General features: G+C 39.3%; 2 protein-coding genes and 1 long non-coding RNA gene across 6 annotated transcripts; all 3 read right to left on the minus strand.

Annotated features, from left to right (window-relative positions):
- Window positions 1–2,525: 2,525 nt before the first annotated feature.
- Window positions 2,526–25,446, minus strand: XG (Xg glycoprotein (Xg blood group)). 2 transcript variants are annotated; one of them, XM_026102371.2, is made up of 9 exons: window positions 25,062–25,446; window positions 13,715–13,756; window positions 13,252–13,311; window positions 9,347–9,382; window positions 6,735–6,800; window positions 5,641–5,697; window positions 4,938–4,976; window positions 4,532–4,651; window positions 2,526–3,714 (listed from the first exon to the last, which is right to left on the minus strand). In XM_026102371.2, exons 1-9 carry the CDS (start codon window positions 25,120–25,122, stop codon window positions 3,698–3,700), a joined length of 498 nt encoding a protein of 165 aa, XP_025958156.1. In that variant the 5' UTR covers window positions 25,123–25,446; the 3' UTR covers window positions 2,526–3,697. The 2 variants fall into 2 exon arrangements, with proteins under 2 accessions (XP_025958156.1, XP_025958157.1); XM_026102372.2 differs by lacking the exon at window positions 13,252–13,311.
- A 4,380-nt stretch (window positions 25,447–29,826) lies between these two features.
- On the minus strand, window positions 29,827–61,520 carry CD99 (CD99 molecule (Xg blood group)). Of its 3 annotated transcripts, none has more exons than XM_064501150.1 (11): window positions 61,259–61,520; window positions 40,873–40,908; window positions 40,520–40,567; window positions 40,003–40,035; window positions 38,612–38,653; window positions 38,411–38,452; window positions 36,836–36,904; window positions 35,419–35,460; window positions 34,715–34,825; window positions 33,827–33,880; window positions 29,827–31,837 (listed from the first exon to the last, which is right to left on the minus strand). In XM_064501150.1, exons 1-11 carry the CDS (start codon window positions 61,317–61,319, stop codon window positions 31,812–31,814), a joined length of 564 nt encoding a protein of 187 aa, XP_064357220.1. In that variant the 5' UTR covers window positions 61,320–61,520; the 3' UTR covers window positions 29,827–31,811. The 3 variants fall into 3 exon arrangements, with proteins under 3 accessions (XP_064357220.1, XP_064357217.1, XP_064357228.1); XM_064501147.1 differs by having other exon boundaries at window positions 33,827–33,883; window positions 61,259–61,518; XM_064501158.1 differs by lacking the exon at window positions 38,411–38,452 and having other exon boundaries at window positions 33,827–33,883; window positions 61,259–61,519.
- Window positions 61,521–62,629: 1,109 nt separating this feature from the next.
- Window positions 62,630–80,229, minus strand: LOC135329752 (uncharacterized). The gene is made up of 3 exons (XR_010391374.1): window positions 79,069–80,229; window positions 68,769–68,884; window positions 62,630–63,191 (listed from the first exon to the last, which is right to left on the minus strand). It is a non-coding gene; the product is annotated as an uncharacterized LOC135329752 (long non-coding RNA).
- Between the last annotated feature and the right edge of the window lie 31,875 nt (window positions 80,230–112,104).

Genomic DNA, 112,104 nt, shown 5'->3' on the forward strand with positions numbered 1-112,104 from the left:
CAGAGATAAAAATAAGTCCCGTCTGGAGGGAGAGGCTGCCCTCGGAGCAGGGCGGTGCAGGCCGCAGCCACAGGCCAAAAAAAAAGGGGCTCGTGGGCTGCATCAAGCCACCTTCGCTCCCCATGGGCCGCGCCACCTTTCCCCTTCAGACACCCCCCACGCGGCCCTGTTCAGACACCCCCAAGGGAGGAAAATAAGCTAGAGGAGGCTCTCATATGCAGTCTTTTTAAGGCAAATATGGACATCTTTGATAGTTAAAATTGCAGGATGTAGTAAAGAGGATTTAGAGAACAAGCGTGGTGGCTTCAGTACGGCTTACAGTAACTGGGGTAAAAGGGATTCACCACAGTATCACTCCGTGTTACTGCTGCCGGGGTCTGTCTTCCCCTTCTCGGGAGCTGCCATAAGCCCTGCTGATGCAGACAGTGATAACTGGCCATACAAGCACTGTGAATACACACACACACATACACACACACACTCAGAGCATGTTTCGGCCAATAATACTAAAGTGAATTTAATCAAATATGTGTAATTCTGCCATGCAGCACCTTTGCAAGGTAGTTCAAGGCTGATGTAGTTCAGCAGAGGCAATTTAGTGTCACTGTCTTCTGTGAAAGTCACCAGCTACATAGTGGAGGAAAGTGACTTAACACAGAGTGCTTGGGAGGGAGAGGCATGTACCACTCAACCGTTAAACCTTTATTTTCCTCAATCCGCAGGTGATGCTGGTGGCTATCACATTGCCTGCGGCTAGTCTGAGCTGCAGCAGACGTTTTCTGACATACCGGGAGGATCCTAACAGTGCGTCAGAGAAGAGGATATCATTGTTTTAGTAGTGGCAGTGGGGTTTATGGAAGAAGGGACATAAATGCATAGGAAATAAAACTTCATTCATTCCACACCAAAAAATAAATTCTCAGGAAATGCATTAATCATTTCAGACAGGTCAATTAAAAAATATTCTTACAAACAGCAAGATTGCCATTGTAGATGCTTTTACTGGCAGATTTCTTTCAATTACAGGACTTTTTATAATCAACAAAAGCATTTTCCTGGTAACAAAACCTATGTCTACATTGGGATGGGTTTTTGTTATACTCGTGTACCACCAAATTTTTTACAGGATAGACTAGACTTAGAATGGCAAAGACAATAATACAAGCTAGGGTTACCATGGTCTAACAACTAGTTTACATTCCCTTCCTTCTCCCTCAAATTTGGATACTTAGAGCTTCCCTAAATAAACACTCCATTAATTGAACAATTGCTGAAAAGCAAACACTGAAAGGTTTATCTGCACACAGGTATATTGGAGTTGTTATGTTGATGTCATTAGACCAAAGAGCTTCAGAGGATTAGAAGTCTGGGGGGGAGGAGAGGGTTGACCAACTCTAGCAAGCAATTTGTGCTCAAATTCTCCTCAGTAAAATCTGCTTTTTTGCTAATGGTATTAACACAAGTACTTTAAACTGAATAAGACTTTGTTTTAAAAAATACTGTGAACACATTAAAGTCAGTTGTAATAATATTTCAAAAGAAAAAATATTTATGTTCTAAATGATACACAGATCCTTCTCTGGACATAGCGCCTGGAAAAAAAAATACATATTTTTAAGCTGTTTTCTTTTTTCCTTAAAGACTTCTGTTTGAAGCATTTGTTTCTTTTCTCTAGCAGGATTTAGATAAATTTGGATAAAGAGCATCAGCCAGCATATTTCCCAGAAAGTACCAAACAAAACTCAGCTTATTTTAGATAAAACGCAATAAGTGTTTATTGAAGATTTTCAAGAGAAAGAAGCAAAATAAATATTTTTTATTGTTAAACAAATGACTGAACTGGCAGCTACAAGACTTTTTTTTCAAAATAGGATTATCAGCTCTTCATATGGTCACTTCAGCTGCACAGTAGAAATCTCTTAATAGTTTGGTAACCAAACTACATGTCTACCTGGCAAAACATGTACCAATCTGTTATAACAATTAGCATGGAAGGTTGATTCATAATTTTAAAGAAATGTTGTGCATCTTTGAAAACCAAATTAAAACATGTATTAACGTTCATAAATTGAAAGTGATAGCCACAAAGGTGCTCCTTCCTTTGTGTGTTGTCAGGATGGTTCCATATTTAAACTTATGTACATTGTATTTTCTTAGTTTCAGGATCAAAATAAAGATTATGATAATCTCTTTCCTCAGCAACTGTTTCAAATATAATTAGTTAGAAGATTATATTATTTTATAAAAAGAGTACTTTCCCAGATGACATCTTTCTCTCAACAATTTAATAAACACAAAATCATGTTTACCTGCATCTACAGTCAGCTTCACTAGTAAGACAAAACATGCTTTCAATGTAAGATGGAGATCAAAATATAGAGATTTCATCTATACTTAAAAAGATTAGCTAAAATAGCTGTATCATAGAATTAGGCCAGGAAACTCTACTAGTTTTGCTAGCTTTCAGCAGCATTTAATTCTTTTACTAACAGTTTGATGCAATTAACTAAATGGAGGCAGTAAAATCAGGAAAATGCCAGTTTTTATTGATAACAGGATGTCTACATGAGAACATTTGTTAGCACAGCTTGGCTGGTCAGGAACAAGGGGAAAAGATGAAACAGCCTTGCTAGAAAAGGTTTCAGTATCAACCTTGCCTCTGCTAAAGGATATATATGAAATTTAAAAGTAGGTGTGACATAAATTTTACAGAACAAAGTGTCACAGACTAGTTCTAAATGATTCCAAAAACTTTGTGCCTATTTTTCCTTTACAGAAATTATCAATAATATGATTCTTTATTAAAAAAGAACTGTCAGATTATAATGACTATAAAGACTTCTAGAACAGGCTGTTAAGTTTTCAAGAAGAGAATTTACAAAATTTATTTCAGTTTCCAGTTCTTGAGAAGACCTAAACACCATTTCAAAAAAAACAAAACAAAACAAAATATGTGTTCCTTTCATGTTTCGGGGATTTTTTTTAAACAGTGGTCCATCAGTATACATATTCTCATGCTATATTTAAAATTAAAAATTAATACATTTTTCATCTATAGCTCTATTTTGCAAGAATTCAGACATTAGATACAAAATAAAGGCATTATAATTTTTAATTTTTTTATATAACTTCAACTTTTCCTTAAACATTATAGACAATACAGATATATACTAAAGAAACACAAAATGTATGACTGGAAGTGGCAATTGCCTTACTCTATCAGAAGGATCAACTATTTTGGCTGATTATGAAAACAAGAAAAAATGCTCAGTGACTCAAATGCTCAGAAACCAAAATCATTAAATTTCAAGTACATATTATACTTGATTTCTTGGGGATTTTATTATCTAAAATAACTTTTGAATCAAAATACCTATTCCACCTTTATTAATAGACATCATATAGTGCAATATTATCTACAGCTGTTTAAGCACATCTTTAACGACGTATGGTTCAAGGTGGAAGAGTAACATCAGGTAGAAGAGAATTGCAATGTCTCAACAAAATGTTCAGAGGAAGATTGGTAAACTTTTCTGTATCAGGATGACAAAAACGAAGTAGAATAAAAGTTTGTCAGGCTGTGACTGAATGCTCCTTTTCTGGACCAAGGAAACCATCAGTTTAGAAGAGCAATCTGTAAGATAATATCGCCAATCAAAGCAGCCTGTCGTCATTGGGTAACTTTTCTTTCAGCAGTTTACACTGTAGCCCGACCTGCAAAATGAAGATTGAAAATTCAGCATTTCTGTGATGGATATTCTTTGCCAGTACTTCAATGTATAAACTATTTTCTGTGTTTTTTTACTCCAGTCTTTTCAAGCATCAAGTGGGACCCTTGTTCCTCCAGAGAGGTATAGACAGCATCTCCCGTTTTCTCTATCTCACTCCCCCTGTCCAGAGTGCTACAGCATCACTGACTGCAGCCCTTCATCAGAATTTGACATGATGCTTCTGTTATACCCCTGTTGTAGAAACAGAGAAAAAAGGTCACTGTCAGGGTCCTGAGTGCACAAATGGCCCTTTTGTGGTGATGGGCCTCACCTGGGGTTTCTGCCCTCTGCCTAGGGGCTTCAGTTCAGCTCTGGCCTGGGCCATTGGTCCCTGCCAGAGCTGCGTCTAGGGGAACCCCCCCCCAGCCTTGTGCTGAATTGATGTTTGGGTTTCCTGGCTTGCCCTTGGATCTCACTTGTTGCCTTGCCTTCATCTTGTGATCACTGGGCTTTCGTAGGACCTGTTGCTGTCAACCCTGCTCTGCTCATCTGCATGGTGGTTGTTGAGACCTCACGTTACCTACTTCCTTTCATGAAGTGATTTACACCTGTCTTTTGGGCCTGTTATGGCTTCCTATGATTGTCCTTGATGAAGATTAATTACAAATATCTCTTACAGATCAGTGACATTGTTTGGAATAAGATTTTTCAAAAACCCTCATCGCTTACCTATTTCTGTCCCTACTGAACTTTTTTTGTAAAATCCCCCTTTACTTCAGAATTAAATCAACTCAAAAAGTGGGAAGCTAATTTGTTCTTACCTCGTGGTTTAAAACAAAGTTTCTTGTTCTTGTAAGCCGAGTAGGCTGCTATCGATCCAACAACTAATATCACAAAAGCAGAAATTATAGGAGATGTGACTCCAGCTATTAATCCTGAATCTGTAGAAAAAGAGAGACAGTTTTTACCAGAGGCATCGAAATAATATGACTTAAGCATATTTCCTACCAAGGTGTGTTTTTGCAAAGCTTTGAGAATCGTTTGGTGTAACATTGGAATTTGATATACAGCATCAAATAGAAGACTAGAAATTATGTTATATTATAGCTGATGTGAAAATAGTGTCTTACAGCATCATTTAGCATATGTACTACTTTTATAATGCTAACATTTTTTTACTATTTAAGATGCTCTGAAACAAGTTACAGAATAAATTATTCACTATACCAGTATTTCCTCCATGATTGAAATGATGCTCGTCTTCTCCTGGAATAGAGTGTAGAGTTCCATCAGAAATGTTTTTCGCCATGTTTTGAGAACAAAGTCTTTACTTAGCAAAACAATTTCACACAAAAAGTCAAACTAGGTAGCTAGAGCAGAGCTCTATGAGAAAAGAGTTGTGATTCTAATCCTGACTGGCAGTTGGTTTGGTAGGAGGGATAACTTTCCATTTGTCTGCAACTTCATTGTTTAAGTATAATAATACTGTCCTCTAAAAAAAGGATAATACTCAACTGTCTACATCAAGTTCATTTCAAAGGAAATGGGAGGCCAATACTGTATTCTTGTTATTGTCTACTGCCAGAAGAGCAGATGATTTATCAGTAATTTAAGTTAATATCATAGGTCCAGTGCATCTATTTCCAGTTATGAGCAGGAGCCCCTTGCTTTGGGACTATCATAGCTGAATTCAGAAGGATTAATCCTGCAAGATTCTGGCTTAGCCCTGCAAAGTTCTTAGGGATAGGTTTCAAGTGACTTAGAGCTTCAGGCTCAAAGCTATGGTTTTTGGAGAAAGATGACTGATTTAAATAAGAATAGCAGAATTTTGTCCTGTTCCTTCAGTGATAGATTCCTGCTAAAGCAAAACCAGATATATTTGAATTATAATAATCAGAGAGAAGCTGCAAGGAGAACTGGCAAATACTACCTGGTAGCTGTGGTGGTAAAGGCTTCCCATCAAGGAGATCTAAGTCATTAAAACCTCCTGCAAGATAAAGATTAGAATTCCTGTTGCAAAATTATCTAAACAGTGGTACCCCTTCAGCTCCCTTGTCCAGTCTCTTTGTAATGTTCTTGGGAGAGGTAAGGGACCTTTGGAAATCCACCTGGCAGGTGGGTTAGGTATCTTGCACCAAATGGTGACCCATTCAAATGCATCTGGAAGCTGGAGTACTAAAACTGTCAGTGCATGAAGCTGACCGTTCTGAGCATGAAGACATATACTTCTGGCAATAAATTAAATCTGTGCTGTGTTTAGGAGCCCAAAGTAGGGGAAATGTACAAAAGCCCTTCTTGTTAACTGACCCAGCTGTGTGCATCTGTATAGCCACCAGTGGGATGTGTGGGCTCCAACAGCACAAATCCATGTATAGTACAGGTATCTCAAATCCCAGCTGCTCCCACAGAAGGGAGTCAGGGGGTCCCTCCTAGGCAAGACCTCAGACGGATCTGTCTGTCCACAGCTGGCCATTACAATCATAGTAGAAGTAAAGATGGGATACATGGTGGCAGCTAGGATAGATATGCCATTTCCACTGTACCTAAGTGTGTGTCTGGGACCACACTCAAAAGCAATGCAGGCTTAAGCTCCATCTCCCCAGTCTCACCTGGTTTATGCCCCAGAACCATCTCAGATTCACATCTCAGTATGGACTTGCACATAGGCTTATCCACACAGTGGGGCTAGACATCAAATGTGGACTTTAGCATGGTTCAGTGAAAGGAAAACCTTTGGCAAACCCTTGGTTCATACCCAAAATGAAAGGGCATACAAGGGAGGATTAAACTACTCTCGCTTAGGATTCAATATCCTACATGTTGGGCAGAAAAAAAAACTTTTTGGTACCAACACTAAAGCTCAGAAAATCTTTCCAAACACTGAGTCAGAAACAGTGATTACAAAAGGGGGAGAGGAAGGGATGATTAAAATGATTAATAACAAAATAATAGAATAAAGTGTTCAAAGTGGCTGATCTGAACAGCTCATCGTGTTAAGATATTCTTTACAGAAAACATTCTTACCAGAATCACTGTGGCTTCCTGGTCGTGGTGGAAGAGGTGGATATAAAGGTTTTCTTGGGATGTCACCTATTAGTAATAAATATTGTTAGATGGTGAAAAACAGAAAACTTAGAGCTGTAAATAAAGAGTACAAAAACCTGAGATTTTTATATTTATTTCTATTTTTCCCCAGTAAAGTAAGAAAAGGACCTTGTCACTATTTGAAAAGTCTGTATCTTGATAGCAACAAATTACTAGGTACTAAAGCCAGTTAGAAAATGGAAAGGGAAAATTTTCAAAATTAAAATGAGAAAAGAATCCACAAGAATGTCCAAGAAGAATATTTCATGTATTTCTGGCAAGTGCTCATATTAATTAATGCTGACATCTGGAAGGAACAATATGATACTGTAGGTGGCAGTGGGGCAGTGATGCAGAGCCAACAGAGCCAGTTCATGTTCTAGGCTGGGCAAGAGGCAAGAGGTTAACTCTGCCACTGACAGCTATTATTAAAAACTGGAGACTAGTTTCATCTAACACTTGCTGCATTCATCTAACACATGACGAATTTTCTACTCTTGAACAGTGCAAACTGAGCTTAGGCTTCAGCTTTGTTCCTTAGGATTTTGTGCTAGTAGTCAGTCTTTATTTCTGCCACAGTATTAGGAAAAGATGCACTGGATAGAGAGGGAGATCAGAACATTCATAATTTATAAACTGCACACATAGTGCTGGATTAGCAAGTACATTCAGGTCAAACACTGCCAAAGTTAATGCCTAGGGCCATTGTTCTGCACATATAAAGTTCCATCCTTTCTCCAACAAGGTCAGTAGCATATTTAATTGATCACATAACCAAGCAGTGAATTTGGCTTTATTTCCAAACAGCTCAAAGTTAGGTCACAGAAATAATTACCACTTTCCTTCACTGTCCTTAAATCTTTCTTTTGCCTACAATACATGCCAGATACATTTGTATCATGTTTTCCTCTTGTCTAGATGCTTAATATAATGCTTCTGTCCATGACTAACTGTCAGGTTCTGTTTCAGTAAAATATTTAAATATATTCTTAAATTTGAGCCTACTGCAGTCAATGGATTTTAGGCACACTCTTAAAGCTTTGCTGAGTCAGACTTTTCCAAATTACTGCTATCTAACAGAAGAAAAGATTTGTTCTATCACAGAACCCTATGTAATTTTCTAAGACCCACTATTACACAAAAGCAGAAAACTACAAATCCCATTATTCAATTTGACTATGATTCTGCAGTTATTAAATCTTCTGTAAACTGAACAGGATATATTCTGTCATAGCTAGTGAAAAATAACATCTTAAGAACATATCATTAATCCCATTATACCATGTATGAATGCCAATTAAAAGCATGAACTGAAAATAGGCTGAAGAAATATAAACCAAGGGAAACATCATTAGCCATTCTCTGAATCAGAAGGTGGTATTTAATAGAGATACTTAAGCTATTCGTTAATAGTATAATTAACATACTAAAGCCATCCTCTAATAAAAGTATACAGTAAAAATGTTCAGGAGTGGAACAATTAATATGAGCAGGAAGAAGTGACATTATAAACATGAGAAATATAAACAAAATGATATTTATGGAAGTATAGACTAACATCTCATTCAAACACAGGTATCAAATGCCAGAGGGCAACCTGAAAATGCTGAAAGTTCTGGAAATGAGAAAGAACTATATAAAAGCTTCTTTAAGACTGAAACATGACTAAAACAGACTACTGTAACTGATGTTATAATTCAGCGGTTCTGTACAATGAGATGTGAAGTAATATTGCTTCTAGGTAACCTTGATTCAAGTGGAATTTTATGCTTTGATCCAAAACTAGCTGTACTTTAATTTATTTCAGTATGCAAGAACCTTTCCAGAGTACCTCATGTCCTTAATACAGCTACCTCCAAAGATGCTAAAAATGTGGTACAAAAAAATCCCAGTTATGGATGTCATATGTCTACACATCTTAGTGCAATATTGTGAATATGACTTGGATTGGGTCTGGATGCTTGTTATAGCAGGTTACAAGGGCTTGACTGCCTCCAACCTAAGCTGTATCACATCCATCAGTGCTCATCTCTGAACACTGCCTTCCCTGCATTTTGGGGTCAGCACAGGTAAAACAAGCTCACACCTATCTCTATCCACATTGTTACCTCTGATTCCTAACCTTAGGCAGACTCATCTTTGGCAGCTGAAGAAACTACTGCCATAATGAGTTCTCTTCATCCTTCTGCCAGCAGCTACCACTCCTGAGCCAGCATAGCTGAACAGGCAGTATCTCTTCTCCCAGCCATGGCCATGGGTAGCCTGGCACGGACATGTAAACCATAGCTGACTTCAGTGTATATGAGTATGCCAGCTTGCAAACTCCCATGGCTGGCAACCAGGCGCAGACCGTACTACTCTCCCTGCTCTGCATGATAACTCCTGGCAAAGGGACTGCATGGATATAAGCAGTAATGACTCCCACTACCACAGCTAAATCCTCTTGCAGTCTTAAAATGACTTTACACAGATTAGGCAGACTTCAGAAAAAGACTACACAAAAAAACTCCCTACCAAAAAGATTATATCTGAGAAAAGAAAAAAATACTCACCCCCACCAAGAGCATCTCCTAAATGCAAATCATTATCTAAAAATGAAAATGAAGAAGATGTAGAGAAGTAAGTACTGGACAATTCTGGAGGAAGTGAAATGCTAGTTTTTAATAGAAAGTATTAAAAAATAAAAGTTTGACAAGCAACTATTTTTCAGATCAGGCCTGCAAGATCAAATTAAGTATCCTACTTTTCTTGAAAACTGTCATAGAATTTAATATTTATCTGCAAATAATCGATAAATTATATCATACTTTCCACACAAAATACAACGGATGCATTCCTGCTTTAAGTAAACAAACTCAGTATAAATCTAATAGTGCTGTCAAGATTGGTACCTCCCTAATATATGTACAAGATATACTTTAGTTATGTTAAAATACGAAAATGTATCTATCTATTTTTAAAATATATTTATTTATTAACACTTATCTTTTGTTGTTAAAACTAGTACATGTATGTTTGGCTCAGATGTAACTTGCTGAACTGCTAAAACTGAATACCTATTTCAAAAGCAAATGCTGTACTGTGAAGCAATAAACCTAATTAGGGAGAGAGAATTGAATTAACTTATTTATGTAAAGGTCATGGAGACAGGAAAATTTGAGCTTTCAAGGGACCATATGTGCATATCTAAGGTTGGGTGATAATCTGGTTTTTTTTGGCTGAGCTATAGAGATTTTACAAAATACTTCTAAAAGTGCACGTGCATGTTACGCAATGAATCAACAGGCTATTACCATTCCCCTGGCACTGTACATGTGTCTTGCTGTACCTGAAATGGAATTTTCCATCTAACAAACCATTTGCCAATGAGCTGCAAAGGTATAAACAAGAAGAACTCCATTTCCAGTGTGCAGGTGTGGACATGAGTATGTGAGTAATATTTTAAAGTGTGTATGGAATAAGGGTGAGCTCTGAAAGGTCATAGGATAATATGCAGAAATACATTACACGCATGCCTTAACTGCACGGATCACTTTCCTTGCCATTATAAATGTGGAGCAGTAGAATGCATCAGAGAAAAGAGACAGCAAAACCTACATAGATTTTGTAAAGGTGATTATGCCACAGAAAATGAGATAGACACTTCATTCAAAATATGTTTTTAGTATAATTCTGTCAAAATTCTAGAAACTCAGCAAAATATGACTGCACTGCTAATCCATCCAAATGCATCACCATGCACAAGTTTGCCTTCATGTGTCCTTTCTATTCAGAGGGAGCAGGAAGCTGGTTTTGCACAGTATCTAGTCTCATTATACACTTAATGTTCGTGTAACTAGCCAGAAATGCTTTGATGTCATCAGCAAATTGGCAGGAAAATAATCAAATTCATACTACATAAGTCAGTTTGTTCTTGTCAAGCCAGGTGTTAATCTTGTCTGAGTATGAACAACAGAGAGTTGCACTTCAAAAATACCTTTACATGTCAAAAACTAAAACTGTAAGAACCCGCAAATTGCTAATTGGATTGAATTTATTATCAAGATTAAGAATTCAAGTACAATGCAGGGTTCCACTCTGGAGGACTGGCGTAGAGATTTTTTACAGAAATGTTAGGGTTGGTATGAATGAAGTATGAAGGGAAATGTCTGTCTGTAAACACCAGAAGAAACAGCATAGCAAAAGGTTAAAAGAATGGATAAAGAAGGATACTATTCCCAGGAAACCATTCCCCACAGTAAACTGAGGATTGTGTTGTTTATGTCAAAACCAGAAGGCCTGTGCTCCAGAAAGACCACAGCACAGATGACTTGTCAGGAGAAGACAAGCAGAAGATTCTCTAAGGCCAGGAGGATGGACACAGGGTTGCAGCATATCAGCTACACCGCTACTTTTCCTGTTAGCCCACCCAGAAAACAGACTATAGACATAGTCCATGTCCTCCAGACAAGGGAAAACAGACAGTGGGCAGCAACCTGGCTTAGAGTTCATGGAGGCTGAAGTAAGCAAGATTCTGAGGTAAAGGACCACCCCATAATAGTTGATGACTCCTAAAGGATATAGAAGATCTGTCCATAAACTAGCTTGTCATTTCCAATCAAGTAAAATGACAGAGACATAAGGACTCGATAGCTGGCATACTTTGCCACATGTTGCACACAAGTGATGCTGACCAGAGTGCTTGAGCACACGTCTTGGTGCTCACGAGTATGTGGGTTTGAGTGTATGACTAAATGAAATCTATGAGAAGGTGAATGCGAGTCAGCAAAATCAATTTGTCTGGAGATTTTGTAAATAAACATCACCTTCCACTTCCATGAAATTTTCAATTGAATTTTATTACACTAATTGGGAGGTACCTCCAGGAAACCTTCAACCCAGACAGAGGAAATAATGCTCAGAGGACATGGCCTGTTCAAAATTTGGCTACAGGTCTACCAAAATCATATCAGCTAGCCTCATTTCTCAATGATATGGGATGAATGAGACATAGAGGAAACCTTGAAGTTAAGATGAAGCATCAGGTAGCTGTTAAGACATACTTTTGTATCATTTCTTTGCACACATTCCCAAATCCAGTAATTGATTTTTGATACTGCTTTTTTATTAGATTTAATTGCTTTTCAACTCCCTTCAATCCTGTTTAGTGATGAAAGAGATTCCAAAATGGTCTGAAAAATATGGAGTGCTTCATTCCCAAGAATTGGCAAAGTTGATTCAGGAAGGGTGGATAATCATCTGAGTGCCATATCTCAAAAAGATTTAGAGGTCTCTAAAAGTGGAAGTCCTCTCACCTGACTTTAGACAGCTCCTCTGTAGACACTGACATCTGAGTTGGCTTCCCTAGGTTACCTTTAAATATGACTGAGGACAGAGTCTTTTAGGTCATGATTCAGCTAATCTTTAAATGTCTGTATTAGAATGACAATGAAATCACAATTAGGATGATACGAACGAACCATCCATATATGTGCTGATTTCTCTCCCTTGACTTTAAAGGGAGCCCAGACATCTAGCTAGGTGGAGAACAATAGCTTATCAGCTGTTACAACAGATGCTTCTAATCTAGGCCAAACAGATTTTGTTTGCAAAATCAAGTGGGAAGGAAGAATGCAACCATTACAAGATTTAGTAACTCCTACATTCACAAGACACTGTCCTGTTGTTCAGAGTGAGCCAGAGAATCATGTGTAAAATGTAACTTTTCATGTTCCAGAAGACTTACTGCAATGTCTATGAACAAAAAGACTGAAAGTTGTGGGATAATGTTATCTGGCATTTTGTTTGATACCCAGAAATTTCTTTCAATGTATTTTAGGTGGAAAATGTGTATGTTATTACAAAATGGTCCATCAGAAATATGTGTGGGGTTTTGTTGTTAGTTTGGGAATTCAGGTTTTTCAAGAGTAACAAGCGTGTTGATTGAATATCATCATTTGTCATCCTGAAAACTACAGCTAAAAGCTTTCAGTTCTCCCTACTGTTCACATCTTTGTTCCTTTCTGACACAGATCATTGTAGTAATCAATACTATATAACATTCAACAAATGCACTGGGAGAATGAAGCATACCCAAATTTCTTATTTCTTTTCAAGCCTGTTATCAAGCATCATGTATCTCTATGCTAAGGGAAAAGAGATATAATGGGGAAAAAGCAGAGGCAACAGTTACACATTTTCACATTTTTGTACTTTCCAGAGATCTTAGTACAGGGTGGAATAATATTAAGAGAATCTTCAGGAAATAAAATGCCATCTATGGCCAGTCACTATTTAAAGCTTAAGAGGAAGTAGTAAAGAGAGGTAATTGGTAATTGTCAAAAAATTACAAGACAGTTGGTATTTGCACAAATGATCTAAGCTACTGTACCTAGCAAATATGATCATGAATCTCATGGGAGACAGTTTCTACATATCTGAAATTAGTGTGTTATGACCCACTCTCTTTATTACTTACTCAGCACCGGCCTTCTTGTTGGTCTTCTGATCACTGTAGGTTTCCTGGTAATTATGTCCTCTGTGAGACACAATGACATACTAAAAACCAATAAAAGCTTAACATTTTTCAACTTATCAAAGAAGGTATCTGCAAATCTGGAGAGCTGCATTCAGTAAATCTTCACATACCATGTCCGAAACTACAAGTGAAGTGGTAAGTTTTCATAGCCATGATTTTTTTTGTTTTTTAACTTGTGTTTATGCCAGAAACATTGATTTGTTTAAAAAAACAAACAAAACAAAGCAGCAAACAGCATTTTCCAGTCTTGTATAAATGAAGCACATAGCATTTCCCAGTCCTGTATACATTAACTGAAGTACTAGCATCTTCATGTTCCAGTTCTCAAGAAAAAGAGGAAGGGCTTAAGATTTATTATAAGGTCTAAATGCCATAACAAAATAAAGATAACAGATTTACTTACCTGGATGATCAAGAGCATCAGCTAAATCAAAATCACGTTGACCTAGCAGAAGGAAAAGCAAAATGTCAGTGGGCAAGTTTCCATTACCTCCAGGTCTGAGGGCTTCTGACAAAGCCAGAAAACTGGCTACAGGTGAAAATAAAATGCATCCAAAGAGGAGCAGGCCGAGAGCAAGTTGTCAGCTGTTATCCCTGCTCCACACAGTCCTAAATGAGCATACAAGATGGGGTTCATTCAATTCAAAGAGGGAATTTGTTCAAAAAACACAAAGGGAATCTGTTCTCTAATGTTACCCATATTCAGCCACTGTGTAAACATGCCTTTAAAGAACATATGTTGCCTATTACAGAGCCCAAGAACCATAACCAGAAGATCCTGAAATTCGCATTCTGCACAGTACTTACAAACCAGAATCATTAGGTGAGAATTTTTAATATTTTTAATATCTTTCATATCTTAATATCACTCTTTGATAAAGTGTTTTTCTTAATAAGTCTTGAACACTTCACAGCAAGAAAAATGTCATTGTACAAATGAGGAAACGGAGGAACAGAAAAAGGCTATCAAAGATCCTCCAAAACAAAGGCACCCGGTGTTGTGAATCCCAAATCAGTACTCTGTTCTCTACAGACACTGTCAATCTTAATATGATTCTCAACATTAATTATTATTCTTGAACGATAGCTCTTGTCTGTGTCAAAAAGCTCCTGGAAAGATTAATTAATGCTGATACAACACTGTGTGATCCTCAAACGAGAAGCAGCACAGGAATATAAATTAAAAACATTTTGATTCCCATGAAGATTTTCATGTAAGCTTGTGAACTTAATTATAGCTAGTGTCTGACAGAAAAGATACTACATGGCTGGAATGCTAAATAATGGCTTCTAAAACAAAGCTGTCTCTATAAAATATTATGAGAAACTCATATTTGGAAAGAAAAAGCATATAAAAACATAATGCTTTCTGGTTAACGTTATCAGAGCAGGATTCTATCTCTTACCACTTGAGCTTGATCTTGAAACGTCACCTCTTCCTGCTAGCTCCTTTCCATGACCTGGTCACTCAGCCAACCTGGCCAAGCTCAATAAACTTTGGACTGCATCCTTAAATGAGTAATAGAAATTCTAAGACCTAGACTGGTTCTTTTTATATGAATTCATTAAATAAATAAAAATGTATTTGATGAATGGCTTCCACAGGAGCTATTCCCTGTCCAAGCTCTGGGGGCCCAGCAGCCCTCGCAGTCCCTGCCCACCCAGGCCTCCCCAACCCCAACCCCAGCCCCATCTCAGCTCAGCCCGGGGCCATCAGTCTCTGCCCAATGACATCACAGCGGTGCTGGCTCCAGCCCCGCCATGGACCTGCCCCTGCCTGGCCACCGGTCCCCTAACCCCCACCCTGACCTGCAGGTGCCTGCCTGGCCTGGCCTCAGCCTGGCCCTTGCCTCACAGTGATACCTGAAGCCTGGGGCTGTGTCTGAATGTGGTTGCCCTCACCAGGCCTGATCCCGACCCCAGCTCACAGCCATGCTGGATCTTGGACCTGCTCCACCACCATGGACTTGCCCAATGATCTGGGCCCTCAGCTGACCCAAGGTGCTGTCCCCAGGCTTGCCATGATAATAAAAGGGTAAAATGACTCTGTTGCCATCCCTAGTACATCCTATTCTTTACACTTTATATGGTCAAATTGTGTTTTTCTGGAGCATTTCTTTACTGTCAGCAATAGCGCATGTTAAGTTCAGCTGTCATTTGACTGTATAAACCTTTATTGGTGTCCTAAGTCTTTAAGGAGGCTGTCTTATTTAAGCCCTGCTGCAGAATGACTTCAATAGAGCTCAAACCATTTGTCATCAAAGTGAGACATCAAAAATAATTTTGTAACACCAAAGAGCTTTTAGCCAAACCAGCTCCTTTGTTACAGGTTCTAACATGTAAGAACTAACGATACAAAAAGCAGCTACCTAAGTCATAATGTTATAAAGAGAACTTGAAAAATTTGTCTTGTGGATGAAGATTCTGGAAAATTTCCATGTATAAAATTTCTTTGAAATTGAGGAAAAGAAAAAAAACAGAAAGAGGAATCTAATCAAAAGAGATTATGGAATTCAAACAAGATCACACAGATGCTTCCAATTGAATGAAAGCTAAAGCAAAACAGCAGACTGAAACAGTAACTAACACCTGCCCTTGTCCTGGAAATATCTAGATTTTCATCTTCTGTGGTATGCTCTAGTATCTAAAGGGTGGAAAAAGACAAGTGGTGTTGTTTTTAGACAGCAAGGGAGAAATAGAAAAAGACTACAGAAATTTTCAGACAAAAAAGAAGGCTGAAACACCTCTGCAGGAGTGATTCAGATTGTTAGTTTTTTGTTTCTATTTTTTTCTGATAATAAATGAAGTAATAAAACCCAGCAACCAACAGAACCAACTCATTGGGAGTGAGAAAGGAATCTACATTAAAATTTCTATGACCATGTAATTATAAAACTTGACAGATGGGCAGATTGTATGTGGACATCTGTGTACCAGGGTAAATGATATTCCAATAAACCAAAGAGATTGCTTGGACTTCCATCCTGACTTCCTCAGATAATACTTTCAAATGACCTCAAGGAGTAAGGTTTTATGGAGCAGAATTTTAAATGCTCATTACCATTTCTGAGACTGCACCTAGACATTTCAAAAATCTAATTTGGATGGATAACAGATGCTTAAATAGCTGAACAGCCTAGATTTCATCCGCAAAATGGAGGGTCTAAAAACAATAACATATTAGAGACTGAGAGAGTATTTAGCTCAACAGGAACTGCAGTCACTCCAGGGAACTCTAAAGATAAATGACAACAAAATAAATTAGAAAAGCTTCTTTGCAGAACGAATAGACCAATAGAAATTCATTTTCCACATAAAAAAAAGCTTAGTATGGCCTTTTCTTGACCAGCTTCTGTAATAGAAGTAGCTGGAAATATACAGATGAAAATGAGAATGAAAGAATTTAAGCAGGGAGAAAACAGCTTTATTCCTTTGGAATTTATTTTTCTTTTTATGTTGACAAAGTTATGAAGAGATTTAGCTATGCAGGAGGTATTATCTCAGAGTTATCACTGTTATTAGTGCTTTGGGCTAGCATGCTATTTCTTGGCATCACTTCTGGCATTTCTTCTGAGAATATCTGTTTTTTTATGTAGAAATAAAATGCTTGTAATAGTGTTTTTTTGTTGGGTGGTCCAGGATTATTCTAAACAGAGAATCTGAGAAAGTGCCTAAAAGCTCCTGCCTGACACCACAGAATAGACCTTATCTGCAAAAGAGAAAATGCTAAGCTAAGAAAGCAAGCCTTCCAGATGGATATACAGTTTGTATCTAGAAATGAGTTGTTTTAATGATGTTTATACTAGTTGTTCAAACACAATGAACTATACTAACAGCAGGACTTCTGCCAGGCTTATTTGGGATGTAATTCCTTCATCTCCACCAACTCATGCAACTGTGCCAGGAAAAGTTTGAAGTGTAGACCAGGCCTCAGTCACTCACACAAGACTTCTCTGTAACAGCCAGACAGGGGAGAACGGACATATGAAGTACGAGCATGAAATGTGACAGGCTTTTATGAAGCTGAGCACCAAAACACAGTAGCTTAAATTTCAGAGTTACTGCATTTATTTTTAAGGGCATGATTCTTTCAGGTAGGAAATTTGGGATCAAGTTCTACTTTCACTAATACCCATACTTCCTATTAACTTTTTTAGTGTAATGTACTAGACTAGCATATAGTTCATTTGCTGTAATGTAGAGATTGCTAGGATTGCTCTTTGTCACAGAAACACTGAACCAGCTGTTAAAAAGTTCCGTTGAATATAACACGCACCCTGCTAAGGTAGCATGGAGCTCAGGCCACCCTTACCCTGCCAAGGCAGTCACCTGCAAAGTTGTGCCCTCAGGTGCATGCACATGTAATCTTCACAAACTTTTGTTCATATCAGTTGCTTGAAAGTGTGACCCAAACATCCAGTCTACAAAATATACACAACAACAGCTTTTGCATATGGTTGAATTTGTCACCTAAATATTAAGAGGATCCACCACCCTTTAACTATGCAACTGAATGATCACATGAGGGTCAGGTCCCACAGCTTTTCAGGAGGATTTGTAAGGAACAAGACTAGACTCTGCAAATGGATGTTCCCTGTTAGAAAAAGCTTCACAGAAGCCTGATGGCTGATACTCAGGGACTGTCCCCATTAGCCATCAGTGAAACTAGTAACACAAGAGCCTTTGAAAACTACTACAATTAGTCACCCTATTTATTAACTGGTCAGAACACCTAATATTCAAAAGAGCATACGTAGCAGCTTCGTATCATGGAGATGTGAGTGCTATAGCTCAAGAGGCTTAGACAATACTAGCAGTCTTTCTATAGTAAACATTTTGCCTAAAAGACTAAAATACTTATATTAAACCAAGAGCTGATGGATCTCACTCTACTTTCCACATTGCCATTTAATGAAACACTAAGTTTGGGACTGTTCTGATCCCTTTTTCAACAGTTTATAAATTTCAGCAAGGGCTCCCAGGGCCCGCATTGACTTTCTATCTACTTGATTGCTTTTTAAAAGAGTATTTTTTTTCTATAAGCAGATGACAGTCACAGTTGCTCTTACAAAAATACAAGGAGCTTTTTCTGAGAGCTAACTTCCACATTTGTCTTGGATATGTTCAGTCTACTTAGGATGAGCAGATTTTATTGTCACTTACTGTATCTATCATTATGATTGCAGTCAGAATTTTTCTGACAAAAGACTACTATGGAATTCCTTCGCAATTTTTTAATCTCACTAAGTAGACCCATTCCTCCACTGGATCCACACGGACAAAGCTTGTGGCCATTAAAATGACCCACATTTAAATGAGACAGCATAAATATTACTAAATGAGAGTCAGGCTATAGGGCATATTAAATGAACAACTCAGGCATTTAATATGCATAGTCAAGTATTAAAAAATGAAGCTAAGATACATAAGAAAATGTGTGTTTATAGGTATATATATACACACATGTATACATGTAGATATGTTTGTAATGGACATATATCTGAAGTATATAAATGCATATGTGTGTGTTAGATAAATTTTGTTCTTTTGCCATTAATATGATTAAATTAATGGGCTTTGAGTGTATTCATAGTAGTTGAATGACTGGGATGAGAGTGCCTGTGTTATAAATAAATTGGAAATCAAATAACTTTGAGATGGGGGCATAATTAAATAAGAATTTTTTGCTCCTGTGAATACAACGAGCCTAAAAGATTATGAAGCTGGCAGAGACAGAAGAATAAATTAGTGACTCACAAATGAGAATAAAAAATTTCAAAAAAGGAACAATATGTTACCCGAATCGCTCATGGAATTTCTCTTATTTTCTTTTTAGCTGAAGCAGTAAGATAAGTTATTCTTTGTACAGCTCACTTCTGTATATTATGCAGTCATGATGCATATTTTCCCTAGATTGAGGGAATAGCATATATTCTCCCAGGTATATGATTCAGAACATATCTGTTTACTGGCTCAACTTTATTCAGGAAGTGATTGTATTTGTTTAAACGAAATTACTCATATAAGAAAAGCTGTGGGTAACCCTAAAGGTTTACGCCACAGAGTGGACACTTTGGACAAAATCTCAATGAGCGGGTACTATTTCTTTGATGTAACACTGTCATGATCCACACTTCCTGTTGAGGTTACTTCAGCTTTTATTTCCATTGTGCCCTTTGCGTTCCGTAAACAATGATCGACATTACAGCCCCTTGATGTAGTGTTGGAAAATGAGTGTGCTTTAAAATCTATAATTAAGATCTAAGTTCCAGTCCATAGACCACAGCACATGGACTTGATTATTGGCTTTGTCCTTTTGCTAAGCCACTTCTGTTTATGTTTTGAATTCGGGGAAATGAAAAAGTCTCTCTCATGTATTCATAATGAAACACTTATTTAAAAATTATCTGCAAATAAGGTGTATTAATAAAAGAAGAGCAGAAATATTGCTTTAGGTCTATTTAGATGTTCTCATCAAACATTAAAGAAAATATCTTCTATTTTTATGGTGCTTGTTTTGCTGTGGACAAATAACAGCTGTTCAAAGGTAGCTACTGTTCTTTATGGTGTGATATGCCTTGCATGCCTAATATAAAACATATATAATTTTCTACATTTTGCTTCAAAGTGAATGCTGAAGAAGCTGGCATGTCCCGTAAAATTACAGGCAGAACAAAGGAGTTGTGTTCTTTAATCATGTACTACCATATGTCTATGCATCTGTCTGTGAAGTGGAAGACTGAAGCTAAGTTTTTCACCTTTGTGTCACAAGGAAATGGAGCTTATGCCACGGCATGGATGGGTCAGGCATCACTGGTGTCTGTCCACGCATCAATCCCAAAGCTCCACAGAGGCTCGGGAAGCTGTCAGCCCATTTCAGCCATTTGGTCTGAGGGTATGAGGATTAATCACAGTTACGTTACATGAAAGCTGTACAAATAGACCCAAAAGAGAGACCTATGTTAGTGTTCCTACTGAAAGATGATAGTGTGGCACAAAAAAGAGTTGTGTTTGGCTCACTGAATGACCAGTTACTGCATAAGTACTAGCTGACTAACCCACACTTTCCCAAGCTGGTACTTTAGGGACATGAGAGGGAGCTGAAGATAATGCGGTGAGGTCAAGGAGATGCCAGGCTTCATTTCTGTTGCTCACAGAGGGACTTTTAATGTAGCCATCTTCACCCTGAATACAATGGTAAAATACATGCATTATCTTTAGTTCTTCAACAGGCAGGATGGGTAGTATAAACCTCATTGATGCTGTTCTGTAACTAACATCAAGTTAAATTTGTATCTCAAATTCCATTGTACAGCTACTCTTGTGCCCCCTGAAGTCCCAACAGTCCATCTGCGTAACAACTTATATTGGTTCCAAAGGGGTTAATAGTACTGCTAAGTCTGAGTGGATGATCAGGGTGTTTTATACACTTTCTTTGCCTGCATGTTCAAGATGCAAGATGGCAAAGAGGTGAGGCCTGCATCCTCTTCTCTATTTCATACCATTAAAAATACTCTTTCTATATAATGCTGGAAAGAGTTGCTTGATGCCAGCAAGCAGGTCTGCTGAGCAACAAAGTCTCTGTTGAGGTTCATGAGCAGCCTCTCATTTGGACTAAACAAGAAAAGCAATTGGAGTCCCTTTAAAGAGCAGAAAAATCAGAAGCGTCTGCATACATACTGGAATGCACAGAGAAGCTTCCATTAATAACCGTAGGCAAATGGGAATGGATAACTAGTTGGTCTCCATACTCCAAAAGCAGGAGAATTGGAAGAGGATCTGGCAGCATCATCTTCAGAGGGAACAGAAATCAAGATTCCTTGCATACAGAATGATCTGTAAATCTGGGCAGGATTTCTGAACGGAGCCAGCTTTCTTTTTGTTACCATTATGCTGAGGAAACAAAATTGCCTGTATAGTTTTTGTGAATAGAAATATCTGTCTCATATCTCAATTTCTGCTCATTGCAGATGATAACCTGCAGTTTTGATACAATACAGATTGTGATCTGGGAAGTTTTATTGCTATTAACTCATGACTGTTCCCTGTGTGGAGTGTGTGCCTAGTTCCTCCACCACTGATGTCATAAGATCTGGCACATAAGGAGGGACTTTCCTTTATATGGTCTGATAATATTAGTGCCTACTCTGGCCTTTGCTTTCATTTATTCTGGAGCATGGTTACCTTCTGAAAATATGTTACTATGATTTAGCTTCTTGAGTAAATTCAAGAAAGCAGTGATTACAGGCAAAGCTTATACAGTGAAGTTGGGGTGTTACACTTCCATAACCCATTCAATACCTTTCTTCAATTGGGGTGTCTTCTTTGGCTTCACAAGAAAAAGATACTGCATGGGAATCCAATACTGGCTCATTATAAATACAGATCAGATATTAGCCATTATTTTCCATTAACATTCAGAGAGTTCAGCCCCCCTGTGTAGAAGTAGGAAGACTGTCATAGTTAAACAAGGTGATCAAAACAATCTGAATCCCTCTGCCACAGAGAGGCATCCTTTTACTATTTTTTAATCTTAAAATAATTATGACATTTATTTATCTATTTATTACCCTCAGTGGGATGGAAAGGGATTAACAATCCCTGATGCGAATCAGGGAAAGATGCAAATGGAAAACAGGTAGTTTGGGCACTGCTATCAGGCTTGCAAAGTGGTAAATAAAGTCTGAAAAGTGAACCGGAGAAGCTGAGTAAACACGCTGGCTCTTCCCGAGCTCTGATGTTGCAACAGCTCTGCTGTTATTAGTGTTTCAACTAGTTCAGGTATGTCTATCAAACTGCAGTCACACCTTTGGATGACAGTAGTCACATGCCTACAGATGATAGCAGCTCTGGTATTGGGAGTGAAAGAGTTTTGGGCCCCAGCAACAAGAGGACTCATTGTTAGGTATATCCTTGCTGATACCACAAGTGCTTCAGCACATACACAGGGACCTCACACAGAGTGACAGGGAGGATTGGAGCTTGACGAAATCAAAATAGGACTGTGTTTTTTATCTCTCCCTTTCTGTCTTTTATTCCCAGTGAAAACTATGTTTTTCATAAAACTAAATCACATACTTTCTCAAATACAAACAGGTCTGTAATTTTCTCCCCTTAAAGTTCCTAGATAATTATCTGAAAATACAATTACTTCCAGTCAAAATCTTTATAAGCCTTAGCTGACAGTGGTCCATGGTTTACTGGCTAACAAGAAATGCTTTAGCTGAATAGCATATAATATGTGATGGAGTAAATTTAATGTAATATCATCAACAGTTGCACTGTCTTTGTTACTGACTAAACGTGATCTATTAGCTGGCCTTCAAGAACATGGATACATAGTTTATGTCTATATTGGGAATTTGGGGAGCATTTCTGAGCAGTCAGGTCTGGGTGAGAGTCATACCTGCTTGCCAGCTCTGTATAGGAGAGACCTCAGTTTGCACTACTTCCCCACTACACATACACACACAGTGAAAACAGTTGTGTGGCCCAAATGTGACATTCAACATGTTTCAGACAGCTGTGTGATCTTGATTACTGGGGGAATAGGACCTCACACACCTGACCGTCACAGCACACCCGAAGTAGGAACTGTAGACATAGCTAAAGCTGAATTGCTCCAGGTCAGGTGAGCTGCAGTACATTGACCTTTGGCATTAGGATGGACTTCAGTGAAAGATGTTTCCATGAAGTTGTTTTACCTTCCATTTGATTTGGGCTAAGAGTCACTCAGGCAATCAGTTGTTGCAGCTCAGATTATGAGGTAATTCATGTAACCTGCCTAAGCTTGAAAATAATAAAACCCACAAGATCATAAATAAAAGTACAGAAGACTGCAATAAGCATGTAAGTTTCTGAACTACATCAGGTCTCACTGTTCTTGTGCCGTGTAGTACCTGGTTATGTCACCGTTCTGTTGAGAAGAGCCCATCAAGTTAGTCTAGCCAACTAAGTGAAGATACCTTGATAAAAAGGAAACTCAAGATTGTAAGGGAACTGATATTATCTGGCCTGGCTGTGGTGATACAGACATTTCTAAGAGTTATCACAGATGGTTACAGCTTAGATCAGAATTAAGGCTGCATATTAAAAGGTGAACTATGTCACAGACATTCCGATCATAAGGACTTAGACCAGCCCTGCATCAGTGTCCTTAAGCCTTTCCCATATCACCTCTTGTATAGGAGTGAGAGGTGGTTCCTATGAATGTCTTTTACATGGTAACGTGGTAAAATAACATGGTAAATACTTTGATGGTAAAATTCAGTGGCTGTTGCCTTAGACTAAAAATAATTCATTTTGCTTTTCTAAAATGGATGAAATAGTTTCTGCAGTCTTAAGACTGTGCCCAAACCCAACAGTAGCATTCAGCAATGACTTGCTCCCCAAAGCAGGGCTTGAACTGGCTCTAAGTTAGCACATCTGTAAAGCAAGAACAGTTAAGTTGACTAGTCTTGTAATTAAAGTGATACAGCATATGAAAATTGGCTTGCCCACGCTCAGATTATTTGAATAGAAATATTCAGCATAAGAGACTTCTCCAAAACAAGAAAGTCTGCATGCCAGTAATGAGAGACAGTGTGAATCATCGCTGTTCAAAACATAATGTGATACCTGCCATCACTGTTCTATTGCTCTGTTGTTTCTACGCCATGTTGCTTGCTAAAGACCTCCAAATAATTCCTCATTTTTTTTGTATGAAATTATGGTAAGAGTTAAGGGCAAGCTTTTTTCACTGCCCATCACTGCAAGATCTCCTGAGGACTCCATTTAAAGTGGGGGGAGGATGGGGGAGGAAAAGCCGCAGCAGCTATTTTGGAACTAGTGGTTAATGATTGATTTCTTCCTATAGTCAATCACAATTCTAAAATTATTGGCAGTAATCATCACGTACAAAAAACAAAAGGTTACAAGTCCACAATATAGCACATTCAGATGAGGACTGTTCTATTTGCTTTGATATCAATAAAAGTTTTACAGAATGTTTTGCTGAAAGTAAATTACTCTGGAATTTAGACCAAAAGTTCAATGCAAAAGGACTACATTTTCCCCAACTGCTCTTCATTTTTCAAAAAATATGTACAAAATGCATTCAGTTCTGCATTAATCCTACATACAAAAAAGAAAAAAAAAATTCTGCCTGTGTATGGGTTTTACATATTCAGGAATATAGCTGTTCAGGTTAATAAATCAGCCCCAATATTAAAACATAAGTGTCTTTAAAGTGCATGAGCAATTGTTTTTACAATATAATTAATACATCTCAAAATACGAATGAGCAAGAAAAGCTCTTAGAACATGAAGTAAGCATTTCACTAAATATCTCTTGGGAAACTAGAAATCCCCCTGGAAGTTCTCATTTTAAATCTTCCATAAAAAACTATTTATACTCAAGTCCAAGCTTGTAAATGATTTTAGGGGAGCAAGAGAAAAGAGAAAATGAGAAACAAAAATAAACAATTTCCAGTTAACATGGCAAGTATAACTTAACTCAGTCACACCATCTAATTAATTTTTCAGTTTCCCTTTTGGCTATTATGAGTGATCATCCAAAAGATACGTATCTTTTCATAAATAGAAACTGCGACAGTATTCCCATGAAACAGTAGCAACAACAAAAAAACCAGCAATATTTCTAAATAAACAAGCATGGTTTTGAGGGGTTGGGGTTTTTGCTGATTTTTTTTTTTCATTTTTAATAATCACACCCTAGAAATAAATCTTAAGACAATGTAAATCTCACTTACCCCTTACATGGACTAGAAGAAAACCAAGGCACAAAAGAAGGATAGTTCGTAATCTCCCCATGGTCTTCTATGCAGTGCTCTGATTGTGCCAGTTGTTCTTGTGAGCGATGACAACGATAGATGTTGCAACCGCAGTGCCAAGGTTTCAGGGAAACCCTTTTAATGAGTGGCTCTACCTGAAGAGTTCACTCACCATCAAACTAGAGCACTGAGGAATCAGAACAGAGAGAAGTCCCTAAAAACCTGCTCCTATTTGTTACAGGACAAATAACAAAAGCAGACAACCGCTCTACAACCAAGCCATGAGTAGCAATGTAGGTGCCACCTGCCCTCTAAGAAACCTATTTATCAACCAGGCAGCTAACGTGGAGGGAAAGGAAACCAGCACTAGCACCCAATAAGAAGGGAGCCAGCGCTCTCTTAATCCACCTCCTTCCCTGAGGGAAAGCCAACCCGTTTTGCATCTTCCCCTGCAAAGTAGGGTGTGGTGCTGTAGGAGCTAAAATAACTCATCAGAGGAGACAGGCCTAGTCTGAAGTGTACCTGAAAAATCTCTCATATATCTTCTATACACAAAGAGCTGTCCCTTAACTCACTTTTTGGACTGGTGATAGAGGAAATCCTGTCAAAATCCTAATCAGTAACTAAAGCAGTGGAATTGGGGAAGTGGAGGACAAGAATCTGCTCTGCAGAGACTCAGGGATTGTCTACAGAGGGATAACAAAAAAAATCTGGGATGATAAACTCAAAATGCAATGTCATACTCCTGAACTGAAGTGTGCTAAGCTCCCTGGTAGATGCCCCTATTCATAAAGCAAATTTTGTCTGTATGACTTTTTGCATTGATCTAAACACATTTTTAAATACAGATATCCACACACATCCTAAAGAAAGAAAGATCTCAGATAATGTGATAGCACAGTCTGAGCAGAAGAACAAAAAGCTTTGGAAAGTGAACAGACATCAAAGATACATACATGAACGTATGTCAACATCACTGACGTGATTTAAATACAGTTTTGTCATTGTATCTCTCTAGCAAACATGTATGCCCATGCATTTGTGCATTGAAGCGGGTTATCACTGTCACACTGGTGCCCTGCTCCAAAAAGAACCCTGGTCCACTGCTCCCTCTCGTTTGGGTTAAGCTGCAGATGTTTTTGCCATTGCTATTTTGACTACAGCAGCAAATACACTCAGGACATTGTTACCATTAATAGCAGATCCATACGCTGCTGATGTTGCTGGGTGATCCAATCTGATCTGGAGCAAAGGTGGGCCCCAAGTGCATTCTTGTTGAAATACCTGGAACATATGATGAAGAGTTTGCATGAAATTCATACTTCTGTGTTAATTGCAAGAAAACAGATGATCCAACCTAAGCTGGACTGATAAAAGATGACAGTTCTGGATCTTGCAAGAAGCTTGATGTTTGAGGTAATTGGCATATTTTTTTCCCACAAATTTGAATCAATATAATAGGAATAGGTTTATGTTGTAGTGGCTTTTTGTATCACACGGCTGCACCATTTTTAAGTTAGTAATAGAAACCATAAAGTTGAATTTATGTGTTATGATTCTGCTTGTCAAAGCCAATTGCTGAACCTCAGAAAAGTTAAGAACATTTAGGTTTGAGAGATGACTTTGTCAACCACAGACATCACAGACATTCACTAGCTTTATTTCCAAACGGTTGTTCTCATGAGTGAAGTCCTACCTAAATGCCTTATCTCAACTGACTGCTGATAGTAGCCAAAGTTATCTTTGGGATAACTTATTGGCGGCATTGAAGATTATTAAATTAAGTTTGAAGATGATACACCCCTTGTCTATTTCTTCTGTCTAGCTAAACAAAAGCAATAAATACAAAGGTGGCATAGGAAGGGTGAGCTGGATGAACAGACCCAGTGTGGGAGTCAGGATGTCCCAAATACTTACCCAAGTTCTGTTCCAGTGCCTTGCAGGAGCTTTTTAATATCAGCTCTCTCTGTCAAATAGACATGCAACCACTAGCCAAAAATATCAACTAAACAATATTGAATTTTGAACACAAATACAGGGCCTTACAACCAACTATAAAGTGTGTTTTTGTCACTTTGAGAAATCATTTACCCATCTTTTCCTATTGAAAAGCTTTGCCTACATTCACCTGACATGGCTCATGACTTGCCTTATTTTTGTACTTGTTCTTTCAGGAAAAAAAAAGAAATATACTTAAGAAATAGCAAATGGGTGGAGAGATGGAGCCAGTAGGTCTGTCTGTTCTCTACACCATATACTTTTACCCTGTCTTTTAAATGAGACAAGCTAAAGGAAAACAAGAGGATAGTCACAACTTAGCAGTTGTAGCCCCATCCTTCCTGTGGGCAGAGGTTAGACATTGCTGTCCTTAGCACAGGTGACCTGCTCTATGAGTCTATCGGAGATGAAAGAACCAAATTATAAACTAGAACTACTTGGGAAGGCCACTAACATCCTACAGTATTAATCTTTTGTCATAAAAATAGAAATATTTTAATTAAAACCTTGAAACATCTGGTAATTCGAGACATTAATCTAAATGTAAGCCAAACACACAAGTGATTCAGTGATACAATTTCTTGGCAATAGAAGAATACAGTTGCTACATGCAAGCTATGATGCTTGCTAAAACTTCAGTAGTTTTCACAGACAGATGGAAGAACATGTATTTTAGTATTTAATCCTTGTGGTTCTTTAAGTATTCCAAATGTAGGGGTTTGAATAAACTGTATTTTTACTCAATTCAAATGTTATAGTCTTTTTCCTGTCCTTAATCATCTCTTCACTTTTTTCGAGTGTGTCCTCTATTTCAGCATAACAGAAAACAGCAAAAAAAAAAAAAAAAGCTTTGCAATTTATGAAAAACTTAAGACCTGCTTCAGAATCTTCACAAGTGAAAACCACACAGCAAAAAAAAAAAAAAAAAAGAAAAAAAAAAAGAAAAAAGGGAGAGCCTCTGCCCCAGGAACAGGAGAGTTTAAATAGTGACCTAAAAGAATGTCAGAAAAATGCTGAAATACATGACTGGGCATGCAGGCATGCAATTAAGCTCTACGTAAACTGAAAGGTGAGTGTGTTAAAAGGTGATTTCCTTAACATTCAAAATTTGGCACAGGTTTTGAAATGAGCATGAATAGGAGCTAAAATAAAAAGCTGCTAGATTTTATGTTTAAGAACTGCCCTGTTTTCATCTCAGCTTGACAAATTCCTTCAGATATGTTTGGATAAGTATTTGAAACAGACATCCCATTTGAAAACCCTTAAAACATTTTTAAAGCAGCCCTTTTACTGATTATCGAGGTGAACTAAATTGCAACCTCAACTCCCTTGCAGATGCTACAGTAACATGATATTCTAGAACAAGAAGATCCTGCTTTACTTTTTTTCTCCTGTTACTTCAGGTAGCTTGAACACCACCAGGAGTGATGCAGTACTCCTCCTCAAAGGAGTAAGCTAAACTACAACTCAGGATGGTGTGCCCAAACAACCAGACAGATTTGTGCGTTGCCATCTACTTAAGCTCATTTATTTTAATGGTGAAGGTACTTTGCAGGAGTGAAACTTGGGCCTGGAAAGGGCAGTATTTTTTCATCCCACTGCACCATCTAATTGAAGCCCGTACAGAAACTGGGACTAATTCCCAAATTGTGATCTGAAAGTCACACAGAACCCATGATGGGCAGCAGCTGATCTGTGTAAGATAACCACAAAAGTAGTTCAGTATGGTGAGAAAGAATTTTGGTGAGAAAGATAATCTTCTTTGACCCAGTAAATGTGAGAACTAACTAATAAGGATATTTAGTTAGGCAAGGCAAGAGCTATTTGGCTAGGAAGACACAAGATTGAAGTTTCAAAGGGTAGAGTGGTGTGGCATTTAGTGATATATTCCAATTAACACTCTGGTAATTGAAAAATAAGTGAACTGCTAGGCGTTATCCACAGATGGCTAACAGAAGCCCACAAAACAGCAGTTTCTTTCTCATAAGAAGAGACTAGTCTGAGATTTCAAGCCTTTCAGCTCTTCTCTTTACTCATTTCTCTCTAGGTGGCAGCAGCCAATCTTCCATCCTTCTTGGACAATTTCAGCTTGTGAAGCCATAAAAGGACAAAGTAAGAGGAGAGGGCTGCTGATATCAGCCTTATAATATGCATTACCTCTAAGCCTCATCTTCAGGTTTGGCTGCTTTGTGGAGGAGGAGGTAGCTGTGCCTACATTTCATGCAGCAATCTATGCCCATTTATACTGAAAAATTCAGCAAGTTTCTTACTATTTAGTCAGTTGGCAACCCCCACCATCTCATTTGGGTTTGGTCCTCTCATATCAGAGGGTGAGTAAATGACGCAAGAACCACTGCAAGGCTGTCTGCTCCTGAAGGCACCAATGACATCTGCATGGGGAACACAAACGCCCTTCTCTTTGCCATTTCTGTACGTCTATACCAAACACTCTATTTCTGCATGTGTTTTCATTTTATTCGGTGTTACCAAATCTAACTGTTTTTGTTGTTTTTGTCATTCACACAGATGTCTTCTCCAATGCACTTCATATTGGTAAACACCCTGTGAAAGCACTTGTGGCTGTGTGGCTACTGGCCAACTTCCTTCCAAGTTGATTGAGACTTTTGTAAGAAATAAATCTGATTTGCTGATGGAGCACCAAGAATCTCCCTTTGAAGACAGCTTCTCTGGTACAGTCCCAAACTTTTGTATTTCTAGAGCTACTAAGAAGGAAAATACTTAAACATTTTCTTTTTTTTAAATTTATTTTTAGAAAAAAAATCACAATGTCGATAGGAGGTTTTAGTGAGTAATTTTTTGGCTTGCAAAAGCTGAGGGAGGATTCAAGAGTCTGGTTAGCTAAAAGCTAGTTGAAGCTTCCCCCGTCCCCACTTCTATCCCCAACAAAAACTGCCCTATTTCTATTTTCTCTGCACTTGGCATTGATATGAGATACCTGTTCATTCATACAGGAAAACAGTACATTTCATTTGTTTGTATTTATGTATATCAAATATTTTATATATAAATCACTTCTCCACCCCCGAACACACTTAAAGGTTTTAGCATTTTTACGCTAAAAATAAAATGGGGAAAAATAGATTTACAAATTAATTCCATAACAAAAGACTAAAATTGGTGTAAAGATTTGCAGTAAGTCAAGAAACACATATAAGAAATTGTTAAATGAATTATCCTTGACATACATTCATATTTGAATGTAGATATTTAAAGGTTTAAAATCCAAATTCATAATGATTTCCAGGATGTTCCATGAAATGTCACCTTTCTCTAGAACTTTGCCAAGTGGCTAAAGCACATCACTAAGACACATATTGTAAAACTGCATGAAAATTGGAAACAGTTAGAATGAAAGACAACAGAACTGGTCAGGCTATTCCTTCCAGAAAGCACTAGTTATTAAACCAGACTTAGTCCTTTCACTGTTACAGGTGAGCAGTTTTCCATGTTTCTGCAGATCCTTGAAACTTTTTTGTGGCTTTCAAGAGGCACCTAAGTAATTTCAGTTGAGGATGCAACCATAGCCCTTTTCTTCCTGATGGCAATCTTTCACAAGTCTGAAAGTACTCATCACATGTTTGTTATTTATGCTGTCCAGAGGAGGCTTATGGAGTGAGGCTGGGTTGTTCTGGTCAGTCTCGATACTACGTACTTCTGAGTTGTAGTACTGTTTCTGCCTTCTAAGTGTATATTATAAACCTTCTGAATTCAAAGTATCAAATTATTTTCTGCTAAGTTTCTGGTAAGGTAAGCCTGAAGATGCTAATCCCCACTCCCCACTACTTCATTCACAACTGCTCAGACAATTGCCAAGTATCAATCTCACAAGATGTACAAAAATCAATTATATTTCTGGTTTACAAATCAGGCTTTTCCACATCTAACCAGCTCAGTACTTGCTAAGCAGGAAGAAGAGCCAGAAAGGCTGAAGGATGTGTGTACTAATTTGGATGTTCTGAATCTGTACCAGACAGATGCAATGAAAAAAAAATGCAAAAACAAACCTCCAAATTTTTGTCTCTTAGCTGCTGAAGAACAAATATCTTTTCCCTGGTGGCTGACCCAGGCAGCTACACAAATCGTATCAACAGCGCCCACACTAAGATCCATTATCCTAACCACACACAGTGAACCATATTATCCAACATATATATGTTCTTCCCTAGGTAGTATTTTGCTTTCAGGTGTCCACAACATATACCAAGTTGTTTTGGGTTTGTTTTTTATTTTTTGTTTTTTAAAAAAAACTCTTCATTTTTAAGTGAAGACGTAAGAAAGTCTTCTTGGTACATTCATTTCATACAGGTTATTAAAAAAATGCTTGCACTGCCTAAAAGCAATGGCACAACAAAACATTAACTGCTTATTGTTTTTGGAGAGGTGAGGAAAAGTTAAACATACTGAATGCACTTGAGACACACCCATTTGTCATAGGAGTAAAGGAAAGAATGTAAAGGCACAACATATTTCTACATTCCTGTCATTAAGGCCAAATATCGGTGTGCAACACTGCTTCACAGGGCTAACCATACAGAAGTACTCAGGTCTTTTAAGTCACACTCCCAAAGATGCTTCAAACAAGGACTATTTTCTCAGTCATCTTCAGACTCTGTTGTTTACATTATACTTTTTGGTTTTCTTTTTTTTTCAGGCAGAAAGCAGGCTCTCTATTCAGTTTAATGGTCTTTTCTTCATCATGTTTTCCTTGATTTAGTTCTCCAGAAGCGTGCGCTGTACTAAAAAGTGAAAAGACCTCAAGATTAGTATACTATGTTAGTATATATGGTAAGAACTCACTCAATACAGTATAACTGGACAGAAGACCAGTATTTGAAACTGTGGGATAAATTCAGGTAGGCAGAGGCTTGATGCTGTTTAACAAGTATCTTGCATAATGAGAGATATTACATCCCAGAATTCTCACTCAGATAACTGCATCCTGCTAGATCCATCTAGCTATCTACACTTGCAATTTGTATAACCCAACATGCACTTTCAGAGATGCCTTTGCAGTTTTGCAAAAACAAAAATTAAGTGGGGTACAGTCTGCATATCTGATGGAAATAGTGTGTTACTGAAAGAATATCCTAGTCTAGGTTATACACACTTTCAGGAAGTCCAAGAAAAGTCTACATAAAATTTTAAAAATAAACACAAACTTGTTCTGCCATGCCATCTGACCAGGGTTAATGCAAGACTGCTTCAAAACAGAAGCTATGTTGCTACATTACTACTACAAAGGCAGAGCTAAGACACCTGACTCCCAGAACTTAGATCAGGAGTAGCACCATGCTGACCATAGTTTCCACTCAGTTTCTTGGCTCAAAACCTGCTCATGTCTGCCTGAAAAATATAGTACAGATATGAAATTTGGGGTGCAACACTTTGACATCAATATGTAGGGAGGAATAATCATTTATGATAACATACCAGGTTTGACTTTATCAGTTAAAATTAAGTCTGCATCATCTGATCGGGAGTTCTGATGAAACTTGCAGCCAAAAATTTTAGCATACCCTGACTGCAACTCATGTGTTATCTGCCTTTGGTAGAGGTCTTTGAACAATAGTGCTTGTTTCACTATCACATGGCTGAATTGAGGGTAACATGCCTATCTCCAATCCTGATTTCAATAGCCTGTGACAAGAAAATGGTCTCTCCTTGACAGTTTCATATATTTAAGAGCTTAAAAGAAAAATGTCTGTAAGAGGATCATGAGCCAGCTGGAAGCCTTTAGTAAAAGATGAATACCTATAAGAAATAAGGCATACTTTTTTAGTTAAATTATAAAAACAGAACCAGTTCTGCTAGTTTTAAGTTAAGCCCACAGAAGAATATATTGCAGATTTATACTGATGTGAGATTTTAATAGCCAGTATTTCAAAGACAGTCAGAAAACTTCAGCATGAGGCTGTTTTGCTTCTTCCTTTGTTGATCAGTCACGAAGTCTAAAAAGCAAAGTTTTTACCTATTTTGTTTCAAAAATTCCCCAAACGTATCTATGGCTTTCCTGTAGTTCAATCAGCTGTTCCATCAGCTAAGTACCTTAGACAGCCATATCCATTCTAAATTAGGAAGAATGAGGTTGTTAGGTTTTTTGTTGTTTTAGAACAGCTTCTGTCTTCTGCTGTCAAAATTGTAGAAAGATATTATTTGATGATTCTTTCATAAAAGAATTCTCTGTTCACAACACAGAACATGTTACAAAGACGTGCTAGTAAGTTCAGTCTTCCTTGCCTCCAATAAGTTTTATCTCTGTCCAGACACTGTTAACCTTTTGTTAATGTGCATTCTTGCAGAGTTCTATATGGGTTTATGACGAAACAATATCAGATTCCTATCAGACTCAGCATACACTAATAGAACACCTGTCAGCTAATTGCAGTTACGTATTACACTAAAGGATCAGTCTTGTGTTCTTGTAATTGGCTTTAATAATACTTTTACAAACAAAAGTCAATTCCTCTTTACTCTAAGTTCCTGTATTTCAGGGACCCCTCAAGACAATCAACCAATGTGTTCAAAGAATTAAAATTACAGAAGAATGGCCAAATAATCAGAACTGAAATCTTGATTCAGTTCAAAGTTAGCTGTCGTGGTAGTTACAAGCATTTGGTTAACGAAAAGATACAGTGAATTTTCTCCACTAAGTTTAATGTCAACAAAGTGCATTTAGTAAGATCACCACCAAAAAACTTGCTCTTCCATCTAAATTATTCTCTTACCAGGTGGCTCAGATTGTGCTCCATGATGGCTTTCCATATTCACATTCTCTTGATCTGCTGAGAAACAAACAGATATTTAATATTCAGATTCTCTTCACTTCAAAGTTGTTGATTGCCAGAGATAATCTAGTATGAGAGAAGGAACAGAACTGAAACTGGGCTACTGAGAGATGTTGAGTTTCCCTTGTATTGCCTACATCATTTTATTGCACATGGTAGACTGCACTCAATTTCCAGACACCCGGAATTCCCAAATATCAGTGTCTGTCTGGATTGCTGCTCTATCCTCTCCCTTCAGCAACCACTCAGGAGGACTGGAAAAGACATAAACAAAGCTTATGTCTCACCTATCAGCCACAGTACTCCCCAAATTCTCTGATCCAAATTACATCTTATTTAGGTGAAAAGAAAGTAGACAGCAAGCAATAGACCACTGCAGAAGAAGAATCATTTTGGGATGAACATCTGGGTAGTTGTCATAAGCCAATATGCAGGCAAGCATTTTTAGAAGACACAAAGGCAAGATTTAAAAAATAGAAATGATATAGTATTTTCCAGGAAGATAGTCTATAAATCCCAATCTCCACCCAATTTTCAAAAAGAAAAGTTCTCCTGCAGTCTCTCCTGCTCACACTCTAGCACGAGGTGGTATTATTTTAAGGAACACAGAGACTTAAGTCAGTCTGTTTCTGAAAGTCCAAATTTTGGGCATTCTTCAGTCACCCTTTCTTAGAGGACTAGTAAAAGAGGTTATTCCCCGTGAACACCAATTCACTAAGCTATTAAAACTACCTGATGTATAAAATCAATTTTTAGGTCTCATATAAAATACAAAAAAAGAGAGAAGAGCTCTATAAAAGGTAGAAAGAAGTAATTTAGAAACCTTACCGCTTTGTTTGAAACAGAGTTTCTTCTTCTGGTAAGCAACAAAGCTAGATACTGCTCCAATTACAGTAGCAGCGACAGCACTTATAATTCCAGCTATTGCTCCCTGAGAAGCTGAAAAGAAGAGCTTAGTATAAATTTTTTAGAACTGAAAGTGATGTCAGACTTGAATTGTCTCAAAATAAAGCTTCTGAATACTTCTAAAAAGTAAAAAACATGAAATAACTGTAGTGACCAACTTTTCTCTATCTTTAAGAATAATGAAAAGTAAATCCTCTAATTTTATAATCATTCATTTCTTAGCAATGTTTATTGCTAAATAACTTGACAATTTTCTTTTTGGTTTGGTATAAGTTCCACTAATAATTAAGAAAAGGTTACTGTTTTATAGCCAAATCTAACTTGCAGCATGCTGCACGCAATCATTGCACCAGCATCTCTGAGATGTTATCATCACCTCACGTTATCAGACGTGAATCATCTGCAACATAAAGATCTTAAAGAATTCTGAAAGCAGAGCCTGAAGGCAAGAATTCTAGATTCCATAAAAGTTTAAAAGCTGAAACACACTGCCAGCAAATAAGCATCCTATTAGAATATTAACAATGCAGATAAGCCATTTCAAATTTTTGTTCAAATACCACGCTTCAGATGTTTTAGTATCTGTAAGACATGTAGACACCATAAATAGAAATCCATGCATTTACCCTCAGATTCTCCACCATTATTTGGATTTGAGTCCTTTCGTCCTGCAAAATGAACAAATGGTTTATTTTTTACATTTCCAAAGAACAGTGGTTTCACAACTTTTTGTTAATGGATCATGCAAAACAACAAGCCACTTGCTAATGCAAATTTATTAAAAAATTATATAATGGATATAATTATATCCCTATAATGCTCAGCTCTCTGGCACTCGAATTTTCTCTTTTCAAAGCATAGCTCATACCAATGCCAACTTCAGCCTTTAGTGCTCAGCGCTCCTACAAAATGAAGGCAGCACACCTGTGAAACCTGATTTAATCAAGTGGCCCACCACCATAGAAAAATACTGAGTGAAGAGGAACTGCATGAAATTCTGGGGCAGCATTCGGCTGCCATGGACCAATTCAGGTCTCATGGAACCAATTATCTTTTCCTAAAATCCCAGCCCTATTTACTAACTACCTTTGCAATTCTCCTAGCAAACAAGACAAAAGTTCTGTAAATACTAACCTTTATTTGTCACTATGTAATTTGCACTGTTCTGTCTGAATCAGGAACCTGTGCAGATCAAAACACCACACAGGGCTCAGCAGATGCTACCTAATCCTGCTAATTTTCAAGTTTCTGCTTCAAAAGAACCTGGAAAGGTGAAAGCTTCCAAAAAAATTGGCATCAGTAATCGTTGCCCAGGACAAGTCCCTCTGAATAAGTCAGTAACTATCAACACAATTCAACACCAGATCAAGACACTTCAAGCTAACTCTGATCCAGAAATAGTAAAACTGCAGTAATGTATACAGGCCTAACTGAGTAAACCCATACTAATGAGGCTAAATCTGCAGCTTAGTTCCAATGACCACGCCTGTATTGTGCTGCACCGTAATATTTAGACAGGGCAGCTTATTCAGAATGAGGTTGGTAAGCTCTAACATGGTTTTGTGTTTCTCACTGTAGGCATACCCTATATCACTTTAAAGTCTAAGGATTAGTCCATCCTGTGAGACAGGTGAATTTCTGAGAACATGCTGAGGGCCCATCCTAGGCTCCCTAACCACAAGAACTAACAGAAATAGAGAGTATGTTGCAGAAGGTCTGAAAAGAACATCTGGATGTTTTACAAAGCTGTTTTTATGGTGAATTTTGAAATAAATACCACTTTCATATCTCAATTTTAAAACCCATCTTTCTTGGCATAGCAGTAAAAATCACCGAAGATTCCAAGATCAGTTTTACTTCTTAGTCATCTGAGTTTTTTTGGCAGAGACAGAAAACACGTTGTTTTTGAACTGCAAACTATGTTCTTATGTTTCAGATAGAGAAGTAAAGGTGTTACAAGTTAGACCACGTTAACCAGTTTACAATCAAGCTGTTATTAAAAGGTCACATTGCCACGGGATCAATATGAAGCACCACCATTACCATCGCTGCCACCACCATCTCGTCCTCTTGGTAAACCGCCATTATATAGATCTGAATCATCAATGCCACCTACAGAAATAAAAATAATATTGCTTTATGTGTTCTAATTTCAGTGAAAAGACATCCCAGGACACATAATGACATGGAACTTTTCTCTAAATCACTCAGCTGAATCTGAGTGTCTTAGGCTCAGTGTCATTGTCAGGGCACATTCAACTTTCAAAGTCTCCCCAGTCTCCAAAGCTCTTCAGCTCAGCACTGTAATACTTCAATTTTAACAGCATTACTGACTTTGGGCTTCCTGAACAACTGAGAGAGACCAGCGTCCAAGAGCAGGCTTTATTGCACTAGCCATGGGCTTAACAAGCATGAACTTTTGTAGGCTACCTTACTGGAACAGGCCAAGTCTCACTCTCCTGTTAAAGCAGAGAAAGGACATGGGCAGGAAAAGACCATTTCTATTCAAGACTACAGCTGTGAATGTTTTTCCAGAGTTGGGTTTCTGAGTCACAACTCAGAACATGTACAACACAACTTTGAATGTGTACAACATAATAGCTAGAGGAGGAGAAGTTTAACATGCCACAGTCCAGTGGCTGCAGTATTTGCTTGGGAATGGGAAGACACAGGTGTAATTCCCTCCTCTGATTTACTGCAGGAAATTGAACCAGTTCCTCTCTATTTCCACTGGACCTATCTCATGGGGCCTGGAGTTCTCCTCCTTCCCTCCATTGCCAAATGAATCTTCAGTTCAAGCAAAGCAATACTGTTTCAAACAGCAAAGCTAAAAGCATCACATTAGAGGAAGTTTTAGCTGGGCAGCATAAGCACTGTACTGAGGCATGCAAGACCTGAATTCAAGTATCTGTTGCAAATCAAGCAGGAGAAGGAACAAGAAACCAGGACTCGCATTCCAGGAAAGGACTCTAACCACCACATTCCTGGGTAATGGCATCATCAGAACTACAGCCATCTGAATTTGTTTTGTTAGGAGTTAGGCAAAGACAGAGAAGATGTTTAAAGCACAACAGGCAGGGAAAGACATGTATCTTAAGCCTACTTTTCAAACAGGAAAAATTCTATTTCTTAATTTGAGGCCTTAAAAAAATCTAAAATAATAACCCTTCGGGTTTAAGCTCTACCTTTAATTTAGATGTTTTAAGAATACAGGTCATGGGTAGTTCTGACTTTAGCAAGACTAGCAGGGATTCAGTTTGTAAGGATGAAAGGAGTCAATCTGATAAACAGGTGTCCTACTATAAATGCCTAAGAACAACACTGCCCCAAGCACACACGCACTGCCTCATCCTTCCTCCTTCCCCCATCATCCTGCTTTTAAGTGAAAGAAGTGACTCAACAGGTTTGTTGTGGAATTTAAAGACTGTTCCAGAGCTTATTTACAAGACCTCTTTTTCCTCAATACTCACTGTTTATCCAAACCAACATCTGACACACAGAGCAGCCATTTAAAAAGGAGCTATTATTAAAAGTTTAATTTGGATAATAAAAATATGCTGTCATTCAGGAATTCTAGGAGACTAAAGTCTAGTTTCTAGTAGAAACTAGAAACCTTACCAGTGTCTCTAGGATGTGCAGGTGGACCTTGCTTGGGGTTATCTACACACAAAGATATTTAGAGGAAAAAAAGAAAGAAAAATATTAAGAGACAAAAAGCAAACTATATATTAACTTTGAAATGGATTAGGAAAGCTTAATTGGGCTACTACAAACAAATACTTCTCTAGTGTTCAGAAATTCTTGTTAGGACAGTCTTACCAGTGTCTCCAGGATGTGCAGGTGGATCTCGGTTGGGGTCACCTATAAACAAATAGAGTTAGAATAAAGTAACCAAAGTTTCTAGCATTAAGAGACCAAAAGCAGAGCATATGGTGACCTTGAAAGACTATCTGACCTAAAAAATGGTATCTATCTTTCCCACGTGATTTTCCATTCCTTTCACAAGCTAATGCTGTATTTGCTGGTTAATTTAGGTTAAACACTGTACTTTAAGTTAATGAAATTAACAGTGTTTCTGCTATGCCAGCCTGTTATGTCTTGTCATACCTGAACGTATACACCTGAACATATATAGTAGGATTCACTAAGCTTTATGTAGCATTTGTTTTGCAAATCTGATTTCAAACGCTAAACTTTTAAAAATTTTTCTACCAGGCACTGATTGCTTGTTTCCTCTTTTAAAACTACTACCACTACTTCACCACTACTTACAAAAAAAAAGAAAAAGAAAAGACAAGATACACCCTGCAAAATTATAAAATAGGGTCCCCAAAATGACATTTCATTTAGCTTGCCATAGAATAAGAGCTCTTAATAAATATCTCTACATTGTTTGGTCACAGTGTTTGTCACCCATATTGAATTAATTCAGCAGCACTGGTTTTCTATATCTGTATTTTTACCAACAACTAACCAATCTAGTGCCCCACTGCTTCTGTATGCTATTTCTCCTTGATGTTGCATGGTCATGCCTTCTCCTAGCTCTAGCACAAGTCAGATCTGCTCTCCTCAGGTTCTCTGCCTATTCAAGGTAAAGAGGCAGGCACATCCAGAGCACAGTTCCAAGACCTAAGTTAGGCTTGTCATCCCCTAAAGGATCCTCTGTCTTCACTTACCTTGATCATCTGACTCAACTGCTTCTGAACTAGCCAATTCTGTTTTCAAGAATTTCAGCATTTGGAAACAGACTGCTTTAAGAGAGACAAAACTTCAAAGGGTTTCTATAATTTCTGTTGCTGCTCATACTACTAAGCTGAAGTACATCAGAAAGAGTACCTTTCCTCAAATTATTTGAAACAGATTAAGGTTTCCTCATGCTAGTAAAATTTCTTCCTGGAAAGGCAGCGATTACTTCAGATTCAAAAACTGTTTCCGTAAGTAACAGTTAATGGAATTAGTGCCATCTAGTGAAGTTACAGCAATGAAACACTGAAGTTCAGGTAGGACTTGCTAAGAAATATGCAAAACATGCATACTTTTGTGATCCAGACCCTTGAAATGAAGGTAAATAAACATCACTGGAGTGCAATTATTTTTATCTGCTGTTTGCTACCTTAATTAATTCAGTGCTCTTATTGCACTTACCTAATACAGGATGGATAGACAGTACACAAAGTACCACAGAACATTACCTAGGAAAGCATACATACCAGGCTGAAGAGCATCTTCCAAGTTAAAGTCATCTACAAAGAAGAACAGTTGTAAGTGTAATGTGAAAACTGAACTAGTTTTAGACTATTTTTACACAAAATGCACCTCACCATGTTTTCACCAAGAATATTATGACATGCTTATTAAACAGTGGTCCACAGAAGAGCATCACAGTGTTGCCAGGGATTATCTGCCAAAGTACCTGCTGATTTTGCTGATCATGGAACATCCTCAGGCCCACCTCAAGGTGAGCGAGCTCAAAACATGCAGATTGAAAGACCACAGAAGGGATTTTCAAAGGGTCTTTAAGCTTGTGAAATCACAAAGTAACTTTGTGAAAGCACTATCAGAAGACTCCAAAAAGCAGAAATCCTCTTGCCATTAGAGAATTACTTTCTTTTATAAAAATATCACAATTTAATGTGCCACTAAATTGAAAAATCCAGGCTCTCAAATCCATGTGTACAATTACACTTGACTTTACAGTAAGAGGCATTACAGGCAACTAGAACTCACCGTCATGAGGTGGTGGCTTATGAGATGCAGGAGGTTTCATTGTAGGTCCTGTCAGTTAGCGAAATAAAAGTACAAATAAGTAAGAAGATACCTGGCGGACAAATTTAACACCAAGAGGTTTTTCCCTTAAGAGCAATTCCTGAGTGTTCCCCAAGGCAAATTTCAGTTCTGTGTGGTCAGCATTTTGACATACCAATAGTTGAATTGTTCCGCTGAGGTTTAAACAAACCATACGTGGGGAAGGTGTCATGCTAGGTCATGCAATATTCAGAAACAAACAGTCAAACAAGGCAAAAGGGTAGCCACTACTTCTCCCCCACACCCCCCAAAATTTGCAAGAGCGTAATACTTGCCGAGTGCATCTTCTAAGTTGAAGTCACCGAAGTTGCCTATCAAAAATGAAAACAAAAGCACAGTAAGAACGCTCTTTTTTCCTATTTCAACTCAACACTCGTTAGGGTCATAAACACATCTTTGATCTACCTAGAGGAATGTTTTCTGCTTTGTATGTAGAACTAGAATGATGTTTTCAGTCAGGGCTGAAGACAAATATCCTCTGCATCTCCAGACCAACCCCCTCACACCTCTTTAGTAAAAAAAGAAATAGTGATAAAAACTGTCTCTACAGAAAGCATCCACAGGGCCAGAACATATGTTCACATTGTCAGTAAAACGCATTCTTTCTTTATTCTTGCCCCTGCTAGCATATGCTTTTTAAGTGCCTTTCACTGCATAATCTTTCCCAGTCTTCTTTCCACTCAACTACAAATGAGCAGGAGCTCCAGTTCACAAGAATTCACAAGATCCAACTGTGAGGAAAAGCCTCAGGGCACAAAAGCTAATATGAAAGTTTTATCATCACATAATGTATATAATATATTGGCATTAAAAATAAATTTTCATGGTTTTATAAGACTTATCTTTTCCCCTCACAAAGTTAATCAATGGTTAAGTTATTAGCATAGGTAATCTTGAGCAGGCTCTTCAGCTCCCTAAAAGACACGTAAATGCAGCTATCACCACTATGGGTTCTCCACTCCAGGCAGATTAAGTTTCCTTTTCAACTCTTGGAAAAATAATATTTTCCCTTACTTAGGTCAACTGGTAGAGCTACCACTGCTTATCCAAGCCAATCGCAACACAGTGACTCAATATATTCATGATACAAACTGGTTTCATAGCATGAATACAGTAACAGTACAGTGATCTCAGCAGCAGTGGATTGTAAGCTAAATGGACAGCTAAAACACTTGCTTGGGATACTTCTGATAGTTCGTCATTCCTACTTTCACTGAAGCATAGGGGGAAAAAAAAAAAAAAAAGACATGGAAGTTCATACCAACCATTCCGTAAAAAGACATCCAAATATACTGCTCCTGGCCCAAAGAGACTGAAAGAATTTTGAACCTACTGAATATCTAGCCAGCCAGAGCAAAATTTAATTCTAGCCACAGCTATCTTTATTCAGAAGATATACATACAGATCCCTGATGTGTCTGGTTTTTCCTCTAAGAAGGTAGCTACAGAAGTAGAATCAAAACTGACTAATGCGAAGTCTGAAGAAGGAAACAGAAATGAAACAAAACAAAATAAAAAAAAACACAAGTGGAGTATTCCTGCCACATACATGATAGGCCAAGTCATGACAAGGACAAGTCACGAGTCTAGTACTAGGAATGAGGGATGCTCATATACATGGATGACAATATGTTTCATCTCAGCCGAGGTCAAAACTGAAATCTCTTTTCCTTCTCAATTGCACTTCAAATGCTCTTTTTTTTTCCAGAGAAGAAATGAGACTAAGATGCTTGCTTTTTTTTTTTTTTTTAATATGGAAGTAAGAAATGACAAGTGGAGTAAAATATTCTTCAAAGAAACCTTGCAGTTTTCTGAAATATCTTTCAAATTAGTCTTCAGTCTGAAACCTGAAAGCCTAAGCATGGATTCCCATGCTGCAACATTTGAATCAACCACTACTTTGCTCACTGCCAAGTGATGAGGTATCACGGCCCAGGCAGTGACTTGCTTCCCATGAAGGCATGGGAACAGGCAGCAGCAATCATTGGTTTATCATGCTGCACGAGCAGAGGGAGTTCAGGTCATTGGTTAAAGATCTTGGGTAGATAGCAAGAAGTCATTTTTATGGGTTTTCTTCACTCTAGATAAAGACCATGAGCTCTTTTAGATGCTTAACTCATGAAAACTTGTTTCACAGAATGTAAAATATTTGCAAGTCATTCAACTGAAACCTACATTGTCTTGCAATAGCATCTCAAAAACCTCAGTAAAAAGGGCAGTTGCTAGATCCACATCTCGGTTACCTCTGTTCAAGCTGTCTTCATTTAGGCTACACCAAGAAATTTCCACATTAACAGGTAAAAAAGGTTAAAACACTCAGGAGAAGGGACAAGTATTTATACAGTTAAGTATTAAACAAGTATTTATATAGTTGTTCCTCAGATTGGAATTCTGGTTTTTTTTTTCCTCAAGTACATACATCTTTCTGGCAACACTGCTCTCAGGAGGAATGCCTAAGGCGGGATCTGCTCAGATATCAGCTAGTCTAAGTAGGGCTACAGAAGAATTTGTTGAAGAAGCATGCTTCTGAAAACACACTACCAGAGTAGCAACCAGAGGACAGACCACTGCCATCTGTTAACGCCATCTGTTAACACCATCTGTAGTAAGGTTAAAGATACATCACCAGATCAATGAACTGGCAGGTATGCCTCAAGAGAAATACTACTTTGTAGAAGGAAGGGAAGAGGGAAGAAACAAGCATACACATTCAATATGCTTTGGTGCAGTGTAAGTTTTACTTGGAGCAGAAAAGAGGCTATTGCAAGAATGTCCCATTGCCACCATGAAACATAGTTTGAGAATCCCAGGTGGTTTCAATTGCAATAATTTCTCTCAAGAGGAAGAAAGCAGTATAAAAGAGTGAACATTCATGACACTATTATTCTAAGGGATTGTTTTTGCACGCAATCTTCATGCAGAAATAATCTAGGAAGACACTGCTGACTGCTGATTTCACATAAAACCTGCTTTGAGAAAGCAATGCTACTTAATGAAGAAAAATTCATCCTATATTGTCTGGAATTATTCAACATTCTGCAATCACAATTCTATATTCTATGCAACCAATAAGATGTCAAGCTTTTCAAAAACATAGTTTTATCTCAGAAATGGGAGCAGTAATCTTGAAAATCTAACCTATGAAACTCATTACAATAACCCGTATTCTGGAGCACTTGCAAATTTGTCTGCCAGTACAGACTGGCTGTCTCTGCATTGTTCATGACAAGCTTTCACACATCTTTAAAGCACTTGCTTTAACGACTATACTTGCTCAGCTTTTAGTATGGCTGGGTCCAACTAAACTCAAAGTTCAAACAGTTTTCCTGTAAAGAGAGGGGCTCAAAACCAGAAATTCATTTGGTTTCAGGGAATAAGCAATGACAGGGACAAAGCTACAGAACTGAAATAAAGGTAGTAGCAGGATCCAAGAAGAAAAAGCCACCAAGAATATACTACACTCCTTAGAGGTTTAAGGAGTACCTGGAGTAACCAAGCTTATGAGCCTCTTCTTAGTCTAAACAAAGAACTGAAAATAAAGCAGATTAGCAAACAATATAGCAAGTATGTCTAGCTATAGAGACATAAGCACATTCAAGAACATTTCAGAAGTGTCTATGATATTTTCTTTCAAATACCAGAATCGCAAAAACAACAAAAAAAAATTCAAAATCAGCTCCTTCAACAGGCATAACTGTAACTCGCATAGTGTGTGTCAGATAGGGAAGAAGCAACAGGTAAAACAAAAGGTGAAATACTTTACTTTTACATGCACTAGTGTATTTCAGAGCAAATACAAGCTTTCAAAAAGCTGATGAGCTAAAAAGTATTCAAGAGAACCAAGTAACTATGCAAACAGAAGTCCTCTGCAGAGACCCATTACTGCTCTCACAGATATTTACTGCTATGGTATTAGTCATATTTACATACCACTGCAGAAGCTGACATGAGCTTCGAATTGGGGGGAGTTCCTCCATTAGTCACAAGTGTGGCAACATACCAAGAAAAGGGACTTAATGTGAATCACAACAAACGTAACTTTGTTACTTTAACAACAGATCCCTTGAATTTCGTTTTCTGAAAATATTGCTGCTCTCCTTCTCCCCCCGAAAGGCATCCTCTCCTCCCCCCAAAGCCACAGTGCCACCACATTGCAGCAGACACTGCTGTAGTGAGTCTTAAAGCTGCAGGCCTACTCAGTGTGTGACAGCAGCTAGCTGGATCCTGCCCCACAGCTGGATTTTACCTGCCATTCCTTCAGTGGCTAACTAATTCAGATCTTTCCCTCTGCCTACCTGCTCACTTTCATGAAAACTGCAAAAATGTTGTTATTAATGAGGCCTCTAATCTCTGTAGAATTCACATGAATTTTGACAACTGTCTTAGAGGATGGGAATGCTGGTAGCCACAAGTGCATAAACTCTTGGGAAAACAGGTTAAAAGCAGCTTCTCCAACTTCCAGTAGGGAAACTGGATTTTATACACCACTGTCTTATACTTCTTCTCCTTGGGTGGACTGGAAACAGAAGCAGAATATTCAACACTTAACCATGAGGGAAGCTAGAGAAGACACAGGAAGGCCAACACACAGAAAGTTATTAATGAAACACTTGAAAAAGAAGAGCAAAACCTTTGAATCTCTACAAATGCTCCTTAAGCTTACCAACACTTGATTCCAATTCAGTTTTTGCCCCATCAGCATTAGTTACCTACAATAAAAGACTTTGACTGCTCAACTCACATTCTGACAGTTATTTTCCAAAACATCTTAGGCAGGCAAAATTGAGAGCCTGAGCAACAAGTGCCTTTGCTCTTCATACCTTTCTGCAAGAATTGCCTTTTTAAGGTTTTAAATGGAGAAACTGGGACATGAAGACTACTCACTGTGGGTGGAGGCACATACTTGAAACTGGGCGAGTCATCTCAGCCAGGGCAGAGGTTTGCAGGCAATATCCCTCCGCAGCAGGCAACTGACAGGCTGTTTACTCCCATTGCCAAGCAACAATTTATAATTAGCTCTGCCTGAAGTCTCACGAAATTAAATCTCACATGGTTGGTTTCAAATCCTGTTCCTCCTGTAAGTATCTACCTATCAATATTTCAAGTTTAGTTTCTACCAGACACGCAGAGCAGTAGAAAAGAAAAAGCTTGGTGCAAAGTTCTGTTCAAAAGAATGAAGTCTCTTCTTACCTAAAATAAATATGGTCCAAAGACAAACAACAGCTGTAAATCTGCCAATAAGCAAAGGGGTTTTTTTTGTTTGTTTGGTTGGTTGTTTTTTTATATTCAGGGAATCTCTACTTTCTGCACATCTAGAGAGTTCACTAATGTATCTGATAGGAAAAAAAAGTCAGCAAAGCTTTCACTGTATCCAATAAAAATATTTATGTCCTCTTTCAAAAAAGGTGTAAGACTACTCTAACAACTATTGTGTTTGATTTTTGTACAGTCACCCAAAAGCTACTTCCCTGAAGAAAAATCACTTTATTTGTACCAATCTGGAAAATACAGTATATAAAAAGTTAGGCAATTATTCAGTCCATTTTTTTTCCTTCTGACCTGACTGCTAGAAAATAGATTTTAGACTAATCTGTGATTTAATGTTTTGAATTACTAAGTATTACTTCTGCCCCCAAATGGCAGTTTTATTTAATATATTTGATGAACAAGGAAAAAAGACTACCAAGTCACATTTTGATTTAAAGAAAGAAATCTTTCTCCTCTTTTTTTAGTTTCTAGTCATTTCTCTATGAACTACATAAAATAAACTGCAGGGGAAGCTAGGTCTTGCCAAAGCCAGTTTACTACTACAACACTATTTCTAGTTGCATAAATGCATTTTAGGGAAAGCACAAGTTAACTTCCTTTAAAACTCATCATCGAGATTATCCTACTACAACATTTTTCATGTGAGTTATTTTAACAGAAAATGATAAAACAAACCATTAACTGGGAGAGAAAACCCTGTATTTTTAAGCATAGTTTGGGGGATTTTCCTTGTCTAGAAGTTTTCTATGAACTGAACAACTTTTGTTGCCCGTTTGAGCAGTGGAAGGTAAGAAAGTACAAAGGGGCTCTAACCGTTAATTATAAACAGAGTCTTCCAGGGAGGATTTGATGTAGAAATAAGGGGACAGAATAAATAGCTGTACATCAGCAGAAAGCACATAGAAAAACTGTAAACCACAAAGCTAGAGAATGATCGCAATAGCAACAGTCCTGCCAAATGCTGATCTGCTTATCCAGAAAAGAGAGTAAGTAAAAGAGAACTACAAAATAGTTACAAAAGGTCTAAGAACTCTTCTGAAGCCATTCAACTGGAGAGTGAAAATGAAAGCCAATACTCAGCATTTTAATTACAACCTACACAGAGACTAGGTCTGTACCAAAGTTTAGTTGCTTTCTTACTGTTCATTAATTCAGCATGTCCAGAACTGATGTGACTACTTTCCCTCCAAACAACAGTTCTTAACTTTCTTCTGGTTACAACTCCACTCGGCAAATCAACACTAACACAGATATCAGACAGAATGGCTTTTGTGGGGCTTGAATGAATATTCGTTACTATCAAACAGCAAATGGCAGAGCTACAGGTCCCAGATCTCCTCCTTAAGTTTAAAGGGCTTCCAAAGCGCTGTTCCTAATGGCAGCTTGGATGGAGCTACAACATCTGCTGTGTTTCAGGGAGTTATGTCTTGCAAAGAGAACCACTCCCACATACTCAAAATATTCAAAACCTGACTGGGCAGGCTCCTGGGCAACCTGCTGGAGCTGACCCTGCTTGAGCAGGGGGCATTGGACTAGATGATCTCCAGAGGTGCCTTCCAACCCCAACCTGTGATTGTAACATGAGTTAGTTCCAGTTATTGGACTAAATTCTTTGTTCCAGACAACTCATATAACTACAAATAAGATAAATCACTCAATCCCTCTGCAATTCTTTTTATAGAAAATAATTGAAACACATTACCCTGTCTCTTGAAGTTAGTAACAGGAACCTAAACTACACTAACAAAGGCTGTCAGGAGAACATCATAGTATTTGTGGTGATAGAAGCACAGCATTTGTATCAAGAAATTGCACGGTAACTTTAAGAGTGTTGGGGTAGGACAAGGCAAGAGAGGAATACGGTTTTGCAGAAAGTTTTTATTTTCCTGAATCAACAAGGATGGGAAAATTTTGAAACTTGGAGCACTTTTATATAGGTACTAAAATCAGAGCGCAACAAGCAAAAAGGTATGATGAGATGTATTTAATTTTTCCTTATTTCTTCTTACCAAGCTTCAAGATTGCAAATGTTATTTAGTATGCATATTGCTATTTCATCTAACTACTTGACCTTACTAAGCACAAATGATGTGCTGAAATTAGTGTTTTAGTAAAAATATTTTCTAAAAAATAAATACTAAGTTTTCTCTTGTGTAAATACAGAGACTAAGGCAAAATATGAGTAGCTGACAGAAACATGGTTTTGTCTACATTCAGCTGCAGTGTACTTTTGACAAACGCTGCAGGTCTTTGATTAAATACTGCCTAGCCTTCTACTACTTAAAGCCTACATGTTGGTACTTGCACTTGCAAGTGCAAGGCACAATGAAACTTTCAGCCTTCTAGGTAGCTGCTCTTCAGTTCTTGGTATACTTTTTCATAAAAACTCTAACCCACAGAGATGTCACTGGTTAGCAAAAAGTGCCGTCTTGAACTAAGTTCAGTGTTTTTGGAGGTATTTCAAATTTTTCAGCCTTTCTTCACATTTTTTAATCTCTAATTGTAGAAAGCAGTTCACGTTTTGTGAGTAACAGGGAGTAACTAACAGCAGCTCCCCAGGGCCCTGGTGCCCTACTTTTCCCACAGGGACAAGTGGACACACGAGCTAGCTGAGGAGGTGAGCTGCCACTGTCTTTGCCATCTCTTGCTTCAACAGATAACCTACTTAAGCCAGCCCTATCCTACTGCCCCTATGGCAGGCAAGGAAACTTCCCGGCCTGTGCCTGTTCCCAGGTCTCAGGTGCCAGTGCAATCACTTTCCCCTCAGGGAGACTCACAGACCACACACAAAGGGCTGAAGCACCTGTGCTCTCCATTAGCTTCTGTCTTCAGAAGCCAGTTGAAGAGTTGGTCCGGGAGCTCAGAAGCAGTCTTAGGAAACACTGCACTCAAATCTCATCAAGATCAAGTGAGCGCTGTGCACTGACCTCCCTTTGGCTACTTTCAAAATTCAGTCTTGGTATTCAGTGGTTAAAGACACGACAGATATGTATTTTTTCTAAGCCTAGGAAACGAAAATCCTTGAAGTTCGTGTTCCTCACAGCCTACAGCTTCAAACTTTAACTGCTCAAAAGACAGGATTTTAAGCTTCCACAAAGCTGACAAGCCTCACAGTAACTGCTCACATACCCTTGCTATAATTGTTTCCATAACCAGTTGCACCCTCACCTCAAGGCTCACATTTGTTGTGTAAACTCAGGTCAGCACCCCTCCGTCTTCCAAAGTCAAGGATTCACGTTACTTATTGAGGATTTCTGCTTTTAAGTCTAGTAAGAGCTTCAATAGTTTTTGGCAAAAACCTTCCCCTATTTGGCTGATGTCTCTGCAACCAGGGAACCTCTAGCTCTGAAGTGTGTACTTCAAACAAAGGGCATACCACAAGCTGTCAAAACTATACTTTGAAAAACTGTGCAGCAATATATATTGATAACAATAAGACAAACCCTGGAGGAGATGGTGAGGCTGGGAGAGGACACACGTTCAAGTCTGACCTTCAGTGTTCTCACAAGATTCATGAGCTATTAAGCCTCACTGAGGTAACAACCCAAATCATAGCTATCCCCCAAAATTAACAGTTTAATAAACTGCAAAAACTATGGAGGTTAACCAAATGATTAGCTTCAAATTTAAGAAAACTATGGTATCCAAGCAAACTGCTAACTCTTCAGTATCATATAATTTAACAAAACCATTAGTTCTTTTGAAAGTAATTAAAACTGACATCTAGTAACAACACTATTGTACTGCCAAAAGTTTATAAATACTTCTATTCAAATAATAACATTCTACTGTCTCTTTGCACTGAAAACTTTCATACGCATCTGTATATTTAAATACAATTCCCAGTCTTATTCAGAGAAAGGTTGTTTTCCAGGCAGTTGTGTGATCTCTTGAGCTATGACTTCAGAAGTTGCATGCTATTTTTGCTCATCTCAGTATTCAATAAAACACTTTATACAGCTATAAAGTGATTAAGGTGATACATTGGTAGCTCCTCTCCATCAAAGAAGTTACTGAAGAATGTCAGCAATCACCAAGGAAAGAAGCCAGCCAGCAGCTTGTTTGTCTGCACTCCTACTAGCTTACATACTGCATTTCTAGTAGCTTCTTGCAGAAAGGTTAGGAAAGTCTTCACTAAATGGAAGAAGATGTTAAATTTTAGCACAAGGAAGAATTAAGCAGCCAAGACTCGCGATCTAGCAGCCAGTCTCAACAGTTAAAGAGTGGTAAATAATCCTCATTCTAATCAAGAAAAAGAATTAAAATTATAACTTACGATGAACAAGTCTCCAAACCAGATCTTAACCTTCCATTTAGAAATTCTTTCTTTAAAACAAAGTTTAGTTGAAATATACATTTTTTCACATGTAGTGTGGACAGAACTATGGCAAAAATAGTCATATTTTTACAGCAGTACATTGTACAAATGATGGCTCCACAGTAAGTGGGACTGGTTTATGTATGCTGGTACTTGTAAGCTGATGCTTCATTTCACAGCCTGTTTCTCTTTTACCTTCCTCAGAACTTCTACCAGTTCAACACAGTTTGCATACTAATAGCAAATTCCAAACAAAATCTGTAATCTAGTCAGAAATGTTAACTGAACAGCAAGATTGACTTTGTTTTTCTAGACTCCATTTCATTATGGCTCTCTCGGCTATGGCTAAAAAGATTTTTCAAGTAATCTGCACACTCAGAAATACCTGCCAGAGTTTTTGCTGGAAGACAGAGGAGAAACATTTCATGTTTTAGAATTAGAGTTTTGGGGGGAGGAAAGAGGAAACCAAACCACTTAAATTAGTCATTGCAAAAAATGACTCAGCCCATAATTTCATCTACCTCTCCAAAAGTGAATCAGTTCTGGCACCAGTCAGTTCATTTTACAACAAAACCTATTATTTGTGCTCAAACTTCATCTTCAAATACTAAAGTGTTTCAACGGCACCAGTGATATTTTTCTTCACGCAAAAAATTATTATTAAGGAGTTAGTCTACATTGATTAGCATTAACTGACAACTCAGAGAGATGGCCCTTAGTGCAATTTGTATTCTGCTGCGCCATACCAGCATTTGTTTGGAAATGCACAGGACTAGCATCAGCCACAAGATGTGTAATGTGACAACACCCTACTTCCCTACATGAAGGGGAACATTGGAAGAAAAGGCTCATTTCTCTACTTCAACTAGTATTGTAACGTGTACACAGAATCAGCACTTAAAATTTCTGAAGGACACCATATACACAGGGATACTGCATGCACACAGCCAATGTGCTAGTTTTAGTTACCCAAAACAGGCAGATAAACGAAACAAACTAGTTACAATCCAGCTAAGTGGCAACCACAGATGTATAGCAGGTCACAGACCTGGCATATGGTCTTCATCAGATGTAGATTCCCCCCTTTCCCCCTTAAAAAAATGCTTGATTGTTACTTTCCATCCTTCATTGTTATTTGAGGAACAAGATGCATCTTTTCTTCTGTACTAAGACCACAATCTTGAGATACAGTGGGTCTGATGTGTTCATCTGTTTAATAAAACATATGGAATGCACTCACACTGAAGCCTTCAGGATTTCTAGTTCAAGTGCACCTTCAAGAAAGTACTTCCATTCTGCTATATTTAGACAAAAACATTTATCAAGAACTCTCAATGTCCACTCTGTGTGTAAAATAGTTTCACATCTCCACTCTGTTTCTATATTTTTAACACAAATTAGATTTTATATTCTGGTGTTATCGCTTGCAGGTAGCCATTACATACACTAGACTTCAGCTTACACTGTAAATTTACTCATTTTGTAGAACAACACAGGAAAGCAATGGGACTGGATAGAAGAAGTGTCCCTAGGACAGGTGACAGTTGCATGCTGAAGACTGAAAGCCATGCCTGGGGATAGGACTGGCAGTGGAGAAAGTGACAAGGATGTAGTAGCAACATTTGAGGGGAGGGAGTGGAAGAAGTCAGGAAAGGGGAGGAAGAAGGAGACAGAATCAGAAAGGTTTGCCTGCAAAGAAGTTGTCAGCACACTACAGCCACAAGTTTCACAATCACAGCCCTTGACTAAAGTTTTGGGGACAAAAAGTCACCACATCTCTGCTTAATATGCACAATAAAAGAGCTGGCCCTTCTGGAAGGCAAAAGGACCAAAAAGAAAAGCTGGAAGTTTTTGTAAAAAGGGGGGCAGAGAGTTATAAATCAGACTGCAAAGCTGCTGGGGAAGACACAAACATGGCCAGCTCTGATCCAAAGATGTCATGTCTGCATGACTACTTGAAACACTTGGGGAGGGTGAGGGCAGGGAAGAGTTGCTGAAATATGTAACGAATTTGGGATGCAATCACAAAATGATTAGCCTCAAGAATGTGTTGAGAAGCAATGAAGCAGGCAGAAATTTCTGAGAGAACGCAAACAGGCATGTATAGCTGGAGGTAAGGGAAGAAACATAAGACTGAAAGATAAAGATAGAATATAGAAAAAGACAACCCTACACAAAAGGTTTTTATATAGGCTTCCCTAAACTCTTCCTCCAAACCTTATCATGATACTTCTCATTTTCAGTTTTAATGAGGACTTAAGTGCTCCCACAGCTGTTTTGTCCAACAATAGCATCAGGTCTAATAAAAACTGTATCTCAGCCAATACCCTTTGCCTCACTTATTTTTAACACACCACATCACTCCACTACTGTCACCACCATCCCCTCCCCTCTTTACACACGATCAGTATTTTATTCCAAATCATAGGGTGGTGATTTGCCATAGGTGATGGTAAAATGGAAATTTAAATACTGCAACTTCATTTTTTTCCAGATACAAAAGGTTCAGAGTATAGTATTTTTGTAGTAGACATCTTTAATCTAGTGACGCTACCAATATTGCAGAATACGATCAGACTTGCAGAATTTGCTCTCATGGAAATACCAGAGTTGAACAAATTTCTCACTTCCTTATTTTTCCTTTAAAATACTGGATTTCTTCACAAACAGAAAAGATGCAATCAACATTTTGTGTGGTTAAGCAAAAGAGATTTAGCATACAATTTTACAGTTAAAATCTGAGAAGATTGAGTTTTATCCATGAAAGCTATAGGAGTTCAATCAAAGCAGAACTTCTGTTCTATGAAAAGATTAATTTGCAGTGCCAATACATAACATTTAGCTGACCAAACAACAACTGGGATTATCAAAAAAATATATAATGTTCATTTTTACCTTGACTAAAACTCTTTGGCTCAAAGTCAGATCAGTCTTGAAGGTGTTTTACACACACCCCTTCTGAATACCATTTCTTGAGAAAAATTTCTAAGAATCAAGAGATACAACAGGAGTCTTACATGACTCGAGCTATAAGAAAGGTAGACTTGAATTAACATCTACAGTTAATTCAGTTACTTGACTCAATAGCTTTTCCTTTTAAAAGTAAAGGGTGCTATATCTTTAATGTTTATAGTATATGTTCACAGATGACGGAAATCTGCATGAAGAAAACAAAAACAAGATTTGTTATACAGCCAGTATTTTCTGATGAGACCTGACTTAAATTTAAATTAGTTTTCTTTTTAAGTGCACTTTAAATGGTCTTTTCCCCAGACATGCTAAAATGATTTCTGCATTTGAGATATGAACTACATATTTTAAAGGAACAACTGCATATTTGCAAAAACCATTATAAACAGACAGTTACACCACAAAAAACTAGGTTCTTGGGAGCGTCACGGGAATCTGTCGTAGGACTTTTTGGAATTCTTTGTGGAAAATCTTCTAGATGCTATTTTTCCAGGCTATCCAGTAACACCAAACACAGAGAATAAAACAGCTTAAAAGAAGTTTGTGCACTGCGGTAACTTTATTTTCAACACCTGAAAAACGGACTTGCAGGCAGCAAGTAGGGAAGTCTTTCCTAGCCTGGAGCTTGCATGCATATAGAAAAAGCAATTTTTTTTTAATGAAAAAAGCAAACTAAAAGCCATCCTTATAATACCAAGGAACCTTCCAAACACTCAACTTTTGCAGTATTACCCCCAAGCCTATGTATCAATGCTGATGCTGCCGATGACTGCTTTTCTAGGGTAACACAGAGACCTCAAACAAGACACCTGCCTACCAGGCAAACCATAAGATACAGTGGTCGAAATGCTATTTCACTGTATGGGGCTCAGCTGGGCTGCAGGGGCCACGGCTGTGGCAGGCGGCCATGAGCCGCCCGATGCTGGTCATAGCTGGTTCCAGCCAGCTCCGAGGCTGGCGCAGCTGCCCCAGCGCCTGGGGATGATGACGCCCCCCCGAGGGAGGGACTATGGCTGGGCTGGGGACACCCCAAGGCCGAGGGGACCCACACTGGGGTGGGGACGACACTGAGAAGCGAGAAGGAACCAGGAAAAAACAGTAAGCAGCACGGAGGAGCCGCAGCAAGGAGCCGTTACACATCAGCCTCCACCTCCTGCTGCCTCCCCCAAGGGACCGGGCGAAAATGAGGGCACATGAGCCCCAGGAGGGGAAGACTGAGCATTTATCTTAAGCAGAGCCTGGGGAAGGGGGAGGAAAGGTGTTCACTTAGGTGTTTGCTCCGTTTGGTCTTTTTCTCAATACCCAAATCAACAAGGAGAAGTTTGCGTTAGCTGGCAGTAAGATACATTACGTAGAAGTTCCCTGAGCAGAGACCGTTTTGCCCACAGTGGGAGCCAGTGGGGAACGCGGGCAGCAGCCGCGGCCGGGGATGAAACAGCGGTGGTGGCTGCGAAACGCGGCAGAGCTGTGCTGGTGGTGCTGGGAGGCTGCAGTGGCTGCTGCGGTGGCGGTGGGGAGCCTGTAGTGTGGGGGAGGTGTGAACAGCCTGTAAACAGGGGAGAGATGAAGGGGCCCAGCGAGCCCTTGCTGGATGCGAAGGCGATGGGGAATAACAGGGATGGGTCCTGCTCCAGCCCCAGGGCTGTCTTGCTGTACAGGATCCAAGAACAGCAGCAGCCCAGGGGGCTGCCAAGGGGCTGTGACCCCACAGGGAGTGGGCGATGCTGTGCTGGGGCTCACCATGTGCTTGCTCTGGGTGCTGGGAGGGAGGCCGGGACCCCTCAGGAGAGCTGGGGGGTCAGCAGGCAGTCTGTGGGAGCAACAGGCTGCAGAAAGAGGCGTTAAGCAGTGCTCAGCACCAAAGGGAGGCCAGAGCCTTGGGCAGAGGCGAGCAGCCAGGAGCAGCGCTGAACCAGCTACGCAGTGCGTCAGGCTGCTGCAGGAGCAGCCAGGGGGCTAGAAATGACCACCCAGAGGGGCACCTCAACCACCCCAGTCGTGGAAATTCAGGACTTGGGCAGATTAACCAGCTATAGTGGTTAAACAGACCTGCAAAGATGGGAGCGCTACTTCCCAGTAGGTAAACACCCAGTGAAATTAAAGAAATGGGGGACACTTAGAGCTGGTACCCCCACATTGGCTGTGGCAGTGCTGGGAAGGTGGAGCAAATAGGGTACAGCTTTTGACTCAGATGATCTGAGCTCTGGGGAGTTTGGAGTCTGTGCTGCTTGTGAACGCTGCCCTATGCAAAGAAGGAGGGCTTTGGGATGTGCTAATGGATGGATATGCTGAGCAGTGGCCTGCTCCTGCTGATCCCACAAACAAGATACCTGTGTGGGAAGGACTGGGAAGAAGGGGGTAACCGACTGCAGTTGCTTGGGCTGCCGGAGTGTGTTTACAAGCAAAGGGGTGGGACCCTCAAAAAGTGATCATTGATGCTAAGGCCTGAAAACTCTCATGGCAGGCAAAATTACTAACACCCTTCTGGTACTTCCTGATTACCTGGTGGAACACCTTGTTGATCAAGGAGCAACCTGTATGTGCCATACTGGAGGGAGCATGCCATAAGATTGGCAGGAAGGCCAGGGATAATATTGAGAATCCAGTAGTATCATAAACATGTTGAAAAATGTCAGGAAAAAATGGATATTCAGCATATTCTTGTCCTACGTACTAGGACTTAGGATTGTGAATGAAAAAGGAGAGGATATGACAGAGTAGAATGGAAAGCCATAATACAAGCAAACAGGCAATGTAAGATCTGTGGAATAATACAACACACTAGAAAGTACGGATGATGAAATAGTATGTGTGATGGGAGAAATGGGTATTTGGAGAAGCCTGGTAAATAGATAGGGCCCCTTTCCCTCTGGCAATACTGGCAAGTGCTATGTTCTCACACAGGCAGAGCTATCACTGGGGTGGCTACAAGCTTTCCTCTCTTGGAAAGCAAATGCAAGTAGCACCCTAGAAGGAAAATATATCTGCTGGCACCACAGAATGCAGCTTAGGCTAGAATCAGATAACAGGAGTCATTTCAGAAAAACTGTCCAAGAATGGACAGAAGATCATGGAGGACAGTGGGTGTATCATATACCCTATCATCCCCCAGCACCTGGAAAGGTAATAAAGCCTGGAACCTGTCATAGCAACCCTGCAGAAAAACATATAGTGATAGAGTACCAGTGAACCCTGGGGACACTTGGATGGAGAAGCAAGTTCGTGTCTCTTCCCTCTCCAACAGTTGAAATCCCTAAGGAAGGGGTCCTTATACCTCAAAGAGTAGTGTTGACTTACTGGGTGGCCTTTGAAAAGGGAATACTGAAATGCACCCTGTTACATGTGATAAATCAAATAATCTCATTTTACTTCATAAACTACATGTTATGTGGTTTGTAGACATGAGGCCTGAAGTTTGTAGTAAGTGTTCAAGTTACTATGATGTTAACCCCATCTAGATCGCAGAGACACAGTTTGTGATGGGTGTATGTTCACAGGGTGATGTTAAACCCTGTAATTGTTTCCCAGAGGCAAGGGTACCTACACATTTTTACTGCCTTAATACCCCCTTCCTTCCTGCAGAGGAGACAACAGGGAAAGTTTGCAAAGAATGTTAAGACTGGGATGATGTTAAAAGTAGGGTTTATAAGGGACTTATATCCAGTCCAGTTTTTAAATATATGTTTTGCAGAGGTGAGGAGTGGGATGCGTTAGGCATAAATGACAAGAGTTTCAGTAGCAGTGGGCTGCAGTGGTGACCTGTGTGGGAGGAGGCCATGGACTTGCCCTGTGTCAGCCGCAGCCAGATTCAGCCAGCTCTGAAAACAATGTAAACAACCTGTCGCCCACCAAAACTTCAGCCAGTCAGAGAAGCACACAGAGTACCCCACTCAAAACATATTTAAGAAGGAGCAGCAGCCATTGGGGGCAGGAGACAAGCAAGGAGACAGTTTGGTAGGCACAGAGAGAAAGAGAGAGAGACTGCTGAGGAGACATGTGGCTGGAGATGCTTTCTCAGAAGGAGAGACTCCATGCCAGAGAGGACACCCTTGAGGGACTGCAGCCCACGGGCAACCTGTGATGGCGCAGGGACACTGAGAAGCAAGGAGCAGCACAAGGAAACCAGTAAAAAGCACAGAAGAGCAGCAGAAAGAAACCATTACACACGAACCCCAACCTCTCACACTGCCTGTCACCTCACTGTAGAAATTGGGACACACTTGAGTGTAACCAGCAGCAAAAATCAAGGAAGTGAGGCTAAGAAGAGGAGGAAGATATGTGTTTGGCTTAAGCTGAGCCTGGGGAAGGAGAAGGAAAGGTGTTTACTTCTGAGTGTCTGTTTCATCATTTATGTTTTCTCAATATCTGAATCAGGGAATAGATAGCTGTGTTAACTGGCAGTAAGTCCAATTAGAAGTTCCCCAAGTCAAGACTGTTTTTCTTGTGACATTCTCTCCACGCACTTCTGCTAGACTCTGAAGAGTAGGTTCCTGTGCCAGGGCATGGAAAAGCAGTATGACTAAGAAGAAGGTGCTTGCCCCTGTCAAGATGACCTTAACTAATACAGATTACTGTTATTGCAGCATTTCGCTAACACAATTGTCACCTGATAAAATACAAATTTACTGCAGTGAGAGGTTCAGGAAAGCCAAGAGTTAAAACAATCCTTTGGTGCAGGCAAACCTATCACACACACCACAGTAACATCAGGAAAACACTGAAATTGGTTTTGGCTGGACAGCCGCCAGGCTTGGGCTAGGCTAAGTCATGCTTAACTCTTGCCAAGTTAAATCATTGCAACTACAGAAAGCTATAGCAGTTTGTTGCAGTGATGTCATTTTGATCTAGCAGGGCAGTGGCCATTTTATATGAATAACACCACATATAAAATCCCGACCATTTCAAACTAGAGGAAACAGAGGCATGAAACACCATGTGCTGCATTTTTCAAGTTCATGCTGCCAAATATGTGCACTAGCACCACTATAAAAATGTTTAATTAAAGAAAGCTATTTCTTTTTTTTTTAAATCAGATTTAAAAGGCAACCAATGCCACAACCTGCAAAGCAGAGGTCGGTCTCCAGGAGTCCCTGTTCTACCTCCCTATTCCAGCTAAAATCTCTAACTCCTAGATTACAGACAGGCTCCTTTAACCACCTCTCATCTAACTAGTAACTTTTCTCAGTACTGACTTGCCTCAACAAGAAATTAGTGGCATGGGTGTTTCTTTCCCTCTACTCATAGCCATGTAGTTACATCATTTTTAGGAAGCAGGGATCTCCACCTTTAATTCACCTTAGGCTACAGATCTTACAACACAGAAACCTCAGCTCCCAGGCAAGTATTTTGCTTACTTCCTATTATTCAATGGCACAACTATTTCTCGTGGAAACTATGTTTCAACCAACAAGCTCTATTCAATGCTTGCAGAGCATACTTAAAGTGTGTACCCTTGAACCCAGACCCTAGATGTGCAGTAAACAGACAGTTTTTTGTGCCTTTCTGCAGTACAGAAGGGAAACTTTGAGCTTTGTGTCTATGTGCAAGCTCTCGCCATTTTTTGCTGCTCATCAGTGGATTTTTTTTTCCTCAGTTCTTCTGAGGTGCTGAACTCTTCCTATACACTGTAGAGGAGACCTGGTACCTAGTATTTTTTTCATTCTGCTCTGAAAAAAACAGATGCCTGGGCTAAATTGGTGGTGTTGCAGATTTAAGGGGGCTGAGCCAATCTGATGACTCACCATGGGCCAGAGCAGGAAGTCTCCTTCCCTCCCTCCCCCCTCTGCCCCCCCCAGTCTCATTTCCATTCCCAGATGTTCAGTCCTGCCGCTCCCTTGTGCTGGCTCTGACATCCGTCAGACGCTGCAGAAGAGATTCAATGCACCAAATTAGTAATTTGCTGACTTAGGTTGAATCATCTGAGTACAGGGTCTGGTGGGCACCAGACCAAACACAAAAGAAGAGAAATGGGAAAATCCCTCCTCGTAGCAGTGACAAGCTGTTAGACTAGCCCAAGCCACAATGTATAAACTCACAGCCTTCCTCTGGATTCAGCCCCATGGACACCTAAATTCTAGCCTAGTCTGACTTGCAGAGCTCATACTTGGCAAATAGTTAAATACCAGTTGCAAGGTTAAAACTGCAAGCTCCTCTTTTACGCAAGCTCAAATAACAAATTTCACCATTGGTTAAAAACGCACTCAAATCCTCATGATGTTCTGCATATTGTTTTAACATTGTCACAGTTTTGAAGTGCCTAAGATAATAAAAATCACTCACAAGGCCACAGACATACATGCTTTAATTGTGAGAGCCAGTAGTCCAAATTAAGCTGAATCACTGTTCAAGTCCAGTTACACAACAGCTGTGGAGTAAAATCCTTAATTTTTAGAGCAATGTTGTTAATTTAGACTACAGACAGCCCAATAACAGTGACATTTAAGCTTTCAAAATATGTAATTCAGATTTTACCTATCTTTTAAGCAAAGATTGCAGCAGCACAAATTTGAAACTGCCTTAAACTGCCCTACCCTCATCAGACTGACATTCTCAGCAGTTCTTGAATTCTTCGTTTTGTTTAAAGAAAAGTGTTTAACTTAATAACTCATCTACTTAGTTCATATTATGGTCATCAACCACTAGTCAGGTAAGTTAACTGGCTTTTTAAAAGTTAGCTTTTAAAAATTTAGCATCCTTTTTTTTTCAGAAGTCCAAACACAAAGCTTGAAGGATGACTTTGTAGACTTTTCCTCCAATGAAGAAGAAACTGGACAGATGGTATTCACCACAAAAATTGTAAGTAGTAAGTTCAGAAAGCCTAATTTTGGGTGATACCAAATACCTCCATATCTTAAGACCATCACACCCAAAGGTCTTGTTGTCCAAGACTGTGAGGATTGTTTACAGAAACAGAGGAGCAAGTTTTCAAAAATAAGTAGTGAGATGATATCTCAAATATAGGAGTATGAATCATCTGTCAGTTTTTCAGTCGGTTATTATAAAATTATACTATTTTTCCAAGAGTTCAGATTGGCCAACCTAGCAATTAAGACTGCAAAAAGGCCATAGCAGGATAACTACATTCAAACAGGCCTGAAGCCAAACTGCTTATCTGGTATGCCACAGTATCTATACCTTCCAGTCAAAGCCAGGAACTGGTATTTTTTCCTTCTCTCCCACAATGAAGAGATGCACAGTTTTAAGAGCTGAAAGGGCACTTTTGCAAAGTACTTGACAAAAAATTGCCTAGGCATAGCATTAAGAATACTTACTAACATGGCAAAAAAAATAAAAGAAAAGAAAAAGAAAGAAAGAAAGAAAAAGGTGTTTCTTAGAAATAAGAGAGAAGTTACACCAACAAGAACAGAGAGTTTGCATTGCACGTTCCAAATTTAGGACTCCAGCAATTAGCTTTGTCCTGAAAAAAAAAAAAAAAAAAAAAGCAGTAGTGGGAACTACTTTTCCTCCAAACAAGGAGACCCTCCACCCAGTGCATTTCCTTACACTAAAACAAATCCACTATTACATAGGCGCTGTTCTGATCAAGGCTGAAGAAAACTGACCTATAATAACATACCAAAGCCCTAAAAAGCCCTCAGAAAATATGCTGGAGTGTTTTGCACCGCGGTTTCCCCATACTAAACAAAGAAGGCTGGCACGTGAAGGCGAACTTTCTGATGAGTAACTGCTGCCCTAAATTTATCATAACAGTGTTTTCTTTCCTAAAATGGAAGCCAAACCGAAGCAGAGCTCCCCGGCCGCGCCGAAACTCGCAGCTATATATACTTCAAGAAAACCACCCCGAGCCAAATGCCCCTGCGAAAGAAGGTGTTAGTTAGGGGAGCAACAACGAATGAGCCAGGGCAATTGAAAACCGGCACTTCCAGCGCGGGAGGCACGCAGAGAGGCCGGGAACACTTTGCGACTTCGCGAAAATAAAGTGGAGAAGAGGCAGCGGGCGGCGGCGCTGCCTCCCCGCCCCGACCCGCCGCCGCCCGCGGCCCCCGGGCCCGCGGGAGGGGGTCGCCGCTGCCGCCTTCTCCCCCGAGCACTGGGGACCCCCCAGCCCGGCGGGGCCCAGACACCCCGCGGCGGGGCCGCCTCACCTCCTACTCGGGCCAGGACAGAGAGGAGCCAAAGCAGGAGAAGGAGCCCGCGGCGCGGCATGATCGCCCGCTCCGCCCGCCAGGCCGACGTCCGCCTCGCTGCCCGCCGCAGCCCTGCCGGAGGGAGGCGGGAGTCGCCGGGCCCTCCCCGCCGCCGCCCCGGGCGGGGCCCGCCGCGCCGTGCGCCACCTCCGGGGCTCCCCCGCTCCCGCCGCTGCGCGAGGGCGCGCTGCCTCGCGGAGGCTGCGCTCGGAGCGCGCTGGGGCGCCGGGGCGGGCGGCGGCCGCGGGAACCGCAGGCTCTGGCTCCTGCCCCCAGCCACCCTCTTTTCCTGGCGCTGTCGGCGAGATGGCTTATTTCTGTATTTGCAAGTAATGCTGCGCTAGACCCTAGCCGAAGGGTGCGGGTGTACTCCTTCGTGCACCGCAGAGCAGGGGCGTTGGCGAATTTCCACGCTGTGGCAAGGTGGATGTTAAGCAGGGAGACCTGTTTTTGTAGGACTCCTTTTCTAACGGCAATATCACGTCCTGCAGCGGACACTTACTGTCATGGGAGCTGGTTCCTCACGCGCTCCAGCCCCAGGTGCACGGGCATGGGTGAGGCTGGGCTCTCCGTCCCAGGCTGCACTGTTACTGCTGCTTCTGGAGATCAAGATGGAAAGCAAGGTGTGATGAACGCCACCGTGCTAAGCTGTATTCAGGCATATTTGTAACACAGGCATCTCTCCCAGATCCCAATTTCTGCCTTCCACGTACAAGTATACACTGATTATTCACTGGATAATAAATAGTTCAGTGACACACGGTGTGTGATTTAGAACCTAACTGAAGATTTTTGCTTCCTTTTAATGAGAGGTCTGTACCTCTGCTGTAGCATTTGTAGGACTTTGCCACCTGAAAAAGTAGAAAGTGAGTGAGTGAGTCACTGTCACCAGTTCATAAACTGATGGTAATTTTTCTTCCTCCTCGGCAGTTCACAGTCAAATAATTATCAAGTCTAACCTTAGGCAATAAAGAGTTTCACTGTAGTAGTAAACTTAATAACTTAAAACTATGCCATGTTTTAAGTTAATGATAAACTTTTCCTTTAAAATACCTGAGTTTTGCATGAGTAGCACTGTATAGTCCATTGTTGGCTGTAGGTAGGTGGGTCTGAACAGCAATAGGTGGCTTTTCCTGTCATTAACGATTATGGAATCAACATTATGCTGTTGTTAGAAGCTTCATTTTTTTCTGGACTCCAAGCCCAGAAGATAAGATTTAATATATGCACATGCATTGTGTAATCCAACAGTATGTATCTATTCATTACTGATATTGTTCATTCATAAGAAATTATTAATGTCACTCAAAGGATGTCCTTTAACAGAGTGTTTATAACAGCTGTTAATCATCATCCAACAAGTTACTATGTTGACAAAAAGAAAATAATTTGTACTCCCAAAGTACCATGCACTTCTTTAATCACTTTGTACCAAACCACTCCTTTTTCAGGATTACACAGCTACCGAAAAAAGCCTAGTTATCTCACTGGAATTACCATGTCAAATCAGACCTATGTAGTTTCCTGTTTCCGGAGTCAGTCGTTGTCAAAGTCACCAACTTCAGAGAAGGTAAAAGCAACCTTCTGTTAAGGCAGATACATGATAATTGCACTTCACAGTTCAACTCTTCCTAATTCCTGGTGATTTCCAGTTGATTTGATCCTTGAGTCACAGTCATAGTTTGCTAGCACTAGCTGCTATATGGATAATAAAATGTCCACATTTGTGAATATCACATCATTTTTTCAGTCTCACTAGTCTTTTGATCTGAAGATTTCACTGCCATCTTGTGAAAATGAGTTTCACTATTTACAGTCACCAGCTCTTCTAGGTCTGGAATCTTGATTAAAAAAACCACAGTTTGTCATTTCATATGTAAAGCCAGCTTATCTGTAAAAATAAAAATAATTTAGTACTAGTGGTGGTTATCTGATTGGGTGAGTAATATGCACAGTCTGAGATCCACTTCTTCCAATATCACCTGTCTTTGCCCTGCTTGACCTGCACTGGTTATCCCAGCACTTATTTCTCTCTGTTTATACCCCACCCTTAGCCTTTGCAAACAGCTCAGGCATTTGCTTGAGCTGAAGATGCCTTGGAAGGAAAGAAGCAGCATGTCACAGGTTACCTTAAGGCTTATTTTTAAAGAACAGCATCTTTAAGAGACATGAAAATTGTGTATGGTTTGGCCCTATGAAAAATACAATTTATACTACAGTACAATCAAGGTTGGAAGTTGTAAATCCAGAATAAACTATCCAGACTTCAACAAACCAGAAAGATGTGAGCAGCTTGAGGAAAGGAGCTGCCTTTACAGCTGTGTGTGAGATATAAAAATAAATGCTCCTTTCTTCTGTTTCCCTCTATTGCTCTTCTGAAGTAAGATCCTTGTAGCTCTTTTCCTGTCTCTGCTTAACGTAACTTTTTCCTCCTTTTGCTTATGAGCTCTCAATGTTTCCAGAAACAGCATAACTTATCAGATATTCGAAGTAAAGGAAAGACAAATACTCTGGGGGGGGGGGGCAGTTAAAACCTTACTGCTCTGCTTATCATCCAAGGACAGCTTTTGGAAAAAGAGTGCTACAGCCAGTGCCATTAAGCAGAGAAGCAGGTGGGCAAGACAGCATTTAGAAAAAAAGAAAGGTAGTATTGTTCAAGTCAGTAGTAAAAAGCTTTGATGCATAAATGCATTCAGTTACTGTGACAAAATTGGTAGGAGTATGGAAGGGGAAAATAACCCTGGAAGTTACTTTGCCTTTTTGCTTGGGCTGTTCACCAGAATTTGGCAATATGCACCTCTGTTGATTCTTTTTTTTATTTGAGGCACAATGTATTTAAATGCCAAGAATGCTCATATATAAGGAGTATATCTAAGTGCATTGATGTTTATTGTGGTGGCCTCATTTAACAGCATGTACTTGAAGGCCAGTTGCTGGAAGTATCTCATTTTGTTTTATTCTAATTAATTGAAAATCCAACTGATGTGCAGGGTTTCAGTGCTGGTTTTAGTCATGATATCTACTAAAACACAGGCTCAGATCTTTTTGTTTCTTCTTGCTGCAAGAAAATAAAGGTTCATATGTATCTTTATTTTAAAAAAATCCAACATGTGAAACATTATTTTCTCTAAGTGTTTTCATACTTGAGTTGTGAGAAGGAGAAGGGTTTGGTTCCACCACCGAAGATTCCTGTAAACAGGTGTAATATCACCTAGGTCAAAATTTTAGGGTCACAAGCAAGCTGGTATAGTATAGTCAGTCAATACAACCTTTTTTTTTTAATAAAAAGAATGAATATAAAACTTATTATATTAGTTAATGTCATTTTATCTTTGATTTATCATAATCCCATAGTTAACCTCAATTTATCTTTGGTTAAAGAATATAAAAACTGCATCAAGCATCAGTATTATTTCCAGTGCTGAGGGTATATTCAGAGTTAACTAGAGTCCAAACAAACCTCAGCATCTACTATGTTACTTCTGCTGATTTTTCTGTGTGTGGTATTTTCTGATGCTCTTTGCTTTGCCAGATAGAAGAGGCATTAAAACACAGCAGCTCAAGGGTCTCTTCCTAAGAAAACAAATTAGATTCCTCTACAACAGTGTAGTAGTGCTCAATAACAAAGCTCTTTTAGGGAAAGAGTGTATGCAGAAAACGTGTAGATACCGAACAACCTCTGCAAAGGCCAGTTACCCAGTCTTCATTACTCTAGGCTTTTCCTTCTGTAAATGCCCTCTGTTAGTACCACTTGTACCAGCAATTATTGCAGTATGCCTGTGTGAGTTAAGGCACTGGCTTGGATAATTAGGCACTAAAGTCCATGGCACCGGAGATCCCATCCCCATTTTCTACTGTAGCTGTAAGCCAGGTACTCTTTCCTTTTTTTCCTTCAAATACTTTTATACATTGTCTTTTATTTTTTTCCCAGTAACATCTGTACATACTTTGACTACACTTCCTGCTGCTATAAACTATCCAAAAATCTTTCCATGGCCAAAGTGTTTTTTTGTTTGTTTGTTTTCAGAGAAGTGCATATGATTTTATAGCTTGTTCTTTGCATATTAATCCACATTTGAAGAGCTGTTAGGGGAAAAGTTGTTAAAAAACCTATACACTATATGATATGAATGCTATTCAAGAGTTTAATTCCATAATAGAACATATTGATTAATGAAATAACCTATTTCTGTTACAAAAAAACAGTTCTTTGACATAATACTATTTTAATGGAAGGGATATTTTTTTTCCCCTAGGTAACTGTTTCAAGCAAATATAGCCTTCAGTGACAGCCCTTAACGTATTCCTCCTGTGTTGTGTGAAAGACCAGCTATATTTTATGTGTACATCAGTAGACTATAGGAAGGGTATTGAATAGATTTGTAATAGTGATACACAGGCTATTTAAGCTTATTAATCTTAATATCTGTAAGTATAGATACTCACTGTTAATTCTTTTCTAAGTATCTTTTCTTAAACCTTAGATCCTGAGGAACTAACTTTCCTGCAGTTTTCTGAGTAACCTGTTCTTTACTATTTCTCTCCCCTAGGTGCTCTCTTCTTTAATACATACAACTGTAACCATTTTCCCTAAAGAACAATTTCTTTTCCCTCTGGAATTACTCACACCAGTTTAATTGGAAGTAGTAGTCTTTTATTATGACCAGGTGCTAAATACATACCCATCATCTAGGCTGTTGAATTACTTATAGGTAAGCAGTGGATTTCTTGATATATTTTAATGATTCCTCTGAAAGATCTAGTGATGTTGGAGTAGGCAGGCATTCTTTGCCATAGTATTTTTAGGCTAGACATATCAAATGTTGGGGTTTTTTATTATTTTGTATTTTGGGGGTTCCTTTTCTGATTGAACAAGTGATTTTTTCATAGTTACTGCAATGTGTTAAAATTCCTATTAGGTAATATTAATTGTCCGTATTCATCTTCTTTAAATAAATGCTTTATTGATTTATTTTCTTTGATTTCTGTTTCAGTAAACTGTGGTTACTTTACTACAGTCCAGTAAACTGAGGTTTTTTTGTTGTCTAGGGAGCTCTTTATAAGAATTTGTTTTCATGATAGGATGGGCTAGAAACAGCTAGTCTAGTATAAATGCTGATAGCAGTCTGGTTGTAGCAGTATAGAGTTCTACATAGGCTTATCAATTACAGCAGAGAGCTTTTTTTGAAGATCCTTGTAAGGTATGCTATACTATTGCGTAGAGGTATCCCAAGAAAGTAAAGTAGATCTTCTGCTGATACGAACTCCTATAGTCCTCTTGATTCCTTTAGCAGTATGGCAATTTTATACTAGCTGGTAAATTTGTATTTGTAATTTTCTGAACTGCTGAGATTCAAGTTCCATGGTTAACTGCATGAAACTTCTGTCTTCTCTTATATCTGTTTCACCATTAAACTTTATTTTGAATATTTTAAGTCTCTTCTATTTTAATATTTATTTGACTTACTGAAAAGAGAACCTAGAACACCTTTCCTTTATTTCTGGCAAAGTGACTTTTGCAGTAATGAAGTGCTTAGTCCTCTTGAAAAACTTGTAATGTTCAGTAATTTTTTTACTCCTAAGAACAAAATAATCCAATTTTAAGATGATAACTTAATGCTGGTTTTGTATGTTCTTTCCCTGGTGTTAAATTCTACTTGCTTCTGCTCCTTAAATAGAGAAGAAGAAAAGAGAAAAACTGACTAAACAAACCCCTAAAAAGGTAAATGCTACACTGAGTTTCTACTATTTGTTCAAGAAGCTGCATCCTTCTGAAACTAAGTGAATGTGATTAAGGCACTATTGACATACATTAGAGGTGTTTTATTCCATAAAACAGGAACATGTGAGTATATATTTTAGTCATTTAGGTACTGTTGTCCTTTCCTGTATTATCTGAACATATCCTACTTATTTTAGTTGTTTCGTATATTTTTGCCTCTAAGGAAAAATAGCTCATTTCTATAGCCTATTATGTTCACAGGAAGCAAAAGCAAGTTAGAGTGGCTTTGTTTTTTAGCCATGGTGTGATGATTGTGATATTCCCGATATAGACGTTGCCTAGGCAGCAAAAAATGTGAAAGTTTTCTCTTTTCTGTCATACAAGCTTGAGCGTACATGTTCTGGAATCAAGCTTCCCAGAAGTTTTTGCTGTAAAAATTGAGAGAAGCAGTCATACATGCCAATCTGTGGCTACTCCTTCCTTTCCTTCCCATGGGATTCCAGCTCTGCATAATCACTGCTTCTAGTGCTTGCTTTCCTTCATGCCTTCCCAGCCACGCTGCAGAAGCCTGCTGCAGCGTGTGCCAGAAAGTGACCTGTACCAGAGACATGAATCAGACCAGTTGCCTTGAAAGTGAGTTAGTTCAACACAGAAGTGCATGAACTATAAGACCAACATAGTTCAGGAATTTCCATGGTTGATCCAATTAGGAGATCTTGGGTTATGTGCTATGCTGAATGCCTAGGTTAAAAATACTTGCTTTAGAACAGAGAAAAAAAGCTAAGGTTTAATGAAAACTAATTTTTCTTCCATAGATTGTTGTCTTCTATATCTCCACCTCTGTTACATAGCACAGATTACATAACTGATGAATTTCATAAAGACAATAAGGGTATGACTGAATTCTTGAAAGAGGTTAGCAGATCTCACAAACAGGGCATAAATTTAGCATCCATTCGTGAAGGCATTTTGTTCTTAACGATTTTTGTGTATGCAGGCTAGATGTATCACATTAGGGCAAAATCTTTTGAGCTACGCTGAGATAACAAAAACATCTCTGTATTTCTCTCTTAGATCTCAGTATAGGAATCCTTCATTAAGATGCTATGGCAAATGCTGCTGGCAACTTCATCGGCCTGCAGTCTAAGGGAAGCATAAGTTATTGGAGTTGTGTGTAGCAGAATAAAAGCAGTAGGTGCCCCAGGATGCATGATATTTCCCCAATTCATAGCCTGATCCATAAGACAATCCTCTGTCTGAGCCACACACAGTTTTCAATGTCCGTCTTTCAAGGATAAGAAATTATGTTTGGATCTGATCTGCAGAGGTACATAAAGGATCTCTTTTCACATGTAGAAGAACTGAAATCATTACTCGTCATGCATGGTCTCAGGAACAAATGGATGCAGATGGACAAGTGTCCTAACAATTGGGCAATTAGGAAGGTGGGTAGTCAACTTACATTCTTATGTCCCTTTTAAAAGCCTTGCTCAGTTCCAGCAGTAAAATGGATTTCCTGGTTTAGGATCTTTCCTGTAGTTTATCATCTCGTGTGTAGGAGCGGATGACAGTCTCTGTCGTTGTGCTCACTAGTGCCTTTGGCTAGCTCACAAGGCTCCCTGCTCAGCCCATGCAGCTTATTTTGAATCATGACCTGAAATGCTTGAAAGTACTCATGCGCTTTGTTGATGAACAAAGTTGATTTCCTGAGTTTGGTTCCTGAAAGATAAATGTTACGGTCCTTACCTTGCAGTGTTTCTATACAGCACTGGTGGAGTATGACAGTGGAGAAGCTGAGATAATTGTCGGAGTGGAGAAAAGCAGAAAGTTGAGGAGCTGCTGATACTGATGACATAGTCCAGCTGAGAAGAAATCAAAAGTTTAAATTATTCCCTATCAATTTACAGTGAGTGATAACATATTTCACAAGTTAATCAGCTGACTCATTCTTGGATTTTTTTTTAAGCTGATAATGTAAAGACAGTTGAAGGAAGGGAGTCACATTCGCTCTCTTTTTTTTTCCTCCCCTCCACAGTAAGAGGGAAATTGTTTTTTCCTCCAGTTCTCTGTTCTTACCAAATCTCCGATCTGTTCTTTCCAATTCTTTCTGCTTTTGCCTTTCTACTTTCTCAGAAAAAAACACTTGTAACAGAAATGCACTTAATCCTAAATAATTCAAGTCCTGTTATGTTATTTCCTTGAAGGGCATGGTATGAATAAGCATTTACTTGTTTTCTATGTGATTTTGTTGCTAATGCTGGAATCTTTAGGGGCAAGTCTGCACTGTAATTCTGAGCAAGTAAATTCACAATGTTACATTCTTTTCTTCTAATATTTTTCTCATATTATTTCAAGGAAAAAATAGAGAATTTAACCACAGCTTACTAAAGTAAACTTGTAATGTTCCTGATTGATTAATATTTTTGCTGCCTTGCAAAATTAAGCATCAATTTTAAAAAAAGTATGAAGAGAAATAGTATGTATGTGAAATACAAATCACAGCGCTGAAACACCCACTTTTCCTGTCTGTGTAGTGTATGAAATGTCATTGAGTCAAACAATACAGCATTCTCCATTTGAGCACATAAAATCTGAGTTCATAGAACAGACTAGCATAACTGTACCAGCCTTGGGAACACTCCCTGTGAATAACTTCTCCATGGAATTTAAAAAATGTGGAAAGGAAGTGTCACTTGAGGAAAATAGCTTGTGCATTTATCATTCCCACATTACTTCTTCTGTGTCATTAATTTTTACACTATTTTTTTCCTAAATGCCCAGAGTGCTATCAGAAATATTAAACAAATGAGAGAAAATCCTCCTCTCCTTTCTTTTGGGGAGGAGGGAAGGGGAGGAAGGGAGAGGGAATTAGAGTGAGGCCTCAGTTGTCCTGATAGGGCCATATTTTCACATCCAGGTCTTCTGATTACCAGGGTCAATATCTCAAAGCTATTACTGCTTGCCTTTCATGTCATTGCTTCACCTTCTTTTCCTTGTACACTGTCCTGTTTTGTTGCCTTATCTCCTTCTGCATCTGGGTAGTTGGAAAGGTCATAAAAGCTTGCTCTTGCTGTTTGCTGAGAGCTATAGACAGGAGCCGACAAAGGAATTCACAGTGTCCTTAATTTCAGGCACCCCTAGCTATATCTAATACCATGGAGCCAGGGAGGAGACCACATTGAGATAAGACTCACATGGAGACCATTCCCCCACTCCCCTGTAAAGTGATTTTTGTGATTAGTAATCATAGGCCCTTGAGCTGAGAGAGCACTGCATTGCACTGCAGTGGGCTCTCCTGTCTGGGCAGCTGGGAGACCAGAATGGTGGCATGTGCTGCAGGGTAAGCCGGTCTTGCAGAACAGATAGAGCCTCTGTAGTCTGGCTGAAGTCAGGCGGGATAGTTTATCTCCTTAAACTGAATGTGGAAGGCACCGTATACTTAAGTAGAACTTGGCTTGTACTGATATATCCTTTTGTGCAGTTGTTTCAGAGAGTAGGGAAGAGTCGATAAATTATGGAGACTATTTTAAAAAACTCTTTTCAATAAACCATCATGACTTCTGAAAATAACATCTATTTTGGAAGAGCAGTGAGAACTTGTAAGGTGGGTAAAGGCCCAGATACTACTGGAATTTGTTTGGACACACAAATAGTCTGTAAAATTCTATGTATTTGTTTAAGCTTCTGTAGGAAGCCAAGGCCAAGACTTGGAAGAAGTTAAAACTACATAGTGGTATCTGATGTGGAGGAGGGATCAAAAGGAATATATATATTGATCAGGTCTTCACATAACTATTATCTGTGCTGTATCTCATCTCTCAGGCAAAAGCAGCCTTGGTTTGTGGAGCTTCAGTTCCCGTTTTGTTGTGTGCAGTGGCAGCCTTCAGCATTTTAAAACCAGTTTAGAAAGTGGAACTCACCCTGTTGAAATGCTTCGATCAAATCTCGGAGGAGAGGTAAATTTTATGGAATTGTCGAGGACATTTTTATTACGTATTCTATACAGTGTCCCCAGTTCTAGTTGACTTTTATTTATGGATATGTCAGAGGGAATCTTTTTAGAGGTAAAAAATACTTAAAAAACCTAACTTTTTCCTTTCTGCTTATTACTAAGAACTAACTGCCTACAGACTTCTGTCTTTTGAGTCACAAATGCATATTTGCCACTTCATTCCCTTCTCTCCAGATGCATCTTGCTAGCATGGGTTCCTATAAGATACTGCTATGTAATGGTGCAGTAGGAGCAACTGTGTCCTATAGGTCAGGTGAACTTCAGCAGAAAAGCAAAGAAAGCTGCACTTAGCCTGTGTGAATATCCTGTGAGTGAGTGGGACTGTGTGGAATTATCTGCCCTTTAATTAAACTAGCTAAGTCCTACAAAGTGTTACAGCCTTTAAAAGCATTTACAGCCTTTTTAAAGTACGGTACATGCAAAATGAGTTTTCTTTTGTGTAAACATTCAAAGAGGACTTTCCACATTTTGAGAAAAAGCAGTGATTGTTTAGTGATGCCAACAGAGAGCTTAGGAGCAGAGATTCTTATTTCTGTTCCTGATTTGTGATCTTGCAAATATAAGACTCTTCTTCTGTCTCTTTCCATAGCCCTACTGGTGGGCTGACAGCCTTGACACTATCAAAATTTGTTTTTCCTGCTACAAAGCTCCAATTTATTTTAACAAACTGAAATGTTCAGGGTGATACACTTGGATACAACCACTCTCAATGCAGTGGATGACCTGAGCAGACCACAGGTGCCACAGAAGTGAACCATCTCTAGCTTCCTGGATACAGAACCCAGAACACTATGTTTTGGCCTTTTCGGGTTAAGTTAGCACAGCTGTAAAATTGACCCAAACTTTATTGCGTCATCTTCCCAGATGCTGTGCAGTTAGCAGAGCGTGCAGCGCACTGGGCCTCAGCTGTGTCTTGTTACATTCCAGTGCTGGGGGAGTGGGCAGCACAAAACTGAAAACACCAGAAAAGCCAGATGTTCAGAACGTGTTATTTCTTTGACATAACAACAACAACAAACAGAACCAAATACGTTGGTTTCTAGAGATTTCACTTCACACAGAAGAGACATCAAGTATCATCTTAAATCAGTACTGTCCAAGATAGCTGCCTAGGCTTCCACTTCCTCTTTCATGTTGCAGGAGACAGCACTGAGATGAAGCAGTTAAAAGAAGCTCTTCCTTACTGTCTTAAGCTATGGTTAAGCACAGCTGAAAGTTGTCTGAAACACCTTCAGATCCACAGTATTCTTCTCTGCTGCATTAGCTCTACTCACCAACCTTAAGGTTCACTTTCTAAATCTGACTAATGAGAAGGAAAATAGAGCCTTGCTTATCTATATGTCTTTCAGGAATGAATTTTAAGCTTCACAAATAAGGCTGGGCAGGACAGAAGGCAGCAGGAGTGAGAAGTAGCAGAAGAACATGCATCAGAGCTGACAAGTTCTGTTCTGGTCCAATGCTTTTGCAGTGAACTTTTTAACTCTACACAATAGGATTTAAGGAAAACATCAGCTCAGCACACCAATTCTACTGTTTTATTGTCAGGCTCCAATGACTAACTTGGCAAAAGCTGAATGTCTTGTTTGTGCTGTTCTTGCACATGCCTCTACATCACTATTTACAAATAATACTTTATATAACTTTAAATTAAACTCTTGAGGATACTCACATGACTGAGAGCATTTATTTGTTTAGAAAATTAATGGTATTGTAGCCTACTGTCTCCTCACTTAGCATATTCCCAGTTCCTGTGAGATTCCAGGTATATTTAATTACCATAGTAATTCACAGTATAACATAAATTGCCTTTTCCCCAGTTAGCAGCATTTCTTCAGTGAGTCCTTTTAATAATGATATCAAAGCATTTCACAGGTATAAAAAATATAAATTGTATGCGAAACTGATCTGATGCATGAAATCTGTTATGCAGCTAATTAAGATCACTTAAGATCACTTAACATCAGAAAAGCAGAAGTTTAAGTTTACATCCTTGTTCAAACGTTCTAGCTTACCATATGGGAAAGTAAAAATCAGTGCTTGTTTGCTGTTGGGCAAATTCTCAGGCATCTGGCTTGTTTTACTCAGCAGCATTAGTTTTGGGTGGAGCTATTTCAGAGCTAAAAAACACTGCCTCAATAGAGAATGGAAGTGCAGAAGAAAATCATTAACTACACATTCTCAGAGAGTATATTCTTTCAGAAGCTGAAGTAGGACTTTTTTCAAGGAAAGGCAGATGTGTTTGTGTATGAATATGCATGCACAGCTTTGAGCTGTGAAACACTGCTGATCATGTCTCCATGCCTGTTTTCAAGGGGAAAAAAAGCATTAATTTGTATTGCTGTCCTCATATACAATTTGGGGAAGGTTTCAGAAATGGCTGCTCTTGCTGAAGAAGTCAAGAGGAATAGCAACGGACTGAAATCTGAGCTCCTCCGGACTGAGAAGATGCTGCAGTTGCTTTTCCGTAGAAAGGTGCTCTCTGCTAACAAAGACCCAGCACAACTTATTTCCCAGCTATAGTCACTGTATTGGTGATCCAGCAAGTAAACATTAGATACTGTATTTAGTTACTTTCTTCCCTAAAATGCAACTACAGCTGTCTAGCCTGTATGTTAAAAAGGACCCAACCAAAGGCCTGCTCAGTTACTTCCATTTCTTAGAAGAGGCTGAGAAAAGAGGAACAGGTCCTGCAGTAGGCCCAGTATGTGAGCAATAGGATCTCTGGGAAGCTATAACACAGATGCCTCTATAGGGCTTGCCTCAGCACAGCTCTGTAGCTAATTTTAAGCGATTTCTGTTTGCGATCTTCAGCTGATTTCAGCTGTAGCAACCTATTGTAAAGGAAAACAGTCACTTGGGTAAGGCACATGCGCTGTGCCAGAAAGATCTTGTACAAATTACATTCTCCACCCTCAGAAAAAGGAAACTGTCAGCAAAGCACACAGAACAAAGATGCCTGTGACTCATGAAACAGTTTAATGGGATTTTACTAGCATGGCTAGTTTGAGTTGAGTATAAAGGATAAAAGATGCCTCAGACCATCCCTGGTGAATTAAGCAAATGCTGGGTTCAGCTGCGGTTATGCTTGCCATTCATATCTGGAAGCTGATTTCTGTTGGAATATATCATATCTGTGTTTTTCTTCATAAAATCTTTTTCAGCTTAGCCAATAGCTGAGGGCCAAAAAGAAAGCATGCGCACACACAAAAGCCATGGGTTTTATTTTAATAGGGATCCCTACTGCTTATCGTTGCTGCTTTATGTAATTGTCTGGAAAAGGTCAGCACAGTTTGTGCTGTGTTTCCAATTGAAGCTGAAAAACTTTTTTTTTTTTTTTTTTTTTTTTTTTTTGCACGGGACTTGTAATCTTTTGGCTAAATACAATATGAAAAAGGAACTGTAGAACAATATGAGGGTATTCCAGCCTCACCCCGTGCACTTTTATTCTTAAATTGCTGTGAATCTAATGAAGCTAGTCCCAAATATCTGTTGGCTTTAAAATGTGTAGTGAGGAGACAAAATATGATCAGATCTTTAGCTCTAAGGTCAGTCCAGTGGTGGCTGGTTTGTTTCTGTATCTCTAGAATAAATTCAGTGCTATAATATCTATAATTTTGGTTTTGCTTTCTATAGCACTTATGCAAATAGTCATCTTCAGCATGACTTTTTATCTTGATTATACTTCCCTAATTACTTCTATAGGCTTAGCATAGAATTTAAAGCATTTGTTTTGCTTTTAACTTTGCACAGTTGTTCAAAGCAGCTGGCTGGTTGCTTAAATACATCTCAGAAGAGGACTGAGGGAGGGAGTTAGTTCCTGCTTTTGGCTGAGTGAAGTTGACCTCTGCTGTCATGAAGAAGATCGGGAAGAAAAATTCTTTTTCAAATTTTATTTGAATTAAAATGCATACTGGAGGAAGGCTCAGAAAGAGATTTGGTCATGGCCACGCAATCCTTCAGGGACTGGGGAAACAAGCCAGCCCTCATATGTGATTGAGAAGACATATCCATGGCCAGCCTCCAGACCTGAGGCAAGTTTTTGCTTTCTTCAGAAATGGGAGTCAGAAGTTACTCTGCTGCACTGCAATGATGAGAGAGAAGAGGCAAGCAGGGTAGGACTCCCCTGAAACAGCACTGCCATTGCCAGTCCTCAGACTTATTGTTCATCTAACCTCCTTGCTTGGACTTTTTGTTTATGGTCATTAGCCTTTGCTCACGTAACCTGACAGGTGTAGGGGGGGGTTATGAGAGGCAGGAGAGCTTGTGAGGCTTCAGGTAGGAGCTGGCAGTCTGTGTAGTCACCCTGCTCTCAGTCCTCTGGGATACCAAGTTCCAACTCACCATCTTATGGGAGCCACAGACCTTTCCAGACAGGCATGTCAGCTCTCCACATGCATGAGCATTCTCATGCATGTCCCATGAAATGGTGGTACACTTCTCAAAAGGAAGTTTCTACTGGAAACTTAGGCATATGAGAGAGTCACAGCATTTTCCAGCAGGTCCCATGATCAGGATGACTGGGAACTGAGACATGCTATGGTTCTGCTTTGGAGCATGTGGAGAACTATGTGTGAACATAGTCATGGATACCGAACAACTATAGGCATGGTTATTATGCAAGGAATCCATCCACACAAGTAAGGAGAAAATAATATCCAGGAGACATGATTTTTAATTGCAGAGGCAGCCATTAGGAGTGCCTTTTGACACACCTTATGTTGATGTCATAAAATATTCATAAAAGCATATAAATAGTAGGCTGCAACTAAAGCAAGAGGTTTCATTTCTAAAAGCAACATTCTGTCAATCAAGGGAGATGCATTCCAAATTTATTCATAACTCGAGAAGCTGTAAGAGAGCTGTCCCATCAGGATTAATCTAGGGGCAAAGTCTTTATATCAGTGGGAACTCTGTATTTGTTTGGGTTTTTTTTTCCTCTTTGTAGCCATGTTTTGCCACAAACTGAGTGCAATAAAATAGGTTAATTATTCATTTTTGCCACAAACTGTGTGCAATAAAATAGGTTAATTATTCATATTGTAACTGCATTTTGCAATGAGTTAGGTTTCCTGGGAACAGGATACCTGTGTGTACATTAGTTTAATTTAGAAAATAACGAGCCTATAAATAGGCAGGCGATTATACTCTCCCTTTGCCTTGTCTGAGATTTGTCTTATAATAATCAAGCATTTGCACGTGTGCTGTCTACAGAGGTGCAAAGGGCAGGTTAAGGTCCATAACACCAGCTGCTGCACTGGTGAAGAAAAATACCCTTCAGCAGATGTTAGATAGGACTGTTGTAGATAACACAGGATTATAGAGATACTCACATGCCACATGCCAGAGGGGCTGGTTGTCCTACCAACGCCAGAACATGCAGAAAAGCTTAGGAAGCTAAAGTTTTGGTGTTGGCAGGAGAGTGCAGACTAGAGTTTGTCCTGTAGAGTTTTCTTGGGAAAACGGGAGACAAAACGAGAGGTCTTCATTGAGGGTGCAATTACAGGAAGAAGGTTGGCTCCTCTGGTCTTTCTGTGCTAGGGACAGTCATCTAATGAAATGCAGAGGACTCTCACAGGTGAGGTAACACGTGCTGTGGTGATGCCTTTGTGTGCCTCCTAGGTTTGTCCTCTGGTTTGGGTAAGCTTGTGTCTCAGCAGAAGAGCTGGAAGGAAATATGGGCATAGAATGCAATTCTCTGTGTATAAGGGACAAGGCTGGACCCCACATAAGAAATATTTGATAGGGAGGATTTGAAATTAGTCATGACTCAAAGTGGCTTTTTGCATGGTAGCAGCTCATCTGTGATTACTAAGACAGCACTTAATAAGACAGTATTTCAACTGTCTTAAAACTGCCTGCTGGAGACTGAATACTGCCTTTCGTCAAAAGATCAAATGCTAAATGAGAAAAACCAGCATGTCAGAAAAGATTTCCCTCTGGAACTCAGTGAGGCAAGATAAAAATCAGGAAATGGCAATCCTGCCTAAAACGCTAGGGTGTGAGCGGCAAGTGTTAGTCATCAGTATTTTCTGTGTTCCTACTATATGTTATGGCAGAAGCTGGTTGTGTAAGGAGGCCAGATACAGCTGTGGGGGAAGGGCACGGTGCTGTGCACAGCCATCCGCCTGGGTGTGGGACTTGAATTTTCTGACAGAGCACAGATTGAACTTGCTTCTCCCCATTCTCTCCCCCTCCTCCAGAGAGACTTGCTCGGCAATCAAGCAGCCTCAGAGCACGTTCTCTCCCAAAGGCAGGGAAGACCTAACTACTCACGTTTTTTTCTGCATGCTCTGGATTTGGTAGAAGACTTCTGTCAAAAGTGTGTATTCCCAGAATCCTCACTGGTACTGACTAGCATCTGCTGAACAGCACGATGCCAAACACTGCAGTTTATATTATTATTTCCTTGGATGGAGATTTGCTCCTTATACAACTGTATGACTTTAATTTTGCTTCAGTGTGAATCTTCTAGAGGCTTTTTAACTAGTAGAATGCTGGAATACTACATCGCTTGACTTGATTCTGACTTACCAGCGGTGAGAATGGCTGCTAAGCTTTTGCTGGGTTATGATTTATTTATTCTTAGAGGCTAAAATTCCAGCTAACTGCAATTCATGAACAGTCTGTTTAAGATGGGATACTCAGTGAAGCTCAGATAGATAAGGCTGGCTCAGAGAGTCTCACCAGGGTGAAAGTGCTCTTTCATTCCCTACTGCAGAATTTATGAGTGACAACGTCCTAGCTCCTATGGCACCCGTGGTTTGCAAAACATTTTGATTATCAAAGTCCTTAGCCATGCTGCAAGTAGCCACTCTGTGAGGAGTGCTCAATACCCTTCAAAGACCAACACAGCTGCACTGCAGAAACTTTTGATTTCCTTCCTTTCCAGACATTACCCAGATGACAAAATCAATTGATCACCACCGAATGGCATGGAGAAAGCACTTTTTTTGGGAAGGGGGGAGGCGAGGGGGAGAGCAGGGAGGGTTAGACAATTATAATGGGTTTACAAAAAAGTCATAAATATCTGCATGCGGATATGGGGTTGGTGGTGTAGAAAAGAGATCTTTTGTCCGAAGGAGCCTTGGTTGTGTGATACAACCTTTCCTCGCTAAAGCTAAGGCTTAGCTAGTTTTGTGTTTTTGTGAGGAGCGTGGAGCACAGTTTACAGAGCACAGAACTGCAGCTTTTGGATAAAAGAATATTAAGTTAGAACATAGTTTCTTAGTGACATTAGCAATGCTAAAACATGGTGCTTGAGGCAAGACCAGGCAATGACAGCCTGTCTCCAGTGAAGTGGAATTGGATAGATCCTCTTTCAATGCACTGAAAATATAATATTTAAGCTTTATTATTGCTGGGCCTCCAGCTCTTTTATTCATGCATAGTTTTCTGTTGGGTATATATTGTTGAAGCTACTGAATCACTGGGCTAAAAATTCATTCTGAAGCTACAAGCTTTCTGCAGATTTTCTGTACTAACAGTACTGACTCCAAGCTTTTCTTGTCCCCTCCTCAGGATGTTTTTTATAAAGTGATTCAAGGAGATGGGATCCTAAGCATGGATTTATGTAAATTTCTGTCTTTATCCAGCCCTAACCTATGAGATCCTGAAATATTTCTCTGTTTAGTTGTACAAGTCAGGGGAAATCTCAGTCAAACATCCTGGGACCTGTTCCCTTTTTTTCACTTCTCGTTCGTGTAATTAAGGAGAAAGCTAAGACCATAGTTACCAAATGAGAAGTGGAAAAAGTCTTGCCAAATAAGCATGTCTGTCTGTCTTTTGTTAGCATGATTGTCGCGGCCCGAAGGGAGTCGTTCAGGACGACCTCCCTCCCCTTGGGACCAACGACCAAGTTCGTGATGCACTTGGACTGAATTAAAGTGAAACGACACCAGCCAACCAGTTTTAAGATTTATTAACACAAAGATAAGGCATGTGGTCTAGACAAGTCCCGTGCCACACGTTTCAAACAGATTCAACAAAGGAGAGGGAAAAAGAGAGGAGAGAGAGAGAGAGAAAAGATATCACCACCCATGGATCCAGCGTTGTCCCGTTGGTCCTCTTCCTTTGGGAGTCTCAGCGGTGGGGGGGGGGGCCGTCTGGTGGTAGGTGGGTCCTCTTCACACAGCCCGAGTTGGGTACCTCCGAAGAGGGACCCCGAACAAAGAAATCCCTGGACAATTATACCTTCCAATCTAAGCTCTCCACCCCTCACACGGTAGTTTGGACCAATAGCAGTTTTTTGGGTCTGGGGTCTCCTGCTCCTTATTGGATCTCATCGTCGTTCCTAGGCAGGCTGTTTTCTGCTGCAGTTTCTTCCACAGGTGTGTCTCCATTTCTCGGGTTCTGCTGTTGTCTCTGCAGGTCCTGACAAAGAGGTGGTAACTCCAGCAATTAGCACTGTTTCAGATGCAAACTGCTGGTAACTCCCTTATCGTTCCCGCCTGCACCAGCTCTGGGGCCCTTTCTCACCGAACTAGGGAGTGCGGCCTAAGGCTCCAGCAAATTCAGCCACTCATGCCAAGCAAGTTTCACAGAAGTTGCGCTAAAAACGGACAATAATTTACAGTCCAGGTCCCAAAGTCTCTGCCCGATTGTGGTCTTGTTCAGTGCAGGCTCGGTGTGTCCCGGGTGGTCGCAGGGAGACCATCTCGGGGGTCGCAGCAGCCCAGTCCTGTTTCTGCCAGGGACAGACGGCTTGCTCGGGGTTATGGCCTGCCTGCACCCCATGCACCAAGAAATGTTTAAGGCAAAAAGATTCATTCATCGGTCCGCCACAATGATCCAACTCACACAGATATCTGGAGATCATTTCTTCTCCTTCCTGCACTGAGAAAAAGGTTTTTGCAATTAGAATGTAGCTGCATTGTTTTAGACTTACTTTTAATTTCTGTGCAGGAATTTTGTTCTAGAGAAAATAACATGGATGACATTTGCTAACTAGTTAAGGAAAAAAGCAGAATAATAAAGTATAATTAATCTCTTAATTTTTGCCTTTTTTTGCATGTTACTTCAGTGCTGCTTCCAAAATCCTTCAGGAATGCTAAGCAAGTATGTTAGGTTTGCTGTTTCTCATTGTCTCAGTGTTGTCTTCCCTACCAGGCTGTAGGATGCCTGGCTGTAGATGGATGAGAAGCGCATTTCAAGTCCTTACAATGAAGCTGGCCACAAAACAGCCACGAATGCAAGCTGGAGAAGGGTTATGGAGGCAGGTTCTCAGCTATTAGCCTGGAATATCAGGGGAGGGGTTCCTGCTCTCTGGCGTGTTTCTGTATTTTGCATGAAGCAGTCATGGTAAAGTGCAGAATGATTCTTGGGAATATTTCTAATGCCTCTTCATGAAGCTGGCCTATAATACAATAGAAATCTGTGTATTCAGATGGTAAATAGACCAGAACTATAAACAAACCTATTGTAAAACTGGAGGAAACAACTAGCTTACAGTGATCCTACAGATTTATTTGCATGCAAAAAGAATTATTTTTAAAAGAACTGATAGTGAGTTAATTTTTCTTGGTTACAGAAATCAAATTTCATTTCATTACATAGATATAAACATTGAAGAACTATTTAATAGTATGCCAGTGTATCTGAGAGAAACATTTGGCTTTTAGCTATGAGTTAAAAAATTACGGCATGTTCTCAGGATGCAGTAGTAAGCATTCCATAAATATTTACTACAAATGCATTGTTAACATTTGATTAATGTGAAAGAACAAGAGACAAATGTTGGCTTGTTCTCTTTAATGTTGTTGTCCTAGTTCATTTACGTTACTTGGTCTTTTTACGGGAAAAGGACACACAAAGAGAGTTTAAGCAGTTTAGAGCAATGAAGTTATCCTTGCAGCTAGAAGAACTGTTTATTTTTTCCAGTAAAATATTAACATGTGAATACTTTCACTAGATGAGTGGCAAATTAGATAGATGTCACTGTGTAAGAATTTCCATATGAATGTAATAAATGTGTTAAGTAAAGCAACCTACCGTTTGACAGATGATGGTTTTCAAAAAGATTACTGTATTCACACTGCTGGATTGCTATGTATGATTGAAAGAACAAGATGAAGTTGGGGCAATATCAGATGCTAAATATGAAAAGTTGATTGGAAGGCTCAACAAATGTATCATTTACAATCACAGGCTTACTGCTGAGGGACCAGCTAAGTGGGTTTTGTATATGTTCAACACTGAGGCACTGCAATGCACAGAGTAGTACATTAGGGCAATTTTAGTCCAAGATATCAAGCATATATTCATTTGCAAATACCCAGTCCATAAACTCAGTCATTTCCTTTAGTCATAGCTAACCTCAATGAGCATTTAAGCTTACACAGCCCAGAAATAAGTAATGTTCATGAAAGTGGCTGTGTTAACCTGTTTGAGTAACTTTTCAGATTAGGAGAACTACTAGTGAAAATGCTGAAAGACACCGACGTGTGGTCTCAGGTTGTGACCTTTGGTTCTGTGTGTTTTTTAGGGGGACTTCAGAATTTGAAATAGTTTCCTTGATTTTGAACAGAAGAGGTAAAATATATTCATTAAAGATGATTAGCAAGCGCAAAATCTTCCTCATAGCTTCTTGACAACTAGTCACCACTCCCTGCAAGCCGTTCATTCCTGAGGCTTGTGGTTCTGGCAGAACAATTCTTCATTAATGTGTCCTTGACATTCAGCCATTTTAGGAATTGAAAGCCACTATCTAGGAAAATGTTGTGGTAGGCTAGGATTTCTGTGAAAAGAAGGCAGAAAGAACTTGAATTGAATGCCTTACATTTTCTCAGATACTGTTTTGGCACTTGCCATTTGATACAATTCCCAGAGATTCTGAACTCCAGTTTGTTATAACTGGACCTACCTTCCTCTCTACTGCAGGATTTCTTTACTGAGCAGTATACTGAACATGTTGCAACATCTTTTTATGAAAGGAAACATTGTTTTTTATTCTATATGAATAAGATTTCCTTTCTACTGTACTCCACAAGTAGATTGCAATCTCAAGTGTGCTTCATAGAGGCATTTGAGTTGAAAACAATTCTGCATGTTAAGTATCATCTTAAAAAATAAAATCTGAGGCAATGCTGGTAAAGTACATAAAGTCATCTGATCATTAAAAGGGGCTATTCTTCTTAGTTCTACAATGCTCAGAGCAAGCAGAAAATGCGTGAAAGAGTTGCGCTAAAACCAGATGTGCATGGTGGACCACTGTTTACATTTTCAGCCGAGCTCTGAAGCCAGTGGCTTCAGGAACTTAATAACCATTATGAAGGTATTTTTAAAAAGGCAAGCTATACTTACTTTAACTTGCAGTATATGATTCTCTTTTCTATGCAACACATAGTAAAATTGATCAGCTGATGCCTTACTGTATTTCTGCTTCACAGTGCACAAACTCTATAGGCGATCTGCTCAAGACATGTCATACATGGCTGCTTGGGAAGATGGTGAGTGAAAGTGTATGGCAGTGTCTTAAGAGTCTTTCGAAATTCTCTGCCTCTCAAGTTCACAGAGAGGCAGAATCACCATGGAGGTGGGAGATGATGGGCTTGCATGGTTTTAGGTGTTCTTCACAGATCTCACTACCTCTTTAGAGGAAATATATGACAGGTCATAGATGCATAAGAAACTTAGTTTTGGGAGAGTCACTGACTTAACAAGATTAATGAAATGTCACCTTCCTATGGGCCAACATTATCTTTCTGAAGCAGATATTTAAAGCAAATTCTAGTTGTTCTTTGTAATGCACCCAAGTCATTATTCATGCAGACTATATAAGAGCAAAGACTGTGTGTGTGTGCGTGCGCGTATGCATACACATGCGCACACGTGCAGAGTCAGAGGGGGAAATGTGGGGGAATGATAAGCACGTAGCAACAGAGTGCAATAGCTTTCCTTACTGTTTATGAGATCAACTCCTTTAAAATTATAATGACATGTTTGACTTTGAAAACACCTCTCATTCTGATCATCAAACAAACGTTGGATTATATAAAAAAAACTATACTAGTAACTTAGAATCATAAGTGCGGGTTTTTTTAATTGTATTCTGGACTTAGCTTTCATGGTTCATGTTTTCAATTGTTTTTCTGAAACCATGCCAATAAAGAATTACAATTACAAAAGAAACAAAAGATTCTCCCTTAATCACATGATTCTAGGAGCTGAAGCTTAAGGCAAAAAATATATAGGGATTTTTGAATTATTACAAATTATGTGTCCTATTGAAATGCCACTCTAGATGCCATACAAAATTATGAGGAGTAGAATTAACTGAGTTATTCCACTCAGAGTTGAAATCTAGCAGCTGTTTTAGGGAGAGGTCACAGCTGATCTCAGCTACTGCCATGACATTTTAAGGAAAGGATCACTTTGCTTCTTCTTGATATAGTTTACTTCAGAAAAGGTATAGGAGAGAGAAAGTTTGATGAATTACTTTGAAATCTTAAAATGCTGATAATTATTCTTTGCTTTCCCCCTCCAGAAGCTTCAAATTTTTGCTCCTGTCATCTGTATTTCCAACACACAACTTTCAGTGATTCATGCCTGCCTCCTGTTTGTCATGACTGTCATTTTTTCCCCCTTGTTTACATGCACCACACCCTGAAGTCCCTTGCTTGTTTGTAAAATAACAGCTGTTCTTATCCATTTAAATTCTCCATTGAGATCTTTCGTACAGGAGACATTTGCTCCTCATGCAAGTAATGTGGCAAACGTGATACGTGATACGTCTAGGTTTCAAAGGGATCAGCCCTGGGGTTGGCTTCTTAGAACCAAATGAACAGTAAAACCCTGAGGTTATTGGGTTAACTGGTTTTTTTTGTTTGTTGGTTTTCCCCCAAAGAGTCCATGATAGGGTTGGTTTTTGTCTGCAGGAGCCAGTGTGGATAATTAATTTAGACAATTGTTATCCTCTGAGTTTTCTACAAGCATACCTTATCATTTCTGAGGAGGCTGAAGGTTTTAGAAGTTCCCATGGTTACTATGAATTACTTCATCTCACTTCTAGCATATTTCTTCTACACTATTGCCGGCTGCCAGTAGGCTTTGAGGAAGGCTCCTATTAGGTGCTAATCAACTAGATGCCATTGACATTGAAAATGGCTTTTTTTGCCTTACGAAAGTAAAACTTATGTGACTTGACCAGGTTTCCTTGAGGAGAATTTTCACTAAGAACTAGTTTACTTATGGTAGATTATTTTCTACTCCTATTTATTTACAGACCTAGGGCATCTTATCTTGCACTCTCTATAAAGGACTGTCTCTTCTTCCAGCTGTTTCCTCTTTTAAGATCTGAATGTCTATGTGGCTTTTTCTGACTTCAGTTAAGTTCTTTTTTTTTTCCAAATAGAACCCCTCCAGATTCACATTACTTCAATTCATAGCTCCACAGTATTGAGAAGAGAGATGGATGAGTGAAAGATCTGCAAATATTCCTGCTTTCTCTGTAGCTCTGTTACAGGACCAATGCGTCACTTAGTGTTCTCTTGGCGTTGTACTTGCAGCTGCTCCCATCCATGATTACACTGTAGAGCTAAGTAATCTCTCAAGGCCTTTCAGTCTGAGTAAAGCACCAGGGCACATGGGGCAAAGGTGTGTATTCCAGGTGGAAACAGTATAAATGGTCACCGAGTAATTACTTCTTAATGGTGCCCAGAATGGCTGAGGTGAATCTGGATTTGATCTGAGAGTGCTTGGTTTTGGTGTAAAAATATTTTGAGAAATGTTTATGCTCTTTTTGTTCTGAAAATAACCACTTTAAAACTAGCTTTGATAAAATCTGAATTTAAGAAGTAAAAGTTGATTAACTGCTATAAATTGGATACTGACCAAAAGACACAGCTGTGCCAGAGTTGAAGGAAGAGAGGAAGATCAGAAATTTTAATCAATAAACACCAGCTAATAAAAATAATTTCCATTTTTAAGTCAACTTTTACAATAAAAATTATAATCTGCTAAATGGAATTAAAAGATAGCTTCACAGTATTTCAGAAGTTGTTAAGATACTGAAAATCACAAGAGTAGGGTAGTAGAAGAAAACAGTCAAGCTATTCAGACTTCCTGTTTCTAAGGAAGAAAACACAACTATGTGTTGACCAATACCTTCACTCAGATATATTTCCATATTTCTGTTATTTATTGTCTGGAAGCTGGAGTGTGTGACTGAATTCCTGAAGTGGGTCCTTCGCTTTTCCTCTTAAGGATAACTACTTCAATAAGGGTAAATCTGTGAGGAAGGTTGCCCAAGCCTCACAAGAAGGGGAAAGGAAGCTGAGCAAAGCTACTTCTCTTCATGACCCATTCTTCATTTTCCTGTCATGTCCCCTCTGGGCAATGCTCCTGCCTTGCTTCTCTGCCATCTTCAAAACTGTTTGAGTCTTCCAAAGTTTCACCTTGTTCCTATCTGACAGGAAGAAATGTTCAAGCTGAGTCTGAGAGAAAGACTAGTGAGTTGCTTGTGTCTCTGTCTCTTATCAGGTATCTTGCAAGAATACCTTGATTGCTGATGAGAACACAGTGAAATGTAAAATGAACTGTTTTTAGTTTAAGGATAGTAGTTACTGGCAAAAATCTCTGCCTCCAAAACTGCCTTGTTTCATGGCCTTTACAGGAATACTACTGCAGAATGGAGAGCTAGAAAAGTGTCCACCTCCTTAAAGTCTTTCCTCGTCCTTTGCTATAGCAGATTTCTACAGGAAGCACAGTAATCTGGCTTTGGGATCTGTCCTGTCCTTTACATCCCTAATAACTGTGACAGATCTTGGTTATAAAACATAAAAAGCTGGGCTGAAAACTGCAGCAGCTCCTCAGGAGTTGATCCAGGAGCAGCTCATATCTCTGCTCTAGCAGGGAGAAGACAGTCAGCCACAGCATAGCACCCTGCCCCAAGCTAAGCCACGTGAGAGCCAGAGACCTCTGTGTGCAAGCCTATCACTGGTCTCTTTTAGGTGACTGCCAGAATGTGAGACTGGGCTTCATCCCAACTGGAGAAGGTACAGGCCTCGGCTTATGCGATGGAGATTGGTATTTGTGCAGCCACATTATATGGATGAACTTGACGTAAAGCTGTTGTACCATGACTTTGGATGTAGTGCTGGGACATGGTACATACCTATGAGATATGGGGTGGCAGAGAATCAGCCCTTCAGTGTCCTCTCCAGTACACCTCTCTTCAGAGGTTAGGAAGTGAAGAAGCAGACCTAGGGGGCTAACTCTCCTCCCTTCTTTTCTGCATCTTTTCAAGGGAGATCCTGAAGGACCACCTATATTTGTGGTCTTACTGTGTACTCATATGTTCTCCCATCTGCCTCTGGACCTTATAACCTGAAGAGATCACCATTAGCAATACCATAATTAAACAGATACTAATAAAAGGAGCTGCAAAAGCATTATACACATACTTCTTGTTAGTGAGCGCTTGCTATGTAAAATGTATATGTGACCCATTCAATGATGCTAGAAGAAGAATGCATTAGAGTGTGCTGAGGTTATCAGGAAGCCACAGCTGGCAATGTTAGATTTGTTATAGGAAACTACCTAAAGAATGGTGAAGATAACAGGAACGTTCTGCCGGGGAAAAAAAAAGCAACCAGCCATTCTATAGAGGTCACATAACTTGACCCTGTATAGAATAGTTTGTAACAACCTGAATAAGCAAAGCCTGAGTACATAAGACTGCAAAGAAAACCACTAGTTGTGCAGGCACTCTTGCTTCAGCACCAGGTATGCAGAACTGATTGCTTGGTATCCTGTATTGCTGTATGGATAACTGTTATTATATTATCATTAAGGGGAACAAAGCACCCATACTTGTGTCTCATCTAGTATCTTACTCTGAGGCTTTGTTGTAATTTGGACGCAACTGCCCATCCCATGAAGAAACAGAAAAAAATCTCTATATACAGCCAGATAAATTTTGCTTGAACTGGAGAGGAAAACAGGCCTCACAATTAGGTGATGACTTCATTGTCCTCACATTTATTATCAGTGATGATTATAGAACCTACACGGTAAACAGTTAATGATGGCTTGTATGAGGAGTGAACATACATTGAAAAATAATCATGATTAATTTCTTTTACAGAAAGTTATTATACTCCAGAGCCCTGGAGGGAAAATCATAGCAAGGGAACAGCTGTAAACAGTTCCTTGTACAAATCATTTTAGTGGCCTGTTTAGGTAAGTCTCTGGAAGAGTGACGGAGGGAGGAAATAACTCTTGCAATTTTGTACAGCAAAACCTTGTTAGGAGAGAGCTCTAAGACAAGATAATGATATTGTTCCTTGTCTCATAAATACAAAAGTTATGACTTTCCTAGCATGCATCACAAAGCTAGCCCTTAATAAATAATCCAGCCTAACCTCAGCTGCAGTGCAAAACCTGTGAGGGTCTACAGAGCTAGCAGCCAAGCTGGCTGACATGACATGTTAATACTAGTCCTAACTCCTTGGAGGGCAAGTAAAGAGCAAAAGGACACGTGGTCAGAGTTCTGTACAAGCACTGTAATGAATGCATAATGCCATGGGAAGCATTGGTTTTTTAACAGCTTTTTCATACTGTTCAGCTGTAACACAGAGTTATAGCTGTGCTGTGCTTCATGGGGTGAGTGCCTCTGTTGGTTATGCAAAACTTGGTTCCAGGTAGCAGTTGGAATTTGACAGCCTCCAAGTTTGTGTGTATCTAGACTGCAAGGATTGCCACAGCTGGAATTCTGATTCATGTAACTGGTAAAAAATAATTACTGTTTATTGGTATGTCTTTTGGTTCACCCTCTGGAATTCACTGAAAAAAATGGTCTTGGTGACAAAAAATAAGGAATGATCAAGTGATCTCTCCAGGGGATTGAATTACTAAGGAATAGGACTATGATGAACAGCAAATGTCTTTTGTTAATAGCATTTCCCATCCCCCATCTTCCTTTTTAACAATTCCTGGTTCTTTTTCTTCTGAATCATGCCAAAATTTAACCCAGTGTAAAATTTTATGATGAAACTGCAAAGTAGAACCTTATCTGAGGAACTTGACATCAGCATGTGAAAGAGTGTATATGGTGCTGCTTATCTTTTCAGCAACATTTTTGGATGGTAATCGCCCTAATCAGCTGTATGCATTGGCGATTAAATGAGAGAACAGCAGAAAAGCCCACTTCCTCCATAACTCAGCTCCTGCTTTCCATATTGTAACTCGATGCCCAAAGACTCACAGTTCTTTCTTCCAAAATTAGCTTTCCAAGCTTTACAAACACACTTGCTTCTAACTGATGGAGAAGCTTTAAAATTTTTCCAGTTCCAGAAGAAGAAAAAATATCTGAGCCACTGTAAGCAATGTAATTTACTATTCTAAATGTTGTCACAACAAATTGTTACTAAGTCTATCAGCAGTCTTTTTCTCTTACTCCTTCCCTTCTTTTTCTGTAGCTAAGAGTACCTCTTCCCAGTTGCCTTCACAGTTTATATCCCACATATGAAATAGCTCCCTTTCTCTGAGTATTCCTTTGGGCTATCAATGAGATGATCAGACTGGCAAGTTTTTTAATAATTCTTTGAAATAAAGTCAACTCTCCAACTTTCTGTATCCTAATTCTTTTATTTTTATTTTACATCTACTGACAGCTCAAGACAGTGTTATACAGGGAGAAACTGAGGCACAGAAATACTGCAAAAGTTAGATGAAATCGGAGAGAGGTCCAGAAACTAAACTAGGAAACCAGTCCTGGACTTTCAGCATATGCCAGAAAAGCAAGGGAAGTATGGGCCAACAAAAGGGAGAGAAAAAATGCTTTCTACCAGAAACAGAGCATCTGTCATACTACCTTTTTAATACACTGGAAAATTTGAGAAGAAAAAAAAAAATGCTAGTGATTGTTCCCTTCTCTAACTTTACTTAAGAGCCCAGGGCACTTATTTGAAGACCAGTGTCTATGTTTTTTCCCAGTCTGAAGGAAGGTGAACCAGTATTTCTAACCTGCAGTGCCAATCTCTCACCAGTGCACAGGACACTGTCCTTTCATGGAAGCACTCTCATTGCCATATTTTGATTTTTTTTTTTTTTACTTCATATAAAATGATTCAAGTTCCTTATTACCAGAGACCAGAACCCACATCCCTGTTGCAGATGCAATGTGCAGTCTTTTGCTTCACTCCAGTTCTAGGTCTCCAGTTAACACAGTGAACTTTTAAGTAAGCCTCTGCAAAAGCAGTTGAGAGAACCTCCCTTGAGCATATGTCACTGGCCGAGATGCTCTTCTGGGACGTGACTGTTGGGTTGAGGAAACTTGACCTTGAATCCTCTGTAGATCAAGAAAGTAACTCATGGAAGAAAGAGTTACACTCATTCTCTTCTTTTGAAGATATTATCTAATAAGATACTCATCTGCATATCATAAATCAGCAAAAGCAATAGAAGAAATGGTATAGTTTATATATCATTGGTAATGAGTCTGTTGTCAGTGAAGACAGCTCTAGAATAGAGATGGTTGGGTCAGGATCTCTAAGATCACAAATAATGGAGCAGGGCTGTACATGATATACATCTTTTGTCCTAGTGCCATATTGCCACTTACAGTTGCTAATTTCCTCTTCCTCTTCTTTGTAAAACATATAATTTATTTCCATTGGTCCTTGATGAAAGGCAGAAAAGGAACCTTAGTCACTGAGTATGGGCAAGCATATAGTTAAGAGCGGGAAACTGCCTAAATCAATTGTCAGTGTGTTTTATCTAATTTTCCTATGGAAGTATCCAAAGAATTCACTTGTATGAATATTGACAGAGCAGCACAACACTATGCATAGCTTTTTCTGTGTAAAGCCACTTCTCTCTAATAAGAGAAAATGCTCACTTTTGGACTTGCAGGATTTGGACAGCTTAAAAGTTTGTTTTTATCAGGCTAATATTTGTAGTTTAAGAAGACAATGCTTTTTTTGTCTCATCTGTGTGATTAATAAAGCATACAAAATTGCAGTCCCAAAAGTAAAGATATGCTAGTATTAAGGCTGTGTGTACAGCTGCCTAACATCGATTTTGCACTTTGTGAATCTGCAGCATGATACAGCTCTTAAAAAGTCGGGAGTTTTTTTCCCCATTGGTGCTTATTTATCATTCTGTGCCCAAGATGGATGGAATTAGCTTCCTGTGCAGCTATTTCGTTCTTTGTCATCCTGCTGTTCTGTGGGAGGCCTCTTGCCTTATTTACTAACTATCATCCCAGCTCAGCTTGGAGGATGTAAATATCTCTTTTTATGTTCCTTGTTATAGGTGCTTCAGAGGATGGAACGAACTTACTCTCATATCCCTCTGGGAGAAGGGGATGGCATCATACACATTCTAACAAGAAACAACTGAGTTACAGAGAAATTAAAGGAAAATATGCTTCGGAATGTCTAGCCTGAAATCTGGACAGCCTGATTTTTGGGAGCACTTTACATTAGCAATTCAAAGACTAGCTCTTGGTTTTCAGTTGCAGTTTGCAAGAAGCTAGGTTTTAATATGTGCTTACAAATTTTGATGATAAAATAATTACGGATGTACACAATTTAAGAATTTATGGAAATACTTTCTAAAATAGCACTGTAGCAGTGCATTGATAGTTCAGTGACTCAGTTGGCTTCACTATGGCATAGAAAAGATATTATTGAAAAACAAATTACACTTTCTACCAAATATTTATAGAAACTTTTCATACCCAATCACGGATAGAATGAGTCTCCCAAATAATAATCAGACTGTGATCGTGAAGCTCCCTGACTCTTATATGCTATGCTGTCTTGGGCTCTATCACACTGATGATAGCTTTTTATTCTGGATCTAAGCCCTCCTAGACACAGTCAGAATTATTTGCTTTTCAAGAGGCAGCAGTCAGGCTTTTTGCAGTGATGAAGAGGAAAAATATGCTGATTAAGCACAATAGACAAGCTAGGACATCCATTATTTAAGCATATTTTGACTCTTTTAAACATATCACTGCACTATGCTTTCAGTAGCTTGGTCTTGAAAGCCTGTTAACTGACTTAAACAGCTGAGGGTCAACCATCAGGTCTGAGAAGGATTATAGAATTAGGGTAGAATCATTCACGTTCTCTTTTCCATTTGGTTGATTTCAAGGGTCTTGGTTGTATGATTGTGTCCATCTTTATCATTATTGTCTTTCATTTTCCTCCTTGTTACTGTTTTGACAAAAGCCTTTGATGATTCATTTGGTTCCTATTCTCATGAGCTGCAAGTGGAAAAGTGCTTGAGAAGCTTCAATGTTTCGAGAATGTTGTAAGAAGCAGTGTTGTTTAAAAGATCCTTGGCAATTCCTTGAGAAATTAGAAAGACTTTTTTTTGCCAAATGCAAACAACTGACTGAAAAATCCATCCTGGAAGAGGCTACAAGAGAAAGGCTTGAAAACTAAACCTGTTCCATTGGCCTTGAGACCAAGCCTACCCACCACCATGAAAAAGCTCCAGCTGCAGCTCAAAGAAGCACAGTATGTCATTTAAAATAAGAAATTGTGTGTTGTTTCTGTTACTTTTTTTTTGTAATGTAATTAGCTTTCTTTTGGTTATGTATTTAAACTGTAATTTACTCTTTCATGTGTTTTGCTTTCAACACTTCCCTGCTTTCTGCCCATTTGCTCTTCCATATTATTCCTGTTTCACTTACATTCTTTGCCTTCTCTACTGTATTTTGTCTGACTTCTGATCTTCCAAAAATTTCAGAATATATTTTTTCTCTTATCCACATATGCCGTACCTAAACTGTAGGGCCAATGAATCCTTTCCAGACTCTGAATCTGAGTGCACGTTTTGCCAGTACCCAAAGAGGTACACTAATTGAGTCATTATACCAAAGTAGGTGTGTTTTTATACAGCATGGAAAAGAGCAATAATGCACACATCTCAGAGAGCTAAAGCTCTGGTCTTGATTCATAGGCAGGATGCAACTGCAGTTCCTCAGGATTTCTTCAACTCTTTTGCATCAGCTGGCAGAAATCCTTGCTGCTCTGCTGCCTCCCACAGCTGGAAAAGAAATCTGCCCCTAGTCCTCAAACACCCTCAGCACCCGCCTGGGTGAGAACTGCCTGGGAGCCAGACCATAGCTCGACCTCCCTTACTTTAGCTCACCCAGAAGCTTGTGTCTTTGCCCACCCATGTTATTTTGTTGTGAAAATTCATGACATATCTTCTAGTCCAGGATCATGTGGTTTCTAATTATCAGAGAGCCTCAGTTTAGGGTTTTCTTGTGTTGTAGCCACTTGAGTTTGTTGTTGTTGGCTTTGCAGATAGGTATGTGTATTCTATATGTTTGTGGAGAACAACTTGAACATGTGGCTAGACAGCACTCTAACAAATAGGAAAATAAGAGTAAAATGTAAATTATTTTTAAAATGCATTTGTTTGCTGAGGCTGTTGACTCATGAATTTGTGTGGCTGGGGATGACAACACTCATTATGGAACAATTTAGGGTGTTCCTGTCATTCTACAAAATGTGAGGAAAGGGAAAAAAGCACCAGTCGCAGCTGGCAGTCCATCCAGCTTGTCTTCTGCCTCTCCTTTCTGTTTGATCTTGGTGAGGCTGGGTTAACAGCATGTCTGGCTCTGCTTCTTTCTAACCTCCACAATACGATTGGCTGATTATTTGTAAGGGCTTGTTTAGATTTTTCTAGAAGTGGTGGGGGTTGTTTTTTCTTTCTTGATTGCTGTGTGTGCTATACCACATAAAATACAGAGCAGCTGTTGGAGGTAACAGCTCAGTTTTGCATTTATGCAACCCGCTAGTGAAAATAGGCCTAGAAAGTCTAGTTTTCTGGAGATTTTGCTGTACACACATTATACCTAGCTGTATACCTCTAATCATTAAGGAGTTGCATTGTGTGAGCTATGAAGGGATCTTACACCTTTCCAAGGCAGGGTTTTTGGAAACAGTGCACCTGCACCGCCTCCCTGCAGCTTGCCTGTCCTTATACTAGCGGTGTATGTGGTGCATGTGCTTGGGCACCAGAAAGTGTACCTGAGTGTGCCTGAGGACACACCTGCAGTCTCACACATAGCACATAGACCTCAAGGCTACACTTAAAAATCAACCTGAACAGACAAATAGACATTCTTTTTTAATCCCCTGGGCTGGAAGTATCTTGGTTCTGCTACACCACTTGAGAGCTATAGAAAATGAAGGAGAGGGGCTTCACAGAAATGTAACAACTTTGCCAGAGGGGAGAGAAACCTGCCAAGGCTGGCAAAGTGACAGAAACAAGAAATTAAGCATGTCTCTCTATTAATCTTTCCAAAGAAAAGAACCCATACAATAGTGGCAGGAAACTTTTATTAGGGAGCTGCTTTCCCTCCAGCTCATTAGATTGCAGCAGCAATAACATAACTCATCAATAAATGTAGCAGTTATGCCAGCGGCAAGATATTATTCAGAAGGGATCATCTCTATATAAACAAAAAGAACAACAACAAAAAAAGGAATGATCAGTGATCATGTGATGATGAGCAAAGATTATTCCCGACTGACCTTGGAAGCAGAACTTGCCAAACAAATTTGGTGTGCTAAGCACTGGAAATACTATTTTTTCCCTCTTCTCTGTCTTTAATAACTGCCAAAAAAGGAACTGTAATTTTGTCCTTATTTTACAACAGTTTTGGAGTAACTGATCAGCAAAACGCAGAAAGTCAAGTTGCGGGAAGATTTACTAGTCTGTTTTGTTTTAGTTGCATCCTAAAGAGTGCCATCTAGGGGTGAATCAGTAGAAACCTCGTAAGTGTTGAAAACTTTGTATTCCGTTGTTAAAAAATGAAAAGTGATTATATTTCACCTGTATGATGCTCCAAGATCTTGCTAGAGATGCTGAGCATACTATTTGGAGTATATAGAGAAGCAATAAAACTGTAGGAAGAGTCTGGCAAGAGATTAATACAGAATACAAAGGAACTAAGTTCCGAAAATCAGCATTTCCTCACTACAGCAAAACTACCTGGTATTGACAGCTGAAGTCAATCCTACTGTGCTGTCAGAGTGACTGGAATCCATAATATAACATAATGGACAACCACTGTTTCTTTGTATATTTGCTTTTGAATGAGTATGAGAAACACGGTGTTCTTTAATTTAAAGATTGTTTTAGCAAAGATTGTGGAATCCTAACCTGTAAATATGGTGATTAAATTCATTAAGACAATTAGTTTTCTTTCTTTGATTCTCTGATAGGAGAAAAACCAGTCTATTATTCTTACAAACATGTGAGGTCATTATCAAGCATATTCATCTATATTTTTGCTTTGTTAACCAGTTTTGGTCCTACATTCTAACTTTAAATATTTTTAACAAATATAATTTTAAAGTAATAGAATAAATTTCATAATTAAACTTCTGCCTAACATTTTCTTTACTTACCATCATTTGAATCAGCTTAAAGATGTCTGATTTTTTCAATAGTTTCTGAAAATTATGATAGGCAACCAAATCACTTCTGGGGGTGTTGATGCAGTTAAGTGTGCTCAGATACTGTAATGAAGTTTGAATTTCTGTCATTATTTAATTTCCTAAAAGAAATTTGCTAAAGAAAAAAAAATTCATTCTGATAGAAAAGACTTTTAATCCTGAAATCCTTTTAAGAAACACTAAGAAGGGCCTAGTCCCTTAGGGCTAACTCTCCCCAGTCTTCAGACAGTAAGTTGCAAAGAAGCGAAGTTATCTTTGCCCCTGCAACAAGGAGCCTGAGTATGACAGGAGTCAGGATGAGAAGAAAACTGTCCAAGGGTTGAAGTAATTATCCATTGTTGTTCAATCACTAATATATGGCTACACTATTACCAGCAAGCAGACACATGTAATTTATCACCTTCTTTTTAGGTGGTGTAGGCCTGACCTTCAGCCTAATCGTTCCAATTCTGTGGTTACCTGAACCAGCCTGATCTGGGTCTGTGATATGTTGCAGCTGTGCAGGTAAAAAGTTTGCTCCTTCTACCACTGATGTCTTGCCTGTTCCTTTGTCATCTCTTTTTGGTCTAAAATAGTCTAAAAAACATACCTTAAAATTGCTTGTCTTATAAGGCATTCCATAAAAAGCTTTATTGTATTAGCATTGTTGTATCGCCTTTAGCACATACATTTCCTACTTTATTTGGATTAGTCTTCAAATTCTGTATGGCTCCTAGTCTAATCACTCTTTGGTCTATAGCTTGGGCTCCTAGGTACTACTAAAGATGTACACGTAGAAAATTTCGTTCTGCTTATGTCTCTGAATGTCACAGTTACAGTAACTTTATACTTTCTCCTCTTTCTGGAGAGTACCAGTTTCTTCCACCACCAAATGACAGAAGAAACTGTTTTCCTTTTTCCTTGAGCTGCACAGTGGCCTTTTTTTACAATATTGATTTAATATTTTATAAATATTTGATATAACAAGTACTGATGGAAATAAAAATTGTGTTGGCAAATATCAGTGTAGCTTAGAAATGCAAATGAGTCATTCTTTCATTCAGTATTCCCTCTCATGAATTCACAAGACCCCTTTTACAAGTCATTTCCCCTTGCTACATCACATGAATTTCAACAAGAGGATGACTCATAAAAGGAGGGCTGGGAATCAATGATAATTATGGGCAACATGCTAAGAAAAAAAACATGAGCTAGACTTGTGATACTCAGGAGAAAATGAGTAGGTAGAAATTAAGTGTCTAAATGGTTAGCAGGTAGTTAGTCTGTTCCTGTTCATTCCACCTAACGCTTTTCACACTATTGAGTTGGAAAACTCAAAAGAGGTAATGATGTCGGTGGGTGAAATTCCTCCCTCTTTCACCCCTTCCCAAGTCAGTGTCAATATGCATTGATTTTTGTAGGCCTCATTCTCATGCAGTGGCACGTAACACATACTTCAGTTTTGTATATGCTTAAGTATATGTATTACTGAAGCCCTTAAACGGTAAAAGATTTTAGTTTTATTTAAAACTAAATAAAGAGGGGAGGGAAATTGTGCTGAAATTTATTTTTTCCTCAGTAGCTAGCCCTCTAATACAAGGTTTTCCTTCCTTCCATTTCCTGCTTTTAGTAGAGAGGGAGAGAGATGTTATTTAGCAAGTGGCATTGTCTGCTGTACCCTGTGCTAAACTGGAAAATGTAAAGAATAGTAAAAATTGCGGAAATTGCAGGGATAACACAGCTTTTCCCCACATTTTTAAAGAATGGTACAAATATGAATAAATCATCCATAATAGCATATGATTATCTTTTACAGTACCTACATTAGAAGAGAAATAAAAGCATAAAAAGCTTTAAAAAGTAACAGCAGGTTTTGCAGTTCTTTTCCTGTTGTTGTTCACAAAGTATACTACACTGTATAGAAGACCATGAATATCAACTAAAAATTAAAAAAAAGAAAGCTTGAATTTCCACACTGGACACATCTGAAATCATTAATTCATATTATTGTTAATATTCTTGAATTGCTGGCTGAGCAGCAAACATTTTGATTGGTGTTTCTTTTGTCTTGGAGGCATTCATGCCTGGTGCATCTATGTACAATTGTGGGACACACGTAACCTGGCACTAAAGTGCAATAAAACAGTGTTTTAATCTAAATAATCTGTCATGGAAGAATACTGCATAAGCCCTCTTTTCCGTGAAGTATTATAAGTTAAAACGCCAAGATAAGATACCATGTTAGCCAAACACCTGCCAGCCTTCACTAACTGCTTTAAGTGGGAATCAAGTGATGTGAAAAAAATGAACCAGAGCAAATTCCATTTTGGGTGAGAGACTGGTACACAGCCACCATGTCCCTTTCTAATTAGCTCTAGCAGTCACTGTGTCTGTACTTCAATTAGCACTTTGTAATTGTAATTTCATTCTAACCCTATTTTTGGTCTTATATAATGCCTCAAGTTGGTTAAACTTTCCTCCTCCTGTCAGAAGGGAGTTACTAACTGTGTGTTGGGACGCACCCCACCAGCCTCACCATGGCAGCTGGTATTCCTGCTATGTGAAAATGCAAGTTTCACTCTTCGGCTAGATCTAATTTAGAAATCTTTGTGTTCCTGATGATTTCCGATAGTTTAGCCTAATTGAATCTAAGTGCTTTTGCACATTCAAACTAGAATGCCCAGCTGGACTGAAGCTGAAAAACTGTGACCCTGAAATACAGCCCCAGAAACATGAGCCCTCCTCTGTGTTGGCAGCTGTCACCTACTGCATCAAAGCCACAACTATCTTCCAGTTGGGACCTAGGAAGTAGATTGCAAAATCAGTTCGATTAAGAACCAACACATTCTACAAGTTGAATTACTTATCAGCGGTGGCTGTGTTTCCTCGTACACATGCAACAGCTGCTTCATACAGTGCAACTCTGTCAGCCTGAGGGGTTTCACTCCCACCTGAACTGGAGATGCCATGGAGTGCTGAGGAGGGCACTGTGCAGCTGCGGAGCCATCACCGCCCTTGGGGCACCCCAGAGCTGGGAGCTGGGCTGTGGGGCACTCTCACTCCACTCTGGGACTTCAGGCACTGCACAGGTCAACAGACCTTCCTCCAGCAGGCACACCAGACCACGGAGCAGGGGAGCAACCACTGACGACAGCTGTGTAAGATGGATTTGGGGAATATGAGGCAGGAGTCGGTGGGGTGAGCAGCCCATTGAGTAGGAGACATGGCAGAATAGATTCAGCCAAAGCCACCTGGGCTCTCTCATGAGGGTCTTCCAGACATGCTTGCTGGTGCCTTTTCTTTAAATCCATTAAAGCCACTGGTGAAATCCCATTTCCATATGAAATTCTCACCTTACAGGCTTCCACAGTAGAGGAATATATGCTATCCAGGGTCTAGTCATCATCAGCCTTTTTACAAATTCTGCTGTTCTCTTTCATGTTCACTCAGGGACAAGTAATATTTGCATCATGTGCCTAGTCAGAAGCCTCCTGTGAGAACACCATCAAACTGCATAGTAGCATCTGTTATTCATCTATTAATAATCAGAATAGTAACAAGCACAAATATAGAGTATGAACCCATGATCTTAGCCCTGAGCTAAGAATGATACAAATGACAGTATGAGTATTATCTAATAATCATTAGCTACTAAAACGATAACCCTACAAAATTGGATAGACTTGTCTCTCTTATATGGAAGACTAAGTCTATGTAAGAGCACTGCTTATGCGTCTAGGAGGTTGGAAGAGCTTATGCAATTGCTGTCATACATTCAAAGTAAATCAGACTGCATTAGACTCTAATATTTACATTTCACAATTTCTGGCTTACTGTATTACACTCTCAAAGTAAATTAGTACTTGTTACATCATTGTAGTGTAAGAAATTTATTTACAAAAGAAGAGCTAAGGAAAGCTATTCCGTCATTTTGACTTTCATTGAGGTGATAAAACACACTCTTGCAATCAGCTTAATGGGCTCAATCCTATGGTCCATTAGCAGGAAAATTTCCCATTGAAGTCAGCGCAGATCTTGCTTTCACAGGAGAATTTTGTATTCTCTTGCAGTATCTGATCTTGCTATCAGTGAAGTCAGTGGGAGACATGCTTCTGAAGATAATGGTAGTAAAATGAGATCTTCTGTGGTGTTTCATAATGTACTATACCAGCAGGAAAAGAATCATCAATTTCAGGAGTCAAGGAGGATCACATCAAAGAAGGTATTTGCTTCTGATAAAGAAATCTGTGGGAGAGGGTTTAAATTTGAGAACCTTCAGAGTACTCTGCACAACACCATGGGAAGCATTTAGACCTCCTAGCCTTACGCATTTCAAAAATCCACGTGAGGACAAATCACCTAATTCATACAATGACTTTGGTTTTCCAGTTAACTTCAATATGCACTAAATAAAGCATTTCAAATTATTTTGAAATTTACTTGCATTTTTTAAGAAAACTCCTTTTGTCTTCCTCAGAATTTTCCCAGAAACTAATGATGCCTTTTGTTCTGAATGAAACAAGATGTTTCATTTGACCAGGCAGCAATATCCATTTCAATCTTTAATTCGACATGAAACAGGAGAATCTTCAGTTTCATCCACAATTATTTCATTTTTGCTTGAGATTTGTTTGCTTTTTCCTACTTTCAACTCTTTCATACATGCTAAGCAAAGCTCACAGGTGACTTTCTGGTACATATTACAGGTCCATTTTGACTTTTAGAGACAGCATATGACTCCAACAGAACCTCTTCAGTCTTCACGGGATAGTATGTAAAACCATCTTCCCTCTGCTATCACGTACAAAAACCCCTTGGCGCTCTCCCTAAAGATATTCACAATGTGCTGTTAAAGAGGGATGGTGCATAGTTCTCATGAACTCTTCTGCATATTTCAAAGTTTACAATATTGTCTCTGGATTTAAGCCAGGGAAATAATTTAACTTCTCATGGCAGACAATTTTTGTCATCAGCATAGTTGATACTCCCCAAATAATTAGAGATGAGCCTATAAAGCTAATGACTTAGAAGAAATAAGAAATTAACAGCAGAAATGTGTTGCACTAATGTAACTTCCTATCAGTTTAATCACAAAATTCTTCCAATTCTTAGTTTATGTAAAATATATATAATATTCATCTGAACAGATGCACAATTCAAAACGTTATCTGCCTTTTTCAGAAGTCATTGGCAGAACAATCTACTAGTGGTTCATGGTTAGTCATAGATTTTCCTGAATGCTTATGAATTTTCTTATGTGATTTTATAAAGCTGATCAATACAGAAGAAATGGGCATTATTACAAAGAAATGTTTGGTTCAGAATTTATTCTTCAGTTTAAAATGTGTCACTTGTTTGTAAAGGTTGAGCTTTCATAAATCTTGATTTCCTAATAATTTATGCATTCAGGAGTTGAATACAAATATTAAGAATGTGACTGCATAAAAATTGCTCTTAGATTTCAATATAGTTTTATTTTTGCCATGACTGCTTACTGCCAATGATTACTCTTTCACTGCCTAATCCTGCCATAAGGTACTCAGGTAGCAATTGCATGAGACTGGACAGTAAGGCCACATCTGGACTGTTTACATAAAACAGACCTAGAAAATGCTCCCAGGCATCAGTTAGCTTTTTAAATTTTTTAAGTGTTCTACGGCATGATTTCAACCCAGACCAAGCACCCAAGCAATTCCCAGGCTGGGTTCAGGAGTCAGCACAGGCCAAGCATCACTCCAAACATGCAATCCGCAGGTAAACACCTTGTTCTGAGGATCAGGAAATTTAATAGGCACAGGCCTGCAGTGCCAGCTGACCTCCAGGTGAGAGAATAATCCTAAGCATATTTAATTGACTATCATAGATGAAGCTTTAGGGGCAACGGTACAGCTAAACTAATTTCCATGTCAATTAATCAACAATGGATGAACAACTTCCGCAAAGATGAAGGAACAAGTCTAATCTTTACAACTCAGTTGACTTCATGCTTGTATTAATTTAATCTTTCTTAAATAACTGTCACAACACTTAAACTGTTTTTAGATCCTTGGTAGAACAAAAGCAGGTAAAAAGATCAATGCAACATAAATCAGCTTTTCTTCAAGATGCACAAAAAAGGTACTTTTGAATTGCTACTGACTCCCATTTCTCAGTTGCTGTTTGTTTTTGTTGCAGCACAACTCCCAAAGATTCCGCTGCCATCCAAGTGGCACATAGCCCAGGCAGCTGATACAGCTCCTGCAAAGAGGAGCAGACATCAAGGGAGGGTGGAGTTTGGTGAGGGAAGAGGAGCTATGCAGGAAAATGAATGAAAAACAAAGCATACAAGAGTGCAAATCAGTTACACTGAAGTATGTGCTATGACAGGAAACACATGAAATGAGTTCTGTATCATCTGCTACTTTTACTGTATGCTATAGGGGGTGCTAGCTGGAACATACGCAAACATCCCCAAACTATTTCTAGAGTTTTTAAAAGATACTTCCCTCAGTCTTTCTGGAGGAAACTGCTTATTTCCAGGAAAGAGTACCTTAGTACTCTTCACAACACTGCTATGTCTAAACACAGATACAGAATAAACTTCAATAATCTCTATTTTCAGTATATCTGCTTTGTGGCTGCATGGTTTCAAAGCACCAGGCCCAGCCTGCTTCTGGGAGCTGCTCCCTGGACCATTGCAGAAGCCTAGTGTAGTGTGGGTGAGGAGAATCAGGCACTGCCTCTGGCAGGCAGAGCACCAGAACAGGCAGCACCTCAGTGAGGAAACTACATGGTTTTGGGGTGGGCAAAAGGATAAAAACTATTGTCTGGTTCAGCATTCAGTGAAGCCAATAGAATTATTACGTTTATTTTTGGTGGATGCTGAATCGGGATCTTGATATGGTCAGCCACACTGACTTTCCCACAAAGACCCCCTCCACTTAAGGAGAAATTCCACAGGGAGCCAAGATGGAAACTCCACCAGTCTTGGGGAACCTGCGGGCTAGGGAAATGGGATCAGCCAGGCCATGACCCCTCATAGGCCAGCTGCCACTGATGGTATGATCCTGGGGGCTGGGGGGATAAAACAACTGAGAACTAAATCTCAGTAAATTTTACTTGCCATCTCTTCTCTCCAGACTTCTCATGGCTTTTTTCCTCCCAAACAGACTGCTCTACCCCTTGGCTTCTCAGCTGTACCACATTCTAAGTCAGGCACCTGAAGGAGTCACGCTGTTCTTCCACGTGTATATGGCAGGCTAATATAGGTATCAGGAGTGTGATTCATCAGATCAGATGTGGACATACACATCTGAACTAACTGTCTAGACTCCGTTTATCATTTACTGAGAGAAAGAGACACTTTTAGCAAGTGACTCATCTCATGCTAAAGTTACTCTCTTAAATGAACTGTATGCCAGAAAGTGTCTATTTCCAACTATTCATTGTAAAAGGAGTTCAGATGTGGTTCAGATGTGGTCATCATACTATAGGAACCTTAAGCTAATGAGGTCAAGCCCAGCCGTTGCTGTTCAATAAGCAATAAACTAATTCAGAAATAAGAATATCCTAGTCCAAGATGTGTTATAGCTCAATTAATCTAACCAAAGTTTTATTAAAAATTAACATTATGTTTTTACATGCCGAGTGTTTCAGTTTTTAATTAGTCCAATAAATACTATTGCATGAAATACTAGCATTTGAGGTATTTATCTTAAATGTCTATCTGACGAATCAGGATGTACCATATCTAGAACATGAGATGTTGCATAGACTTTATGTAATTATATTTCAGTTTAATCATCAGTCTTCAATTTCTTCTTTCACTGTCAATCTGCTTAGGCCAATAAACATCACTTTCAGATGCAAGGTGCTTTGTTTAGGATATGAAGGAGCCAAACAGTAATGAAAAGTTTTATCTTTACTAGTAAATTTTTAGTTGTTTTATCTTTTAAAATATAAATCTCATTAAAACACTAACAATTTTTTAATCATCATGTTTATGTTTGTGAAATATATGCCTCAGTCCACTATCTTTAGTACTTAGCCACACTTACAAACTGGATACTAAAACATCTAGGCGACAAGTTACAGATCTAAAATAAGAGCAATATTTGTGGGAACCGTCACCAAGACTCCTCTGCTGTTCACCCAGAGAACTGTGTTTACACCCTCTAGCTCAGTGTTTGGTTGTACTGCATGGGAGCTGCAGAATTGTTCAAAACTTGTATATTACTACAAGAAGCAGATGGTTCTTCATTCCTGGGGATCAGCTACATCTCCTTGCCAAACAAAAAACTCACAGATCCTGTAGCCTTTTTCTTCCTCGCACTCTTCTTGGCTGGGAAGGCTGAGTCAAACAGACACTCCCAGCCCAAGTGAAAGGGAAGAATCAGTCACTAACAGGGGTATTCTGGGTGACTCCCATCCTCTTTTTTCTTTTTTTTCTGCACCACTTCAAAAATACAAGCATTACTGTATTTGTCATTTTTAAGTTTCCTGGAAGGACAGTACAAATTAACAGAGCTACATAAAGAAAACCTTCAGATTAGAGCATTATTTATGCACTTATCCAAAGGTACAAAGCACAGGGAGTGAAAAGATTTAATGAGGACATAAGAAATGCCCTATTGGATCAGGCCAATGGTCCATCCAATGAGGTATTCTGTCTCCTATAGTGGCAGTAGGAGTTACTATCTAGGGAAAGCATGAGAGCCTGGCGCTTTTCTGCAGCCCATTCCCCTCATACCTCCCCAGAAGCAAGTAATTGGATTAGGAAGTTGGAAGATACTTCCCTGCCCATTCGCTTTAGTATCCATGTATGGACTTGTTGTCCATGAATATGCCTAACCTGTTTTTGAACCTGGTAGCATCATGTGGCACCACAATCTTCTGTGGCAACAAAGTCTAGCTGTGAAGAAAAAAGATACTTTCTTTTACCTGCCTTAAAACAATCTCATAGTATTTCAAATGAGTGCCCTAGTACTAGTATTGAGCGATTTGCTCAGTAACAGTTCTGTCTTCATGATTTTGTAAACCATGCTCACACTCCCACTCAGCTTCCTCCTAAAAATGAAGCATTCCAGCCTTTTTAATTCATCGTTGTCAGACAGGTGCTCCATCCTCTTACTCATTTTAGCTGCCCTTCTCTGGAGTTCTTCTGCAACATCCACCTTGTGATACAGAGACCTGTAGTGCCCACAGTATTCAAGATGTGCATTTGCCAAGGTTTTCTACAGTAGCAAAATGATGCCCTCTGTTTTGTTGTCAATACCTTTCCTGATGATGTCTGACATTTTGTTGGCTTTTATGGCTGCTGCCGTATGTTCCACCAGTGACTTAAGAGGACTGTTAGCAATAAATCCAAGGGCTTGTTCCTGAGTTGTAACTGATAGATCAAGTTCAGTCTCACAAAGGCACTGTTTAGATCATTTTTGCCAAGATGCATTATCTTATATTTATTGATATTGAAGCTCATTGCTACATTTTGTTTTTCTGTATTTTTCAACTTAGTTTCATGAGGTCTTTCCAGAGTCTCTCAGCGCTGGCATATTTCACTCACCAGAATAGCTTAGTATCACCTAAAAACTTGGATATTTCACTGTGCACTTTCTTCTGATCATTGCTGAAGGTGTTGCAGAGAACTGGCCTCAGCACTGATACCTGGAGGACTCTACAGCTGACTCCACACCGAAAAGCGATCTTCAAGCGCTCCTTTTTACTCCTGCCTTTTGATCAACTTACAGTCTATGAAAGAACCAGTGCCCTAGCAACTTAGTTGCTATATTCACCCTTGGTGTGAGACCTTGTCAAAGTCTTTTTGAAGCCTCAAGTATATTATGTGCAGTAGATCCCCTTTATCCATGTGCTGACACCTTCCTAGCAGCCCAGCTGGTTAGCAGTGCAGGATTCCCCTTTACTGAAGCCATGCCAACTCTTTCCCAGCAGACTGTGTGAATCCTCTGAGACTGTGCTTTTTGTTATCGTCTCTACCACCCTGCTAGGAGAGAAGTCGGTCACTGATGTTCAGTCTGTGGTTCCCAGACCCTGTCGAGACCCTTTCATATGTGGGAGTTACTCCGGCAACCCACCAGCACTGGGGCTCGGGGCTGTGGGCAAGGAGCGCTGATGCCCCTTGGCCAGCAGCTCTGCGACTGCCGGACTGAGCTCATCACAGCACTCAGGTGAATGGCACCCAGCTCTGGTGGCTTAGTGACACCTCATCTAGCTATGTTGCCTAATACTGCCTCCATATTTGCTTCAAAGTGACCATCTCCTCTGAACTATCTGCTGCAATGAGTGGGCCAGGTGTGGGACCCCTGCTGTCTTCAGCAGGAAACATGACAGCAAAGAGTGCACTGAGTTTCTCTGTTATGATCTTATCATCCCTCTGTGTCCTTTTTACATCTGTCACCAAAATCACCCAATCAACTCTCTAGCTGTCTTCCTGCTTTTGATATATTTAAATAACTTTTCAGCTTGAGTATCACAACTGCAAGGCACTCTTCATGTCCTTTTTTAGCCCTCCTAATTTCCTGCTTTCATTTGACCTGCCACATTTATAAGCTTCAGTGCTTTTTCATTTGTGCAAGCTTTCTGCTTTTTAAAATGCTGACATTTTCCCTATGATGGCCTCTTTACCTTTTGTACTGAGCCATGCGGGGTTTTTACTGGAGTGCTTGTTTTCTTTTTGAGGTGCAGTTTACCTGGGCTTCTAACACAATATTTGTAATAACATTGATACAATAATATTACTACTGTATTTGTTCTGTAATATCTACATGGTATTTAACACAACAAAAGCATTGTTTTTAATATAAATATATATATGTGTTTCCTATTACTTGACTGCTAGTCATTCCTTATAACCTTGAATACAGTGCATCTGACTCAGCTACTCTATCGCTACGCTGGGAGAAACTGCCTGCCTGCTGATAGCATTCGCTCTTCCTTTATTTCTGTAGATACTTGTCAGCTCCCACAGACCTTTTCCTAGAGTAGCATCCTGCTTTTGCTCAGATTTAGGCTTTGAAGAGTAAATTGTTCTTAGTCTACCAGATATCAAATAAGGTATATTGCAAACAAATAGCATTCTCACTGCATTTTCAAGGGTTCTTGTTATTTTGCCTTTCCTGTCTGGCTCTGTCTACATCTTCAATTTATTTAACTCTGCTGAGGCAAAATAATTCCTCAACAATATGTGAGTAGTTTAGGATATTTATAAAAAATATTACACACAATTGCCTCATTTGCAGCTATAGGCTGCAAATCTAACAGTGTTCTGCATCACTTTCTTCAAGTCCTGGTTACTGAAGGCCCATGAGGATCTCAGCTTTCACTGCAAAAAGGGGGAATTTCTACCCCTACTTGTTGAAAATAAAAACTTGAAAACATTATGTTGGCAATCATAAAAGCCTGAAAATCTGGCACTGGTTTAATGTAGAAGGCAGGCTCATGATTTTTATGGTCATGCATCAATTTGGAGTAGGGGGAAGGGACACTCATTCGTTATTTCTGAGTGTTTGCAGGTGCAATACTGATTGTGGAAATGTCTTCTTTGGGAATGCTTTGCCACTGATGGCCTCAGGTTGGTAACAATATAATTCTTCCTTTAATTCCTGTGAATAAGAGAAGCAGAACCTGTCCTATGGTCTAGTGTATTCCTCTGTGCAGGTTTGGTCCCTGATCTTGCAAGCTATATCTTGTACCCATGCTAAGTGCTGCAGCAATCCGTAATGGTACGTATGCACAGGTATGAAGACCCCTCTGTGCAAGAAAATTGCTCTTGCACTTAAACCATTTGAGTGCAAATATTGGGACACAAAGATAAAATTGCAAAAAAAAAAGTCTTTCGGTTAGTTTATTCATTATGAAATTACTCCTTACAGAAATAATACTATGTTCAAACTCTGAGAAATTCTATTAAAATAAAAGAAAGAGAGATCATAATACAGAATGCCTATTCATTAATTGCTCTTTACCCTGAAAGTCAAAGGATGCCCTTGTTTCTCCATCCTCCATTTATAAGATATACAAACTCCAGTATAGAAATAAAAAGATTTTTAGTGGAAAGCCTGAAAGGTAGATACCTTCCTTTTACTCCCATTAGGTGGAGCTCTCAGACAAGAAGAAATGAGTGGAAAAAACAACACAGCATGCATTGCGAGGAAATGTTAGTACTGTGCTATTCAGGTATTTTTCCCTGCCGAGAGCTCTCTCCTTTTGATAGAATTCATTTGTATCCAACTAGAAATCTCATTACATGCTTTTAAAACTACTATTACTCAGCAACCTGCCTGTACCACTAGGTTTTCATTAGCTTAACACATTGAGATTGAGCTGCAAGCTTTGGAGGTACCTGACTGCTACAGCACTGGGCTCAATATAAGTAACCAGACAGACAGAGAAATAGTTGTGGAAAGGAGGAAGCAGAGCACATAAAGAATTCAAGAGCAATACATAAAAGTCAGAAAATTCTAGCAGGTGCTTGATTCAGCTTCCAGTATGGTAAAAGTCCACTGACATCAGTGGTGCAGGATTCAGCTGAAAAAGTGGCCATGAAAACACAATGAAGCAATACAAATGGAAATGGCAAAATGTTTGCAGCCTGACTTTCTTCCTCTTTCAGATTCTAGTTTCTACTCTTGCTTTTATTGTGTATTTATAATTTCTTACAAAGTACTGGGGTAGCTCTCCCAGTTCCTACACAAGGGGAAGGACCAAGAGCCCAGTGCAAAGTACTGTACAAACAAGGGACAAAATAATGGATCTTGCTGAAAAATTGCATATTTTCAAGGATATTGGCTCTTACACCAATTGCTCATTATTATGCAGTAACTCTGTAGCGTGAATATGTTTGCCAGATGAATGGCTGTAGTTGACAAATGGGAAAGAGGAAGATTCCATTATGTATGCAGTTAACAGAATTAACAGAAATTGTCCATACATATATGGAAGGAAAAAGTCTGAACTAGTTCCTATATGATTCAGCATCTTATTTAAGAGAAAAGATTGACTTAATTTAATCCCTGCAACTATGATGAAAGCCTGTTAGTTTTATCTTCTCTTTATGTAAATGTTACGCTTTTGTAATAGGCCATTTGAGTAAAGCTTATCCTCTCTCCTATATTTATACTTGCTGAAAAAATCTGATAATTTCATGAGCACTGGGATGTGATGCTGGAAAGTGTTCTTTATTTTGTATTTGAATATAGCCTGGCTAGTTCCAGGTTTTCAAACAAAACCTTCTGTAGAGACTTAGAAAATCTGGAAGTGTGTTATATTTTTAGCCTTTTAAAATCTGTATTCCTTTGCACTCAAAGTAAACATCATTTAAGCCTTGTGCTAAAAGAAATAATATACAGTAGCTGTGAGACATGAGAACTAGCAACTTTGTTTTTGTGTTGAAATCAGTTGGCCTTATTACTTGATGGACTTTGATTGAGTAGATACACTACTCTAGATTTGCCTCACTAATGCAAAAAGAAAATGTCTACCAGTGAGGACTGGTGCACTGCAATAAGAGTGTATCTCCTCAGCATTGAAGGACTCTTTCCCACATCCATTTTTTTCTGCTTGGACCAGAATCATGCTGGCCATGCTGGACTATGCACTCTGGTTCCAGTGGCTGCAGCTGTAGCTTCCCCCAACTGTTTCAGTTGCAGAGGACATAAAAAGCCAGAGCTTCTGGAGCACATCTGCTTTTAGCTTCCTCTCACTTGCTTTGAGGATGGCCTTAATGACTACGGAGTGTGTATACAGTTTTCCTTTCAAGTTGTCCTCTGTAAGTCTGTTCCCCTTTCAGATGATAATACATATCTATGGTATTGATATGATCCACTCTCTGTCATATATGAGCACCCATAGCCTCTACAGTACTTACCCTGAGGCCCCTAACTATAATGTAAGGGGTTATTATTGTCTCTATTTTATGCCTCCAGGCAAAGTGACTTTAGAACTATCAAGGTTGTCTTGTCAGAACACGAAACTGAACCTTGTTCTTGTGCATCCTGGCTTAGAGCCCTATCCATTGAACTATGCATCTTCTTTAAGGTCCACTGACATTACACAGTAGATGAGTGTAGGTCCAATTTAAGCTTTAAGAAATGGAATGAAGGTTATCACAGTCTTACTCTGTTTGCCTCCATTCATTCCTGAGAAGAACAAGCAGAAGAAGGATAAAGATGGTGGAAAGCTGAGGCATTTGGTGCCACATGAGGATGAGCCTCTGGAAAAGTCCTGTAGGCAGAGAGTGCAGCTGGTAAGATTCATCCAGCACAGATTCATCACAGAAGCGTCATTCTAAATGACACTTCCTTCTAATGTAAAACATTAAATGTAAGACAAAATGTAAAACCCCAAACTGCAAAACTGAAATTTCCCCATAGATATCTTCAGTTTTTCAAAGATTAGCATTTTTCTTTGGAAAATATTCCAGCAGAAAATTCTCAACTATCCACCATATACCACCCTAATTCCCTTTCCAACTTCCCAGTGTCCATTCCTCTGCATGGGTGAAAATGTTCTCTTATCCATGAATCAGTATTTAGGTAAACTACAGTGTGGTTAAAAGACAGAAAATCAATCTTAACTACTTAGATTTCCATAAAGTCCGGTTAAATTTGTCAAGCTATTGTGACTAGATTTGTCAAAACCAGGGTGACAAGCTTTGCTGTGCAGCAAAATGTGCTTGTTTCACAAAATGCTAGAGGGGAACAACAGGATCCCAGCTCTCATGCTGCTGCATGCACACTAACTTTCTGGCTGTAACTCCATCTGACCCACACATCCAGAACTGAAAAGCCTCTGAAAAGGAAGAGTCTGAGAAGAAAGCCAATGTGAGTGTTTCATGACTGAGAAGGAAAACAGCGTGAACTTTATAAGAAAAAATAATGGCATTCACACACCAAAACGCTAGATCTGTTATTGAAAGTGCTGTACCACTGTTTTTCTTTCATTCACCTGCTTTGGAAGTGGTGCTTTGAAGAGAACACAAATATATTTCTCCTGACTTCTTGTCTGTCCTTCTGGAAAAGTGCTAAGTACTTGTACTGTGTATCCTGATATGGCTTCATTTTGAATACCTATTTCAGAAAACACACCCCTACTGCAGCACAGTGCAGCCTATAGCAATGAAGAGGAATAATAACAAAATCCTTAAAGACAGTTCAGGCATTCTAAGTGCTATACTTGGGTCCAGCTTGAATTTCAAGTGCTTCGATATATCATCAAAAAGGTATTTTCCCCCTGTCTCTCAATTGGTTCTAGGTTGTTACATAATGCTAATAACTATGTGGGAATAAACTCAATTAGCTGAATTCATTTTGCTTCTAAAAACTTTTTTTTGTTCTGAATAAACACAGTCACATATTTATTCAGAGTCTCCTCCTATTGAGCTTCATTAAGACCTCATCCAGACAACGGCTGCCTGTCCACTATTAAAAGCAGGTTCTCTGTGATGATAGTGAGAAGCAGTGATAAAGAAAGATCCGCAGCTGAGTTATATACTTCAGTGAGGAATGATCCATTCTAAATAGTTGATTCAAAACCTGGTAACGTTGCACATTTGTTTGCACATGTTCCATCTTTACTCAAAGTATACTTCAAATGCAGACTGTCTTTTACTCTCTGTAACAAAATACTCAGAACAATGGAGACCCTGATCAGGGAACACAAATGCCACTCTGCTACAGAGAGCAGAAATGTATTGCCAGCGCCCTAACAAAACAATAGGTACTTGATTTTTGAGCACAGTTGGAATTAATTTTTCTTCATTTGCCAGTTGGACTTTTTCTTGCACAGACAACAGAGGAGCAAGTCAAATGTAAACATATGACTCTTATAAAATTAAGAATTCTATAGAAGAAAATATGAATGCAATTAAAGGGTAACAGCCTTTGATAATTACCATGTCTGATCTCTCTTTACTCTTTACAAGAGATGGATGGAAGACTGATCTAGTTCTCTCACTACAGCACATACCTCTCTTCATCTTTTAAACAGACCCACAACGGAGCCTGCTGTTAGCCATATTGATCTCTTTCGCATTGTACATTAGCTACCATTTTTTTTAAGGACATCTTTCTGCTGTTTAAATGACAGCTTGATTGTTGGAGCCAATTTCCATCAAAGCAAAATTGTTTATCTGGTGGCGTGGGTGAGAGGGGCTATTAGTCCTGAAGTTCTAGTATATGGCTGTTTGCGGGAGAAAAACAATTTTAAGTTGAATGGAGTCTGTTTTGGTTTCCAATATCCAAATCTTTACCTGAGAAGTGGTTCTCTAAATGTTCATGCAAGAACAGAAAGCTTCCTCCCTCACCTCTTCTACTGGATTCTTCTGTTTGCTGTTGGGTAATTCCTTGAAGTTTTGCAAACAGCTCGCCTCTGTTTTTGATTTCCAGTAGAGATTTTTCACTTCAAACGTAAGGTATAAAAGGACAGTTTGCGCTTCAGTGTGGATAAAAAATCCATAACCCAAGGTATTGGTAGAATGCTCAGGAGCCAGTATGTAGAACGAGCTAAGCTGTCTCAAAAAAAAAAAAAAAAAAAAAAGAAAAGAATAGTCAGGTCTTATTAATTAATGTAGTTCTCTCTCCTTGCACTAAACTAAAAGATGAAAGACTGATTAGCATATCTGAAAGAAGTCAAAGAGAAAAGTCTGTATTATTTAAAGACCTCTCCATCGAACCATTGAGCCAGGTAGGAGGGAGAAGGCTCGACCACAACTCTCTTTCAAAATCTGACAGAAACATAACTGAGTTATATTAATTATCTCTAAGGACAGACATGTGTCTAACATAAGCTCTCCTCTGTCTTCTGATCTGAAAGACAAGCATCAAAAGCATTAATGTAAGATTGGGTCAGAGATATCTCCTTTGCCCCTCCCTTTCCTTAACTGGCTTGCTGAGTTTATTCCATGTTTTCAAATTCCTATGGATAAAATTGGAGAACAAAAGTGCAGCTGGGGGGTTGTGCAAGTAGCAATTTGAGGAGTACCTTCATTCTCTAAACAGCTTGACTTTTCTTGTCAGGGAATTGTATCTGACAAGCCGCATGTTCCTCCCTCGGCTCAAATAACGGGTGCTGAAATGCAAAAAGGGCTGATTTTCAAGCACACACAGTATTTAGCGAAGTTATATTCACAACAAAACAGTAATGCAGTAATACCCACTTTCTTCTCCTCCTGGATGGAGGAATTCAGTAAGTCACCCAAACTCGGTAGCGCATTAGTGATACAGTAGGAATTAGGCTGAACTTTCCTGAGTCACAACCCTGCTGTTTAACCACAGGACCATGTAACTTCCTCTCATGGTGTGTTAGTAACGCCATGAGCCACTCAGTGCACCAGTGGCACAAAACGAAATTCAGCGTGGGGCAAAGAGGGGACCCAGTCCCTACTGCCAGGCACTGTGCAAACCATCCTCCCCCTTCTCTGGGATGGGGCAGTAGGTGTGCATTGGAGTAGCACAAGGACAGCCCCCGAAGTGTGCCACAAGTCAGGTGCCCAGCAAGATGCTCGGGAGGCCTCTGAATAAACTGAAAGGCAAAAGGAATTAGCCATCATCTTTTGTCATCTCCCATAAAAAGGTGGGAAGCCTTGTTGTCTGTAGCTTCAGGAGACACAGGGAGAGCACACCTGCTTAATTTTCTGACTTGACTCGAGCCTTGGATTTGGCAAAGATCCATTCTT

Source organism: Dromaius novaehollandiae, chromosome 1 (assembly GCF_036370855.1).
Source record: "Dromaius novaehollandiae isolate bDroNov1 chromosome 1, bDroNov1.hap1, whole genome shotgun sequence".
NCBI lineage: Eukaryota > Metazoa > Chordata > Aves > Casuariiformes > Dromaiidae > Dromaius > Dromaius novaehollandiae.

Bases quoted from the DNA above. Each gene is read 5' to 3' on its own strand.
- CD99 (XM_064501147.1), bottom strand. From the start codon at position 61,319: ATGCCGCGCCGCGGGCTCCTTCTCCTGCTTTGGCTCCTCTCTGTCCTG. The intron at 35,461-36,835 runs GTAATGGTGGTG...TTCATTTTGCAG, and splicing joins AGATGGTGGTGGCAGCGATG to GACGAAAGGACTCAAATCCA. The intron at 34,826-35,418 runs GTAAATGCATGG...TCTTCTTTTCAG, and splicing joins TAATGGTGGAGAATCTGAGG to CTTCTCAGGGAGCAATAGCT.
- XG (XM_026102371.2), bottom strand. From the start codon at position 25,122: ATGGGGAGATTACGAACTATCCTTCTTTTGTGCCTTGGTTTTCTTCTA. The intron at 13,312-13,714 runs GTAAGTAAATCT...TGTGTCTCACAG, and splicing joins TGATGCTCTTGATCATCCAG to AGGACATAATTACCAGGAAA. The intron at 4,652-4,937 runs GTATAGTGAATA...CTTTTTCTACAG, and splicing joins CAATCATGGAGGAAATACTG to ATTCAGGATTAATAGCTGGA.